Source organism: Gouania willdenowi, chromosome 4 (genome assembly GCF_900634775.1).
Source record: "Gouania willdenowi chromosome 4, fGouWil2.1, whole genome shotgun sequence".
Classification (NCBI taxonomy): Eukaryota; Metazoa; Chordata; class Actinopteri; order Blenniiformes; family Gobiesocidae; genus Gouania; species Gouania willdenowi.
The window spans coordinates 2,670,726-2,814,904 of record NC_041047.1 but is presented as its reverse complement, the minus strand read 5'-3'; the positions used below and the strand labels follow the sequence as shown (position 1 = coordinate 2,814,904).

At 37.6% G+C, this 144,179-nt stretch overlaps 6 protein-coding genes and 1 long non-coding RNA gene across 15 annotated transcripts in view; 2 read left to right on the top strand and 5 right to left on the bottom strand.

The window, feature by feature from the left end:
- Positions 1–27,984, bottom strand: part of gmds (GDP-mannose 4,6-dehydratase) — a 141,631-nt gene extending 113,647 nt beyond the window's left edge. Inside the window, exons 1-4 of the mRNA XM_028444862.1 lie at positions 27,759–27,984; positions 20,942–20,986; positions 17,964–18,051; positions 16,997–17,106 (exon numbers count right to left, since the gene is read on the bottom strand). Coding sequence (XP_028300663.1) covers positions 16,997–17,106; positions 17,964–18,051; positions 20,942–20,986; positions 27,759–27,833 — 318 coding nt within the window. The 5' untranslated portion in view covers positions 27,834–27,984. The remainder of the gene's footprint in view (positions 1–16,996; positions 17,107–17,963; positions 18,052–20,941; positions 20,987–27,758) is intronic.
- LOC114462175 (uncharacterized) lies at positions 26,687–27,747 on the bottom strand. The gene is made up of 2 exons (XR_003673919.1): positions 27,511–27,747; positions 26,687–26,908 (listed from the first exon to the last, which is right to left on the bottom strand). It is a non-coding gene; the product is annotated as an uncharacterized LOC114462175 (long non-coding RNA).
- Positions 27,985–29,620: 1,636 nt separating the features above from the next.
- mylk4b (myosin light chain kinase family, member 4b) lies at positions 29,621–80,392 on the bottom strand. 4 transcript variants are annotated; one of them, XM_028445061.1, is made up of 14 exons: positions 80,193–80,392; positions 70,019–70,253; positions 47,672–47,744; positions 46,063–46,399; positions 44,975–45,201; positions 43,896–44,001; positions 37,818–37,911; positions 37,064–37,173; positions 36,334–36,475; positions 34,922–34,992; positions 34,714–34,842; positions 33,622–33,853; positions 31,646–31,697; positions 29,621–30,617 (listed from the first exon to the last, which is right to left on the bottom strand). In XM_028445061.1, exons 1-13 carry the CDS (start codon positions 80,246–80,248, stop codon positions 31,650–31,652), a joined length of 1,860 nt encoding a protein of 619 aa, XP_028300862.1. In that variant the 5' UTR covers positions 80,249–80,392; the 3' UTR covers positions 29,621–30,617; positions 31,646–31,649. The 4 variants fall into 4 exon arrangements, with proteins under 4 accessions (XP_028300862.1, XP_028300863.1, XP_028300861.1 ...); XM_028445062.1 differs by lacking the exons at positions 70,019–70,253; positions 80,193–80,392 and adding an exon at positions 64,488–65,167; XM_028445060.1 differs by lacking the exons at positions 70,019–70,253; positions 80,193–80,392 and adding an exon at positions 49,876–50,517.
- Positions 80,393–97,074: 16,682 nt separating this feature from the next.
- LOC114461844 (E3 ubiquitin-protein ligase TRIM11-like) lies at positions 97,075–108,281 on the top strand. Of its 2 annotated transcripts, none has more exons than XM_028444292.1 (9): positions 97,075–97,142; positions 100,235–100,569; positions 101,389–101,484; positions 102,505–102,744; positions 104,405–104,555; positions 105,167–105,202; positions 105,480–105,536; positions 105,619–105,854; positions 106,826–108,281. In XM_028444292.1, exons 2-9 carry the CDS (start codon positions 100,237–100,239, stop codon positions 107,114–107,116), a joined length of 1,440 nt encoding a protein of 479 aa, XP_028300093.1. In that variant the 5' UTR covers positions 97,075–97,142; positions 100,235–100,236; the 3' UTR covers positions 107,117–108,281. The 2 variants fall into 2 exon arrangements, with proteins under 2 accessions (XP_028300093.1, XP_028300092.1); XM_028444291.1 differs by having other exon boundaries at positions 105,477–105,536.
- LOC114461634 (uncharacterized) lies at positions 108,211–117,472 on the bottom strand. Its single transcript, XM_028443870.1, has 8 exons — positions 115,175–117,472; positions 114,977–115,094; positions 113,342–113,413; positions 112,010–112,127; positions 110,356–110,474; positions 110,080–110,277; positions 109,352–109,546; positions 108,211–108,308 (listed from the first exon to the last, which is right to left on the bottom strand). The coding sequence occupies exons 1-8, from the start codon at positions 116,680–116,682 to the stop codon at positions 108,270–108,272; spliced, it is 2,367 nt and encodes a 788-aa protein (XP_028299671.1). The 5' UTR covers positions 116,683–117,472; the 3' UTR covers positions 108,211–108,269.
- Positions 117,473–125,782: 8,310 nt separating this feature from the next.
- Positions 125,783–131,233, bottom strand: pycr3 (pyrroline-5-carboxylate reductase 3). Of its 4 annotated transcripts, none has more exons than XR_003673904.1 (8): positions 130,998–131,233; positions 129,970–130,103; positions 129,830–129,894; positions 129,257–129,436; positions 128,977–129,189; positions 127,374–127,466; positions 126,207–126,466; positions 125,783–125,922 (listed from the first exon to the last, which is right to left on the bottom strand). XR_003673904.1 is itself a non-coding variant. In XM_028444586.1 (7 exons), exons 2-7 carry the CDS (start codon positions 130,055–130,057, stop codon positions 126,263–126,265), a joined length of 843 nt encoding a protein of 280 aa, XP_028300387.1. In that variant the 5' UTR covers positions 130,058–130,103; positions 130,998–131,233; the 3' UTR covers positions 126,092–126,262. The 4 variants fall into 4 exon arrangements, 2 of the variants coding, with proteins under 2 accessions (XP_028300387.1, XP_028300388.1); XR_003673905.1 differs by having other exon boundaries at positions 125,808–125,822; XM_028444586.1 differs by lacking the exon at positions 125,783–125,922 and having other exon boundaries at positions 126,092–126,466.
- Positions 131,234–132,317: 1,084 nt separating this feature from the next.
- On the top strand, positions 132,318–143,519 carry bmb (brambleberry). 2 transcript variants are annotated; one of them, XM_028445097.1, is made up of 13 exons: positions 132,318–132,359; positions 133,511–133,737; positions 135,023–135,151; positions 135,838–136,023; positions 137,172–137,394; positions 137,511–137,627; positions 138,162–138,341; positions 139,182–139,388; positions 139,463–139,613; positions 141,265–141,326; positions 141,602–141,702; positions 142,338–142,459; positions 143,358–143,519. In XM_028445097.1, exons 2-13 carry the CDS (start codon positions 133,513–133,515, stop codon positions 143,485–143,487), a joined length of 1,833 nt encoding a protein of 610 aa, XP_028300898.1. In that variant the 5' UTR covers positions 132,318–132,359; positions 133,511–133,512; the 3' UTR covers positions 143,488–143,519. The 2 variants fall into 2 exon arrangements, with proteins under 2 accessions (XP_028300898.1, XP_028300899.1); XM_028445098.1 differs by lacking the exons at positions 132,318–132,359; positions 133,511–133,737 and adding an exon at positions 133,947–133,990.
- The last annotated feature ends 660 nt before the right edge of the window (positions 143,520–144,179 follow it).

Below are 144,179 nucleotides of genomic sequence, written 5' to 3'. Positions count from 1 at the left end.
AGCAGTGAAGAAGAGATGCTATGCTAGCAGACAGAGCTAATAGAAAAACGTGACTTTTACAGATATTCACGTAATATTACAGATATTCTTTCGGTGCTAAAGGGGCAAGGAATCATTTATGAACATGTTTAAGAGTAGAAGGCAGCCAGAAAAAAAGTAGTAGCAGATTCCGCCCGCCGCGTGCACTGCTGGATAAGAGAAGGGATAAATATATATGTTTAAAAAAGGTATTGATGTCAATTGTGATACCTATGAATCGATTTTTAACTGCCTTACGATTAATCGCTACATCCCTAAAAGTTAGTGATAAAAACTGTGAGAGGAACATATTACGTTCTTATGTTAAATATAAAAGATGTTCCATATTAGATTTTTGCTGAGATACTGATAATGCCCAACACTACATTTCTGATTTCCAATATTAACCAATACTGATAGATTAGGTGACCATATTTTGATTTCCTACTAGAAACTAAAACTATAACAAAAAGCTTCAAGGCTTCCAGAACATTAAATATACACTTCAATAAATAACTGTGCCCTTACCTTCCTATAGGATCAGTTTCTCTGAACGTCCATTAATGTTTTATCATCCAGGAGGTTTTTATTGCTTATTCTTTTTTAATTAAATACACCATTATTTGGTCTCTTTCAATCCACGATTGGACTTTAGTCTTTCTCTTCTCTCTGCTGCACATCTGACCATTTTGTCAAATCAAAGCGACATCTTTAATGATTTTGTCACGTGTGAGTAAAAATGCTGTAAAGACATGATACCGGCCCTAGAATTCAGAAACTGGTGAAATTTCTTAAATAGAGCAAATATTATTTTTCTTCTTCATTGGTTACTGGCGCGTTGCAACCAACTTGAATAGGTGCATATCGCCACCTACAGTACTGGAGTATGTAAACTCCTATATGAAACTAATATACGCCCACATTAAAGGATATTCACTCAATGTGCTTATCCCTACTCGACGTCTAGAGCAGGCATGTCCAAAGTCCAGCCCGGGGGCAAAAAAGGACAAAAAGCTATTTTATATTTCACTGAATGAAACATCTGAATAAGATAATTGTTAGTGTTTACATGTTTTGAATTTAGAAGTTTACAGTGAGCATTTCATAGTGAATAATACGTAATGTTGCACATGAACCGAGATATGTTTAATATTCCAGAAAGTTTTTTCCAGACATATTTTTTTCTTCATTTTATGTGGTCTTCAAATATGAAACGCAAAGTGATTTGAATTTAAAATTTGTTTAGATTTATTTGTGTTCTGCATGAATAAATTTGCAATAAAAAATTTCAGAAAATAGTTTATTTGCATTTGATGTTAATGGTTCAAAGTATTTCAGGGCGAATGGTTGGCCGCCTCACATTTATGCCACGCCACATCTGGCCCTCTTTGCAAAAAGTCTGGACACCTCTGGTCGAGAGCAAATATTAGCAGAGTTACTTTTAAATTAACTGTTCCCGAGATGCATTCAGGGCCATGGATTAGTATTGCAACAATGATGGTGGCCATCTTGGATTTCTTGATTTTGAGTGGAAACCACTGGTTTTCCAGCATGGATCACATTAAAAATGGACAAATCTACTAAAAAAATTTTCTTGCTTTTTTCCCAGAAGTGAACATCTTAGCCTAATATTGCTACATGTCTGCCAGGCTACAATGTCCCATTGTAAAATAAAATGCTCTTGTTTTGATCTGTTTGTGGAATGTCGCCCCCTGCTGTCACACATTCTGACGCCGTGTTTTCCCTACAGCCCTCGTATAGTTTACAGCTTTCCACCACAAGCTGGACAGTTTAATTTGCCTATAATAAGATCATCTCCACGGATCGGTTTCTCCTCAGTAGGCGGGAGCGCTTGACTTTTATTACAGCCGACATCTTCCAGGAGACGATTACAGTAAACGCACCATGGTGGTGCTGGTGGCCTGCGTCGGCCACACATGTGTAAACATTCCCAGCGTGGTCACAACATGCATTACCACAGCAACACGGAGATCATAAAGCGTGGCCACGGTGAAGAACCCCCCCCTCGTGTGGATATGTGCATGTCCGTGTCAAAGTGACGGACCGGTCGGAGGAAAGTGTGAGCCCCGTTTGTGTGTCCATGACACTTTTCCTACGCTTAAGTTCATGATTGCAGGGAAGGAACGCTGGAGAGTTGAAGGGAATGTCAGAGGGTCCCTTTACACGCTGATTAGGAGGAAAACGTCACAATACACGTTTCATTACACACAGCACGGTAATTGTTTAGTGTGTACGTGTCTGTCTCTCTGTGTGTGTGTGTGTGTGTGTGTGTGTGTGTGTGTGTGTGTGTGTGTGTGTGTGTGTGTGTGTGTGTGTGTGTGTGTGTGTGTGTGTGTGTGTGTGTGTGTGTGTGTGTGTGTGTGTGAGGGAGAAAGTAAAAGCAAACATTGCAGTGTTTTCTTTGGAAGCAGCAGAGATTTTCTCCTGACTAATCGAGTTTGGCTCGCCGCGCGATGGCACTTATCAGCCCGCCCTCGCCCCAAACGCCACCTTCACCCTCTTCTTCCTCATCATCATCTTCACAAACCACACACGCACCCCCACACACACACAGAATCTGTGTCGCTCTCACAACACATTTCAGGGTCACTGCAGTTTAACGTGAAAGAGATGCAGACGAGATTTCATTTAATTTAGAGACGACAAAACTCATTGTTGGTTCTAGACCCACATTCAGCCCAGTTTGATCCTCAGGAACATTTGAACATCGTTGTATTTTTAAGAGGGATTTCCCGTTTCTTTTTCACTTCGATATTGCAGCCTTGAATATTAGCTGATACCAATACTCGACACGATATGATATCAGCATGAATCGTACATACTTTTATGACTTATTTTGTCGTGTGGAACGTTAGAAAAGACTTGATCAAGTGATGTTTCTCAAACAGAACAATAGTCAACAATTCAAGTTCACTTCAATTATTTTTTAATGTCAGTATATGGTGGGAACAACTGAGGGCGGGGACAAAAACAACAAAAACTAATCGGAGCGCTTATATGCAGTCCAATAAAATGCAATATTGGTTTTCTGGCTGATATCGGACCGACATCCGATATCAATATCGGATCAGAACAGCTGTAATTTATAACACTTCCATAAGCTGTAAAAAAAACCACTTATAGCACATGTAAAACTCAAGGCCTGCCGCTAAATAGGTGTGATAAAAAATAATAACACAGTTTTGCCTTTTCTTTGTTTTTTGTTTCTTAAAATGTCAGAAGCTGAAAACATGCAACAATTTTGTCATGCATCTATTTTTTTTCTAAATGGAGAGATGCATCATTTATAAAGCGTGCTTACGCTAAAAATGTTGAAAAACATTTTTAAAAAATGTTGAGTGGTTCTGTTTTGTTTCTTCATGAGGATTATTAAATGTGTGTATATTATTATTATTATTGGGTATATTATTAAATGCATGTGTAATTGAAATATCAAAGTTGATGTGATTGTATTTGTATTTTATAGTTGTGTCTGTGGACCCCAGGAAGACTGGCTGGTTACTACGGTACCAGCTTATGGGGATCCTTAATGAAAAACATAAAAACGGGGCTTGAAATTGAAGAAAAAAATAAAAATAAAAAATAAAAATTGGCGTTCGTCACTTCCCATGTGCACATGGTGCGCTAACTCTGAACCTGGTGCAGGAGATGTTATTTTTTGGTGACGACTGCTGTTTTCATTTATTTTACATCTCTTCCTCGTTCTGCAAAAACATTTCATGAGTTCCTTTGACCATTTATGGTAGAATGTGGGCGTGTCGAGGGCGGAACATGAAGTATAATCACCTGGACAAACTTCTAGCTGTTCTGTTATTTGTGAAGATAAAAGTACGTAAAGACAAGCTCAGCACGGTTTGATAAATCATATTTTTTGGGTCGTAGCACATTTTCTAATTTTTGGCTTGAGTTCACTTTTAGTGTAGATTTTGCACCGAAAAAGTGTTTCGTTATACGCTTTGTCGTAATGATCATTTTTTGTATAACAAATGTTTTTGCCTTAACGACTGTTTGTGTCGTAATAGACATCTTTGTAGCAACAGACATTTTGACGTAGCAGAATTACACTTTTGTCATAGCAAACGTTTTTGTTGTAACATTATATTTGTCGTGACGGATAGATTTGTTGTATTTTTGTCGCAACTACATTTTTAAGGTAACAGACATTTTGTCGTATCGGAAACTTATATACTGCACTAGTCAACATTTTTGGCGTAACGGACGTTTTGCTCATAAGAGGCTTTTCTCAATAATTTAAAGCACTTTTGGTGAAAACTAAATATCTGAAGTTAAAACATGATTCTCTTGATGCTTATAAACACATTTTGCAAAAACCAATATTTTGTTACAATATAATCACTTGGAATTTTGAAGAAATGTGATTTCTTGGGGGATATCTAAACCAACTCAGAGATAGTACGCATGTAGAATAACTTCATTCTCCGCCTTAGTCGCCGTCACAGGAATGAATTAATCATGTGGAGAGTCCAAGTAATAGACTTTTGTGTAATCGGTCTGAGAAAAACGTTAAAATGTTAAAGAAAAAAGGTTCACCTCTATCCAAGAGCCTGCTGGAGGTGATAAGGGGTTAAAGTTCCAGCCATGCCCCTCTGTCCGTCATCCTTGTGCTGAACCACACATGACAGCCAACATGATGGATGGCAACGTACAGAACCGTAAGCTGTCACTCTCAGTGCCAGAATCAAAAGGTCACGGATGACGAGATGTTCTGTTTGTGTTCCTCATATCAGCAGACGACTGAGATTACTGCTATTAATGACGAGAACGAGAATAATCACATCAAGTCTCTCTTCGACTCCCCGTGAAGCATCGCAGAGCTTTTTAACCTGGGACGGCCTTGTAAGGAAATGTAACTTTCCCCTGCAGCAGCAACGGCAACAATGTGCTGAAAGTTTGATAAATAATCCTCTTTTAATAGAAATAACTTCCTGAAACAGAAATAGTCATATGACATGGAATATACATGACGCTCACACACATGTCGCACATTTTTACCATATTTTCCAATGAAACAGGCAAGTTTTTGGAAGACAAATTAACACAAAATCCTGCAGTTGCACGTACAAGTTTAGACGTGATTTGAGCTTAAGGTTTTGATTCTGAAGCAGTGGAAATTACTTTTATTTACCAGATTTAACCTAATTAATCATAATGAAGCACTTTTGGCTTGATTTTGGGACGTTGAGTTTGTCAGTAATTACATGAAATTTGTGAAAGCCAAAAGAGAAAATCACACAAGATGTGTGTGTGTGTGTGTGTGTATATAAAAGTGCATACATAACACAAAAGTAGAAAAGCAGCAAAGGTTTCCCACAATGCCAAGCTGCAAAATAAACTTTTATATAAAGTTCCAACAGTGAAGGAGGTCGTGTAGGTTCTTCTTTTGATGTTGATGTATTCATATTTTCAATTAAAATGTTATTAGAAAATCAGTTCAGTTCATTAGCCATTTGCAGTATGAAAACCACAAAAATGTGCAAGGACTTCAAAGTGCACTGTCAACGTTTAAAAAGACATTTCACGATAAAAATACTATAAGGTAAAATACTGCACAATAAAGAGTCACATAAAGCCACATAAAATACTATAGGGTCAAAAACGAAGAAAAACAAATCATTCACAATAATTACAGGGACAATACTTTAATGTTATCATTATTATAGAGGTTCAGACTTTTTTTTAAAATAAAAAATATTATTTAATTATCACACGTGTAGTAACTTTAGCAGACAGATGTCAAAGCTCTCAAAATCGTGCATGATTTTAGTGCGCGCGTGTTTCGATATACTTCTGTTAACTCACATTGTCGGGAAGTTTTTTAGTCTGTGTGACATCTGATTGGAGCACGCTGGGGAAACTGACGTGAAAAAGAGTGAACTCCAAAACTGCATTTGGGAAATTTTGAACAGAAAATCAGAGCTTTATTTATTATCATTATTATTATTATCCATCCATCCATCTTCAAACCCGCTAATTCCCGTTTATCAGGGTCGCGGGGGTCTGCCGGTGCCAATTTCCGGCTCTCATTGGGCGCTGGGCAGGGGTACACCCTGGACAGGGTACCAGTCTATAATTATTATTATTATTATTATTATTATTATTAATATTATTATTATTCATGCTTATTTTGTAAGCATTAGAAACAGATTAACAATGTGTGGGGTTCCTCAGGGCTCTGTTCTTGGACCCCTTCTGTTTAGCCTTTATTTGCTTCTTTTAGGACAAATTCTACAGAATATTTTTACTGTTGACTTTAAATGTTTTCACTGCCGACTTGAAATGTTTTACTGGTGATTTTAAATGTTTTACTGGTGATTTTAAATGTTTTACTGGTGATTTTAAATGTTTTCACTGCCGATTTTAAATGTTTTCACTGCCGATTTTAAATGTTTTCAGTGGTGACTTGAAATGTTTTCAGTGGTGACTTGAAATGTTTTACTGGTGACTTTAAATGTTTTCACTGTTGACTTTAAATGTTTTCACTGCCGACTTGAAATGTTTTCACTGCCGACTTGAAATGTTTTCAGTGGTGACTTGAAATGTTTTACTGGTGACTTTAAATGTTTTCACTGCCGATTTTAAATGTTTTCACTGCCGACTTTAAATGTTTTTATTCATTTTTAAGCTGTTGATGTTTTCTGTGGCACTTTTTGATAGATGGATAGATGGATAGATGGATAGATGGATAGATGGATAGATAGATAGATAGATAACCAGGTAAGAGAAGGATCCCAAGATAAATATATCAGTTGCAAAATGTATGTGCAAAGTTTGTTGGACTGAATCCTCCACAGGTTTAAAGTTTAGACAAGTTTCGACTAAAAGTGAAGATTGCTCTAATGACTAAAGTAAACACACGTCTGTCTGTGAGAGTTCAACTTTAAATGTTGCTACATGCAGCGCGTCTGTGTGCAGCAGCAGCAGGTCGGACGATGAGTTATCGTTTATTCAAAGAATGTAGAACGTTACCGCTGGGCGTGACTGATGGTCAGAGGCGAGCTGGAGGTCAAAACAAAGCGCGTCGGTGTGTGACGCGTCTCGCTGCTGATGAATGGCTCATTGAGCAGCTGCTCCGGCTGCTTATTGTACCTGAACATCTCACTCCCTCGCACAATAAAGGCCTGTTTGTTTGGTTGACGGGAGACGAGGTAAGAGAGGCCCAACCCTGCATATGACAGCCATGACAGGCTGATTTAAGGCTTCAATTAAAAGTACAAGCAAAGGCAGCAGCCACACACAGCAGGCACTGGCACTGTGTGTGTGTGTGTGTGTGTGTGTGTGTGTGTGTGTGTGTGTGTGTGTGTGTGTGTGTGTGTGTGTGTGTGTGTGTGTGTGTGTGTGTGTGTGCGCGTGTGCGCGTGTGTGTGTTTTTTTAAGAAAAGTGATTGCTCGACAAAAAGCTCTTGAATAAGTCGACAGTGGTAAAACAATTACACTCATCTCCACCAGTATCTGGTGTCGTAACTCTCCGCTGTCATTACTTTTCTCGCTGTGAGCTCATAGCATGAGGTCATCACGCCATGTTTTTAAAATAGACGCCAATCTTCAGATCAGCCACATTCACACAGTCACATAAAGGTGAGCCAAAGGCCATCAACTACGTTTGTCCAAGGGCCGGACCACGGGCCCTCGTACTACAGATCACATGATGTAAAAAAAAAAAAAATTATCTTTTATACAAATGTTGAGTTTAAATTAAAGTAATCAATCTTTTTAAAGACTTTTCTAATAAAATAAACTGAATATTATAAATAATAGAAATATTAAATATTGTTATATTTAATGTTCTTTTACTGTTTAAAGCCTCAGATTGTTCCTAATCGCAGGAATTATTTAGAGAATTCACAACCTGAAACTGAATTTTTTTTAAAAAAAATATTTTTACTTAAAAAAACAAATCAACCATAAATTGTAAAATAACATAAAACAAACTCTCACATGCTAGTTTTGGGACAAAATCACACATTTACACATAATTTTTTCATTGTAAACAGGTGTGAAAAGAGATGACAATATCAACTTTTGCGCAAAATGTCACTACAGTTTTCGTAGTGACATTTAATAGAATTAAATATTGTTATTTTGTGTCATTTTATTGTTATTTTGTGTGTTTTTCTAGTTTATTTTTTGTACTTTAGTTGCTGCTTTGTGTTTTCTGTGTTGTGTGTGATTTTGTGGTTTACTATTTTTCTTATTTTGGAGTCCGTTTGTGTATTATAACAGTGTGTGTCCTTTCAGTGTTTCTTCATGTCATTTTTTAGTGGTTTTGTATTATTTTTATCATTGTACATCCTATACTTTTGTGGTTTTTTGAAGTGCCGTAGTTTTCTTGTATTTGAGTGAAATTTCGTTGTGGTTTTGTAAGTTTTTTGTCATTTTGTGTCTATGATGGTGTGTGGGAATTGCGTTTCTTAAGTTGTTGAAGTCCTTTTGTGTATTATTGCTTTGGTTTAATGTCTTTTTATTCACTTTTGTGGTAATTGTGTGGTGGTATTGCATGTGTCTGTGCAGCGGATATTTCATATTCCTTCAAAGTGTGTCCCACAGCTCTGAAATAAAGTAATAAATAGAGAATGTTTGACAGTGAGACCAATTAAAGATTAAATTCTCAGACTGTGGCAGAACAATGAGGGATGACGTCATCGTTCATAGAGATTTAACCGACATTCTTTGATTGAACCGTAAATGTTTTCTTCCAACAACAGTTTAGACACAACAGCTTGTGAGTCACACACAGTGGAGATCAAACACTCACTGTACTGTAACCTTATCCAAACACGCCACACACGAGTGTGTGTGTGTGTGTGTGTGTTTGTGTGTGTCCATCAACTGCACAGGAGTGTGTTTACTGAGGAGTTAAAAAAGTCATTACAGATTCTCTGAATGCAGACACACAAAAGGATGTCATTTCTATCTCAGATCCTTCAGTACACACTACACACACACTAACGTGTGTTTAAACACAACATGTGAAGCAAAATACCAACTACACACAAATCTCTGTCAACTCAGCTCTGTGCGCTGTGTAAACTGCTAAGAATGAGCTGCAGGCAAGCACGCACACACCCCTCAGACAAGGAAGTGCATCAATAACGATCGACTTTCTGTTCATTTACATGTTGATTTATTGAATTAAATGTGTGCATTTGCATTGTTGTTCTGAGTGTTTTACGGTTTTTATGCATTGTCATTTTTTTGTGCAATTTTCTGTTATATTTGTCTGTTTTTCATGTCTTTTTGTGTGTTTTTGGAGTGATGTTGTGGTGAGACATTTGGGCGACTGTGGATGGTGAACTGTGGAGGGTCGCTTTCTGATCGAGAGGTTGGAGGTTCAATCCCAAGGCTATAACCTGTCAATATGTCAAAGTGTCCTTGGGAAAGATAGTGGACTCTAAGTTGCTCCAAATAGTCGACTAGTGCCTTGCACAGCAGCACTATGTATTATTATCGGTGTGTGAAGGAGCTGATATTGTAATAAAAATGCAAAAAAAAATAAAGTTAATTTCCCAATTTGTGTATTTTGTTGTAATTTTTGTTCGTGTTTTGAAAAGTCTGTGTGTGCATTTACTTTGGGGGGACACACAAAACTAGTCCAAGGCCCCCTAAACATATTGCATTGTGGGTTTTTGTTGTTTTGGGGGAGTTTTGTCTCTTTGGAGTTATTCTGTGTCATTATGGTAAATGTATTTAATTCATCAACATTTTGTGTGTTTTCCGAGTCATTTTGTGCATTTTTAACGTTGCGTATTTTTTTGTTTTGTGTCCTTTAAGTGCTTCAGTGTAATTCCTTCATTGTTTTGTATCTGTTTTGTTGTTTTGTGTGTTTTTCTGTCATTTAGTACATGTTTCCTGTTGAACTGACTCATTTTGGATGTGGTTTTGTGAGTAAATTTTGCATTATGTAGTTTTGTGTGCATATGAAATCATATATACACATATATATATAATTATTATGACTCTAGCACAAGGTAACAAATAACATTTCAGCGGCTGGCACCAATTATTTTACAGTTAACTGCATGATTATTTAAAGTTCTAATTATAATGTATTAAACCATTATATATTATACTGAGCTGAATGCCCTCGTGATTACAAAGATGATGATGATGATAATTGTGACAATGGCGTCGAAATTTGTGGTATGATTGTAAAAACAACATCTATTAGATGGATTTATGCACCGCAGACCCACTTCAGTCTCAACATGTTTTACTGCACTTTTACTGCACTACTGGAACTACAGCAGCTCAACACTGCCATCTACACACCACCAGTGGTACTACAGTTTAATCAGAGTAAATTACACCTTTCCTTAATGTTTGTGCCATTTTATTTCATTTCAGAGGCTAAACATTGTCTACAAAGACACTTAAAGATGAAGTTAAAATGTGTATACTTTGTGTTGTTCTGTTTTTGTTTAAATGTGCTGTGAAAATAAAGGACTACTGTGTGAATAAATAAAGAATGAATGGATTCATTAATGAATGAATGATGGAGTGGAGCTCAGTAGATCTAAAAAAAAAAGAAAAAAGAAAAGATTAAAAAAGGAGGGGAAAAGGGAAAAAAAGTTAAGACAGTAAGAAAAAAGAAACAAAAGTAGATGAAAAAGGAAAAAAAAAGAGAGAAAAAAGAAAGAGAGAAGACAAAAAGCAAGCACGAAAAATAAGAAAAAGTAGATGTAAAAGGAGGAAAAAAAAGTAAGAAAAAAGAAGAAAAAGTAGATAAGGGGGGAAGAGAAAAAAGAAAAAATAGAAAGGAAAAAGAAAAAAGGAGAGAAAAATAAAAAGGAGATGTAAAAGGAAACATTTCCCATAAAAACCAGCAAATAAATGGAAACATTCCCGCTGCACCCTTCAGATGTGTAACTAACACATTACAACACACACTGTGGTTTGTTCATTCAGATTGTTTACACAACAATAAAGGAGGAAAAATCTAGATTTTATTGTGTTTCTTGAATAATCAAACTCACATTTAACTGATGTGAACAGACTCCGCCCACGCACGATGCTCAGTTTCCTCCCCTTGTGCTCGATGTTAATGTTCTACACCAATCAACTGAGGCGTGCTTGATGTTTCGACTATGCACGGCTCTCCCCACCGCCTAGCCTTCCCTTCTCACACTCAATGTTTGGACTCCGCCCAACTCAACTTTCACATGCTCGATTTTCCGATAACATTGATTATGTTTCACTTTGTAAATAATTACTTTAGGGTTACTGCAGGGTTAACCCCAGGAATTTTTCACAGTGTAGGGGGATCGCTTGGCACGTGAGCAAGCGTCACAGGTGCAAGTCTTGCAGGGAGGTCAGGGGGCATAGCCCCCTTGAAAATTTCTAAATTCATAACCCTTTGAAAAACTATTTCCTGCATTTTGAGTGACGTAAAGCTCAAGTTTCATCAGTTTAGTTTTTGTTTAGACTAGTACAGTGCCTGTCAGAAGTATGTATTCATATAGTGGGAGGAGCTTAAGTAAAGTTGTCAATTATGGCCAAATGAGTATGTGTTTGAAGGTTGTATGTACAAAGAGGTGTACATACTCTGTAGTTTGTAGTGCTATAAAGGGGTTTATTTGCAGGTACAAAATAAAATAGTGTGTGTGATTTCCCTGGTTTAATTCTATAAGACATGCTAATGATAAAATTGATAAATAAAGTTTGCACCAATGTTTGCTGGACTTAAGCAAATAGATAATAAATGTCCCAGAGAATCTCCTGTCCTTAGACCCTCCTTCAACAAGGAAAAACTCAAAAAACCCTGTGGGAAAATTAATTACACACAAACATGTCATGTACATCCAAAATGCGCATTAGGTTGTAAACATGTGGTGAAAATATCAGCGTTTATAATGCCATGTTCGCGGAGAAATGTGCATGTTTCGCTGTTCGCTTTGGGCACGGGCGCTGTGATTGGCCGCCAATAACTTCCGGGAACTATTTGAGTCTATTTCGAACTTCTGTTGTCGCAATGCTCTCTCTAAACGGCTCTGTATGTGTGCGGCTCAGACGCCGCTCACCCCTCTCATGTCCCTTCACCAAAAAAGTCCAAAATAATGGATGCACACCCTCGGCCCATGTGCAAGCTGTTAAAAAAAGTTTCAGGTTGATCAGACATTGAATGACAGAGATAAGAGCTCCGCACGCACGCACACACACACACACACAGACACACCTTCCTTGTATTTATAGATAGATTATGAAGCACACTGTTTATGGGTTAGAGTCACGGAACGGACTGTCTTCACTACTCCGAGCTTTTATACTTGAGTGCACCGCCACATAGTAGTTTCCAGTAAACTCCTACATTTCCCAGAACCCTTAGCGCTTCTCTGTAGTCCCAGTACTCTTTCTGGGACGTGTTTTAAAGGTGTCAGTACTTTCGTAGCTCGTCTCCATCTCTCCTCTGTTTCTCCTCGTATTTGTCAGGGAGGAGTTTTAGTGTCCATGCAAATGAGTTCCTGTCTGACCCTGCTGATTTGCTGTGTGGGGTTCCCCAGGGCTCTGTTTTGGGCCCGATTTTGTTTTTACTCTATATCCTTCCATTAGGAAAAATGATCCAGACCTTTGATGATGTTTCCTACCATTTGTTTGCGGATGATATTCAGCTTTACTGCTCTTTTAAGCCCTCTGAGATCCAGAAATTAAGCTCTCTGCTGAAATGTCTTGCGCAAGTTAAACAATGGCTCGGTGCAAATTCCCTACAACTAAACCCAGACAAAACGGAGGTGCTGGTGTTTGCCCCTGATGACGCTTTGCCAGGGATTCACCAGTATTTGGGCGACCTGAGTTTGTCTTCTAAAACAAGCCTTAGAAATCTTGGCATTATCTTTGACAAAGCAATGTCATTAGAGCACCACTCTAAACTGCTGACAAGGAACTGTTTTTACCAACTGAGGAAAATCTCTAAACTACGTTCAATTGTGTCCAGAGATGATCTTGAGATGATTATCCACGCCTTTGTGTCTTCCCGTTTAGACTATTGTAACAGCCTATTTTCCTGTCTAAACAAAAAGGCGCTGTCTCGTCTCCAGCAGGTACAAAACTCTGCAGCGAGGTTACTGACTCCCACAAACAAAAGGGCCCATATTACTCCCATTCTAAAAGCCCTTCATTGGCTTCCAGTCACTTTCCGTTTCAATTTTAAAATTCTGGTGCTGACCTTCAGAGCCTTGCATGGTCAGGCTCCCTCCTACATTAGAGACTTGTTGTGTCCTTATACCCCCTCCCGGAGGCTGAGGTCCCAGGATCAGAACCTGCTCATGGTCCCCCGTACCCGTTACAAGACCAGAGGAGATCGCTCCTTCCAGGCGGTCGCGCCAACGCTCTGGAACGATCTTCCGTTTTCGCTGCGTCTGCTTGATTCCGTTGATGCTTTTAAGAGCCAACTGAAAACCTATCTGTTTCAGAAAGCATTTTAAAAATTCCAGTGATAAAGGGTTGTTTTATGACCATCATATTTTTGTGACTGCAACTGTAATTTGTATTGTATTGTATGCACTGTATGCATTGTGAAGCACTTTGTGACTCCTGTCTGTAAAAGGTGCTATATAAATAAATATTACTTACTACTTACTTACTTACCAGGTGGTGAAATGCAGGATGTTGTCACATTTATTGAGGGTCGATGTGAAAAATACACGTAGATCAGTAATTAGTGTGATACAGCGGACTCCACGCAGCAGTAAAATCTGAGCTTTGCACTGAGTCTGAGCTCCACGTATGTCTTCCCGAGTATGTTTGAGCCTTTACAAAGCAGAAGAAGCACACAGGCAACATTAAGGCAGCTAATGACGCGTTTCCATTGGCGGTATCGGATCTACTCGGCTCCCCACTCCTCGTTTTCGGGACACAATACTGAATTTCCAGAGCGTTTCCATTGAGCACCAAGATGACACGCTAAACTGCCAGACTCCACGGATTGCACTTTTTTGCTGCCATCCTCACAAGATCGCCAACAAAAATCAATGAACGCCAAATGCATCCTCTCTGTGCGTGAGTTGATGACGCTACGCTGTGATGATTCTGTGAACCAATCAGTGTCTGCTTTGAGCCTACGTCACATTTTCAGATCAGGGCTGTTTTTTTGGAACCTCAACAAAGGAGGTACAAAAAAGAAGCAGCACCAGGTACCACGGAGGGGGTACTTTTCCCCAGTGGAAAAACACAAACGGAGAGCAGAGCCGAGCAGAGCAAAAAGGAAAAAACTACAGAAAAGCGTAGGGGCCGACATCACAGCATAGGGGGTCCCTACGCTCAACAACACTGGTGAGAACCCAGCAGTGGTTTCTGGTCCTGTATCATGCTAGTCTCACACCTCCCGTGTGTCTTTTTAGGAATAACAAATAAAAAACGTGCTGAGATAAAACTCAGTGGAAAGTTGATCTGCTTGAAGTGCTGTGGTGAGTGTGTGGAGCCTCCTCCCAAAGGGGATTCCCTCTAAAACACATCAGTGACACAGGCTTTTTCCAACCAGGGGAAACAGGCTGGAAAATGCTCCACATCCTGACTTCCAGTAATCCATGTCCACATTATCCATGTAGTGAAACGTAGCCGCCTGCTGGCCTTTGAAAGGGAGAACGCATAGACGAAGAGTCGTCTCTGATGAGAAGCCTGAGCTACTTCATCACAGCAGTATCTGATCCGAGGATCACTTCGTCAACTTTCATGTCAGCATTTAAAATGATGACCAATCAGAACATTTACACAGGAAACTCCAAAGGAGTTGTTTTCTGTATTTTTGATCTCCTTATCTATATTTTTTCTATCAGTTTCTGTGGTTTGTTGCCTTTTGGTATGGTTGTTTCTATATTTTCCTGTCATCTTGTGTGGTTTTCTTTTGTTCAGGTTCAGGTGACTATATTAGTACCCGTAGGTAGATTTGTTTTGCAGTGAAAAACAGAAGATGGCATCTTCATTGACATTAAAACAACAGACAATTCACAACACAACATCGTACTCGCAGGCTGACCAGGACCAAAGGAAAGAGGGGCAACTGAGCAGTTAAAAGATCATTACAACATTCAACATTGACTTCCTTGATGGTCGTGATGTCATGGTTGATCCTTGTCAGTCTTTTAAAATCATCAATAATCAAATCATTGGTTTTTATAGTGTTAACTTCCAGATATGATTCACCCAGTGACGTGTAGTCAGGGTAGGCAAGGTAGGCAGTGCCTACTCAAGGGTGAATTTATAGTTTGAATATTTGTTTTAATTATAATATAATTATAAATTATTTATTTTTAAATTTCCTACAACACCTTTAAGTTTGAAAGTGTCAGCATTTTGTACTTTTCATAGCCCAAATGACTAAACATCACTATTTCCTGGTACGGCAGAGACGCTGGACGGCAGGAGGAGGCCACGCCCCTTCTCAAAAGCACGTTGCTGCTCTGCCTCTGTTCCCATAGCGTGTTTTTATGTGTTTGCACATGCGCAGTCATGTCCCCAAGACAAAGACCATTTATGTACAAAAACGGCTCTCTACACTGCCTTTGGACGTAACCGCACTATGCTAAATGCTATACGTAGGTTCACACTGCATTAGTGAATTGATATCATGTGACCGCTGCTGCTACGTTCTCTAGCTAGTGGGTGGGATAACACTACAGGCAGGATGACAGCGCTAGAGAAACTTTTTTTGAGGAAAAACAACAGCTTTTAAAAGATAGAGACCAACACCTGAGCTACCAGACCTTCAGCAAAGGTAAGATCAGAACATTGTTGGTATTTTCTACAGTGAATGGAACAAAAGGAAGGATTGACTTTGTGGATGCTCCTCACTGAGGCTGTTCTGAGTTGTTGTTGTCATTTTCTCCATGTTTCTGTGTTTCCAACACAAACAACAGATGTGCTGTCGTGTCATGAGATATATCTTGTTGGGAGAGTATGGAGGCTATATTAAATAATTGTTTATGTTTATTTAATGGTGTTTTACAATGTTGATTTTGTTAGATGGATAAATATTTGTTCATGTGGATCTTGTTGGGTTTTTTCTTTCTTATTATGAATTTTATATTTTGATAAGCGCATTAAGATGACTTTGTTGTAAATTGCGCTATACAAATAAAGTTGAATTGAATTAAATTAACACTTGCTAGCAGAAACATATGAAATTGACATTGGTGGTGTTGATTTGCAACGCCCTGCCTACCCTACCCTAGTGCTCACGGCACGTCATTGGATTCATTGCATCATTTGATAAAATCATCAGTTACAGAGCCATATTTTGCATTTTTGTTGTTTTCTGTATTTTTGATGTCCATATTTGTATTTTGCTATAATTTTGTGTGATTTTGGGAGACATTTTGTGCATTTTTCTTGTCATATGGGATTTTTGGAGTCATTTTTGCATGTTTTTGATGTTTGCATCTGTATTTTTCTATCATCTTGTGTTTTTCTTTTGTTTTGTGTAATTTTGGAGTAATGTGCTTTTTTGTTGTTTTCTGTATTTTAGATGTCCTTATTTGTATTTCTCTATAATTTTGTGTAATTTTGTGCATTTTTGTTGTAATTTGGGTTTTTTGGGGTAATTTTTGTGTGTTTTTCATTCGTTTTGTGTATATTTTGAGTCATTTTGTGCATTGTTCTTGTTCTGTCATTATGTGTGTTTTCAGGGCCATTTTTGCATATTTTTAATGTCCTTTTTCCACATCGGCATTTACTTTGGGGTCTGCACAAAAATAGGACGAGGTCCGTCAGCTGCCCGTATCTAATCTAGTGAACGTTAGCTACATATAAATAGTAGCTTTTTTCCATGTTCTTGAGAAGTATGTGTTGCAAAAACAGGCTTTGAACCATTTTCCCATCATTCCCACTGATATAAATATGATACAGAAATAAATCTCCTACATAGTGATAAGACCAGAGTTTGTTTTGGCTCAGTTTGGTTTAGTTTAAAGGAGTTCAGGTTGGTCTTGGTTGGAGCGTTCGTTCCTACCTTGACGTGGCTCTGAGCTCCGAGGTTGTAGATCTCCGTTGGCTTCACCTGGTTGATGATCTTCACCAGACACGTGCTGTCCGTCAGGTCCCCGTAATGTAGCATCATGTCTGTCAGACAGTGTTTAATTAAACTTATTTATCCACTGAGATCAGATCACATGAGAATCTCATCATTTACTCATTAACTTTGTGTGTTCCGGGGAAAACTCACCACAAATGCCAACAATTCTAACAGTCCATGAATGCAACACCAAATGTTAAAAACATATTTTTTAAAGTTTCAAATGTAAATCTGACTTTGGTTTAAGGTGAATTTAACCTTATTTGTATGATAATAATACTAGTACTATTAATAACATTATTGACAACAACAAGAATTATAAGATCAATAATTATTAAAAAAAAAATAATAGTAGTAGTACTACTAACAATAACAATTGTCATAACACTAATAACAAAAATTAAAAGAACAATAAAAAAGAAATAATAATCATGATAATAGTAGTAGTACTAATACTAACAACAAAAACAATTGTCAAAACAATAACAATTATTGCAACAATAATAAAAAATAATAATACAAACAATAACAATGACAACAATAACAAAATTATAGTAACAATAATAAAAACAAGAATAATAATAATAATAACAATAATTCTAATAGTAGTAGTACTACTAACAATAACAATTGTCAAAACAATGAAAATAATAATTAAAAGAACAATAATAATAAATGATAACAAAAAATTACAAATATTAGTACATTTACATTTACAAACAACAACGATGATAATAATAGATGCACTACTAACAATAACATAATAATGTCAACAATACAGACATAAAAACAACAGCAATAATTATGATAATAATCATAATAATAGTACTACTAACTATACCAATATCAAATATAGTGATGATAATAATAAAACTAGTGTGTAAATGGCTGGTTAGATACTAACTTCCTTCAGTGTGCGTCTGTGGGATCTGGTAAAGGTGTTCAATACGACCCGTGTTGAAGGAACTGGAGCGTCGCAAAATCCCGTGAACCTGAAGGAGACACAGACACTGTGAGCTACAAATGGAAGGGTGTCAAACATGTGGTTGGGAGGCCAATTTAGTCCATTAGTGACTGAGAAAGAAGACAAATCTTTATGAAGAAGTTACATTGCACATTTTAACTGTTTTATGATTTATTTTTGTTGTTTTTGAACGTACATTAGCGTCTGCTCTTCTTAGAGTTAATAAAGTGCTCACCTTAGCTTAGCTTACCTCAGAATAACCTTTTCTTTAGTTTAGCCTGTTTTATCTTAGCTTATTTTAGCATAGCTAACTATAGTTTATGGCAGGGGTCTCAAACTCAAATTACCTGGGGGCCACAGTAGGCAGAGTCTGGGTGAAGCTGGGCCACATCAGGTATTCCACAAAAAACTTTGGTAAAAAAATGTAATCTTCATAAACGTCATCACTAACAATTCTTTAATTTCAGTGGGTTCTTCTGAACATGAACATGGCTTGCCTACTTCCTGCTGCCAGAGACCTGCAGTACTTCCCCTCACATAGCTAAGCTACATTTGGATTTCCGCTTTTTCTTCCGGTGACAACAAGGCAGATAATGAACCACTCGGCAGCAGTCGCCTTTCTTTTTGCGCTCAATGTTCATGTATTTCGTGATGACATGGACATCGAGACATTTGTACCAAGAGAGAGAGAGCGAAAAAAAGGTGACTGCCTATCCGTTAGGACAGTGGGACATTAGCTGACTATAGCCGATATAAATCATGGGACGCAGCCACAGAGGCGTTATTTACTGGCTTTTATTTTCTATAATAACCCCATGGAATCAGCTGTACGTTCCAGCCAACACCGATATTTCCTTGACTATAACCGAGGCGGGTAGGTCCCCTATGAGCCTCAGCCTCGGAAGCGGAACGGTGGGTGCGAGCTGGCTGGGTGGGTGGCTCCATCGGAGGTGTGCTTCCCATGGTGACATCATCAACGCACAATGCTGTAAAGTGCCATTCATATTGTAAGTTATGTTCCACATGTAGTTTATTCAATGTTTAACAGGTGTTGTGGTTTCCCATGGAATTTGAAGCATCGTTGTTACGTGTTTGTCTTTGTTTACACGTGTTCTGCGTGTTGATTGGCTGGGAGGCTGGAGAAGGGCAGGCGTAAGCGGAGAATGAGAGGTACATCATGTTTTAACGACATACATTAAAGGCTGATAAACCTTTGATAACGGCTCGAGTCACGTAATTACAATACAGTATAAAACACACGGGCTGCACTAACATTACATGTTCACATTGTCCTGCAGGCCACAAATTATAGTCCCACTGGCCACGAAAATGAGACCTCTGGTTTATGGTATCTTATTTTATTACCCTGTCTTAGGCCATATTAGTCTATCTTATCGTGAATATTTGATCATAGCTTAGCTTATTATAGCCTATTTTAGCTTAGCTTATCTGATCTTTTTTTGTAGCTCAACCTTTTTTGTTATTCCTTATCTAATCTTAGCTTATTAAATTTAGCTTAGTTTATCCTATCTTAGCTAATATAAATTTAGCTTAGCTTATCCTATCTTAGCTAATATAAATTTAGCTTAGCTTATCCTATTTTAGCTAATATAAATTTAGCTTAGCTTATCTTATCTTAGCTAATATAAATTTAGCTTAGCTAATCCTATCTTAGCTAATATAAATTTAGCTTGGGTAATCCTATCTTAGCTAATATAAATTTAGCTTAGCTTATCCTATCTTAGCTAATATAAATTTAGCTTAGCTTATCTTATCTTAGCTAATATAAATTTAGCTTAGCTAATCCTATCTTAGCTAATATAAATTTAGCTTAGCTTATCCTATCTTAGCTAATATAAATTTAGCTTAGCTTATCCCATCTTAGCTAATATAAATTTAGCTTAGCTTGTCCTATCTTATCATCGCTATTTTTCAAAACACATTTTTATCTCATCTTAACTTTTTCTATCTTACCTTAACAAACCTTATCTAATCAGATATTTCATCTGCTCTTATAGAACCTCATCTAATTATTTCAGGAAATAAAGGACAATATACTGGTTTATAAATATATGAAAACCATATTGTTTCTACTAATTGTTTGAGATAATTTAGAAACAGCCACCAAGTCCTGGAGAAACATAATAGCTGTAGAATATGAGGTTTACATGTGGGAAAACACAGACTTTATGATAGAAAAGCATTGTTCTAATGGTTTTCAGCTTCTTAAAGTCACCTGTTGTCATTCTCCGTATCTGTAAAAGCTTTCTTTAAATTCTTTCTTTTTCTGCAGGGGTTAAAAAATCCCTGCAGTGTCGGGACTGTTGGCGTTGTGCACGAGAACGAGGAAGGTCTGCTGAGTGCAGATAACCAGGAGAGTCCATCACATGCCCTGACCTCACTTCCTTAATACACTGAGCACTTCCTGTGAGCTTGTATGCTCTGCTTTCATTCCCTCTGCCTCACTTATTGTATTTACATTTCCTCTCTTCATCTTCAGCCACAGATGGAAGTAACAGAGCACACTCAATACTTTGTTACCGTAAGTTTCATAGTTATTCTACTTCATCTAAGTACGTAGTTTTTCAGATTAAGTTCAAATTGAGGGAACGGCTGATTTACTAGGAGCAACCTATCTGTGAAAAGTACAAAAAAGAACTCCCGAAATACACAAAACAAAAAAAAAAGAATGACAGAGAAATATACAAAATGACAGAAAAATATACAAAGAGACAGAAAAATACACAAAACAGAAAAGTACAAAAAAACGCCATCAAAAATATACAAAATAACTCCAGAAATACACAAAATAATAAGAAAAAAAAAACACAAAATGAGAAGAATTTCAAATTGATGGAGCGAATTAAATACTGACTATTATTGACTATTGGACAGTGTGTAGTTTCCATGATACTCACCTCATAACCTTTAGCGAGCAGGAACTCAGCCAGGTACGAGCCGTCCTAACAAGAGACCAGAAAAAAAAAGTCACACAAATATAACAACTGGAAATCAATCCTAGCGACCAGGAACGCTGTAATTTATTGGCCATCATTATCAATACTGTGTGAAAACAGGTGTAAATTTTAGTTCACATTGTGTCGTACGACAGGACCAATGTGTGATTAATCAAACATTGGTATCTGACCACTCCCAGCATACAAATTATCAGGTGTTCATGAATGAATTCAATCATCATGAACTTGTTACGCCCTCCTGTTTCGGAGGCCCCGCCCACTGAGGTCAAACAAGAAAATAGGTGGAGCAAAACAAAGATGTGCTTTTAGAAAAACTTTTGTGAAAACTGTAATTAAAGGAGTTCATTTAAACGCTCTGTGGAAGAGGATCAGCTATTGAGTAGGTGACATCTGCCCCCCTGTGTGCGCTGAGAACAACGTCACAACACAGATCCTGGAGACACACACAGAAATATGACATATGATAAATATTCTCATTCTGACTTGACAATTCCATGTTCGTGTTCTCCTCTAATAAAAAATTAAGAGAAAATTTAATTAAATGAATTAATAATAAATTAATTGATTAATTAATTTTAATTAAAATGTGATGACCCTGGGGACTTTGTCTGTAAATTAAATAATAAACAGAATTAAATTATGTTTGATGGGGGGGCTTAAGGCAGAGCTCACTGGTGACGTGTGTGTGTGTGTGTGTGTGTGTGTGTGTGTGTGTGTGTGTGTGTGTGTGTGTGTGTGTGCAACACTGTCAATAAGGTCTTGTTCCCCTCACCCGTGTTACTGCTCCTCTTTTCTTTTTTTTTTTTCCTGCTCAGACTTTCCGACCGCACACTCTGGAACATTCCGACCCAGTCATGGCATTCATTCCTCAACACCCCCCCCTCACACACACACACACTCATCTATAGTCACCCAGTCACCGTGCCAGCCCGTTTCCTCTTCAGGTTTAGGGCTCACGCTGGAGGAAGAACCAACACAAACACCGACTGCCTTCACTAAATATTAGGACTTTTATTATTACTCTTCTTCTACACAACAATAATTGTCACCCAATATTAAAATAAAAAGAAGAGGAAGAATCACGCTTTTCTTTATTGGCTGAAAAGATGAGTCTACAAGCAAACAGCCTGGATGTGGATCCAAGACCTCAGATTTTTGCCGATATTATTATTAATTATTATTATTTTAACAAAATCAAGAATAAATTGCAAAATGACATAAAATACAACCTCACGTGCATGTTTTTGGGACAATATTGTGCATTTCAACACGTTCTTTCATCGTAAACGGGTGAGCAAAGAGGCAGTTATGTCAAATATTATGCAAAATCGCAATATGAAATATGAGATATCAAATATAAATCTCTCTGACAGACTAAACCAGTGTTTTTCAACCTTGGGGTCACCCGGAATTCAAGTAGGGTTGCCTGAAATGTTTAGTAATGTTTCCATTGGTGTTCTGTGATCCCAGAGAACCATGTGACAGAGCTCAGGTGAGTAACCTGGCAGATCATCATTATTTAAATGTTTGTTTTCAGGCTGTTATAAAGATGATAGCAGGGTTTGCTTTGCTTTTTGAAAAGCGTCTGAGGTCGGTACGTTTGCCCTGCTGTTTCTAAAGCTGAGGTGAAGGTGGGCCCAGGTGCTGGAGGCCCCCCACGCCCCTCCCACGCCCTGCAGCATTCAAAGCTCCACCGGGTGTCATGTTTTCCTTCCCAGCGTGCCAGAGTCACAGCGCGTTGCGCCAGAGTCCAACATGGAAAACAAGCCTGAAGAGCTGCACCTCTGTTTGGAAACAAGAGGCTCCTTTGAGGCTTGCGTTAGCCCATAAACCTGGGCCTCAACTCGCCGCTTCCTGTTGTGGGGTCCGCTGCTGCACCGCTCACCTCTGAGGTCAACGTTACTCCAATAGCTCCCCAAAGACTCGTTTGCACATAATGCTCGACATGATTGGAAAGCTGAGAGTGAATAGACGAGCTATAAGATTGAGATATATCAACAATTAACAATTCATTAATTAAAAATCAGCTTTCAACTCATTTTTATCAAAAAGCACATGTGGATCATTTAATTCTTCCTTCCATCTACAATAAACTATCAACATTGTAAAAAACAATAACAATTAGGGATGTAACGATTCACTCAACTCCCGATACAATTCCATTCACGATTTATTTTACAAAATGGGACTGTAGATAAATGACTGAAAAATATTCCTTCATTTTTTTTCAGAAAAAAACTAGAAAATACTGTACTATTTTCCTTTTATTGTCAAAAGAATCCCTTGATAAACTATTCAAAACAATGCAATTTAACTAAAAATAAATCCTGAATGAAATAAATAAAGGAATAATACAAATGAAGAAGAAGCCTATTAATTTAAATTCTGGTTCTCTAGTAAACAATGCAAAACTGCATAATAGTTCTTTTTCTTTTTAAAAGTGCAACTGAAAATGTATTTTGTGCCTAAACAATTGGACTTTAAAAAAAAAAAAAAAAAAAAAAAAACAGTCGTTACGCTGTATTTACATCAGATATTTGTTTGGACCAGCAGAGGGCGCTGGTAACCCAGTGGTAGGTTGTCATGCAGCTATTCTTGCAGTGAAGAAGAGATGCTATGCTAGCAGTCAGAGCTAATAAAAAAACGTGACTTTTACAGATATTCACGTAATATTACAGATATTCTTTCAGTGTTAAAGGGGTAAGGAATCATTTATGAACATGTTTAAGAGTAGTAGGCGATTCCACCAGCCGCCTACGCTTCTGGACAAGAGAAGGATAAATAGATAGCACCCTCTGCTTTTTAAAAAAAGCACTGCGATTCAATTTTCAGAGTATCGATATGAAACGTGATACCTATGAATCTATTTTTAACTGCCTTACGATTAATCGTTACATCCCTAATAATAATTGTTCAACCCTCCTATTATCCTTCAGGTTAATTTAACCCCATTCAATGTTTATTATTCAAAAAATAATAGTTGACTAACTTTATTTTTTTGCTTTATATTTCATGATTTTAACTAGTGTGTGTGTATCTGTAGCTGGGTTTCCATTACAGATTTTTGCAAAATAAAAGCGATATTTCTACAAGTCGACAAAGTACAGTACTGTACAGTATTGTGCGTTGAACGTGTTTCCATTGAAGGTTGTTTTGGGGAGAAGCAACTCCCGTGAATTCTCATCCCGTGAGACTTCGTTGCACAAAGACGAACGCTCCAAACCTCCTTAGAATACTCTGCATTCCTTTATTGTTTTACGCCTAATGTGACACTAATCGTTTTTAAGCATAACGCTAAGAAATGTCTGGGTCTCCTCTTCTGTCCACATGTAGCACGCCATGTTTTCTCGGAGAGAAGTGGTAAGTGACCAGGTACGTCACGTCCTGTGACGTGTTTGCGGAAAAAGTATTCCCATTACGCTTTTGCGACACACTTAAATATCAAAACGTCTGAAATTCCTCCTCATGAACGCTAAAACTTTTTAGCGATATGAGTGTTTTTTAAAAATTCAGGTGTTTCCATTCCCAGTTTTTGTTGCGCTATTTATATTTTGCACATTTTCAAGGGTAATGTAAGTGCAGGTAATGTATGTATGTGTGATCTACTACTCACACCTGCCGAAGAACAACTGATATTTCCCGCGCTGTGAAGGGTAGGGTATTCTCACAAGGACATTCATAGTTTATGCAAACTAAGGGCAGAGCAAACATTTAAGAGCTTGTATGGCATGGCAGCCCTTTATTTACATCATTCTTCATTGTGCTCTGTAAGTATTACAAACTACATGCACTCGCTATCCCTCTAGGAAAAGGTTTACCATCAATATTGTTGTGAAACAGCTCTTTCACAGTGAAAATGACAGAGGACAATTTGTCTGAGACAGAGGACTTTATAGTGAATAACCTTAAATATGTTACCAAAATGGAAATAAAAAAACAAGTAAATAAATATGTTGTCAATAAATTTGAGAAGATTTGGATGAAAACAAGTCAAGATGAATTAATTCTAATTTGAATGTTTGTCCTGATGGTGGCACTAGAGAACAAGTCAAGCTTTAATTATCAAGGGCTTATTTATGTATTCAACAAATAAACAAAGTGTCTGACACAAAAAACTTGATCAACAATTTTATGAAAATCATTTCCTATAGGTAAAAATCCCTGGGGTCAGATTGACCCTAAGGGTAAAATCTGTTAGTAATACTTGAGGATAATAGGAAGGTTAAATTCCTAATTACTGTTTCTGTTGACCAGGGGTGGCAGCTTGTGGCTATTCAGCTCCTCCCCTTCCACAGACCAAACACTGACTCCCTCTCACATCATCAGCACCAATGTTTAAACCCAACTGGTGATCACATTAACTGGTGACTGAGTCAGTGCTCTGAAGTCAGCCATTATTTAAAATGTTCACCAGTTTCACCAAAACACCAGTGACAGTTCTCCATTCTTCATCTTCTGTTGAAGGTTTAGGACTAAAAGGCAGACTCCAGCTCTGTGGGCGTGGCTCCCCCTGCTGGTGAGAAGCTCCACTAATGTATAGGGTGGGTGGAAAAGTGTTGAACATTCCTGGTACATTCTCACAGAAATGTAATACCGGTAATTTCCAAAATTATTACTTTTTCAGGGGAATTATTTATTGAAATTAACAGGAAATTAGGAGTCATTTTAAATAACTGTATAATATCCAAAGATATCAGCAATTGATGCAAAATAATACAAATTAAAGAAAAATTTCAAAAAGGGATGCGTATTTCCGTAATTTTTAAATAGGGAAACTTGCTGGGAATTAAAGAATTAAACGGGAAAATTAAAAAATGGAATGTTGGTCGGTAACAGAGATATTAAAAGTGTAATTTAGTATTAAGATTAATTCCTGTTCTTGTTTCTTATCCCAGCAGGTGAATGGAAACAACCTCTTTGTACCTGCGACCAGAAGATCCAGATCAACCAGGACAGCTGGCAGAACAGCACATGCTGTTTGGAACAAACTGTGGAACTTCTTTTCTTTCCCTGAAGGGCGAGTGCTTTGGCAAACCGCCAATATTAGGAGAGGCCGATTGAAGGTGCAGCAGCGTAGTGGTGAAACCGTCAATTAACGACTACGTGTGCAAGTTCGCTTTTGTTGTTGTCAATTCATGTTAAAGTTTTTCCACTGCTTTTTGCAGTAAATGAAAATGATCTGTTGACAGTGTATTTTCAGTTTGTATACATTTCTCCTGTTTTACCCACAAAGGTATAAAGAACACTGATATACCCTACTCAAGTAGAAATACTGTTGCTTGACTGAAATTATACTCAAGTACAAGTCATACATAAAATATTTAAGTACAAGAAAAAAGGTAGCACAATTAAATAGCACTCCATTACTTTCGCCTACCGCACGCATAACGCTTAATCTGATTGGTTGGCTTCGATGTGATGTATTTGCTTGTTGTCTGTTCAATTTATTTTTTGTAGTTTCACATGGTCCATTGATCATTTCAAAATAAAAAATAAAAACACACTTAACAGTTTCGTGTAGAAATGTAATGAACTACTTTATTTCTTTTAAAATGTACTTAAAGTAAGTTAGAAATATTCTCAAAAGTACAAGTATTACCCGTAAAAACAACTCCGTTACAGTAACGTGAGTACTTGTAATCAGTTACTTTCACCTCTGATCATGCATGTATTCATAACACTGAATCAAGCAGAATACAATATTTTAATAAAAATGTCCATGCAACACAAGTATAACACTGTACATCAATGGTTTAATATTACACTATTTACAATGACTGGTAAGTCTGTAAGCTGTATGAGGTGTGACTTATGTCAGCAAAACCTGGTGAAAAGCAGAATAGTTGGATTGACTGGTTCATAGAGGAGTCTGAGCAGGCTGGTGAAGGTGATTGGATGGCAGACAAACTATAAATAAAAAAAAACATACTAATTAGATACAAATACACAGAACATTCGTAAATCACAATGTGTAATTAAATGTGAAACATATTTGTGTAGGATAAATGATGCTGGCGACTAGAACAAAAACAAACCCATAGCGTGTTTTTACGTTACGTTACGTCAGCAACCCGGACGTCAATCAATCACAAGATCGTGTAGTAGTTTTTGGGCATTTTTTTTTTTTTTTTCTTTAAGAGTTTTTCGTAAAAATGTTGCTTTGATGTACAGTTCAATCCCCGTTTATTTAATGTTTACATTTGTGTTTCTCCAAATGGCGACGCATACAGTAACACATACAGTAACACATACATTACAAACATTGTTAGATATTGGTAGTATCATAAATAATAATAATAACAATAATAGTAATAATAGTAATAATAATAATAATAATAATAACAATAATAATAATAACAATAACAATAATAATAATAATAATAATAACAATAACAATAATAACAATAACAATAATAACAATAATAATAACAATAACAATAACAATAACAACAATAACAACAATAATAATAATAATAATAATAATAATAATAATAATAATAATAACTTACCTCACTGGGAACATTACACTCCGTCTCCCGACTTTTCACGAAGAAGTCAAGCCATGACAGGAGTGTGTATATTGGGGGAATATCAGGTACATTCACCCCATCTCCACTTCAGATACAGGTTGTTGTTACATTTAATGCGGGTCGATAGATGCGGAGCAATGTTTTGAATGTCACCGCGCACGCGCACATCTACCGGGCGAAAGTAAAACCTGAGTTTTGCAGATAGTTGGACCGGTTTGAGCCCTTACCTGTCCGGTGATGCCGGTGATAAGCGCCACCTTTCTCTCCTTTTTAGGCTCCAACGCCTCCGAACTCTGAGCCATTTCTGATTGAGTGAGGACAGAACCGAGCCTGGACCACACAGCAGCTCACACGGTCACTTCTCACGGTTCTCCGGTACGAACGGTGCGTCTCAGTATCAGTGAATCTAAACTCAGCCCGCTGTGCTGGGCGCGTCACAATGCGGAAGTAGCAGCAGCCAATGAGAGCGCAGCAATAGATCAACAAGCTGAAGACAAAGAGAAGCAGATGCTGCTGCTGCAGCGCCACCCGCAGGATTACTCTGGTAATTACACCACCAGCAGCGCTCCAGCTCATGGAGGATAAATAAAAGAATAAAAGCAAAAATAAAAACAAAACATTTTTCTATGTATAAAATCAATTCATAAATTAATAAAAATAAATAATATTTACACTTTTATTTGAATTTTTTGTTGCGGTTTTTAATAATGTATGAAATAAATCAACACTCGAGAAGAAAACCAAACACTTTTAATGCTTTTAATGGATGGATGAATGAATGAACAGTTGGATCAATGAATAGATGGATGGATGACCAGGATTGTCTCTGGTCTTTGGAGAGAGCAGACGTGTTTTCATTCGCTCCGATAACACGACCTTGGCTACAGCTGGCTACAGCTGAACAGCCTGAAAAATTGGGCCCAAGACTGAAGGAAAATGGTGAAAAAACCGCAGGGAGGCCCTTCAGAACCCAATTTGGGTTTGGAAGAGGTCAAGGAGATGATACGCGAGGGTCTACGAAACCTATCTGCCGAGATAAAGTCGTTGGAAAAGACGCTGGAAAACTCACTGGAAAACCTACACAGCGAAGCAAAGGTACTGAAAGAAAAGAATGAAAGAAATGCTGAAGAGATAAAATTGTTGAACAACAGGGTTGAACAGCTGGAACAAAAGGAAAGAGAGAAAGATGTCATCATCACAGGCCTCAAGATAAAACCCAGGAGTTACGCGAGTGACGAAGAAATAAAATCGATTGAACAACAGGTCATTGATTACCTGGAGTCGAAGGACATTGTCCTGAACCCTGACAACATCAACTCCTGCCATCTCCTGCCAAAGAAAAATGATAACAGAGACATTATGGATGAAAAGGGAAAAACCTTCCAAACACCTTCGAATAAGGAACTATTCTTGAACTGGAGGAATGCTAACAACGTCTGGCAGGGAACAAGGCCAACACGAACAACAATAGAGAGGAGGAGGAATGAAAACAAGACAACACTGACTACAGATGAGAATACACAAAAAAGGACTGTTCAGAACAACTCAAGAATGTTTGACCAGAGAGACATGTAAACCCATGTAAATTTGCGATGGTAAAACAGGGGACGGGACCCAGATAAGCAAACTGCTTCTCTCGTCTCCTTTTTCGGCATGTACAAAAAAAAAAAAATGTAAAAAAAAAAAAGTGAATGTAACCATGTCGGAAATAAACTGAATAAATAAAATAAAATAAAAAATGACTAGATGGATGGATGGATGAATCAATAAATAGATGGATGGATAGATGATTAGATGGATGGATGAATGAATGAACAGATGGATCAATAAATAGATGGATGGATGACTAGATGGATGAAATGGATGGATGGATGGATGAATGAATGAATGAATGAATGAATGAATGAATGAATGAATGAATGAATGAATGAATAGATGGATCAATAGATGGATAGATTACTAGATAGATGGATGGATGAATATATGGATGGATATAGATGAAATGGATGGATGGATGGATGGATGAATGAATGAATAGATGGATGGATGGATGGATGGAAGCCTTAAAGGAAAACACAGTGAACAATCCTCAGAAGTAAAACATTTATTACACATAGATCTTATACAATTTATTTTTAAATAAAGAAAACTTGAAATAAAAATGATGAATATTAAAATAAAGGTGAAATGAATGAATGGCTTTTAAGCCGAGCAGCAGCCGAGGTTTGAATTTACAGCCAGTTTTTCTTCAGGTGGGAACAAAGAGGACCAATAAAGCTCTGACTCCCGTTCACACGACGACCAATAAAACCTTTTCAGTATTTAGACAAATTCAGGTCATCATTAGTCATTTCTATTGATTTATTTATTATGTTTATTTAGATTTTTGGATCTTCATCTACGTGTGGACGAGACGGTCACACTGACGTCCTGTTTGTCCCCCTGAAAAACATCACACGTTTGTACTTAAGTACAAAATAAACAGAAGAGTCACTGCTAGGTAGTTTTCTGTTGTTCGTTACGCCTTCATGGAAGGTCAGAGGGCGAGAATCCAAGCGAGCACGTGAGCAAAAAAAGACCGAAAACGTCCAGTAAATATGGCGGGAAGCAGAAAGTCTTCAGCATAAATGACGACCTTCTGTGCGATGTCAGCTAAATGAAAAAGGGCGTGGTTTAAAAATACAACTGGAGCTGAATAAACACATCTGTATAAGACTTTTTACATTACAAGAAATAAAATCTGTATTCACAAAATATATGATTTAAATAACAGCGTTCTGAGACGTTTTCGCTCAATCTTTAAAGAAATCTGAGAAGAAAAAAAAAGTGCAAAGCATGCAAACACTCGTACACACTGATCCCTGTGGGCAGAGGAAATGTGGAAGGATTTTACTGGTGGGAAAAGAAAGAAAGCAGTAAAAAAGTATGAGATGGAGAGAGAGAGAGAGAGAGAGAGAGAGAGAGAGAGAGAGAGAGAGAGAGAGAGAGAGAGAGAGAGAGAGAGAATGATCCGCTGGATCTCCACGAACAGCAGCGTTGGTCCAGTGTTTGGCTCTTTTGTCACGCTGAGCAACGACGACTCACGTCTGAGAGGGAAACACAGTAAGAGTCACAACCTGGAGTCAGTGCACGTACACATTTTATTTAGTTTTGTTGTTGTTTTCTATCTTTTTAGAGTCATTGTGTGCATATCTGTTGTATTTTGTTGATAATTGTTGCATTGTTGTCATTTTGTTTAGTTGTTGTTTTGAATGTTTTTATGACTCCTTTTTTATGACAGTCATTGTGTGCATATTTGTTGCATTTGGCCCATAATTGTTTTGGAGTCATTTTTGTGTACTTTAAATTTAGTTTTTTTGTGTAATTGGAGTTAATTTGTGTACTTTTTGTCATTTAATGAGTTTTTGGCGACATTTTGTTCAGTTTTGTATATTTTGTGGAGTCATTTTGTGCATAATTGTTGTCATTTTGTGTGTTTTTGGAGTCATTTTGATTAGTTTTGTTGATCAGTATCTTTTTAGAGTAATTTTTTGCATATTTGTTGCATTTTATCCATAATTGTTGCATTTTGTGCATAATTGTTGTCATTTAACGTGTTTTTGGAGAAGTTTTATGTATTTTAATTCTACTTTTGTTTGTTATTAGAGTTACTTCTGTGTTTTAATTGTAGTTTAATGTGTTTTGGAGTCATACTGTATTGTTGTTTTGTATATTTCTTGGAGTCATTTTGCGCATTATTGTTTTTGAAGTCATGTGTGTATTTATTTTGGGGTCCAATCCAAATTAGACTGAAGGCCACATGTGATCCCCAGACCAACAGTTTCTTATGTCTATTATATTTGACAGATATAAATTGCACTAATGAATAGTATTGTCCATTGTGTTCATCTGCTGTGTGCATGACAATAAACATCTAAAATCTGGATTTTATTCATAGAGTTTTATTTATTGTGCTTTTATCACAAATAACATTTACTTTTTGTTTTAAATGCCTTAAATGTGTTTGTTTTTCTTCTTTTTTTTAATGATTATTTAAAGTGTGCTATAATTGTCACTATTATATTAAACACAAAGGAAGAACATGTGTAGAAACAGGAAGTGACGGTGAGATCACCTGTCTAGCTCTCTGGAGGAGGCGGAGCGTGTGTGGAGTGACACTTGTTTTTCTGCAACACAGGAAGTGAACGTTAATACATGGTTTTATAGTCCCTGAAGTCCAATGAGAAGACTGAGGCTGCGTCTGAATAGTCCCTCCTATCTCCTTTCCTATCCACTTTTCCTTAACCCCGTGGATGACATCACAGGGTTAAGGAAAGGTGTTAGGAGAGGAGTTAGGAAAAGGTGATCAAGTTTGTTTTGACAATCAGACACACTTCCACTAGGTGACGTAATAATCTGATGACAGCGACGGTTAGTGACGTCTGTCGTGGTGAAAAGACTACATATTTCCTAAAATGGACTAAAAGCACATTTAAAACACTTTCCACTGATATAATCTAATAAATCATAAGGTTTGAATGTAAATCAAAGGAAAAGAGGTTACCAGGCAACGAGGAACTAAAGGTAAACTAAAGAACGTCACATAGAGAATGGTTGATCACACTCACCTTCCACTCACTAATATGAATTATGTTGAATAAAACATTATGTGGATAAAAATGTCTCTGATCATTTTTCTAGAACCACAGAGTGTCTGTTTGATGTCAGTTATAATCTGATAATATGTCTGACATATAATAATATATGGATTTTATTTTATTTATTTAAAGTTGATCAAGACATATTATTACATTAGTAACTTACATGATCTCCATTACTTGTCGGTCATTGTGAGTTTCCGTAAGCGCTCGGGTGTGTGTGTCCCTTTAAATGTTGTCGCCGCTAGGAATTGTGGGTCATAATTATGTGGTCTCCTTTGGTAAAGGATGTATCAGTGTTTCCTAGGCTAAAGGGGGTAAAAAAGGAAGCGTTGAGCATCTTTTCCTTAGCTTAAAGAGAACTCAGACACTCTTTATCATGGCCACCTCCTAAACACTTCTGGGGTGAAGGAACAGTGGATAGGAAAGGAGATAGGAAAGGAGATAGGAGGGACTATTAGGACGCAGCCTGAGATTGCATGTTCTCACAGTCCAAAGACAAGCAGCACAGGATGAAATAAAAGGTCATACGTTGATACATACTGGTGTGCTCTTATTTTGAAGGAAGTCCCTGTATGTGAAACAATGTGGTTTCCTGTTATCTGATTGGGTTAAATGTCTGCACTTATAAAAACTTTCACTAAATGTGCCGTCATTCTCCTTCGTTTTGTTAGCTTAGCATGTAGCAGCGGTGGATAGCAGGGTCAAAGGGCATGTGTATGTTTTTGGAGTCAATTTGTGTACTCAAATGTACAGTAGTTTTGTATGTTATTTGAGTTATTTTGTGTACTTTTTGTCATTTATATGTTTCTTTAATGGTGTTAATGAGATATGTTTTTGGAGTCATATTGTGTTTTTGTGTTTTACTTGTTTTTTTGTGTAATTTTCAGACACACCAACCTTCCTGAGCGCACCACACACACCAACACGCCTGTGCATGGGAGTCGCAATGGGGGGGTAAAGGGTACTGAGTATCCAGGTCCAAGAAGTCTGTTATATATACAGTATAAATATATATATGCATTTTAAACATTTTTATTTATAGATTATTTATATTGGAATGAAAAGGGCCTGTGTAAAAATTAAACAGTTTTGCACTAAAAAACAATAATTCATGCTGCATTGGTTTCCTAGCTACCAGCCCCTATATCAGAGGTAGGGAACCTTTATTACATTGGAAAATGTTATTTTCTATAATGTTGTATGTTTTTTTCGTATTACTGTTGTCGTATTGTTCATTTTTGTAGTAGTTTGGTGTGTTTTTATCTTGTCTTTTACTTTACTTTCCTGCAATGTTGTAATTCTTTGTATTGTTTTGTGTATTTTTCTGTCATTTTGAACATTTACTTTGGGGGCCGCATAAAATTAGACTGAGGGCTGCATGTGGCCCCCGGGCCGCCAGTTTATATGTCTGGGATAGAGTGTGTGTGTGTGAGTGTGTGTGTGTGTTGACCTTCTGGTTGAGTGTGTGGTGCAGACTACGGTCTGATAACCAGGGGTGTCTGAGGGACTCTGCGGCGCTCATCCTCCAGCTCTTGCTCTTCACCAACAGACGAGTGATGAAGTCTTTGGCCTCGTCTGAAATGTCTGAAAACTCCTCTTCCTCAAAGTTCCACTGACAGGCCAGGATGTTGTTCAGCGTCTCGTTGTCGTCGTCGCCCAGGAACGGAGACAGGCCGCTGAGCCTGGAACCACACGGACAAAACATAAAGCAGGGTTTTACAACCCTGGGGTCATGACCCCATGTGGGGTCGCCTGCATGGACGATTGGGTTCGCCTGAAATGTCTATTAATAATAAGATTTAAAAAAAAAAAAAAATGATTAAAACTATATTTAAAAAAACAATTAAATAGCTTTTTAATTATTGATTTTATTTAATTACATTTTTTAATGAAAACAAATTAACATTTGAATAAAAAAACATTTAACATTAAAAAAAACCAATTTGATTTGAAAAAAATCTTAATTTATTTTATTCATTTATTCATTCATTAATCTCTTTTGCACAATTATAAAAAACAATACATTATATCACAGAAAAATACTCAGAATGACTCCATATACACACAAAACGACAAAACGACAAAAGTACATAAAATGACTTCAAATCCACATAAAATGACACCAAAAATACATACAAAGTCAACAAAAATACACAAAATGACAAAAAAAAACACAAAACGAGTAAAAAACTACTCAATATGACTCAAAATACACACAAAATGAGTACAAAAATATATAAAATAACTTCAAATACACATAAAATGACAAACAAAAAACACAAAACGACTTCAAAAGGACATAAAATGACATACAGTACAAAAAGAGGCAGAAATAATGACTATTCTTTTTCAAATGAAAACACCACACACAACCTCAAATAATTGTAGTCTATATTTTCACTTTCTCAAATGTAAATCTAGTTCAAATAAAATACAGTATGAAAATATCTGAGCTGGCAGTAATTGTCACCTGTCACAAAAAAAACTAAATTTAGAGGAAAAGAGGTCTCCGGGGGTCTCCAGATAATAAAAACCCACTCACAGCATGTAGGTGATGACTCCCAGACTCCACATGTCTGTAGGAAACGACACAAACTCGTAGTTGATGACCTCCGGGGCTAAAAACTCTGGCGTGCCAAAGTTGACCCTCAGCTTCTCCCGAGGCTTGTACCTGTGGGAGGAGCCAGTGAGATGTGGGCGGGGCTTAGAGTCAACCCTAAACACTAACATCCTGATGAAGGGGACTGTACCTCCTGGCCAGGCCAAAGTCAATGATTTTGATCTTGTTGGTTGCTCTGCTCACACACAGGATGTTTTCAGGCTGAAAACAAACAAATAAAAGTGTCACATCTGTCGCTTCGTGTGATAAAGAGTCGCTAGAGGAGAGTTGAAGATGTTTGTCTGAACCTGACAGGATCTGACTCACATTTTACATTCTAAAATATATCATATTGTAATTAAAGTGTTCTGAAAGGACACTGGACGACTGCGCCTTCTCTTGGCTCTGTATATACACTTTAGAAATCCAGGAGCAATCACAGATCTTTCTACAAACAGAGTGCTCATGAGCTGTTTTGGACGTTACCACTGCTTGACTAAAGTCAATGCGCGTTTACAGCCCATCGGTCGTAAAAGTGTAATGGTGGACGTTCCAGCAGGAGAAGTCTCCATTGCAGCGTAAAGCACAACAAAGCAAGAGGAAAATGTAAGACAGACGTGGAGAAGCAACAGAATAAAGGCACAAAAATACTGTGAAGGACTCCATAAAGGACTCAAAGCGGACCGTACGCAGTCCGCCCCACGCACCGAGTGAGCGGGAAAGGGATTTTGTTTCATTTTGTTCATGTTTTGTATATCTTTTGTCATTTCATGTGTTTTTGGAGAAATTTAGTGTACTTTAAATGTTGTTTTTTTTGTGTTAATAGAGTTAGGCACAATCCGCCACACTTACTGAGTCAGAGGGAGAGTGATAACAGACGGGATACATTTCATGTAAACCTAAGAGAAACATATCCAAGGTGGAGAGAACCGGGTCTGCTCTGACATGCTGCTGAGATGAATGCAGCCGCTCACAGTAGCAGCCGCTGCTTTTGAGGACAGTAACTACAGAGTGATACGTGCATTCATGTCAGAGTCTTTAAAACACAAGAACACAAGATAAAGTCCCGATATTTGTCAGTAGTTTCTATTGAGAAAAAAGTCGCTAAAAGCTCCACAGTTGGAACGTTCATCAGGATCCCAGTAAGGGACAATTGGTTTAGGAACAGGGAAGGGAGGGGAGAGCATGGTTCCCAATTCTACATACTGCAGCTTTAATACCTCTCACTCAAACTCTTCAAATAAATGTTCATAAATGTAAATGTCTAATAATTTTTAGTTCTTGAAGAGTTGTGTCACTTAATTAAATCGAATAAATGTTTTGTGCACATAATTCTTTTTAGAAAGTGTCTGTTGTTCGTCACAATCATGATTATTTGTTGTGATTGTGGTTTTTTATTGGTGAATATGTGATGATGTCACTGGTTTGAACTGCTGAGGAGGCCCTGACTTTCCTTCAAAAATAAAAGTACAAGAGCTTTTTTTTCCCTTCTTTGCAAACGCCTGCAATGGACGTTTGGGTCCCGACCCACCAGTTGAGGACCTGCTATGAAGCGTGCGCTACCTTGAGGTCCAGATGCAGGATGTACATCTTGTGCATGTACTGCAGTCCTTCACAGATCTGACGTATGAACAACACTGTGTCCAACTCCGTCAGGTTGTAGTTCTCATCTATGATACGGTCAAACAGCTCTCCCCCCTCCACACTAAAACACACACACACACACACACACACACACACACACACACACACACACACACACACACACACACACACACACACACACACACACACACACACACTGTGTTATATCTGTGCACAAGCAAAGTGGGCCAAGGATTTTATGCAAAAAAAACCCAACTAATTTTAACTATATTTTGCCCTATACATAAAAGTGAATACATAAAATACAAAATATGTCAGAAATCGACAATAATCATTTAGGTGTTAAATCTTGTGTAGTTTTATTGTGTTTTTAAATGTATCACTTTGAGATCCTTTGGAATGAAAATTGCATTATAAATTAAAAAGGTATTATTATTATAAGAAATAAGTGACAAATACCAGGACCAACAGGGTCTTCACTTAAAATTTCCTAAATTTTGAGACCAATTTCTGTTTAATTAAGGGAAATATTATGCAATAATTTGAGGAAAATTGAAGGATTATGTAAGCATTTGAGTTTTTTTCAGCTGTGGGGCCAAATTGGATGCTTCAAAGGGCTGGATTTGGCCCCCGGGCCTTGAGTTTGACACATGTGCCATAGACGTGTCTCAATGAGGGACAGACTCACTATTCCATGACCAGGATGATGTCGTGGCGTGACTCAAAGGCGGCGTAGAGCTGGATGAGGTTAGCGTGGTTCAGCTGGTTCATTACCTGGATCTCATTCCTCACCACTTCCTGTAAACACAAAAACAAACAAAGTGACATTTATTCTTTATCAGTGAATCATTAATTAACTTAATCATCCATTCATCTGCATCAGACCTGCATATTTTATAGCCTGTGAGGTCAGGAAATGAATACTACATACTGACTTTTATTTTGAAGGACGCTGCTGCATTAGCGGGGCATGTTACACACCCAGGGAGAACATGCAATCTCTTCTGAAATTTATCCTTCTGACATACTTTGCATGTTCATTGTATCAAAGCAGGAGAACAAATGTGTGTTCGGTGCGTGAGAGTTTGATTAGCGTTTAGGGCGTGTCCTCTGAAGCTGGATAAGTATATCCTGATATGAAGTGCTTTGAGTGACCAAAAATGTGCTATATAAATCCAATGCATTATTATTATTATAAATCTCGGAAGTTAGCGCGACAAGACAACATCCAGCTTCGTAGTACAGGCCCTTAACGTTAGCGCAGATACAAAGAACAACTCCAGACTGATTTTCTTCTTGGCAACTAGAGGTCAAGCTGCGTCTATTTTTAAATGCTCAATCCTTGGTGATAATTTGCCACGTAACAGTTCTTTTCAGGCTGACGTCCCTGTGACATTGCGGCTCAAACACCCTCATACACCCTATCTCAAATGTCACAGCACCTTCTCCTTCTGACTGCGAGCTTTGATGATTTTGGCAGCCAGCATCAGAGCAGTAGAGTTCTCTGTGCACTTGTGGACTTGACCGAAGCGTCCTCTGAAGAAAGAAGAACAGACGGAAAGATGGGTTATTAAAGAAAAACGTCATCTAGTACGTTATTAATCCCTTTACAGTTAAAATCACAGGATCGTGACCCTCAAACAGTCCCAAAACCTCATGAAGAAGTGCTGAGGGTTAATCCAGTAATGGGCAACTGGCCAATATTGTGCATCCCCAAAGTAAATGCACAAAATAACACAAAAAAACCCACAATATACACAATATTTACTCCAAAAACACACAAGACAACAACAAAAATACACAAAACGACAATAGAATACACAAAAATGACTCCCTAATGACTCCCATAATCACAACAAACTAACACAAATTTATGACAAAAACAACCAAAATAAGAATATAAATACAAAGAAAGACCGAAAAATATTTAAAACATCAAACTGTGCGAAATGCGAGGCAGGTTTTAAAGAAAGTTGATGTTCTATTGATATTCAAAGAATGAGAAATCACTGTGTTGATAAGTATTAGACATTGGGAACCTCTATTGTGCTGTGTTGTTTTGGAAACCCACACGGAGACGGTAAAAAAGAGATTTCAGATTCAGGACCTCATTCGCAAAAACTTCTATTTTTACCCCAAATGAGGAGAAACATTATTTTATTGCCCCAGGTGCCAGTATCAGAGAGAGAGATAGTATGTACCTTTCGTCAAACTTTTGACAGGTGTGACGTCACACCCTTTGTCCCGCCCCCTAACCGGAAGTTCCGCCTCCCTAACCGGAAGTCCCGCCTTCTAGTCCCCGCCCATAATGAAAGAAAACAAAAAAGTTTGGCCATCTCTATGCAGATAAGAGTGCTTTGAACATACGACCTTTGGACTTACACACACACACACACATACACACACACACACAGGCTTCACCATGTCTACAGGTACAATTAGTGAAACTGTTGTTAAAATTCTACAAGAATCAAAACGTATTGCCGGTCACCATGAAAAGTCTTTGGTGTTTTTGAAAAGAATTCAGACACCACCTCCATTTTCTTTGCATCAAGAGTGGTCACTTGAAAGTTATGGTGAACGCGGGAGCTGGGGGTACGTATTCAAGTATGAAACGGGTGAACTCTGTCTGCATCAGAAGAATGTTTGTGAAACCACGCAAATGTCTGCGGATGATTTGTCGTCAAATGACTGGGGTGTATTAAAACTAGCTAAAAAAGCTGCTTCTGATACTACAAAAAAGCAATAGCTAAGTCCTTTTCCCACAACCACCGATTTATGTGAGCTAAAAGAACCATTTGTGAGTATTTGGTTGACAAAAACATCAGGCACAGCCCGTTGGTTCTACCGCGCTAGTTATAAGAAGCAGAAAGACAATACCCCTCAGCAGAGATCAAGACATTACTTTGTTCTGGATCTTTTCAACTCAGAATGTGGAGTTTTTAGCAACATTTTGACTCTACCAGCAGCAGCATGGTCAGAAAAAATGGAAGAAATCAATGATACAAAACATAGAATACCACGAGAAGTAGTTGCAACACCTCTTGTCAACGGTTTGCGGACATCACTGTGTCTATTATCTCTGTGCGGCGTGCGGGTTATCTTATGGACAGACACTGTCTCTGTACGATGACGATGTGATAAAGAATGATCTTATGGTGTACGATCATGTCAGAAAATATCAGCGGTGTGTTAAAAATGAATTCAATCGCAACGCGAAACAGGGGAATTGTTCTTTACAAATGCTTAAAGATTGTCATAAATAAAAAATGTTACTTTTTTTATGCTTATGCTTTGCCATTACCCACGTGTATTTTGCTTAAAAAATGTACACTCAAAATATGCTCAATAAACATTTTTATTGATGAAAGACAAAAAAAATGTGTTATGCATCACAGTTATTTAAGATGAAATGTTAATCCATGGCGATGATAAAGTAATTTGTTTTCCAACAGTCTGTTCGGCAGCTAATTCTCTCTCGTATTGTGATTGCGTATGGAACGCCTTTTTTCTCCTTTTTCCTTCAGGCGCTTCGCGAGGGGTTTCAAATTCTGTAGCGCGGAAACCACCGGCCTCCCTCTTGAGCAGACCGTATTGATTGTGAGCATGCGGGTTATTTATTGTGGATAAGGGGATGTTTAGTTCTGACAGAGTATTTAAAAACTCTGTCCACCCCGCAGGCGATGGCTCCCTGGTTTTTTCTTAAAAGGGTGGGTGAGATACTTTAACAAATCAATCACGTGAGAACCTTGCACAGCGTTGATCCTGAAAATGAATTCCCCCTTGGAATTCCAGCCTTCGTGATTCTCCGATATTTTTTTTAAGACGTACTCTGCACTCTTGCGATCTCGCTGGGGAGGTTTTTCAAAAGATCCTCGTCCGTACAGTCAACATTTACATCGTTGGATGTTTGTGATTTGTGAGAAGACGTTTGAGCTTGGGCGACATACGGAACATCCACCTGCTCCGGGTGCTGAGTCATTGTCACTCTACGTTCCTCTCTATGACCCTGCTTCATAAAGGTCAGATATCTTTGCAGTAGCGCGCTATACTTTTTAATTTTCTCATGAGGACTCACACCCTGCTCATTCAAGATGGGTCTCATACGATCGTCCAAATCCAGCTCAGCGCTCTCTCTCATGGATGGCGAAGGCTGAGTTAGACTCTTTAACTGATGAGGTGAAATAAGAAACATTTTTCGCGCCTTCTTTAAAGTCATTATCTCTGGATCAGTCCTCCGATGAGATTGCCGAGCAAAGGCACGACAGTCGAGATCAGAGGTAGAATAAAGCCACCCGTTTGCTTCTTTAGAGCCCACTGCTTGTGTTTTATACTGGTTTTTTTATCGGCCAACAGCTTGATAATTTTTTTCTGCCTCTTCAGTTTTTTAAACTGAGAAGGATTCAACGGGATGTTTCCTTTCAGAAGATTTAAGGCGATCTCACACAATGCTTGGATAAAATCGGGGGAACTGTGAATAAGAATGTTCTTTTGTTTCTTGGGTGAAGCATGATACAGAGCCGCCAACAAGGGGGCGTTTCTTTTTATACGTGCCGACATGATGATGATGATGATGATGATGATTTACGTTTTGGGGTTGTAAACGGCCAGACGTTCATGAGGCAGTACACTGGTCCTTAGTCTGTATAGCTCTGGGCATAGGGGTGTGAGGTCTACTATTAAATACCCGTGAACATCTTTGGTGGCGTCATCAAAGCTCTCTAAAAAAAATGCCTTTTGTGAAGAATAAATCTGATGAGCCAATACGTTAATTTGGAGTTTATCCCTGGGATTTTTAAACATTACCAAATAATTACTGTTCAAACTTATAGTATGACTGTGTTTACCCTGATGAAACACATTTTGGGTCAACAATTACAAATGACCTGACAAAAATTGAATCGGTAACTTACTCCTAATATTGATTGATTGATTGATTTGCTTTTGGCTGTTGGCTGTCTTCCAACATAGACAATTCAATACAAAGAATAAACATTCATTTAAACAGCAAAAATGGAATGAGCTGAATCAGTATCGGAGCCCACCCCCAAACAGCACGATATAAAAACAATAAAAACAACTCAATAACAGCACCATTCATCAACTTATAAACTTATGATTCAATAGGTGCAAAGCCCTTTGTTTTTTTAAAGATTTTTTTAAACATAGAACGTGAACTCATTAACTTAAAATGATACTTGAGATCAATCCAGACTTTAACACCATAAACAGAAACATATCTTCCTTTATCCTTTGTTCTAAATTTACTTTGTTCAAAAACAAAAACCCCTCTTGAATTAAATTTTCCTTTCCTTTGTTTAAGAAGTGACTTAATACCCAAAGGAAGGCTTTTATTTCTTACTTGGAAAACAATCTCTAAACACTTTTAACTTGACTAAATTCATAAGTTCTGTGAGAAATATTGTGCATTTAGACCTTTGTTTTTCTTTAAAAGTTCATTGAGGGGCAGGTGAATTAATGCTGAATGTATGAGACTATATTATGAGATTACGAGTATGAGACTATATTATGAGATTACTAGAACACCACTTTGCTGCATCACTTACTGGAAATATCAAACTGTGAAAGACTTTAATCAGAAAAAAAAGAATAGCTAGTTTGAAAGGTTTAACAAAAAAAAACTAAAACCGATTATTCACATGGAATTAAATTCAATAGGATGATTCTACAAAGGATTGCACACATACACACACCTACACTCACAGCCTTCACAACCATAAAATGCTTACGTTAATGTGCAGCTAGTGTGTGTGTGTGTGTGTGTGACGAGTTTAAAGTTCAGAGACCGTATGTTCAAAGCACTCTTCTCTGCATTTTTTGAGGCCAGACAAGGTCACAATACCATGACAGCTGCTGCAAGCTTAGAGGTGCGTTCAGACATCGTATGTTTAAAACACTCTTCTCTGCATTTTTTTTTATGGCCAGACACGGTCATAATACTATTGAGCAGCTGTCTCATAGTAATATGACACACACACCAACAGGTGTAATTTGGCGGGACGGATGAAATCATTTTTTTTTTTTCCATTATGAGCGGGGACTATAAGGCGGGACTTCCGGTTAGGGGCGTGGCAAAGGGTGTGACGTCACACCTGTCAAAAGATTGACTGAAAGTGGGTACTATCTCTCTCTCACAGGAGATGGAACCTATGACATCATCAAGTTCAAAGTCCAAAGGTCGTATGTTCAAAGCACTCTTATCTGCATAGAGACGGCCAAACTAGGTCAGGTTTTTTTCTTTCTTTCATTATGGGCGGGGACTAGAAGGCGGGACTTCCGGTTAGGGAGGCGGGACTTCCGGTTAGGGGGCAGGACAAAGGGTGTGACGTGACACCTGTCAAAAGTTTGACGAAAAATACATACTATCTCTCTCTAGTATCTAACAACACTGCTGTAAACATCAAAAAAGAAAATGAAAGAAGAAGCCACGCCCCTTTATCTTTCAAATTGCTAACCAAAACCACATGGCAGAGAAGAAGAGCTCTCCTAAGGTACTTTTACTCTTAATTTTAACATTTAGCGTTGAGTAAATCACGGACAGTTGAAGGACTCCCACCTAAAAGGACTTCTATCCTCAGGGTGTGTGCATCGTCAACAGTCTGTGATTACTCGAGAGTGTTTAAGGGAGAGTAAAGGTCCTTCTTCTCTACTTTATTGTTTACATCCAAACCACTCCCTGCGGTCATAAATTATTTATTAGGTTTTACAACTGTTTTTATCCTCTTTCGTAAAACAAAACAAGTCTACATTGAAATCTTTAACTTTTTCTGATTATTTAGATCAACCAAAAGCAGCACAAGTTGTCATTTTGACCTAAAAGCTACTAAATGACTTAAAAGCTACTAAATGATCTAAAAATCAGGCTGAATGTTTCACTCCAATAAAAATCAAAGGGATGTTTACAGGCAGTGGGGCCGTGTGACATCATCAATCACGTGATTTCAAGATGGAGTAGTCCATTTATAAAAGTTAATGAAATTAAGTGTTTTGTTAGACATATATCTACAAATAAGTACATTTCAAAGGTTTTAGGACACATTTGTAAAATCAGTGGAGGATTCCTTTCAAGTTGCAATTACCATTTTTTCCCGCCAAAAATCTGTGGCCCACTTGAGATCAAAGCGCTCCATGTTTGGCCCCTGAACTAAAATGAGTTCAACATTACTGAAATGCACTATTAGGACAAATCTATTATGGTATGAAAAGTCATCAGTGTTAGAAGTGGGAAATTATCAACTGAAGGGTTGAATGGATGTAAAATACAGGGAGTAGTTCCTTCTGTAAACACATGATTACAGCCCAGCTTAGAGCTCACATCCATCATGTCAGTCATCTGATGCGTGCAGAGGACTAATCTACAGGTTTAACACTCGTCTGTTACATCACACATGGCTTCCATCACTTGAACTTTAAGTTCTTTCAAAATAAAAAGGTCGATCGCTGTCAGGGTGTGAAATCCTGACTTTTTTATGCTCACGGTGTGAAATAGTGACACTCACCCTCCCAGCACCTGGTCCCTGTTGATGGTGTAATAGTTGGCTATCTGGTGGGGTTTGGGGGTCACGATGCGGTGCTCGAACGGCGCCATCGGTGGAGGGCTGGAGTCTGAAGGACAAAAAACCAATCAGAGAGAGAAGGTTTCCTATTATAGAGGCTGAAACAGAGACCTCGGTGCCTAGAAACTAAGTGGATCAGAATAACCGATCGCACGCCATTGGCTCATCTGCTTTATATACTTTCCTGTTATTTTTGTGATTGTGATATGGTTGTAACAATTTTTCAGTTATTTTTGTGCATTTACTGTATCTAGTCATATTGTATGTTTTAAGAGTGTTTTGGGTGTTTTTGCTGATGATTGTGTATTTTTCTTACCATAGAGCTAATGGGCCACAAACATGTGATCTGATCTGATCTGAGGGTCACATGATCAACATTAGAATAATGACCAATAAGAGCATTAATTTAGGAAACAACAAAGAATTAATTTGAGTTTTTGTTGTTGTTTTGTGTGTTTTTAGAGTAATTTTAATTTAATAAAATTTTCCTGTTATATTTGTGTCTATGGTGTGTTTTTATCAAATTTTCAGCTATTTTTTTTTATCATTTTTCTTGTCATCTTGTGTGTTTTTAGAGTAATTTTGTGTGTTTTTGCTGATGTTTTAGATATTTTTCTGTTATTTTTGGAGTCGTCTTGGGTGATTTTGGAGTTATTTTGTGTATTTTTGTTTTCAGATTGTGTCTTTTTATTGTGTTTTTGTTGTTGCTTGATATATTTTCCTGTTATTTTTATGTTTATGGTGTGGTTTTATCATTTTTTCAATTATCTTTGAGCATGATCTAGACATCTTGTGGGTTTCAAGAGTAATTTTGTGTGTTTTTGCAGATGTTTTGCATATTTTTGGAGTTCATTTGAGTCCCTTTAAGTTTTTTTGTTGCTTAGTTTACTTTGTTGTTTTTGTTGTTGTTCTTTTTGTGCATTTTTTTTACTCATCTTATTTGTTTTTAGAGTAATTTTGTGTGTTTTTGCTGATGTTTGTGCATTTTTCTTCCCGTATAGCTGATGGAACGATCCACTCACCGATAACAAACTCCTTCACTGATGACTCGTCCTTCTTCGTCGTCTCTTCGTCGTCCGTCTTCGTCTCGTCTGATTTGACCTCCTGAGGCTCACTGGCCTCTGATGCTGCCTCAGCGTTTTGTTCTTCACCGTCCTCCACTCGGCTCTTCTTCGGCTCATCCTTCACCAGGTCTTCTTCTGTGACGCGACGTTTGCTACACGAGGCCGACTCTCCGCCATCTTCAGAGCTTCAGCAGAGGAGCACGTTTGGTATTTAGATTTCGGCCAGATATGCCCATTCTGAGGGTAACTATGGCATTTTGACGTACATCAACCATTATAGATTCTATGACTTGATATATTCTACATGAATTTTACAGACTTTGCAATCGAAAATTTTACTGTTATCACAAACATGTGATTGCCCAGTCCCGAGGGCCACATTATCAACATTCATGTCAGTATTAAGAATAACAACCTATCTGAGCATTAACACAGGAAAGTTGTTGTTTGTCTTTTTGTGTAGTTTTGGAGTAATTTTGTGTTTTTATTTACCATTTTTGAAAATTTCTGCTGTCATTTTTTGGTGATATTTATGTGTATTGTTTGCATTTTGTTTATTGTCAATCTGCGCCTTTTTGGATGTTTTTCAGTATTTTTGACATTTAGTGTAATTGTTAGCATTGTATTATTTTGGTGTAATTTTGTACATGTGTTGATGTTTTGTGTGGTTGTTTTGTGTGTCTGAAGTCCTTTTGTGTGTATTATGTCTTTTTTGTGTATTTTTGGAATGTATTTTGTGTTTTTGTTGTTGTTGATTTGTGTATTTTTTGTTGAGATTCTGTGCATTTTGGAGTTATTTTGTGTATTATGTTGTCTTTCATATTACGTCCAATTTCTTGAATTACAATTTTTAGTGAATTTGTCTTGGGGGCCGCACAGAATTAGACCATGGGCTGCATGTGGCCCCCGGGCCTCCAGTTGCCCATGTCTGATATAGGGCACTCCAAGATTTTTATTATTACCAGTAGGGGTGCACAAGGGGCATATCTGTTCTGTGGCCTCATTGGTTCTTTAAAATGAAATCTGTGAGAACTAAAGCTGAATACCTTTCCTGAGCTGGTTTCTCTGGTGACTCCACCTCCTCTCCCTGTTCTGGACCAACGTCTTCCACCTTCAACTCCTCTTCCTCTGACTCTGAGCTGTCAAACACCTCCTCCTCCTCCTCCTCTCCATCCTTCTTGTCCTGGGGGTCCTGTGGAGAGGACGACTGGGCAGTGGGAGTGTGTCCTCCATCCAGGATCAGCTCAGCTTTCTGTCCCACACTGGCTTTGTCCACCTCCTTCTGTGTTTCTACGTCTGTGTTCTGATGGTACAGCTCTGTGTTCTGTTTGTTGAGCTTTTCCACCTGTTTGTGTAGAGCTGGTTCATTCAGAGACGAGATGTCTGCGAGAAACACATGAACAAAATACCTGGGTCAGTCCATGTACTTTCACAAATGGCCCACACACTTGGGTCTTGAAGGATATTTACTGGGATGGTTGTTCCCACTTCTGAGACTTGACTGTATCACATGAGAAAGGTAACGTTTCACTGTTCCATTGTATAGCTTTGGGGGGTTGCCTTATCGACACCCTGATTTACATGATGGTGAGGCAAAGGGCAAGTGTGAACATCAGCCAGCCAATGGCCAGCAACAAGCTGGGGTTTGGGGGTGAAAAAACCAAGGAGTTATCTGTACTGCTTGAAGTTGGTATTGAGTCTTCCTAGAGCCTGTGAACTGGCAGCATGGAGAGCAGCACGCTTTCCTCAGTCCAGAATTTTCCCAGCTTCCTAACGCCTGTGTGTGTGTAGGTGCTGGTTGGTTGTAAGATTTTATTTAGAATAAAAGATAATCAGCAATACCCTTCTCATCATTCCTTGAAGCTGATCATTAAAGAACTGGAAAGGTAAAGGTAATAAAAACCTTACAGTCTTAAAACATTCTCAAGTTTTTGAGATAAGGCCAATGGACAATTTAGTGAAGATTTTTGCTCGTCCTTACTTTTCTTCCATTTTCATCTTCCAATATCTCAGGAACTCCATCACATAGGAAATGTAAATATGGTATAGTAATACAGCTCCACTTATTCCCTCAGAATATATAAAAATATCTGCTATACATCCAATGTGGTGGACATGTCAGCTCCTCTAAATTGAAGAAAAGTTGTTTTGGGTTTGGGTCTGGAACATGTTTGGGCCTTCAGTAAACTACTTAGCACATGTCTCAGCTCCCTGTGATTTGATCAGCTTAGAGCTATGAACATAGACTGTTCACATCACTAATGATTAGTCACAGATATGCATTGGTTCTCGGCTCACACGTTCTTGAATTCTGAAAAAATACTTTTCTACTTTCATTGGCCCCATAATGTAGGAAAAAATCTGATCTCTGTTTTAATTTATATTATAAAGGCTATATTACTAAACCAAGTTTCTCTGTGGTTTAGTTCTTGAGATATTGGAAGCTGGAAATGGAAGAAAAATAAGGATGCGTGAAAATCTACACAAATCCTCCTCACTAAATTGTCCATATCTCAAAAAGTATTCATCCGATCAAACTAAAGATTTACAGAGTGCCTATTGAATAATTGAGGAAGAATTTGTAAAAGTTTCAGAATTTTTTGAGACCGAAGTGCGTGGGATGTCCTGAAGATGTATTAAAATGGAATCACTCACCTGCAGTGTCCACAGGTTTCCTCTTCTTCTGGCTCTTCTGACTCTGTTTGGATTTGTCTTTTTCATCCTTTGCCTGAACACGAGACAAAGAGCAGGAGTCAGACTGTGAACATTACATCCAAATGTGGGAGGAGTCTGGAGACAACTTTAGGATTCAAGGTGACGGTATCAACAGGACGAAAGATTAGATTAGATTCATTTATTTGAAAGGGGACAGTGAAAATTCATATAACACATGAACAAACATGGTTAAAAAAAAGCCAGAAGATATAAAAGAGCATTAAAATACAAAAATGACAATACATATACTGTACAAGTCTTTGACAAATCAATAACAACAATATAAGTGACACTGTAAAATAGCTAAAGGCACACAGTTCAAAAGGCTACGGTATCCAAATAAACAATACAGCACAACCGGCTTGTCTTTTAATGTTGGCAGACGTACATGTTAATGAGCCACATTTTCAATTTTTTGTAAAGGTCTTGTAAGTGAGCTCAATAATGGAAATTAAACACCACAAAAAGCATGAGCAAACTGAGACAATAAAAAATAAAAATCACCTTTCAAATATTTAAAAACAAGAGAAAAGACAGAGAAGCATCTGAGATCAACAGGCGATGACTTGCCCACTTAGATTTAGATTTAACATTTAGATTTAGATAATTTTTTCCTGTCTACACATTTTAACAATGATATTGAACATGTTGTTTCACATGAATTTGTCTCAAATGAAAGCAAAATGAGTGAAATGTTTTTACATTGAGCTCGCCATAGAAGACAGCAGCCTGTGCTTGAATGTTCCCTCCTAAAGAACACTCACAGTGTGAAGCAGCTCATCTAATCAGCCTGTGTGTGAATGTCACCTAGAATGGAGATAAAACCTCCATGTGGTCACGTAGACATGTCTGCTGTAAGGAAAACCACTTAACATGACGGAGCAGACAGAGACAAACCACAGCCACAAACCATTTTCACACCTTCCACTGGGAACGTTTTGAGCCTTCGACATTCCTCCACATGTTTAAAGTGAAACGAAAGAACAACATGGACGTAACTGTGAAAAAACCCTTGTTTTTATACTATTGTTTCAAAGTTTTCCCTGTCTCCTACACAGGCTAACAACAACAACAGTCACCTGGAGCAAAGTCAACCTATCATGTCAGACGTTCAGCAGCATTACACACAAAAACCAGTGCAAAGGATTGCAATTAGTAATTCATGTAACACTGTAATAAGTGGTGGTGGAGCTGCAAACGAAACGTTACAACAAATCTCATTTGTTATTTAAGAAAGCACCGCACCACTGAGTATGCAGCATTTCAAGCTAGCAACCAAGCTAATGCTAAAGCTAAAGCTAGCAGGAACAAAAAGCCTGCGGCCCACTGCCATTAATGTACTAGTGACTGCAATAAGTGTGAGAACAACTAAACTGTGACGTGTACATTCTACTCATTACACGTTTTCTTTTGAAAATGATGCACTTTATGGTTTTTTGTAGAAAGTTTGACTTTTAAGAGCTTTTATCCTGTAAACTGTTATAAAAAAACATTAATCTAAAAATAACTTACATTTAAATAACCACAAAGCTGCTGCATTTGGAAATATTTTCCTTTTTGCACTTAAAAGAAACCTAAAACTCAGGACACTTTATTGGTGGTTTAAAATGTTTTGCTAGTTTATCCTGTATTATAGATTATTAGGTAATATTAGCTAAGTTTGTACACATTATGCTGTCATTAATATGACATGACACCTGTCGCTAGCATGAATAAGAAGTCATGAAGGCTGTTATTAAGTGTCATTTGTTACCCTAAGCCTAATCCTAACGAAAGACATAACGTCAGCCTTATGTTTAAAACTTCAAATAAAGTGTTTACATTTATTTTCCTGTTATTTCTTGTGTATTTTTGTCATCATCTTATGTATTTGTATGTCATTTCGTGTGTTTTTGAAATCTTTTGTGGATTTTTGCTTATTCTACAATAGTGTATGCGCAGTGAGCGAGCGGCGCAATACGAGACTAAAATGATGAATACGACACTCGGTATGGTCCACAAAAAAGTTGTAAAAATAGAGGGAATGGTAGGTCCCATGTAGACTGTGTTTTTCCTCCCGTTGTCATGGAGACAAAGCTCTATTTTTGTCTGGGATGTGGATCCTGAGGACCCTATGGATCATAAAGTGAGTACCCTGGCCTCACCTTCCTGCCTCCTCTGCTCCGGTTCTGCCTGAACAGCAGCTCCACCAGCCTGGAGCCCTTCACCACCTCCCCGATGAAGCTGATCACCTGCTGGGTCCCCTCCACTAGCCTCTCCACCCCCTCCAGCCGCCGCCCCTGGACCTCCACCCGTTCCCCGACCCTCTCCACGGCCCTGCGCAGCTCCCCACCCTCTGGGTCCGTCCACCAGCCGTGGGCCTCCTCCCGCATGGAGGCCAGGTCACGACCCATCCCGGTCACGTCCAGGGTGAGCCCGTCCAGGCGGGTGAGGACAGTCTGCTGCATGCAGAGCAGACGCTCCATCTGAGAGCTCAGGGAGTCCATCCGGACTTCCACGCTGCGCAGGGCGGCGTCAGGAGAAGATGGTGGAAAAGAAGCGGTTTGAGGTTTCTCTGATCCATTCAACGAGAGCTTCCGTCCACCCGGTTTCTGCCCGTGGAGAGGATTGGGATCGTAGACTTTAGCTAAAGAGTTGACCAGGCTGGAGCTCATGGCTGCCTTCAGAGGATCTTCTCACCAACAGAAGAAAACCTAGATCTGCTCAGCTGCTAGCATAAAAATCCATGACAGCTAACGCAGGAGAAACGGAGCAGATCTGCTCTGCTCCAACACCAGCTTTAAGAATAGAAGGTGGCTGAGGTCCAAAGGGAAGTGAAGCCCCCCCCCGCATGGACGTCAGCGGCTGAGTGGCCTGTGATAAGAGCCCCGGGCTCGGGTGTGCATTTTGTGGATGGATGGGGTTTAGGGAGAGATGCTGTGGGACATTTGAGACCCTTTAAAAGCCCTCCGGCAAGTGTCAGAATCCCAAATATCCGGGACGGGAATAAAACACCATAAAAAGTAAAGAAAACAAACAAAAGCAAAGGATGACGTCCAATCAGATGTTAGTGTTCATCTTTAAATGTTCAAAGCATCACAGTCTCACCTCTGTGGAGATGTTTATGGCCTTTGTATATATTTATTATCAAAGGTCAGCAGGTTGAACACTTTCACCATCAGGAGGACAATCCTCCAGCAGCTTTCATTTAGAACAGCTGCAGATCAATAAAAGTTATGAAATAATCCACGTTTTTATCTTTTTAGAAGTTAATGTACGATGTACAATGCTCAATACAATGTTTAAATCCAACATGACAACAAATATTGTGCATTTCTCAACGAAAAGTGCAATGAATGGCGTTTCTGAAACAGTCTGTGCAGCAGCTGTTTTATATTTATTCAAACCTGTCAGTTTCACAACATATTTACACAAGACGGATAATGAAATTCAGCCACGAAACTGAGATAAACTAGCTGAGCTAAGCTACGCTAATATAAGCTAAGACAAGAAAGATGCAATAAACTGAGCTAAACTGAGATAACTATGCTAAGATAAACTAAGCTGAGCTAAGCTAAGATACAGTAATATAAACTAAGCCAAGAGACACAATAAACTAAGATAAACTATTCTAAGATAAACTAAGCTACACTAATATAAGCTAAGCCAAGACAAGATACAACAAATTGAGCTAAACTGAGACAAACTATACTAAGATAAACGAAGCAAAACTATGCTAAGCTAAACTAAGCCAACAGATACAATAAATCAAACTATGCTGAAATAAACTAAGCTAAACTAAGAAAAGCTAAGCCAAGATAAGATACAATAAACTGAGATAAACTAAGCTAAGCTAAGCTATGTTAAACTAAGCTAAGCTACGCTAATATAAGCTAAGACAAGAAAGAAACTGAGCTGAACTGAGATAAACTATGGTAAAATAAACTAAGCAAAAATCAAATAGGCTAAGCTATGTTCGTAGCTACTTTATTTATCTTGAGATTTTGCATGTTCTCCCTCACAGTCTGACTGTTGCAGTGTGTGTGCGTGCGTGCGTGCGTGCGTGCGTGTGTGTGTGTGTGTGCGTGCGTGCGTGTGTGTGTGTGGAGGGCAACGGAAGCACGCGACACAGATACAGTAAAACGTTGACCCTTCTTGATGAGCCTGTATCAGTGTGACAGCGTCTCCGTACACTGGACTGTCAGCACTGGAAACCCTGACCTGTTTGTGTTTGTGTTTGTGTTTCCAGTGCAGCTGTCAGCGTTAACACTTCAGTCTCCGGCTGTTGTTTACCAGCAAAAGTAGGATTAAAAGGACACAGAATCCAGAACATGTGGAGGAAATGCTTCATTACTGAGGGGACCAAGGTGATGATAACACCTTGATGAACTGTTCTCCAAGGATTCATCCACACGCACAGGATTTCATTTCATTTAGCTGCATCACATTTGTTTTTTATGACGGCATATTAGGGCTACATTAAAATAAAAAGAAATCTGATCACTGCAAGATTAAAGTCATACTTTTTCAAGATTAAAGTCGTAATGTTTTGAGAATAGTATGTTAAATTGAGGTTGTGTTTATTCAGACAAGGTGTTTAAGGAAATGTTTATGTCCCGGCATATTTCGACTGTCATCTGCCAGTATTCGTCAGTGTTCTGCTGATTGCCTTTGATGTTTCCTTTGATATTTCACTTGACTTCCATGTAAAGATCCTAAAAAACCTTGTCTGAATAAATTAAACCTCAACTTAACGTACTGTTCAAAAAGAAGACAAGATAAATCTCGCTGGAACTATTTCAAGAATAGAGTTGTAATTTTATGAGAATAAAGCAATGATAGAGCGCTCAAAATGATCTGTTAAAGTGAACGCAACTAACACCAATAGCCCTGAAGTCGACCACTTCCAGCCAGTTAATATAAGAATATGACTTTAATCTCATACAAATATGACTTTATTCTTAAAATAGTATTACTTTATTCTCATAAAATTACAACTTTTTTCCTCGAAATTAATGAATAAATTGGAAAATTTTGTTCTTAATTTTTTTTTTTTAATTGTGGTCTTAATTCTTGAAATATTATGTGAAAATGGGGAAAAATGTTTGATCAACAAAATATTTCACCTCGGAAAGGTTTGGTGAGTGAGCCAGACTCTTTGGGCATCTTTTATGTTTCTGTTTATCAGTGATGGCGTGGCTCATTTTCTCTTTAGATTCTGTTTTTTTTTTAAATCATGTTTTATTTTGATTCCTCTTTTCTTTTGTGGTTTCTCTGTTTGTTTCTGTGTGTGGGTTATAGTCTGTATTGTGTGTTATTGCACCTCCTGTTTTTTCAGCGTGTAATGGCAGATACTTTAATAGGTCATCCTATCTGTTCCTCTGTCATCTCACAGGTGAGAACCGTCTCCATGATTACCCTCACTCACTATGTAAGGAGTGTGTTGTTGCTGCTTTGAGTTTCCTTTTTATCCCAGTGGAAACTTTTGTTGTTTGAACACTTTTTTTTTTTGTATTTTTTGGAGTTTACACTACTTTGGACTAATATCAAATGTCGGAACTTGGAGTTTCGTTTTGGATTCTGAGTTTCACCACAAGGACATTGTTCTTTCCCTGAAAGCTTTCTTCAAAATAAAAGCCTGCAGTCACTATGTAATATCATATTAAATATTCAACATTTAGATTTTCTTCTTCTTTTTTTAAGTACACCACCACATTTAATGCACCGTTCAAGAACAGTTTTCTTGTTTCCTCTGATGCCAGCCACTATTTTCAAACATTATCTTTACTTTGTCTCTATTTATTTTCATTTCCACTCTATAAATAGATGTATAGCAGTGATAAAAGACTATTTTTTTATAGTTAACCTACACTGCTTAGCATGTGAAGTGTTTCAAGGATCAGATTCGTTTATAAATATTTTACACAGGATAGAGAAGGCGAGATGAGTCTCTCTGTGGGGGGTTTAACTGTACCCAGTCTGACAATCCCACAAATTCTCACACACACCAGCTGGTGTGTGTGTTGTAACTGGTGTGCTACACTGTGTCAGCCCACTGTGGGAATGAGGCTGCAGACACTCTCGCTACGTATCCAGTTTCACAGACAATGCACGTAGCTTTTCCTCGTCATCGGAGTGACCTGGAACCACAATTATAGACTGAGTCAGACATTATCAACGTGTGACGCTGTGTATAAGACACAAGATTAAGCTTAGGCAAAACCAGCAGTAACTAACATTCATAATTTCCTAATTTGGTAAGATAAAATGAGATTGAAAAAAAAACTGCTAAACTAAAATAATCTAGGCTAAAACTAAGCTAAGATAAGCTCAAATAAGCAAAGATGAGATAAGCAAAGCTGAGATGAGATAGCCTAGCCCAGTAAGATGTTAGGAAAGCTAAGATAAGCAAAAATAAGTTAAGATAAGCTAGGATAACATGAGCTAAGCAAAGCTAAAGTGAGACGATGCAAGATGTGAGCGAACCTAAACTAAGACGAGATAAAATATAAAGTAAGTTAAGCAAAGCTGAGATCAGATGAGATGAGATAATGTGAGATGTTAGGGAAGCTAAGATAAGCTAGGATAAGATAGATAGATGAAGCTAAGCAAAATAAAGCTAAGATGAGATAAGTTAAGATATTAAGGAAGATAAGAAAAGCTAAGGTATGCTAGTTTAAGCTAAGCTAAGGTGAGATATGTTAAGATGTTAGGGAAGCTACGATAAGCTAAGTTAAGCTAGTTTAAGCTAAGCAAAGCTAAGGTGAGTTACAGTAAGATGTGAATGAAGCTAAGCTGAGATCAGATAAACTAAAATAAAATGAGTTAAGGCAACAGATTAACGAAACTAAGATAAAATATGGAGTTCTAAAATAAAATAAAATGAGAAGGTAAACAAAGGCTAAACTAAATGATAAGATAAAGATAAACTAAGATAATCAAGAAGCAAAGATGCAATCAGATACATAAAAAAAGTTCTGATATTTTAAGGTAAAAAGATAACCCCAGTTCCCATTCTAACCAATGAGCAGCTGACTGACCCTTAGAATAGATGACAGTGACTGGCAGCAGCTCTGAAAACTTTAATCTTCAGGGTTTCCCTCTGAGATGTTTCACCAACCACAGATGATTCATCACAGCTTATCATAACAGAACCAGAATAGCTTCAAACTCTATGTTCACTCACTCTCTTTCTTCTCTGAGCAGAACCGCAGACACAGCGATTTATTAGATAATCAATTACTAATATATTAGAAAACGTGTGTTTACTTTATACTAAACCTCACACAGAGAAGCTGATCCTTAATGTGAGAACTCTAGTTTTTACCTGACATTAGGCTTATCTTATCTTAATCTTACCCAATCATATTGTTGTTGTTTTTTTATCTAATCTTATCCTATTTTATCATAATCTTATCTTATCCTATCTTATTCTATTTTATCTTATCTAATCTAATCCTATATTATGGGACCCAATGCAACAGAACTAAACTTAACTCAAATAAACTCAATTCACTTATCCTATCTTAACATGGCTTACAACAATTCATCTAAACTCAATTATTTAAACTCAACTTATGTCAACTTATTTCAACTCAACTTAACTAAACTTAACCCAAACTATTGCCACCTATTCCAGCTGATCTTTACTCCTGATACCTTGACTGAACTTGACTTAACTTAACTTAACATACCTAAACTTAACTTTTATAGGCTGACCATATACAGGCTTATCATGATCTGATCTATTTTTTTCCTATTTTATCTTATCTTAACTCGTCTTATCTTTTTGTTAATATTTTAACTTACCTCATCCTATCACAACATATCTTATCTCTAATCAACCTAAATCAATGTAACTAAGCTTAACTCAATTACACCCAATTCAAGTGATCCTATCTTAACATGTCTTAACTTAGGTAAACCTATCCTAACTGATCTTGTCATAGTTCATCTCATCTTAACTCAACAATTCAAATTCATTTAAACTAACTCAACTTATTTTAACTCGACTTAACTAACACCACATATTCCAGCTCATCTTTACTCCACATATCTTGACTAAACTTAACTCAGCTTAACTAAACTAAACATACCTAAACTTAACTTTTATAGGCTTACCAAACATTGTAGCTCTAGCTTAATTTATCTTTACCCTTAATGTAAACTAAACTAAACCCCACTTAGCTACATTTAGATGATCTAGATGTTTTTATCTTCACTGAATGTATTTTGTTTGCCTATTTCACCTCCAACTACCACAGCTTCTCTTATCTTTAGCAGAACGATTGTGTTTGGCAGCGTTCAAATGTCATTCTTCTCTGTAACTTTCCGCGTCGTTTGTGTTACTGGGTGTGTGTGTTTGTTTTGTGAGGATGTGTGTTATCAGTGTGTGTTTCCACCTGTTTCTCCTCCTCTATCTGACGGAGCCGCTGACAGTCTGTTCTCTCACCGCTCGCCTGTCGTGATAACGTCCGTGTTACGAGACAAAACTCTTTTTATGGACTGAGGCATTTGGACAGTATGTGTGTGTGTGTGTGTGTGTGTGTGTGTGTGTGTGTGTGTGTGTGTGTGTGTGTGTGTGTGTGTGTGTGTGTGTGTGTGTGTGTGTGTGTGCGTGTGTTACATAAGCTGTGTGAAATGCGGTGTTATGGAATGTGAAGACAACAAGCTGTGACAGTACATAAACTGATAACTGATGACCTTTGACCTCACACACACTGTTTTAAAGTTTGATTAAGGCCATACTTTTTGTTGGAGCCAACTTTTAATGCCACTTGTGAGGACATTGTCAGGTTTATGTGGCATTGTGAGGACCACGGTGTAACAGATATTTCAGCTTCAGGCGAAATGTGACAAACATCATGATACATGAGAACCTGGTTGTACATCACAGTAAGGTTGTAAAATTCTGGGAACATTTCAATGGGAATTAACAGGAATTAATGGGAAGAAATAGGAACAATAAAGGCTGGCCCTGAAAGGAATCCTCCACTATTTTACAAATGTGTCCAAAACCTTTAAAATATCATTATTAGTAGATCCATGCCAAATAAAACACATTATTATATACAATATTCATTTTTATTCAGTTTTAAAAAGGAGACTAATTTACAGTTTTAGAGCCTGTGTTCCTCCATCTTGAAATCATGTGATTGATGATGTCACACGGCCCCACTGCCTGTAAACATCCCATTGTTTTCTATTGAGGTGAAGCATTCAGCCTGATTTCTAAATAATTTAGCAGGTTTTTAGATCGTTTAGTAGCTTTTTCAGTCAAAATGACAACTTTCACTAAACAAAAGAGGTTTACATCGACATCTTTAACTTTTACTGATAATTTAGAGCAACCAAAAGCAGCGCAAGTTGTCATTTTGACTGAAAAAGCTACTAAATGATCTAAAAATCAGGCTGAATGTTTCACTCCAATAAAAAACAATGGGATGTTTACAGGCAGTGGGGCCTTGTGACATCATCAATCACATGATTTCAAGATAGAGGAACACTGGCTCTAAAACTGTAAAATAGTCCCAAGTTAATAAAAACAAATATTGCGCAAAATAATATGTTTTGTTAAACATAGATCTACTAAAAAGGAAATTTTAAAGGTTTTAGGACACATTTGTAAAAAAAAGTGGAAGATCCCTTTAACAGGGATGTTAAATATAGTCGGTAAAATATATTTTATAAAGAAATAAATTGATTTGATATTTTATTTGATTTGAAAATTATAAACAAGCACTGCATATTTTGTGTTTAATGAGAAGTTATTAATTTCGTGCAGAGAATGTGAAGAAAACAACATTAGTATGTTTTACTTTTAGTCACTGAATCACATGGGATCAAATGTGGCTGTGAGGAGAATGTAAAGGTGCACTTGTGTGTGCTCACCACCAGAGGGCAGTAGATAATTCATCATGAATCAAAGCTGGTAACTCCATTAGTGGAGGATTCATGGTTGGAATGTAACAAGCTGCTCTGCAGGGATCAGTGTGAACACCTTTCAACACACACAGGAAACAACACACACATCCCTAGGACCATTCCAGGGTCAGAGAGACAGCCAATCACAGGCTGGAATCCTATTTACACACACACACACACACACACACACACACACACACACACACACACACACACACACACACACACACTCGCTTGTTTGCTCAGGATTCTGGGAACATCGGAGAGATGCTGTTCCTCAAAGTTTCTGAAACACCCAGAACTCAGAGTTCAATGAAAATCAGAGGAGGAGTAGCTCTACTCTGAGCTCCTCATCCTCAAACATCGTCACAAGGATCACAGGGATCAGTTCAACCACATGTGTCAAACTCAAGGCAAGGGGGCACTTTTATCATTCTTTGCCCGAGTTTAAACTCTTAACTTTCCATGATTTTGTGACCAATTTTTATTTAATTTGGGAAATAATTTGAGGAAAATTGTATGATTTTTGACAACATAAGAGTACTTGAGACAATTTGTTATTTAAAATGACTGCCATCATGTGGTATGATCATGGAAAAACTGTGAGACCTGGAAAAATGTGCAGTTTCATTGAATGTGTGTATTTGGATGTACTGAGATCTTTACAACTGAATTATTTGGTCATTTGGACATGAATATAGTTAGTGCTTTGTGAACAATGAACAATAATAATGTATCATGTTTTTCTGCAGTCAGTGTCTTCTCCTCGTCCTTCTCTCTCTGCTCTGTTTCAGGTGTCGTGAAGCTGATGATGTCAGTTCCTGATCTGTGGTTCAACTAGTCTGAGACACTCTGATGTTCTATCTCTCTATCCTGTTCTGTTGGTCCTTCTGTTTACTAACCCCAACCAGTCGACGCAGATGGCTGCCACCTCTGAACCTGGCTCAAACAGAGATTTATTTCTATTAAAAGGGAGTTTTTTCTTACCAGTGTCACTAAATGCTTGTTCATGTAGAACTTGTTGGGTTTTTTATTTATTTTTAAATTTAAATTACTTTATTAATCCCTGAAGGGAAATTATTATTGTGAATTTTGAATTTAATTTAAAATTATTATGAATTTTAAATTCAATTTGAAATTATAATGAATTTTACATTTTGATAAGCGCATTGAGATGACTTTGTTGCAAATTGCCGCTATAAAAATAAAGTTGAATTGAATATAATTGAATAATATAATTTATTCATATTACACATTATGTTAGCATTCAGTGGTGGAAATAATAATCAATATTTAGTTGTTTAAGCTCGTTTATTTTATTGATTTAATCTGGAAAACATTGCTTCTCATGTCAAATATTGTTAGGAAATTCATTTAGATTAATTTAAATTAATTAATTACAAAGTCTGTAATTCATTAGATGAATTGTTTCAATCCAGTTCCAGCTCTGTTTATTTCATGACATGGTTTTACTGCTTGGGCTCCTCTGGGATCAAACTAAGGTTTAGGACTAGTTAATAGAGCATTAAGGAGGTGTGTGTGTGTTTACTGTAACAAGTGTGTGTGTTCTGGGCCTGAGGGACAGATGCCAACGTGTGAAACTGGACACCTGATGGGAGGCCATGGACTCAGAAAAAAGCAGAACATTCCCTCTGAGTCAGCAGAACGGAGCTAAACCTCAGGTACGCTGTACATTTTAGGACATTTTAGCAGTGACGTGCCGTCAGGGTAGGCAAGGTAGGCAGTGCCTACCCAAGGGTGAATTGATATTTTGATTATTTGTTTTAATTATAACATAATTATAAATTATTTATTTTTCCATTTCCAATAGCCTACAGTACCTATAAGTTTGAAAGTGTCAGCATTTTGTGCGTTTCATAGACAAAATTACTAAACAGCACTATTTCCTGGAACAGCTGCACACTCTCACTCCGCCTTTTGGGAGACCACGCCCCCTCCCAAAGGCACATTGCTGCTCTGCCTCTGTTCCCATTGCATGGTTTTACGTGTTTGCGCATGCGTAGTCAGTTCCCCAAGATGCCAACCATTTACGTCCAAAGGCAGCGTAGAGAGCTGCCTTTGGACGTAACCGCGCTATGCTAAATGCTATACGTAAGTTCACAGTACATTAGTGAATTAATATCACGTGACCGCTGCTGCTACGTTCTCTAGCTAGTGGGCGGGATAACACTACAGGCAGGATGACAGCACTAGAGACGATAAAAAAACTTTTTTATCGACAGCTTTTACAAGATGGAGACCAACACCTGAGCTACCAGACCTTCAGCAAAGCTAAGGTCTGGTCAGAACATTGTTGGTACTTTCTACAGAGAATGGAACAAAAGGAAGGATTGACTTTGTGGATGCTCCTCACTGAGGATGTTCTGAGTTGTTGTTGTTGTCTTTTTCTCCGTGTTTCTGTGTTTCCAACGCAAACAACAGATGTGCTGTCGTGTCATGAGATAAATCTTGTTGGAAGAGTATGGAGGCTATATTAAATAATTGTTTTTGTTTATTTAATGGTGTTTATGATGTTGATTTTGTTAGATGATAAATGCTTGTTCATGTGGATCTTGTTGGTTTTTTTTTTCTTATTATGAATTTTATATTTTAATAAGCGCATTGAGATGACTTTGTTGTAAATTGCTTTATACAAATAAAGTTGATTTGAATTGAATTAAAGCTTGACAGCAGAAACGTATGAAATTGTCATTGGTGGTCTCGATTTGCAACGTGCCTACCCAACCCTAGTGGTCACGGCACGTCACTGCATTTTAGCACATCCTCAGGTCTCAGAGTGAGGTATCAGCTATCAGCAAAACCTCTGTCATTTATCAGACCAAATGGACTCATGACTCAGCAAAACCTCAGTTATCAGATCAAACGGCGTCAAATGACACGGCCTCAGGCTTCAAAATAAAAGTCATCAGACTCAACGGCCTGAGGCCATAAAACACGACATGGTGTTTTATTTTGAAGAAACTGGAACTTGTTTTTCGGTCATTAATAATCATTTAGTGTGTTTTTGATATATTGTGTGTTTTTGGAGTCGTTTTGTGTATTTTTGTTATGTTGTGTGTGTTGGTTTCATTTTGTGTATTTGTTTTGGTGCTTGCAGTTGTTCATGTCTGTATTAAAGAGTCATTAAATAAAACGTGTGTAAAAATGAGAGTTTAAAGTCATTAAATCTCTCTCACACACACACACACACACACACACACACACACACACACACAGGGTATATAAATGCCTCTCATTATGTTTTGTAATCTCCTAAAGCGTTATGAGCTGAGGTTGATCCCTCGTGTGTTAGCGTTAGCTAATTCTGTCACAGCAATGTGTGTTTGAGAATGTGAAGCAGGACAAACCTGCAGCTCAGCTTTTCTCTTCATCACAGGAGAAACTCATCATCATCTCCACTTCAGAACATCACATTTCATTCAAACTCCACATTCTACACAACATTAAACACCGCTTTATATTAACTTAAATAATGGGCTTGTCTCATTGAAATATTCTGCACAGAACCTACGATAATAAAGTGAAGTGAAAGAGCTAGGAGCGCAAAACCAGAAGTTGCAATTTTTCAAAATAAAGTTACCAAAACATCCATGAAAATCAAATACATTTTATTTTTAAAACAATATACTTTCTTTATGGTCCGGCACCCGATGGTTCATGGACCGCTACTGGCCCGCAACCCAGGGGTTGGGAACAACTGCTGTATAAGGTCACCCAGTGGAGCACCGTGGGGTCGAATTAACATTTAGATTTAGACTTAACATCTAGATTTAGATTTAACATTTAGATTTACATTAAACATTTAGATTTACATTTAACATCTAGATTTACATTTAACATTTAGATTTACATTTAACATTTAGATTTACATTTACATTTAACATTTACACTTAGATTGATCTAGATTTGTCACATTGACACATTTTTACCAATGAAGATGCTGTTTTACATGAATTTGTCTCAAATGAAAGAAAAATTAACTAAATGTTCAAAATATGTCGGCTTTGAAACAGTAACTGAGATTTAGATTTAAAATTTACATTTAAAGTTAACATTTACATTTAACATTCACAATTACATTTACGTTCACATTTTCATTTACATTTACGTTTACATTTATTTTTCATGTGTACACATTTTAACAATGATACAGAACGGGCATAGGCAACTGGCGGCCCGGGGGCCACATGCGGCCCTCGGCCTAATTTTATGTGGCCCCCAAAGTAAATGTACAAAATGACAGAAAAATACACAAAACAAAAGCAAGAAGACATCAAAAAATACAAAGAATTCAAACATTGCAGGACAATACAGAAAAAGACAAGATAAAAACACACATAACTACTACAAAAATTAATAAAAACGACAACAGCAATTTTGTGTATCAAAATTACTCAAAAAGATGTACAAAAATATATACAAAAATAATTTTCAATATTTTATGTCTCAAATGAAAGAAATATTAGCTAAATGTTCAAAACGTATATAAACAAAATATGTTCAATGCAAAGGTTTGTGTAGAAATGTAGGAAAAAGTAGAGATGTCTGTGATCGGCTTCTTTGTCTTTGCAGGAGGTAAAGTGAGCGTTTGCTAACGTGTAGTAGTTATAAATCTGAAGCCGTCGGCCGACTGTCGAGAAGTCATAAAAGCTGCAGCTCACACTGACACGGGCCAACAGCTCACTAAGGGTCTGATTACACAATAAACTGGTTTATGTGGGATTACTGGGCTGCAACACCAGAAGGCTGTGGTGTAGAAACCATTGTAAATCAAATACAGTTTGTTGAAATATGTCAGTGATCAAATCAAATGAGTAAAAAGTGTAAAACTACAACGTGTGAGAGCTAAAACACGTTCCCAGCCATGTGGGGCCCATGCCTCACATTCCTAATGTGTTCAATTTTCCATCAAACATTCCCATGATACGCGTTGACTGGCATTAAACATAAATGACTCTAAAACCACACAAAACAACGATAGAAAAATACACAAAATGACAACAGGTGGTTACATATGACTGAAAATATACACAAAACACACAGAATAACAAAAATACACAAAATTACTCTTAAAACACACAAAAAGATTGCAAAAATGTATAAAAGGGCTTCAAAAATACACAAAATGAGAGAAGAAATATAACAAACAACAGAAAAATACACAAACTTAGAACAGGTAATCACATATGACTCAAAATATACACAAACCAACAACAAAAATACAGAAAATGACTCAGAATTCATATAAATCTATAGCAAAAGGCACAAAACAACACAAACGGGTTAATGGTCAGATGTTCTTTATTCTAGTTTAGACATGAACTTTGATACAATCACACATTTGTGGCCACGCTGTGATAAATAAATAAATATAAACGTTTGTTTTAAAAGAAGGAGCAGAAATCTGATTACATTATCCATAGTTTTATTCTGACAAACAGCGACAGATGCATGGATCGATTCTCTTCAAAATAAAAGCTCGTTTTCTTTGTTTTTTTTGTGCTCAGTCAAAAGCACAATTCTGATTCCCAACATTGTTTTAAAGCCATAAAAATCCTATCATTGGTTCACAGTTTTATTTTGGAACTTTTGATTGGATGGATTCATTATCACCTGATTAAAAACTAGACTTAGTGTAAACTGTGACTAATGTGCATGAAATAAATAAAAATGCTTTGAATTTGGACAGCATTTATTTAGACTTTAGGAAAAAAAAGTCTGAATATTATGATGAAAAAAGTTTTAATATCATGAAAACAAACTTGTATTATAAAGATAATTAAGTTGTGATTGAAAGAGAGAAAAAAGCTCTGATATGATGATAATGATGGTGTGAAAGATGAAAAATTTCCTTTTTACGCTTAAAATTATGACTTTATTCACATAAAACTACGACTTTAAGCTTGTCAATTTATTACTTTCATTATCATAGAATTATTACTCTATTTTCAAAGAAATATTACTTTATTCTCATATAATTATGACTTTATTCTCAAAAAAGTATGACTTTCATTTCCATAATACTATTGACTTTTTTTAATTATAAAATGATTTTTATCCACACAAATTATTTTATTCTCAAAAACATATGACTTTAGGCTTGTAAAATTATACCTTTATTAACAAAAAATGTGACTTTAAGCTAAGTTAATTTATTACTTTCATTCTCATTGAATTATTACTTTATTCTAAAAAGATACAACTTTTATTTTTGTAATATTACGACTTTATTATGATGAAATTATGACTTTTATTCAAAGAAAATAATGACTTCAGGCTTGTAAAATTATGCCTTTATTCTCAAAAAGTTTGACTTTATTCCTGTTAAAATTGTAACTTTCCTCCTTTGTGACAGTGGGACCTTATTCTCATAATACTATGAGTTTTTCCTCATAAATCAATTGTCATTTGCACATTGTGTTGTTTTTTTGTAATTTATGTCTGCGCTTTAGTTCTTCTATTTTGCTCTATTGTTTCCTACTGTCTGCTCTTGTTATTGTGTTGTTGTAAAAGTGAATTTCTCCTCTGGTATTATATTCTATTCTATTTATTTTGAAGTTATCTTTCTGTTTCCTGTCATACTGAATAAGTCCACGTGATGGTTGTTGACATTTTTTTAATCGATGTGTGTTTTTTTACGTTAGTTAACAACACTTTGATGCTCAGAACAAAGTGAGACGTCTTGGCTTTGACACGCGCAGTAAGAAGGTGATAATGTGATAACATTCTTTATATGAGCGTCCAGTCCACAGTGTGACAGCTGATGATTATTTCCTGGCATGCACGTGCACATGCACATGCACCACATAGAGGATCCTACGGGTATTACTACCTGAGAACACGTGGACGCCGCCGATCGTCGCCGCTTCTTCCTTGAGAACAACGTCCAGAGCCGGCGCCACAGGAAGGTGGCCATGAGACACATGCTGCCCAGGATCCACACGTCCTTATCCCTCAGGAGGCTCTCCATGACGGAGGCCTGGGGGCCCAGCGGCCAATCACACGCAGAGAAAGCACTCTCAGGTCGCAGAGCGCAAGGTGCCGACATGTGGCGATAAGCCGAGGACTATAAAACACAAGGATTCCTGCAGCTGTGCATTGGTTCTGGTCCTTTGGTCCAGTTGGACTCCAACAAGGACAGAGTCTGCTGAGGCGGAGGCTGAGAACAACCAACGCTGGCCTCGACCTAAAAGGAGACGACGTGCTGTCGCTGAGACCAGACGAGAAGGCGACAGGTGGTGTCGGGTTGAGGCTCTCGTTGCACTACGCAGAATCACAACCTGCTGCATGTCACACCAGGATCGTCCTGGACTCAGCGGATCACTTTGCATTCAGACCCACAGGGAAAAAACCCCTGGGAATCACAAGAGTTGCAGCTTTGGAGTGTTGGTTTGTTAAAAGGAGAAACACAAAGTAGGAGCAAAATACCAACTGATCATTGGCCAGCTGCAGAACAAAGCTCTCAAACCAACTCTCTCTTCTTCTTCTGCAGTTTGGACGCAGCCAGGGGTGGACCACCGGGCAATGCCTGTGGGCCACAATGAGCCAGTCCGGTGCGCTGCGTTCTTTTTTTTATTCATTATCTTGACCCATCAAATGTCGTTTCTAAATACCCTCTAATCAGGCCAGCCGGCCACTCATCAAACTAATTTGAACTAGTCAGGAAAAAATGGACGGTAGGAAAACAAGTTGAGAAACAACGGGCCTAAAATATGACCAAAGTCACTAAAGTCACCACCGGGAGACGAGAGAGGAGGAGCTGACTCAGCATTGGATGCCGATGGTGATAAAGCCTGTGACTGGCGAAGAGTCACGTGTAAATACAGTGACAGAAAATGAGTAACGGCATAAAATGGTGCAAAAGTGGCAAAAACATGGCAAGGAAAGAGTGAAAAGTGACTAAAATGTGCAAAAAGCAGTGAAACAAAAAGAGGCGAAATGTAGGGAAAAGTGGCAAAAATGGTTAAAGGACGAACAAAAATTGGATAATATTGTAAAAAAAAAAAATTAATAAAAACTTACAACGATAAATAGGAAAAAAGGAATATTTTCTGGCCAAAAGAAGCTAAAATCTGAAAAAAGTGTAAAATGTTGAAAAGGGGAAAAATGGGAAAAACCAAGTTCCAAAATGGCAAAAAATAAAATAAAAAACAGGTAAAAAAGTTTCCCATTTTCAGGTTTTTTGGGGGAATTAAAATGACATAAAGAGCCACATGTTGGGAATCATTGACTTAATAATGGCTTCGACATGTTTTTTTAAGTAAATATTTGCAAATGTAATTTTGGTAGCCTCAGAGCAGACAAACAGGAAGTGAAAAAAACATGACAGGAAATGGAAAAATACGATAAAAGTTTAAAAACAACCTTTACAAAAAGAGAAGCCGCTCGGATGCAGATGTGGAGTGGTGGGAGGAGCCGGAGTGCGTGAATTCTGGTAGAACCTCAACAACAGATAACGTTGTGCCGATACCGATACGATATCAAACGCAGCTCCTTGTGTTTTTCTCTCTCCTGACTCTCACTGATCACATAACACGTATGGTTACCTGTTCAGTTCGTATCGAGGCTAGCTATCGCTATTGGCCCGGAGCTGCTGCTCTGAACCAATCGCGTGGTTTTCATGTTGCTGAAAAACAAACAAACATCTCTAAACATGAAACAAAATGTCTGCCTTTTCAAGGACCTGATTTTTTGGAGAAAAACAGGTCAAATGTTTTCAACACCTCAGTAACCACAAAGTAAGAAAGGATGGAAAGAAGGAAAGGAAAAGGAAGATTAGACAGACCTTTATGAAGGAGATGTGAGCCAATAATCAGTTAACATGATCACCAGTCCAACCATAACACCTGTAACCGTAAGCGTAACGTAATGAAAGAAGGAACGAGAAAGGAAAGAAAGGGATGAGAGAAAGGAAGATAAAAGTGATGACTAAGGAAACATGAGCCTATTTTCTGTTTCAGTCACAATATAACATGATCACTAATCAAACCATAACACTGGTAATAGTAATATAAGGAATGAATAATAGACATTAGGACAAAGGAGACATGAGCCAATCATCAGTAGTAGTGCAGTACACACACACACACACACACACACACACACACACACACCAGTCACCAGACAACACGATCACTATTTGAAGCAAAACACCGGTAACATTAGCTCATACAAGCGCTCACTGTGGCCTGTGTTCAGTCACTTCCTGGTTCATGAGGTCCAGCAGAAGGAGGACCTAAAGGTGTTTTTAGGGTCGTGTGCATCAAATCACTCCGCACACTCAGCACACGCACGCACATACACACACGCACACGCACACACAGTATCATGATTGACAACACAGACCACACCTACTTCAGGTGTCTGACCAATCAGGCAACAGTTCTATGCAAAATAAAAACAGACATCTAAACTGAAGAATTCAATGTGTGTGTGTGTGTGTGTGTGTGTGTGTGTGTGTGTGTGTGTGTGTTTCCCTCCTGTCTCCACTCAGGTGTGCCTGATCTCCTTCATTACCTCCCTTTCACTATCTAAGTGATGTTAATTTTCACTTTCTCTACTTCCTCCGTCCCTGACTACAGTCAGCAAAGCAGTGCAGAATCGCCCCCTAGTGGCTGTAGCAGGTTATTCTACATCAGTGCTTCTCAAACTCTTTTGGTTATTTCCTACTTTTAACGAAAGTGAACTTTCAAGCCCCACTATTGTCACCATGAATCAAAAATCATAAAACAATAGAAAACTAATCACATGCATTAAAAATTAATTTAAAAGTGCAATAGTCAAAAATACAGGAAATAACAAAACAAAATAGTTCGCAATTCATGTCAAAAAACTCAAGAAAACACAAAAGGAAATTCAATGCACGTATGAAATAAATTAACTGGGAACAAGTAACGTTTCACAATGCAAGTTTCATATTTCATAAATAAATCCAAACTCAAAAACTAAATTAAACTAATTACCTGTATAAAAACAAATGTAAATGTGCAGTCGTAGTAGGAAATCACATACTGACCTCAATCGTTATTTTTACACTTTAGTTCCACGTTAAATTTGGTTCCAGGTCCATTTATAATACAGTCTATTAATGTAATGCTCTTTTCATTTCTGCTACATTTTTAGGTTCTCATCATCACATTCTTTGTGTAGGAGTTTACTGTCAGTGAAAAAAGGCATATAAGACAATTTCCTCCTGTTTGTCGTGCCCCACCTGTCATGTCTCCATTCCCCACTAGGGGGTGCGCCCCACACTTTGAGAAGCACTGTTCTGTGTCAAGATGTGCACTCATGAATAAAATAATGCTCCTTTTCTTTAGAATCACATCAATAGATGCTTATTTTGCTTCTCTGAAAATATTATTTCAAATTATTTCCCAGTTTATTGTCACTTATATTATATTATTATTATTACTTATTATATATTATAACTTTTCTATTCGATGACACAGTTTTAAATTAACAAACAATTTGAAAAATGAATATGACTAATGTGTAACAGACTATACTGCACCCATCTCTGCTATTCTCTTTATTATCTTGTACAAACATAAATAAAAGCAGGACCAGCAGCTTCCTCTAGTGGCCATGTTGTGATCTCACAGATTATTATTATTATTATTATTATTATTATAGAGATAAAGAGAACTCATTGTGACTCAAAGTTACAATAAACAAAAGCCAAATTTCCAACACTCATCATCATTAAAACCATAAAATTTAGAGTCTTAAAATCAGTGCATGTGTTTATTATTATACGATGTGGTTTGTGTCTAAAAATCAAAGTACTTCCTTTGATGTCTTTTGTTTTTATGCTTTTTCTGGTTTAAATGGTTTACTAACAGAAAATTACAGTTGTTTTATTTTAACTAAATAATTAAAATGAACAAAACGTGAAGCTACAGTAAATAATGCAAAATGGATTACAATGATTAATTCTACAAGTACTCTGGGACTTTTTAATTATCATTGTTTGGTTGATAATTACATTTATTTTAAGTCTATTAATGGAAGTTTTTGAGGTAAAACTAAGTCGTAATAATGAATTGGTTCCAAATGTAAAAACACGGTCACTTTTTCATAGCAGTCACATTTACATTAAATTACATTTAGCTTATTTTTCTTTCATTTGAGACAAATTTCATCTAAAACAGAATGTTCTATATCATTGTTTAAAAATGTGAACAAAAAATAAATCTAAATGTAAATGTTAAATCTAAATGTAATTGTTGAATCTCAATCTAAATGTTGAATCTAAATCTAAATGTTAAATATAAATCTTCTGCATATGTTCTCAGCACAGTACGCTAAATGGGCGGGGCGTGTTACCAGGGCTCCTCCCACCGGACCCCACTGTGCAGACTCTGTTTAGAAATTACGTCAAATTTGATGGAAGCGCCCCTTAGCGCCGTATTTTGGCTTCAAGAACGTTGAAACAGCTACAGTGCACGCCCACTGGTTCTACACTGTGCTCCCCAATAGGGAATTCAGTTTAGGACTTTCCTTTTCCCCTCCTCTCTCCTCTCCTCTTCACACTTTTCATCTAAATATGACGGCGCCTCAGATGGCCGCCTCAGTGTGTTGGTGTGTGTGTTCTTCGCACCAACTACCAAGCTAAATTCCTGTACTGTTTATTAAATTGAACTTGGCGAATAAAATCCTTTCTGATTCTGATTCTGATTCTAAATTAAATGTTAAATGTTAAATGTAAATCAAAAAATGAAATGTTAAATGTAAATCTAAAAATGAAATGTTAAATGTAAATCTACATGTTAAATGTAAATCTAAAAATGAAATGTTAAATGTAAATCTAAATGTTAAATGTAAATTTAAAAGTTAAATGTTAAATGTTAAATCTAAATCTAAATGTTAAATGTAAATCTAAATGCTAAATCGATTGACAAGTGTAAAGCTAAATGTTTCGAAATTATGCAAAGTGGGCAGGTCAGCACATGTCAATCACAATTTAACATTTATATTTGCATTTAACATTTAACATTTCTATTTACATTTAACATTTACATTTAGATTTAACATTTACATTTAGATTTAACATTTACATTTAGATTTAATATTTACATTTAGATTTAACATTTACATTTAGATTTAACATTTACATTTAGATTTGTTTTTCATGTTTATACATCTTTAACAATGATATAGAACATGCTGTTTTACATGAATTTGTCTAAAATTAAAGAAAAAATTTGCTAAATGTTCAAAATATGTCAGCTATGAAACAGTGACAGATATTTACATTTTGGACCCCATAGTTTTAGTCTCTTTGAAGTCATCAGATTTCCTTTGAATTGGTTGAAAATGATGTATTTATTGAGGAGCAGATGTTCCCCTTCTTTATTTTCTTACCTGCTGCTTTCCTCCTTGCAGCTCCACGTATTTAAGCTCCCAGAAGCTACGCATCGTCTCCACCTTCTCCAGGTGTCGATAAAAGGCCAGGCGGCCCAGGCGGAGGCTGTTGCTACGGTTACGGATGGCTTTCAGTCCCTCCATCTTCTCCACGATGGGAGACATGGGGATGGGGGGAGGGGCGGACGAGGGCAGGGGTTGACCACTCTCGTTGCTCAGAGTCTTCTTCTCTGATCTGAAATCAAAGGAAAAAGTTAGACCGCCATTTGTTTTTGGAGAATGGGCGGGGCCTTTATCCCCTGTAATGTCCCCATTTTTTCATGGTTAGGAAAAAAACATTATCTTTGAATAAAATCCTGTATTAATATTACTGATTGACTGTTATATGTATTTATATACTGTATATATGTATAAAATGGGGAGCTGATTGTAAAGTTGCGCTTGCTAAAATAAACAATATATTTGTGAAATGTTAGATGTAATGCGTATTTTTTGGTGTTATTTTCTTTAATGATTCTTTCAAACGCTTTACATTATTATGGTTGTTTACTAAATACATGTATAGTGACCTTTGTGTTGGATCAATATTCAGTGACAAAGAGCTTTAGTGTAAGTGTGGGGCTTTAAATGCATGTTCCACATATTTATAGAAACATATGAAATAAACATTAACATTGAACCCTGTGTCACAGCACTGTGTGCTTTTAATCCAGGAAGATATTTACACCTGCACTTTCATTCAGTCATTTGCAAGCATCATTTTTAAAGACGTATCGGGTGTTGCTCGGAGGATTTCTGCAGCTGTATTAACAGCGTCACAGAGCGCCTGGCCCGCACTCATCTACGCTGCTGAAATGCAGCTCTGATCCAGGCTCCCGCTGGGAAGGCCCAGCTCCACCAGCTCCATCCAAACAGGATGACTGATGATGTGCTGCACAAATCCATCGTGCCGCCTGTCCATGGATGATATTTATACCTCCAGAGTGTAAATGTCCTGCCTTTGCTTGACAATTAAAGAGGTCATAGCGAGGGCTGATGCTCAGAGCCGTTCTTTAGCACCAGCAGGTGTGGATTTCAGCTCTGCTGCTCAAACCGAAAAGAGCGGCAACTGTTGTTGCTGTGCACGATGCACGTGGATTTAGTCACAGTAAAAAACAAACTTTTAAACTTGACTGCATATTACAACCAGTCCCTGCGGGATTTTTAAGATTCAAGAAGAATTCTACTGTAAACAGTGAAGCTTAGCTATATTAGCTAAATTAGGCTAAGCACAGTAAAGAATGGGTGTGATAACATAAAAAAATCTATTCAAACAAAAGCTAAATTTAGATCAAATGAAAGTAAATAGGAGTACACCAAGCTAAAATAAAAATATTAGATGAGGTACAGTAAACTCCGTGTTAAGATATAATATAGATACATATTGGATATGCTAAACTCTCGTGAAAATATAATTTAAATTAATAATTGTGAAATCTAAATCTAAATGTGAAATCTAAATCTAAATGTGAAATCTAAATCTAAATGTGAAATCTAAATCTAAATGTTTAATCTAACTCTAAATGTTAAAACTAAATGTCAAATCTAAATTGAAAATTAAATCTAAATGGTAGAACTAAATGTTAAATGTTAAATCTAAATGTCAAGAGTGAAATTAAATATTTAGCTAAATTCACCAGAAGTACAAAAATAAAAGTTAGATTTAACAATCAGATTTAGATTTCACATTTGAGATTTACGTTTAACATTTAACATTTAGATTTAATATTTAACATTTGGATTTAATATTTAACATTTAGATTTAACGTTTAAATTATATTTTTTATGAGGAAAAAATATCACACATTTCACCAATATTGCTGTAAATCTGGTCAAAAGTAACATAAAACATTCACATAAGTTTTTTAAACATGATTTGTTGCTAAATATAGCAAAAAGTTGCTGTTTATTTTAGAATATGCAACTTTACAATCGACGTCCCATTAAATTAAGTTAAATAAAAGTAGGTAAAGATAAGAAGAGATAGGATAAAATCAGCTTTGTGAATTTTTGACATGCTAAACAATAATAAGAATGGATAGCGTAGCTCTGCTAGCGTAGCTATAGCTCAGTGTCAGCTTTTGCTGAGGTTGCTGGACAGACCTGTTGCTCCGTGTGACCCCGGGTCACCCACTTTAAAGAGCTTTATTTAGGATGTCAGAGTGCACGGTTTGGGGTCAGAGGTCACCCATCAGCCAGAACAGTTGGTGAAAAATCATCAAGAAGATGCTGCTTTTTTAACAGTCAGACTTCTTCAGATTCAGATTTACAAACAAATCAACTTTATTTAGCTTTTCTATTTCATTAAAAACTTAGTCTTACCTTTAGTCAAAAATAAGGTTTGTTTGTTGATTCTCCCTAGCAGAAATATATGTTACATTAAAAATATCTATTATGACAAAAACGTCCATTACGACAAAAATATCCATTATGACAAAAATATAAAAAACCAAAAAAAGTGTTCATTACGATAAAAAAAATTCTATTATGACAAAAATGTTTATTATGGCAAAAATGTCTAGTACCATAAAAATGTCCATTACGACAAAAAATATGACAAAACGGAAAGTTGTGACTTTTTTGTCATAAGTGACATATTGTCGTAACGGTCACTTGTGTCATGACAAACGTTTTTGTCGTAAGTTACTTTTTTTTGTCGTAATAGACATTTTTGTCACGGCAGACATTTTTGTTACAATGGTCCGCGAGAATCGACAAAGTAAAGGTGTGTCCACTGTGCATACTTAAAAAATGTCCCCATAGATTACACATACGGGTATTTCTGGCATACTCAATCTCTTCATACTATGTCATGTGAACGCACTACATACTCATTTAGACATCACACTTAATATGAGTATTATGTTAGTATGACATTTACAACACAGCCTCAGATAATAACTTCCTGTCATTTACTCTGAGGCTGAACAGTAGAAGAAGAACACGAGCGCCCCCTATATAAGGCAAGAGTACTGCCTTATGTTACACACGTTCAGTATGTTATATAAATCTAAGTGATTGAGATCCAGGATGTATAATTAAAGTGTAAAGTTTCTCATCTGTGTTTAGTGTTTATTTCATCCGTCCCTGATCAGGTTCTGAGGTTCTGCACATGAGTGTTCGACTCCCTCCAGTTGGTGGTTTATCTTCCGTCCCATTAGAGCGCGGCATGCAGCCATGCTTTATGTCACCGTCTGAGCCCCGCTGTGGTTTACCATGTTTGCTTTGCTTGGCGGCCCTTTGTAATCCGTCCCTATAAAATGACCCGGTAGGGGGGTTCCTATCTGTCTTCTGTATCATAATCTTTTCCATGTAAGCGATAGGAAGAAACGCAGATCTCATTACTCTTAAAGTAGCACTGAATCATGGAGACCCCGAAGATCCTGCAAGTCCACAAGTGTATGTTTAGATCCACGTCTTCCTCACAAGGATTCACAAATCTGACATGCAGTTTGATAAGAACATAAACATGTAAACGTTAAGGAGTGTGTAAACAGGCTTTTCCCAGTCCTTATCATTTCCAAAACACATTAAAGGACAAGATAATCACACAAAAAGGACAAAACAATACAAAAATGTTGGAAAAATGCAGAAATTCACAACAAAATACACAAAAAAAATTCCAAAACACACAAAATGACTCCAAAAAGGACAAAACAATATTCAAAAATTATGAAAAATTGCACAAAATTACAGCAGATACACAAAATAAATCCCAAAACACACAAAATGACTCCAAAAAGGACAAAATAATACAAAAAATGATGGAAAAATACATACGTACAAAAACAATAATAAAAAACAAAAACAATATACAAAGTGACAGAAAAAATAGACAAAATGAATCCAAACAAAACAGCAACAAACGTACACGAATGGACAACAAAAATACACGAAATGACTTTGAGTCATAAACGTGCTTCAAAAGTAAAGTTCTATATAAATGAGTGAGTGGTGCTGATGGGAGAACATTTGGACTAACGGGGAGAGCATGTCTGACAGGTGACGGTGTCGAGTGTCTCCGTGTCATTTCCAGCCTTTGTGAATGACGGCGGACACACAGGTGGTGCAGACCAGACCAGACAAGATGGATGATAGGAAAACACGTGTGGTCAAGTACAAAGCGCTATATCACTGTTAAAAATGGGTACACATGAAAAATAAATCTAAATGTAAATCTTGAATCTAAAGCTAAATGTAAATGTTTCATCTAAATGTCAAATATGAATCTAAACATTACATTTATAGGCAGTCATGAGGCCTTTCCTAAACATTTAGTTTTACACTGAGCGATTTAACATTTACATTTAGATTTAGATTTAACATTTAGATTTAAAAAATTTTTTCATATTCTTTGCTTGTTTTTACCCACCCGTTATTGTCAAAATACGTGATATTACCCAAAACATTAAGGTGAGTGTGTATTCATTTATATTTACAGTTTTTGTTTTAGTAAATAAATTACATCATTTCCGTCTGTTTTCCAGAAACACTAAATCCCACTTTTGTGCCACGTTATTGTAATTTACGTTAATGAAGATTATTATGTCTAAATATGGATTTATTTGGGTTGGAGTTAGATTTCAAAGTTAGTGATATTATTTAAAGTAGTTTCTTCCATACTTGTGTGACCTGCTCTGACTCTACAGTGGTCAGTATCCCAAAAAACTAGGTCTTTATTTCTATATTTCATGCACAGATACTAAAAACTGCACTGGTTAACTATATGTTGAACCATCTTTGTTTGTCTGCTGCTCAGTAAACACATTTTACTGCTGCTCTAGTGTGAGATAACGTTAAGTGGTGTGTGGAGACAGTGTGTCAGCTGCTTGTGTCCTGTGCACATCCACATGCACATGCACACATGCAGCGTGCACGTCTACAAATGTGACGACTGGACGCTGGACTCTCAACACCAGGACAGAAACAGTAACAAGGAAGATTAGGAAGCTTTTTTAAGGATGTGGATGTGGCTCCGACGCAAGGACTGGACAGCAAAGTTAGAGCAGAGTTAATTCAACTACAGGGTGTTACATTTAACACTAGAAAGTGTATCTTATCAGAACATTCCATGCTAATTTAGCCCTTTTTAATGTGCGAAAAGTGCAGGTGCATGATTATGGGCTACGGAATGTAACGTGAACATTTAGTTCATTTCTCTTTGACTTGAGAAAAAAATTCATTTAAAAAAAAGCATGTTTTATATCACTGTTTAAGATGTGTACACATGAAAAATAAATCTAAATGAAAATGTTAAATCTAAATCTAAAGGTTAAATCTAAACGATAAACCGGTCGCCAAGTGTAAAGCTAAATGTTTAGAAATTATGCAAAGTGGGCACGTTGGCGCCTGTCGATCACAAGGCCCCGCCCCCACCACTGGCTCAATGAGTGAAGAGGAGAGCGGAAGAGCGAGACATGGGAATGTGATTTACATTTAACATTTCTATTTACATTTAACATTTATATTTACATTTAACATTTATATTTACATTTAACATTTATATTTATCTTTTACAGTTACATGCATTTTTCATGTTTACACATTTGTATCAATGATATAGAACATGCTGTTTTACATGAATTTCTGTCTCAAATGAAAGAAAAATGAGCTAAATGTTCAAAATATATTAGTTATGAAACAGTGACTATGTTTTTACATCATATACAGGATTATGAAAGGTGAGGTGTTGATGAGGAACCATTTGAAGAGATGAATAAAAGTGTGAGGTATAATCTATTTAATGGAAAACCTTAAAATCCAAAATCCAATCAAAGGAAATCAATAAACAGACCGAGTCGTCACCAATAATAACCATAAAAACTAACAGAAACTAACAGGAACATTAGATATCAATGGAGCTGTGAGCATTGTGTGTTCAAGCACACCCTAAGTAGTGAGGGAAGGTAATCAGGCACACCTGCATGGAGACAAGAGGGAGGAGGGAATCTTACTCATACTCTATTCACACATGCACTGATAAGTGTTGAAACACACAGAACTAAGCGCTAACTAACAGCACAAGACATTAAACAAACCAACAGGATGGAGTTTTAAAGAAACTATATATTATATAAAGCTATAACACTTTTCAGAGTCAATTTGCACGACTGTCGGTGTTAAAAAAATAAAGGTAAGATTAGTTTAACACTATTGAAAAGGGTGAAGTTATTTTAACAGTTTATGAATTAAAAACCTAACACTTAATGGAGTTGAATGCACCCTACAGTAGTGTCAGTGTTAAAAGAAAGAAGCCTAATTTACACTATTCTGTGTTATTTACACTCGTTCCCATTGTAAATTGAACATCTTTAAAAGTTCAAAAACGTTAACAATACATCCAATATACTTTTAACACCAAATAACACTTTATAGAGTTGGTAATAGTGTTTGACAGAAACCCTACTTAACACTAGTCAGTGTTAATGTACTACCGTGTTAGTTTACACCAGTGTCAGTATCAGGAAACTCAAGGTGTGCATGATGACTTTAACACTCATCAAAATGTGAGAACTTGAACTTTAACATTGAAGGTGTTGAAAAATAATATCAACGACTTTCAAGAAAACAAAGGTGTGATCAAGTCAACACTTTACAAAGTGTAAAAACTCCAATTCTCAAATACAAATCTAGAACTTTATAGAGTTTATTATACTCTAAATTGGTGTCAGTGTTACTTGATGCTAATTCACACTAGCGCCAAATGTCAATTCAACACTTATAAACAGTGAAACAATAACAATAACTAGTTGAGTGTGGTCTGTACAGGTGTGTGTGTTAAAATACTGTAACTCTTAACTATTGCTAGTTAGTGATAATTTACGATAATGTCAGTTTAAAAAAGTAGAAGGTACAGTTACTTTAACTCTTTTGAATGTGTAAAAGCTGAAACTTTAAAGTAATTACAGTATTACTTAAGTGTGTTAAAAAACATTTCATTGCGTTGATTGCACAATACACTCGCGTCAGTGTTGAAAAAACACTCAGGTGTTATTTTCTGTAAGACACAATGTCAATAAATTCACGGTGTTCAGATGACTGCCACTAAATGTAATGAGTCCGTTATTTCACCACTTGTCTGTGTTTACAAATTAATGCCAACTCCACATAACAAAAAACACACAAAGAAACAAAACTACAGAAGACCTGGATCATAAGAGTCATGGCAAAGCAAAACACTCCTTAAATAGTGCTGGAGGGCAATCAGGGAATGAGGAACACCCGTGTGGAGACCAGAGGAAATCCAACTCGTTCTCATACCAACATACTGACAGGGCTGGGGTTGCCAGACACAAGAAAGGACAACAACCAAACACAGACACAGGAAGAGAAACTAACGTCTTACTCTCTGTCACTGCCCGATCCTTTCAACGCACTGCGTCACTTCCTTCACTCGCAGTCTTTACGACAGAGCTCCTGGGACGTGATGTTTGAATGTAAACCGACCATGCGATGTTTGTTAAATATTTTAATCGTACATATGTAAATATGTGACTGATTTTGTGATGTTTGTTGTAGGGTAAAGAATGCTTCATGTAACTGTGTAACTCTCCACCCTACTGCATCACATTTAATCTTCTGTCTGTGATTTAAAAATAAAACATATCATAACAATATACTGATAAAAATAATAAAATGTAGACATATTAATAAAATAATAATATTTGAAATGATGTACCCAACGAGTCTATTTTTATATATTTTTATTCATCCAACCAGACACATAAATCCACATCTGCAGCAAACACAAAAGCTAGAGATTGAAATTGGCAGTATTGTGAATTGATATATTTAAAGTGAATAAAGTAGTAAAAAAAAAAATTATTAACAAAATATATAAAAGCTGATCAAAACACAATACACAACACTGACAATCAAAAACCAAACAGAAAATAAGATAAAAATCAAAGTCAATCAGAATTCACTCAAAACATGAATTTCCAAAAATGTGTATAATCTTGGCAGCAGGTTTAGGATGCACAAAGTCATTCTTTTTAAATATTATTCATATATCATCCCCCCCCAAAAAAGCAACAAACATGGCTTCGGGTTTTTTTTTCTTTAAATATCTGCGTTAATGAATAATAACAAGAAAAGTCAAAATTAAAATAGGGTTGTAAAAAAAAAAACTTTCATTTTATCCTTATTTTTAAACCAAACAGATCTATAAAACAGTACACAAACTGCTGAAAAATAGGCCGACCAGATGTAGACGCATGTCGTGCATGCGTTGAAAGGATCGGCCAGTCACAAATGAAATGAGACTAAAACAAAACCGAATGAGAGACAGACGAGGTTTAGTAAAGGTTACATTTTAAAGTCCTGAAGCTTAAAGAAGGTCTTAGAAAAATGAACGTTTGGTGCTTGAACTCACGTTAATGACCTAAACAGACTCAGAAGGTGTCTTAAGTAGTCCAGATGAACACCGACTCACAATATCACGTTATCAACAGGGTTTATTTTCTCCGTCCAAATCCTGGGTGTTGACTAGTGTCAGGTCACTGTGGCTCTCATCAGTCGCGTCTCCCAGCAGGGTTTAAAGTTGGACCCGCGAGGTTCACCCAGGTCAAATCGTTACCCGACCCAAACTTTATGCCTCCAACGTCAAAGCCCCAGGCACTCATTAATGTGTGTACCATGGCCTTTTGAAACTGACCCTGGAGACACAACAACACACACACACACACACACACACACACAACACCTCAGCAGCCTCTGCAGCAGAGTGTAACCGTAGACGTCCCAGCGCCGTTTGGCCAAGAACAAAGCCCCGGACCTTATTTTAGTCCACAGACCATACACACAACACTTCTTCACTCTTTCATTTTCACCATTTATTGATTCTGAGCTTTTTCAAGAAGAAGAAGAAGAAGAACCCAATAATTATTATATAAACCAAATAATACAATACAGAAGTTCTCAACTGCTGGGTCTGGGCCATGGTCCTGTTTTCAGTGGACCGTGTGCATTTGCAATGACAAAACAGTTTGGTTTTTTTTAAGTGCTTTTATTTTGAAATAACTATATCTCTTGACACAGTGCCATCTATTTGTACTTCTAACAATAGGAGGCAGTAATGAGATACTTTTACAGAACTTTTTATGCATGAATTTACCAAAGCTTTTGTCATAAGAGTGAAACAAAAATGTTTAAAGTCATTATTTTCTCTATGAAATGACACAAAGCCACTTTTGGATAACTTTTCGATACAATGAATTACGGAAGTGGATTAGGGTCAATTTTGATGGAGAAAATAAAAATTGTCGAGATTAAAGTCGAAAATAAACTCAAAATACAATATTGTGATAAAAGTTGAAGGTCTGCTAATAAAGTCAAATCTAGGAAAACCTATTGGAGCTAATTCACCATATATGACAAGAAACAGCAGAATGTTTATCTGTGAATGCGTTAAGATATACTTAAAAGTTGGGTTTAATAATAAAGAGATTATTTCTCTTTTATCTCATAAACACAGCGTTGTCATGTCTTTTCAGACTTTGAAGAAATATTGTCAAAAACTGAATGTGTTCAGAAGGAAAAACCAGTAAAGTTATGAAGAGGTGGAGCATCAGTCCGTCTGTAGCTATTGAGGAGCTACGGGAACACATTAGGACCAGTTTGGATGGACACTGTTGGAGTAGATTGTGAACTGACCCTCATCAAATTCCATAGATTTGACTTTATTAGAACCTTCCACTTTTTGATATTATCATATTTTGAGTTTTTTTTCAACATTTCGACTTTAATCTCGACATTTCAACTTTATTCTTGATTTGTCCAAAATCATTTTCTCCATCCGATTTGGCCCTAATCCTCTTCCATATTGAACTGGTGATGTCTTGTTTCTAAGGGTTGATGGTGCAACCCCCCCACAGATATGAAATGAAAAGTGTCATAAAAACAAGAGTGACCTGAAAGTTAACATGTGCTAAATAAATCAGCGTCCAAGGTAACTCGACAAGTCGCGCCTTGTACCGTCTGCAACCGATATCACACCAGGAGAAGGTGTGAGAATTTAAAGCACGGCCATTATGCAAGTTAGAGCAGGCTTAGCATTTCACAGGGAAAAACCAAAATAATCCAAAGTGGCCCAGAGATGGTTCCATGTGAACCTATGATGTTCTGGTAGACTCACCCTTTGTAGTCAGGCAGGTTGGCAATCACCAGGATGGTCTTCTCCTTTCCTCCCATGTCTCTGATGGCTGAGTTCGTCTCCTCCTGGACTGAAGTCCTCCAGATCCTGATCCAGTTCCTGACTCCAGACTGGGAGACACGGCTGATTAGGAAGCTCCGACTGCTCGTGTGTGTGTGTTTGTGTGTGTTTCTGTGTGTTTGAAGAGCCACAATCAGGGAGGATGAACCCCAGGGCGGGCGGGGGTCGGGGGAGGGAGTGGGAGGTCTGAGCCTGGAGCCCAGGGACCACAAGTGTTCCAGGGAATGTGGCTTGTTACAGGGGAATGCACGGCATGTGTGTGTGTGTGTGTGTGTGTGTGTGTGTGTGTGTGTGTGTGTGTGTGTGTGTGTGTGTGTGTGTGTGTGTGTGTGTGTGTGTGTGTGTGTGTGTGTGTGTGTGTGTGTGCGTGTGTGTGTGTGTGTGTGTGATGGAGAGATCAGGCATGGCAGAAAGATACAATAATCTGACATCTTGTTATTCAGGTGGAAAAATTGTCATTATTGCAAAAAGTAACTCAGTATTATTAACAACATAATGCATGACTAAGAATCCTTTATTTACAGAAAAAGGATATGGGCAAATCAAGAATAAAGTTGAAATTTCAAGATTAAAGTCCATATTTTGATAATAAAGTTGAAATATTAATGGACTTGATTTATAAAGCACTTTATAACTACTGAGGTAGAGCACTTCACAGTATCAGCACATTCACCCATTCACACTCACATTCACACACCAGTGCGAGCAACTTTGGGTTCTAATTCTTGCCCAAGGACACTTCAGCACATAGACAGGTATTGATTGGGATTGAACTCTCAATGGTCCAACCCAGAGCGGTATAGAGAGAGAGTTGTGACAACGGAAGTTTGAAATAGACTCATGTAGTTCCAGGAGTAAGCAGACTTTGAGCATTGACTAGTTTGTCAAAAAAAACATTCTGAATCACACGTTGTGTAACATTACGAATGAACGCAGGGGGAAAATGTGTAATAAGTGACTCGAGTGGTGTTTAAATTAAACTGGTGCCTCATGTAAACTGATGACTGGGTGCTAGCTAGCTAGTTGTGTGCAGATGTCAGTCATCAGTTAACATGGACACCAGCTTTACCAAAACAACCTTCAGTTTGATTTTCTATTGTTCATGAAAAGATAAATACAGTACATTGAGGTTATTGTAGCAGACAAGAAGAGGTTTAACTTTAAACTGGGTTGGCCAACCAAAAACTAGCTTTCTAGCTATTTATTTACTTTCCCGAAAACTAATAAAAACTAAAACCGAATTAAATCTTTGTGATATAAGCAAAAAATTAAACAAAATTTGTAGAATACTGGTACATGGACATAAATGACCCTTTATGAACTGTTTCAAAAAAAACAAATGCAAATGCTCAATAAAACCCAGAGAACTACTGCTGAGCTGAAAATCCTTTCACAAGCAGTGGTTGTTGGTTTGTGTTTTTTTTATTCCAAGGCTTTAAAAGTAACAAACTTGTTTTTAAAGTGTAAGGTGTAGAAAATAATAACATTGGTTTCAAAAAGTAAGGAGTATAAAAGTAAAAAGTCGGCAAAAAAAAATAAATACTCAAGTAAAGTACAGATACCAGAAAAAACGACTGAAGTACAGTAACAAAGTATTTGTACTTGGTCGTTGTCACCTCTGCATGTAAGTCATACATAAAATACTCAAGTACAAGTAAAAAATGGCTTCATTAAATAGTACTGAAAGTAAAAGTAACTAGTTACTTTCACACATCCCCCAAGTTTATTTTTGGTCATAAATCTTGCCACGGTTCCCTTGCATACAGTAAACATCCATGTATAAACTTAAAAAGGAAAAGATTACATTTTGCACGATTGCAACTTATTTTATTTTCCACAAAGGCATCTGTATAAAAATAAAGGTTTTTAAAAATATACACTTATTTTTTTAAATAAAATAAAACAAATACATTTAATTAAAAATAAAAATAAAAATTATCAAGCTCTACGTATAGATACATTTATGAACTCTAATACAGTGCCATATCAAATATGCCATGTGAGTAACAACAATAAGTAGAAACTCCAACCTGATAAAAAAAAAAAAAAAAAAACCTGTTTTAGCGCAAATCATTACCTTTAATCTGATTGGTCGGCTATGATGTGATGCATTTGATTGTTGTCTGGTCATTACATTTTTGTACAAGAGCAATGGAATTTAGTGAACAAAGATGATGCTTTTTAACTGTAAATAATATAAATTATGAATTAATAATTACGTCTCTGGGCGTATAACTTCTCTGGTAAATACAAACAACATTTTCACATGAGTATAGAACTGAAACGTACCCTGGAGGTGACATGGATAAAAAAAAAAGCATTATCTCGCAGTGCGACTTAAATATCTCGCACTGGGAGTTACAGAGACTGGTTCTGGATCATCATCGAGTTCATCACAATGGCGTCATCCACAGTGCTGGATATTCATCCGTTTATTGATTTTTACTTTGAAATCGAGTTCAACTTTAAAGATCGTAAGGATTTGCTTGCTAGTCGGCACAACTTTCACCTTAGTGACGGACAGGTGAAGAGGATACTTTAGTTTAAGAGGACACAGTCGTTGTAAAGCATACTCAGAGTTTGGAATTCTGGTTGAATTAATGAGCAACCACTACAATACTACGGGCAACTTGATGAATACCAGTGGATAAAAATATTAATAATCATAGCGCATTGGATTTTATTTAGTGCTTTTCATAGACACTCAAAGTGCTTTACATTGATGTGCATCATTCTTTCACTCCACACACAGTGGTGGTAAGCTACTAATGTGGCCACAGCTGCCCTGGGGCAGACTGACAGAAGTGAGGCTGCCATAGTGAACCAACGGTGCCTCTGACCAACACTCACTCAAACCACATTCATACTGGGTGTGGGTGTCAATTTTAAATAATTTTTTTAAATATATATATACTGTATATATATATATATATATATATATATATATATATATATATATATATATATATATATATATATATATATTGATATTTACTCAATATTTGTGTGTATTTTTGCAATATTTCAGTGGTAGTTACAATGCTTTCAATGTGTTGCAATGGTTATTTGATGCACTTTATTTTATGATGGCAGTGTGTAACACTGCATTTTCTTTTTTTCAGTGAATATGAGCAAAAACACTAATAATAAATAATAAATAGGATGTTTTGAAGCAAGTAGTTTTGAATTTGTCCTTTAAATGATCAATATCTTCTGATGAACAAAAAAAAAGTCATTAACAATCCACAGCTGTGCCCGTTCATGAAGAAGCGACAAGTTTTATTCAGAGAGGGGAGGGGAGAACATGGTTGATTCTCATAATTTTACAAACTGGAGTTTTCTGGTATATTTCTTTTAGGCTTTTGAGGTCTTGCTTCAGTTTGCTGTTTAATTTTTCCAGCATGGCAACATGATCTGTCAAGTTTTTTTCAGATAGTTTCTTCTTCTGTCGATACAAATGGACAGCCTTCTTGTTTGTCAGTAATCTGAGTTTCTTTTTATACGTCTCTGCATCCACAGGTTGGTGAGCACCATTGATGGTGCTTGGTCCAGCTTCTGGTGCCATCATTTTAAGTAGGCCAGGACCTACGAGGAAGTCAAATAGTGGTCCTTCTTCAACTACGTCATGTGGAACCATTAGCTGTGCATTCACAGGTTGGTGAGCACCATTGATGGTGCTTGGTCCAGCTTCTGGTGCCAGCATTTCAAGTAGGTCATATACTGGTCCTTCTTCAACTACGTCCTGTGGTACCATTAGCTGTGCATTCACAGGTTGGTGAGCACCATTGATGGTGCTTGGTCCAGCTTCTGGTGCCAGCATTTCAAGTAGGTCATATACTGGTCCTTCTTCAACTACGTCCTGTGGAACCATTAGCTCTGCATTCACAGATTGGTGAGCACCATTGATGGTGCTCGATTCAGCTTCTGGTGCCAGCATTTTAAGTAGGCCAGGACCTACGAGGAAGTCAAATAGTGGTCCTTTTGCTGCTACGTCCTGTGGTACCATTATCTGTGCATTCACAGGTGTCTTCTTCTGTCGATGCACATGGGAAGCCTCCTTGTTTCTCGATAAGCGGCGTTTCTTCTTCTCTGGGGCATCCTCCTTGGAGCTGTTGTCGCTCGTGTCTCTGTGTTTGCGTTTAATTGTAGATGTAAGCTGCTTCCTGCCATCCTGCTCAGATGCAGGCGGAGCAGCTACAGAGCCTGGATACACAAGTGATGAGCTTCCATCAACTAGTGAATTTTTAGCTTCTGGTGCCATTAGCTGTGCATTCACTGATTGGTGAGCACCATTGATGGTGCTCGATTCAGCTTCTGGTGCCAGCATTTCAAGTAGGTCATATACTGGTCCTTCTTCAACTACGTCCTGTGGTACCATTAGCTCTGCATTCACAGATTGGTGAGCACCATTGATGGTGCTTGGTTCAGCTTCTGGTGCCAGCATTTCAAGTAGGCCAGGACCTACGAGGAAGTCAAATAGTGGTCCTTTTGCTACTATGTCCCGTGGTACCATTATCTGTGCATTCACAGGTGTCTTCTTCTGTCGATGCACATCGGAAGCCTCCTCGTTTCTCGATAAGCGGCGTTTCTTCTTCTCTGGGGCATCCTCCTTGGAGCTGTTGTCGCTCGTGTCTATGTGTTTGCGTTTAATTGTAGATGTAAGCTGCTTCCTGCCATCCTGCTCAGATGCAGGCAGAGCAGCTACAGAGCCTGGATACACAAGTGATGAGCTTCCATCAACTAGTGAATTTTTAGCTTCTGGTGCCATTAGCTGTGCATTCACTGATTGGTGAGCACCACTGATGGTGCTTGGTCCAGCTTCTGGTGCCAGCATTTCAAGTAGGTCATATACTGGTCCTTCTTCAACTACGTCCTGTGGTACCATTAGCTGTGCATTCACAGATTGGTGAGCACCACTGATGGTGCTTGGTTCAGCTTCTGGTGCCAGCATTTCAAATTGGTCAGGACCTACGAGGAAGTCATATACTGGTCCTTCTTCAACTACGTCCTGTGGAACCATTAGCTGTGCATTCACAGATTGGTGAGCACCACCGATGGTGCTTGGTCCAGCTTCTGGTGCCAGCATTTCAAGTAGGTCATATACTGGTCCTTCTTCAACTACGTCCTGTGGAACCATTAGCTGTGCATTCACAGGTTGGTGAGCACCATTGATGGTGCTTGGTCCAGCTTCTGATGCCAGCATTTCAAGTAGGTCATATACTGGTCCTTCTTCAACTACGTCCTGTGGAACCATTAGCTGTGCATTCACAGGTTGGTGAGCACCATTGATGGTGCTCGATTCAGCTTCTGGTGCCAGCATTTCAAGTAGGTCAGGACCTACGAGGAAGTCAAATAGTGGTCCTTTTGGAACTATGTCCTGTGGTACCATTGGCTGTGCATTCACAAGTTGGTGAGCACCATTGATGGTGCTTGATCTTTGAGCAGGCCCCTCCCAGTCAAAATTGTCCTGTGTCTCATTGTTCAAAGCTTGTTGATACTGAATGCAATAATTACTTTGTGAAGCGTATTGAGGGTCAGCCATTGTGTAATTCATAATCCTCTGTTGTGATGATCTCCTTCAGACTGCGTGTTGGGTATTTCTATAACAAGCTGCTTGTTTACTCCTGTTCTACTAAGATGGAAGGCAGATATGCTGGTTCCAAAGGCTGATGATGTTTTCAGTAGCCAGAGGTTCTATTTAGCAGCCAATCAGATTCAAGGTCAGTTTCTGTGCTCAGCAGCCAATCAGGAGCCACATTGCTACTGCGGCATTCTTACTTCTAATTAGTGAGTATGTAAACCAACAATTGGACAAGTGTCAAAACATTTTGTGCAGTTTTCTATGTTTTGGCTTTTTTTTATTATTTATTATTAAAAAAATAGATACTATTATTCATCTTTTGCTTTACCTTTGAAGTTCAAATGTTCAATCATTCTTCAACCGATTTGAACCATTCAACATGTAAAATGTTGAGTTACTCATTCTCTTTCAGCCATTATCATTAACTTTTCTATCTTAAACCATTTTAGACTTTTGCTTCTTCAAATACAGATAGTTTTCAGCATTTTTTCCACTTACAGAGTGAGAGACTTGTTAAATATAGAAAATATCCCCTGGAGGATGTAATGGATACAATGTGTGGTAAGTTTACTGCCCCCAGTGGCCAAATGTGGAATAGCAGTGATTAGGTTTTAACGAATGGACTCAGCACTAATTCACCATGAGGAGCAACAAGTTCAGTGTCTCTCCCAAGGACACATGTTTGGTTTAAAGTTAAAGTCTATTTAAACTTTTACACTCTATAAATGTACTGGAGAAATACCACATGATGGTATTTTTCACAGCTCAGAGGATAGAGCGACACTGCCACACACAGCTGGCGAGCCTCGTTAAAGATTGAATGGCAAAGCAAAGTTCAATTCACAGATGACTTTAGGGTAAAAACCTTACAAGGATCCAAAGGGCCAAAGGGCAAACAGGTGATTCAAGGCCGGGGTCCTCCAAGAAGCTAAGAATGTCCGTCACAAGGGTTAAAGTTCAACCAACAATCTCCAAGGTGCTGTCGGTCACTGAGAGGCAAAGTGCAAATACGTTATTATTGAACTTCAGTTCATTCTTCAGGTATCAAAACTTCACCTCATGACCTTTTTATTTCTTACATTTTTATACAAATATTTGTACTTTTACTTCCTTCATTTGAGAAATTGTCTTGTTACTTTTCTTGAACTCATTGAAAGAAAATGAAATGTGAGCATATGAAAAAAACGTAATATCACAGAGAAGAAAGACAATCATTGTGGAAGCTGCGTTGCCAGGTTGGGTCTGAAGGAGCTGAATTAGTGGGTTTTTAAAAGTCCTTTGTGTGAAGTCTCCAGCTGTATCCGGAAACACAGAGCAGATGTAGATACACGTCACATTGGTGCAGGGAAAAAGTAAATGAGCAAGCATTGGTGCTAACGTAGCTATTTTATTGCTAGAATTAGCAACTTTTCAGGATCTTGTTTTTTTTTTCCCAGTGTCCAGTTACCACCACCAGTCCAGATCATCAGTACGTCATCGACAGCTTTTAACAGTTGTCTCACATGTGTGTTCATGTTTTCTCACTATCAGTCACCGTCAACCTCCAGCAATAGGCCCCGCCGTTTCAGTACACTACATCATCTAGTGACTTCTAGAACATTCTTGGACAGCGTTACGAACTGAGCTGCTTCGTTGCTTAATTTAGCAACTTTTCACACCCCATTTGGGACTTTTTTTTAAAAAAGCAACAAAATACAACACACACACGGTCTTTCTTTGTAACTTTAAAGGGTTCAGGGCCACATTCAGGCCAGTTTGTTAGAAAGTGGGTGACGGTAGAAATTGCAGCTCAAAAGTTTGACATTGACTCTACAAATAACAACCGCTTTGTTGAACAATGGTTGTGTGACCTGAACCTTGGAAAAGTTTTGCACATTGCATTGTGGGATTTTGAGTTTGGTAAAAGAATACAAAGATAGCATAAAATAAATCTTTAGGAAGTGCTTTGATTTTTTTCCCACTGGGATTTCTTGTGTTTCTTTGGCAGAAAATGAAAACAGTGATTCCCTGGAGGTCATTTTTGTTCTAGCTTGTTCATCATATGAAATTGTCATTGGTCGTCTCGATTTGCAACGTGCCTACCCAACCCTAGTGGTCACGGCACGTCACTGGTCCTCAGGGATGTTCAATTATAATATCCGGGAAGATGGACACCACAATATCAACATCGCCATTGTTGTGTCGGCAACTTTCAATCTGTGAAAACAGCAGAAATGTTTCCTGTGTCACACTGACATCAGCAGAGGATGAATCATTTGTGCTGATGATGAGTGATGATGATGTGTTTGATCAGGAACTATAAAGCAGTGGTTCTCAACCTTTTCAGCACGTGACCCCCAAAATAAAGGTGTCAGAGATCAGGGACCCCCACTGTACCTGAAGGTGGTTGAACACAGACATGAACATTCAAGAAGTAATTTAAAAAGTAGGAGTAATTAGTTTAAATTGGCAAATAATGAGCATGGAATGTGGTGAAAAAAGGTTAAAAGTGACAATAATGGGTCAACATATGTTACATTAGATGGAAAAGGTTCATAAATGTTGAAAATGTCTGGAAAAAGGAAAAAAAATGTGCAGAAAAGGTATTAAAATGTGATGGAGAAGTGTCAGAAATGGGAGAAATGTAGCTAAAATGCATTAAAAGGAGCAAAAATTTAGCAAAAAAAGTGATGAAAATAGATTAAAATATGGTGAGTTTGGTGTAGTTGCAGAAAAAGGCAAAAAATAAAAAATTGGCTCAAATTATTTAAAAAAATATATTCTTAGTTTCTTGAAGGCATCTGGTGACCCCCTCCCAGTGTCTCGTGACCCCAAATGGGGTCCCGTCCTCAAGGTTTAGAACCTCTTCTATAAAGGACTGGATCTGGCCTCAAGTCTAAAGAAGTGTGTGTGACAATGAGCTGCAGTGATGACGACTCCCCAGTGTTTGAGCACCTTGGTAGTCCCATAAAACACTCCTATGGTCTTTAACAACAAAGTCATCATTGACTGAAAGTTCACGGTCATTTTTGTTAAAGTTAAGAAGATGGTCCACGACTTGAACTTTTACCAGATTACATGTGAACAGAAGTATCTGTATCTGAGGACCACTGAGAGAACCTTTCAATGCTGCTCCTTGAATGGACCGCTCTTCTTGATGACGTGGCCGAGGACAGTTGATGTTGGTGAACTGCTCCGTCGTCTTTAAAGGTGTTGATTGCTTTCTGTTCTGGGACCAGGACAAGAATAGTTGGCTCTGGCCGAGCGCAGATAGCAGCCTGTGACAGAGACGGATTAAAGATGACGGGCCAGACATCTGTGAGTGGGCACGGCCTCAAAAACTTTTCCTGGTATTTTCCCTTTGGGAGCCAAAGTTTTCCTCACACCCTCAGCCCACGTTTGCAAGGTTGTGTAAATATTATGGTCGTATGTACACGTTTCTAAAGTCCATGACGTTTCCAAAGGTTCCATGATGGATGAAGTAGTGACCAACCAACAAATAAAGTCACAGTAGATTATCAGGTCTACTCGGTTGGTGTTGATCTGGTAGATTTTTTTTTTTTGGATGAAATAAAGACTTTATATCTTAAGGCAGACATACACTGTGCAATTTTTGGCCCATTTTGAGCCGACTTTTGACTCGTGTGACTATTTTGTGGGATCGTGCGAGTCTCTGCTAGATCGTGTGTCGTGTATGGTGTAGTATACATGAGGTCACGAGAAGCGATTAACACCTCACTACCAGCTCCCGATCAACAATCGTTGGTCGTAAGGATTTCAAACATGTTTGAAATCCAGTCGGTCCTCGTGAGGGTATCTCACAGTTGAAGCAGTGCCACGGAACGGCTTATCGTAAACGCTCACACTGCGCGAACACCGTAGGACCGCTGTAAAAATGACGGACTGTCATGCCCACATCTGCCCATCCAGCTCCTGGTCCATCACGTCGCCGTCTTTTCTTTTTTAATGCTCTTTTTGCTGAGATTTGCGAGCATCTCCTCACTTTCGGGTTTTTCTTCTTCGTCTGTTTTAATGGCGACGCTTCAGTGTTCTTCTTCTTCTTCTTCCAATTTGAACATTGCATTTCCGGAAACAAGACCGCGACGTGTCGTGTATGAATGTACAGTGTGAGCAGTCAGATCGTATCAGAGTGTCGGACCATACAGTGAGAGAACACGAATCGTGAGCTGCGCACATTCGGGCTCTGCGTCTGAGTCGCACAGTTTGAGCTGGAGCTGAGTGCAACGATTGAAAGAATCGCATAGTGTATCCCAGCCTTTAAGAAAGACAAGTTTCTTCAGTCACTGACGTGGTTTGTGCACATCTGCAACTTTTGTCTGATAGAGCTGATCAAAGTCACCTGTGGTAAAATGATCAAAGTAAAAACCTTAAGTAATTTTCTTTAAATATACTATTAGAACTATGAGTTAAAAGAGTCTACCTGTGGGTGTGTGGTGTGTGTGTCAGCAGGCAGACACAATCACTAGAGATCTGTTGCATGTGTTGTGATGTAACTGATGCTCTTCTGCTTTAGCTTCAAGTTCAAGACTCTGGAGCTGAATTTTATTTTTTATTTTCAGAGACTGTTCTTTGGCACCTTGGTGTACATTTCTGTTAAAGTACAGACTGTGAATAAAAACAGACAGAGAGCAGACTGTTCCCTGTATTTAAAGGGATCCTCCACTGTTTTTACAAATGTGGCCAAAAACCATTTAAATGTTCTTATTAATAGATCTATGTCTAACAAAACACCGTATTTTGCACCATATTTGTTTTATTAACTTATAAAAATGGGACTACTTTATAGTTTTAAAATCTGTGTTCCTCCATCTTGAAATCACGTGATTGATGATGTCACACGGCCCCACTGTCTGTAAACATCCCATTGCTTTCTATTGGAGTGAAACATTCAGCCTGATTTTTTAGCATTTATCATTTATCAGCTTTTTTAGTCAAGATGACGTTTGTGGTGCGTTTGGTTGCTCTAAAAAAATCAGGAAAAGTTAAAGCTGTTGATGCAAACCATAATTGGAAAAATCGGTTTCTGTTGTAATCATAATTAAATTGTAATTGAGTTGAGATAATTTACTTTATGATTGTAATTGGCATGAGTATTCTATAAAAAAAATTAATTTACAATTGAATTAAACGCAAAACGGGAACCATGTTACAGTTCTACGGATTACACATTTATAGTGAACAATTATTAAAATATTATAATTTAAAATATATATATATATATATATATATAATTTATATCAAGTTTACTTGTTAGTTTTCTCAAGGATCATTTTAAGATTAAAAATTGAAATAAAATCAAGGGGTATGGAGACACAATAAAGGCTCAGACGCCCACACCAAAAATCCTAAAACCAATATTTTCATGGATAAAGAAGTCTAACAAGGTAACCAAGAGATGAAAAACATTACATATTATATATTTAATATTTGTATTGTATTCTGCAGCTGATTTCTATCATAAAAGATAATAATAACATATTTGATTTTATATAGTGCTTTTTCATGGACACTCAAAGTGCTTAACATTGATGTGCATTATTCTTTCACTCCACACATGGTGGTGGTAAGCTATTAATGTGGCTGCCCTTGAGGCTGCCATGGTGAACCATAGGTTCTTCCGACCACCACCAACACTCACTCACTCACTCATACCAGGCAATGTGGGTGAGGTGCCTTGCCCAAGGACAGTGACTTGGATAAGACGTGATTTGAACCCGCAACTCTTCAGTTATTGGACAACCCACTCTACCACTGAGCCATGGTCCCCCCCAAATGCTAACACAAAGCTAGCACAAGAGGAATGTTAGGTTGAATTGTAATTAGAAAAATGTGGGGAAAAAAAGTTAATTGTAATTGAGTAGTATTTTAACATGGATAATTGAAGATTTAATTGTAATTTAAAAACAACCCTGCTTACTATCAATACATCCAATTTGTAATCCTTTGTATTAAGTACTGATTGGTGAGGGATCATTGCAGCTTTTCAGTGATGGATAAGGAAATGTTTCTCCTCCTTCTTGTGTTCCGTGTATTGCAGACGGTAAATGTGCATCTTAGAAAAGCCCAGAGTCCAGTCCCACATGTTTGGGTTCAAACCATCTTACTGGACCAGTACAACATTTACAAAATGATTATTGGATGGCTGGAGGTTTTCATCTCTCTCTCAAACACATTTAAAGCTTTAAATTGGACGTAATTCTCGTGTTTTCATACGTGTGGTTTCTCTGCGGGTCCAGCTCGGCCTCGGCCTCCCTCATGGCTCAGCCTGTGCTAATTGGCTACATCACAGTGTGTTGCTCTAAGGTTTAACGACGCTTTACGTGCGTGCAACAGCGTCGCCCGTGGCCTAATGTTTGCATTCCTCTGCTGGTATTTTTAGCACGGCTGCAATCAGATAATCTCTGGACGATTGTGGCGTTTGCCACAGGAAACGCTCAGACGGTGGATGATAGAGGGAGAGGAAACATGACAAGAGGACGAGTCACGGCAAGAGATGGACACACACTTCTGAGTCTAGTTCAGATTTTAGAATCAAGATCAGAAAGATTAACGTCACTTTATCGTTGGCAACGTGTGAGGACCTTCATCTTCCAGTTTTAATGGTTTTTATTCTGCATCATGTGATAAAACAGTAAAGAGTCTGAGTCGCTCCCACGGATTTATTTAAGAAAATAAAGTTCAGTCAGTGCTGACTTTACAGGCGTGGGCGAAGATTCCTTGGTGATTTGAATGAAAAAAGAAAACTTCTGTGAAAAAAAGAAAACTTCTGTGAATGCAACCATGTCAGAAATAAACTGAATAAATAAATAAATAAATAAATGTTTTCTAAATATATAGCTTTACATTTGGTGGGACACTTAGGATTTAGATTAAAATTTAACAGTGATATTCAAATTTAACATTTATTTTTTAGTAATAAACCATTGTTGACAATTACAGTATGTACAGTATAACATGTTGTTTAACTTGTTTTAGATTATTTTTTGTCTTAAATGTGAGGAAAATTAGCCTAATTTGAAGAAAGTGTGTTAAATATTGAAAATACATCAGCTGGAAAATCTAAGACATTATACACACACACACACACACACACACACACACACAAAGGATGTATTTAGAAAAAAAACATAAACTATGTATGGGGAACCGAATGTAAAAACTGTCACTGTTTCATAGCCGACATATTTTGAACATTGAGCATATTTTACTTTCATTTGAGACAGAAATTCATGTAAAACAGCATGTTCTATATGATTGATTAAATGTGTAAAGATGAAAAATAAATCTAAATGTAAATGTGAAATGTAAATCTAAATGTTTAATGTAAATATAAATGTTAAGTATATATCCAAATACTGACTTGTTCACGTTGTATAAATTCTAAACATTTAGCTTTATACCTGGCTACCGATTTAACATTTAGATTAAACTAACTAACCCATAGGTATGCAACCTTTCTGGTGTCACTGTGTGTGAGAATCGCTTTCATTAATGTTTTGAGAGTAAAGCTGTAAAATAAAACATTTTTCTGATTGTTTTTATCTCTCCTGGTTGAAATGAAACAGAAACGTTCTTTAATAATGATGCTTTAATCAAACCTGTAAAGCTTTGATAACCAGCGTCACGTGAGGGTCATTTTTAAAGTGGTGGTTTTACGGCTCGGTATCTTCAGCCTCGTAAACCGTTTGTTTATGGTCGCCGTTAAATTTTAAAGCTGTATCATATTGAGTTTGGACTTGGTACGAGGTGTAAATCTTTCAGGTCGGCAGCGAGCAGAGAAACAAAAGACCCACATGTGACTCACTGTACGACTGACACAGATTCACTGTGTGTAATCTCACAGGGAATCTCAATCAGGGGAGTGGATTCCTTGGTGATCTGTGGGAAGGTCACAGCTGTGAGGTGGATATCAGGCATGAGGATCACCTCAGAGGCCACAGGGCAGCAGCGTTTGGGCAGCGCTGGAAACCACCAATGATCTCATATCCATTCATCTGCAGCCATGCTTGGACCCTGCTAACATCACACAGAACAATCCGGGTTAAAGAGTCGAGGACTCACGAGTCTCTGGTGTCATTAACCTGGATCTGAAGTCAAGGATTCAAAATAGCATTGAACCATGGGAAACACAATAATCATAACCTAATGTAACATCATCGACAGCAGCAACAAATCACTCAAAAACTGACTTATTTTTAACTGTCTTAAAGGAATCCTCCACTTTTTTTACAAATGTGACCTAAAATGTTTGTAATGTCTTTATAAATAGATCTATGTCTAACATAAAGCATTATTTTTGCACCATATTTGTTTTATTACTCTTTAAAAATGTGACTAATTTACAGTTTTAGAGCCTGTGTTCCTCCATCTTGAAATCACATGATTGATGATGTCACAAGGCCCCACTGCCTGTAAACATCCCATTGTTTTCTATTGGAGTGAAACATTCAGCCTGATTTTTAGATCATTTTGTAACTTTTTCAGTCAAAATGATGACGTGTGTTGCTTTTGGTTGCTATAAATAATCAGGTAAAGTTAAAGATGTTAATGTAAACTTCTTGTTTACAGAAAGAGGAAAAAAACAGTTGTGACCCAAAAAATAATCTATGACTGCAGAGAGTGACAGTTCCAACTCTGCGGTTTGGTAGCAGACTTTAATGCAGAGAAGACGAGCTCTCCCAAGGGATCATTCTTCTCCCTGAGAGTAATCGCCAGATTACTCTTTTATCCTCTTTCTGTAAACAAGAGGTTTACATCAAAATCTTTAACTTTACCTGATTATTTAAAGCAACTAAAAGCAGCACAAGTTGTTATTTTAACTGAAAAAAACTGATAAATTATATAAAAAACTGTTAAATGATCTAAAAATCAGGCTGAATGTTTCACTCCAATAGAAAACAATGGGATGTTTACAGGCAGTGGGGCCGTGTGACATCATCAATCATGTGATTTCAAGATGGAGGAACACAGGCTCTAAAACTGTAAATTAGTCCCTTTTTTAAAACTTAATACAATAAATATGGTTCAAAATAATGTGTTTTGTTAGACATAGATCTACTAATACAGACATTTAAAAGGTTTTAGAACATATTTGTAAAAACAGTGGAGGATCCCTTTAAACAGAACCTCTTAACTTTTCATAAACATGCCAAAATCACAAAATAAAGATAAAGAGAAGTGAAACGTTAAGTTTAACATAGTTTAGCGTGAATGAGAGGTGATTTAGAAGCTACGTTGACTAACTCCGCTGGTTGCCATGGTAGCGGAGATTTCCTGTTTTAGGGCGTCTCTAAGGTGAACCTCAGGTGAATGTTCTGAGGTTTAGGGAAATAAGTCAAACTGATCTCTGAAATTTAAAAAAAGAGAATCTAACCCATGAATCTTTAAATCAAACTTCTAGTTCTAACTGAGGAACTCTGATAGATCAAGACCCAAACGTGTTGTTCTGATATGTGTAAAAACAAATCAATGCTGCCAACCTTCCACGATCAATTTGACATCAGAGCCGGTGTGTAATTACAGACAACGTCTCAGAGAATCTGTAAAGGCAGGCGAGCAGGATCCAAGGGTCCAACCGGGGCACTGACTCACTCCAGAATCTGGATCAAACACACGTGAGGATGTTTCCTGGCACCCACATGGAAACTTAACGCTTGAATCATGACATCAGAGAAGAGTTTGGGTTCTGACGACTGGATCTGTAGAACCAATGATTCAGTAGATTCATCAACAGTAATTAACAAGACAGAAAATACGGCAAAACGACACAAAACTAGGATTACAATGACAACACAGGGTTTAAACCAGACAATATATGCACTGTTTAATAGGACGTAGAAAGAATAGATCTGTTCCTGTTCTTTATTATAAACCCTTGTTGGGTTTTTTCTTTCTTATTATGAATTTTATATTTTGATAACAGCATTGAAATGACTTTGTTGTAAATTGCGCAATACAAATAAAGGTGATAAATATAGAAATCAAAATGTTGCATTTAAAAGGAAAAGTATGCATTGACGTAAACAGCTGTTAAACACTGTTTAATGTTTTCCAATACTCCATCTACCGCTACCTCCAGTTGGTCCCTGTCCTCCCGTCGTCTCGCACCAGGCCCGGCTTTAAGGGCTTTGGGCCTTTATTTGTTTAGTATTTTGTGCTGAGGGAAAATCAAATCCACAGTCCCTGAAGGTTTACGCCGCTATCTGGGACATCCTGGTGTCCTCCACGTTCCTGCTGGAGGACAAAAGCAAACAGACGCCACTGCCTCACCCACTTCATTCATCTCTCGCCCAGCAAATTCCCCCCCAGCAGCCCCCCAGCAGCCCCCCAGCCGCCATAAAGTTATGACCACCTGTCTGAAACAACATCACTGCTTGGTACCACTTTATAATTGAGAGACTGTGTTAAATGGACAAAATCACTAAGGTTTGCACAAAGATTATTGGAAGGCTTGAGGTCACAAAATACACAGATTGAGTTGCATGATAATTATCAAACCTAAAAGTTAACGGATGATGAATGCAATATACACATACGTCGACTGGATAAAATAGCCCCGCCCTGTTATCCTTTGACCAAGCTCAGCTAACACCTCTATGTGCTAAGCTAACCAAAACATGTGGTACGGAGCTCCTTCATTATTATTATTATTATTATTATTATTATTATTATTATTATTATTATTATTATTATTATTATTATTATTATTATTATTATTATTATTATTATTGTCATTGTTAATAATAATAATAATAATAATTTACTTTGACATTCTTTTTAAAAGCATATTATTTAAAGAAAATATTACTTAATATTTTTAGTGAAGATTTAAGAAAAATCAACAGCATTTTTTTCAATAACTAACTCATGAGATTAATCTATTTCTTCACTTTTTTGTCTGTATTTAGATTTAGGATTCACAGAGTTTATCATCATACGCACAACACAATGAGTGTCATTACACGCAACTAAAACAAATAATACTAAAACATAATTAGCAACCAAACTAAACAAAACAAGGGTCAATAACTGTGCATTAGAATAAATCACGGTCCACTTTTCATCATAGGCTGACACCACTTATATTGTAACAATTTTCAGCAGAAAAAACTCTTAAAATGCTAATTTTTCTGTATTTTATTTTTATTTTTAAACGTTTGCTACTTTACCTCCTGTGGCCAACAGGGGGCGTGTGAATAATATTTCTTTCGCCAACTGTTTCCGGTTCCGGTGACGACGACAACAAACAGCGAATGGTTTGTTTTCACTGTCCGTGAACGCAACGGTTTAAGGTGAGATTATGTCTAAAAATCTACTTAAAAACCTTATAACTTGTTGCTTTAAGTAAATTAAAGCTAAAGATGAGCTTTAGTCTTTAAATCCGTTAAAGTACAACAAAATGATTTAAAAAGGATAAAACCTTCCTGTAGACTTTTTTTTTTTTTTTTTAAGCAATTACAATTAGTCACATTAATCAATATCTTTAATTACATTTTATTTTCGCAGGTATTTGAATCCTACACAATTACAATAATGTTCGAAAAGTAAATAAAACCACAAAACAAATGCACGAAAATCATTTAAATCAAAACACATACATATTATAGAAAAAGAAAACTAGGAAAAGTTAAACAATAATAAGAACTGAATTCTGAAGTCATATTTATGATATACTAAGTCATAATAATACTCAGTTATTATGACATACTATCTCATAATTATGAGTATCTCTTAAATATAAGTATTTTATTTTACCTTGTTTTTTGTTACTGGTGGAAAAGTGCTTTCATAGTGTGGGGCTTATTTTATATATATATATATATATATATATATATATATATATATATATATATATATATATATATATATATTAGGGGTGTAAGTATACACTCAACCAAAGACTTGATTTGAATCCTATTTTTTTTTTTTAAGAATAAACTCACTAAATGATATTCCTTTTGAATACATATAGATCATATTTTGGAGAAATTAACAGATTAGTCAAAATGCAGATTCTTAATTTTGTATTTAAATTGTCAATATTTTTTTTAACCAATATATTTTCTACTTATAACTTTCTTACAAATTGTTTGACCTCATAAATGAAAATGAACTGCATATTTCTTAATTTATCACCATTTAAAGTTGAACAAAAAATAAATTTTTTAAAAACAAATAAAATAAAAAAAAATATATCTTAAGTTTTTAAATCATAAATATAGTGGGAAAATAGAGGTAATTTAAAAAAAAATTTAAGTGAAGCTTATGTTCCTGACTTGGAATTTACATATTTTTTTGAAGGTGTGTCAGTGTGTGTGTTCAAACTTAATTTTAATGGTTTTATAGGGCCCAATAAAAATCAGTTTTATTCTTTCTGAAATTTGTTTTATTTTTTTCCCAAATTCTGTGTTTTCACATACATTTTTTTTAGTTTTAGTATTAGTTTTTAGTTTCTATGAGGGAAAAAAATAAATACGAATAAAAAAAACAAAATAAACAACAATGTATGTCAAAAATAAAGTAAGATACAATTAAAGGTAGATATTAGTTATAGTGACATGGATAATTATTTATGTCATAAACATTGATGTCACCATATTCCTCTTCAGGGATCAATGGTTTACTGAATCTGATCAGGTTTATTGATTAAGTTTTGATCAACCTAATTTAAATTCACCTAATTTAAATGATCCTGATGACATCATTCCAGATCGATCAGTTTTGTCACCACTAGGGACCATGATTTTTGACAGTATCAGAAGTTATCATTAAACTACGATGTTTCAGACTCAACAATCCCTGGTATCGATGATCTCGTCCACAACAACAGAACAACTTTATCCACAGATCTTCTGTAGCTCTGATGAGATGTTTCAACGTTCTGAGCAGGTGAAACTGATTAAACCTGACTCATGTTCTCACGGAGTGATGCAGCGCTACACGAGAAACGGACGGAGTTTCATAGGCACATTTAAGTTAGGCGGGCACTGGTCGGCTCTGATTTAGTAGTCAGTGATGATTTGCACAGTTTTCTTGGCAGTTTAGACGGTGTTTGTCGTGGTTTAGGCGGTGTTTGATGCAGCCATGACAGGACGAGAGGGGGGAGGGCGGTTCACCTATTGAGCTCTCTGCAGAAACATTTCCCCATTAAAAAAAAACGTTCTTTGCCTCATGGTGACGGTGTTTCAAGCCAATTCTGTCCCTTTTTGCATTTAACCGTTGTCATTAGGGATGTAACGATTAATCGTAAGACAGTTAAAAATCGATTCATAGGTATCACAGTGCATATCGATACTCTGAAAACTGAATCGCAGTACTTTTTTTAAACAGCTATATATGTATCTATTTATCCTTCTCTTATCCAGAAGCGTAGGCGGTGGGCGGAATCGCCTTCTACTCTTAAACATGTTCATAAATTATTCCTTACCCCTTTAGCACCGAAAGAATATCTGTAGTATTACGTGAATATCTGTAAAACTCACGTTTTTCTATTAGCTCTGTCTGCTAGCACATAACATCTCTTCTTCACTGCTAGAATAGCTGCATGCCAACTGACCACTGGGTTACCAGCGCCCTCTGCTGGTCCAAACAAATATCTGACCTAAATACAGTGCAATGACTGGTTTTTTTAAAGTCCAATCATTAAGGCACAAAATACATTTTCAGTTGCACTTTTAAAAAGAAAAAGAACTATTGTGCAGTTTTGCATTGTTTACTATAGAACCAGAATTTAAATGAATAGACTTCTTCTTCATTTGTATTATTCCTTTATTTCATTCAGGATTTATTTTTAGTTAAATTGCATTGTTTTGAATAGTTTATCAAGGGATTCTTTTGACAATGAAAAATAAAATCTGTGTATTTGTCATTTTATTTATTTATGTTGTTATTTTGCTTGTTTGTGAATACTGTGGGTTTGAAGAGTCATTTTTTTTTTTTCTAGTCTTTTTGTGTACTTTTATTGACATTTCCTGTAATTTTGTATATTTTTCTGAGTAATTGTGTGTATTACTGTTGTGGTTTTTGTTCATTTTTGTAGCAGTTTTGTGTGTTTTTGGAGTATTTTCTGTGTTTTTCTCTTGTCACTTACTGTATTTTCCTGTAATGTTGTAATTCTTTCTGTTTTTTAATGTATTGTTGGTATTGTTGCTCTTGTTTAGTGTATTTTTCTGTCATTTTGTAGATTTACTTTGGGGGGCGCATAAAATTAGACTGTAGGCAGAATGTGGCCCCCAGGCCGGCAGTTGCCTATGTCTGCTGTACTGTATCCAATTTAATCCCCTCTTATTTGCATTGATTTTTAGCCAATTTAGGATACATCCTCACATCCCCAATATATATGATGTAATAAGTGAATGTGTTTTTTCCTCTGCGTGTCCTGAAGCGATGGCCGGGGCTTCGTTGGGTGTGGACAGTGTCCAGTTCAGCTGCTCCATCTGCCTGGAGCGTCTCAGAGAGCCCGTCACCATCCCGTGTGGTCACAGCTACTGCATGGCGTGTCTGAGCGACTACTGGGATGGCCAGCGACACAGCAGCTGTCCTCAGTGCAGAGCCGTATTCAAGCCCCGCCCCAAACTGGGACGCAACAACCTGCTGGTGGAGATGATGGAGAAACTGGGAGTCATGGGACCGTCTGCACCCCCCATGGAGGAGGCCGTCGGCTTCCAGCACCCGACCTTTGACCTTTCTTTGGTGCGTCCGGAGAGAAACATGGAGCAGGTGAGGAACCAATCAGGGTTGGGTTGAAACGAGGTTGCAGGATGATCATCGTGTCCGAAAAATTATCTCATGTGGCCCCGCCTCTTTACCTTTTGACCATACTCAGCCAGTGCTGCTAAGCTAAGCTAACATGTGGGACTGGTCTCTAGTATGTAGCTCCTTCACTCTCAGAGGAAGAAGAACATTTACCGTCTGTAACACGTGGAACATAAACATTCATCTACAAGTTTCCTCATCCGTCACCTTAAAGATAAACAACATGACGCACAACACAAGACACACACAACTAAACAAAATACAAACAAAACAAAAACACAGAAGATGACAGGAAAATAAATAAACAACAAAAATGCACAAAATGACATCAAAAATACAGAAAACAACAACAAAATGACTCCAAAAATACCCAAAACAAAAGAGGAAGACTGACAGTTGGCAGTCGACACATGTCAGGAGATCAAAGTAAATTTTATAGTAAATTTCCTGGAAAAAGTTAAATAAATAAATGAAAGCTTAACTTATTATTTAAGACAAAATGACACCAATAACAAAGAAAACAAACCAAAAACACAGAAAAGGACCATCATTGCACACTAAAGGATCACACAAATGCTTTAAATAATGACAACAAACACCAAGAAGTAAAAAAAATAGCAAATATATTAAACTAACTATGCAAAATAACAGCAAAAAAAAAAGAAACATTTTCAAGTTTCCTTTTTGTTCACCTGAAAATGATTTTGTTAATAATTCAGTTTTTTTTTAAAGGAAACCTTACTGTTGTTTCCCTGGTGTGAACCTAATGCTGTTCTTTCTCAGAAACTTGTGGGTGAAACACGGCGAAACATCGCAGCCGAGATTCAGCGCAAAGAACTGGAATTTCATCAGCTGAGAAACGCTCAGACGTCCTTCTGCGTGAGAACCAATCACACTCACTTATTACTTAATTATGCATTTAATCAAAATCATCTATATTTAGCTCTTACCTAAATATTATAACAAAAAAATCACTAGTTTTTAGTCCTTTAGGATGAATAAATATTATACATCATATTATGATGTACTGTATAAATAAAGCATACAATTCTTAATTAATTAAGATTTTTTGTGAATTCTGTTGGTTTTTAATTATAATACAGGAAACTAAAATATCTTAAGTTTCTTGGGCGACCGTGGCTCAGGTGGTAGAGGGTCGTCTTCTGATCGAGAGGTTGGGGGTTCGATCCCAGTACCTGACTATGTGTCGAAGTGTCCTTGGGCAAGACACTGAACCCTAAGTTGCTCCCAGTGGTCGACTAGCGCCTTGCATGGCAGTCCTGTCCCACTGGTGTGTGAATGTGAGAGTGATTGGGTGAATGAGCTGATATGTAAAGAGCTTTGAGACTGTTTCAGTGGTGATAAAGCTCTATATAAATCAAGTTCATTTACCATTTAAAAAAAAAAGAGAAACAATAAAAAAAAGCTGATGAAAATGAAAAATATCTATACAAAAAACTCCAAAATCTCTCACAAGATCCATAAAAAACTAAAAATATCAAAGATTAAAAAAAGAAGAAACAACAAAAACACTGAATAACAAATTATAGAAATTTCAAAATATATATTTATGTAAAAAACGTCCATATAAGTAAAAAACCCTACAGATAATTATTACTTTTATAATGTTTTTTCATGATATATCTATTGATGATATATAATCTTATATCATTTTATGTGTTTTTCGAATCACATTGTATATTTTCAGGGTTTTTCAGTATTTTTATTGTCGTCTTCTGACATTTTTGTAATTTTGTGTAGTTTGGGAGGTTTTTTCACGTACAATTAAAACGTCTTAATGTGAAAAAGTTCAAAATCACATAAATCAGAATTTTTTCATTAGAGTCCCAGCTATTGTTTTATGTGAACTTCTGTGTTGTTGCCGTCGTCGTCGTCCAGCGTCAGGTCAAGGTCGCGCTGAAGGACAGCAGCAGCGTGTTCTCAGAGCTTCAGGAGTTCCTGGAGCGTCGTCGTGTGGAGATGAAGGAGCTGATCAGAGCTCAGGAGAAGTCCGAGCTCACCAGAGCAGAAACCCACCTCCAACATCTGGAGAAACAGATGTTGGAGCTGAGGAGGAGAGACGCTGAGCTGCACAGGCTGTCCCAGCTCCAGAACCTGGACCAGAACCTCATCATCCAGGTGAGGAGAACACAAAACACACACTTTATCACACTAATCAATTAAAAATACAGGATGTTCCTTCTAAAGGCAATAAAAACAAGCTACACATCAATAAATGAGTGCTTACTTTTCTCACCATTTAAAGTCCATGTAAAGCAGAAATAAATGTGTGTTATGAGTTCATCACAAACACGTGTCAGTGACCACTGAGACAAATGTGAAAGATGAAAAAAATAGATTAGTATATAAAATTAGGTCTCAAAATCATGGAAAAACAAGTACTTCTCTCTGCTCAGAAACGCTGGGGGCGTGTCAGTTAGAGATGCTGTTACCACGGAAGTTTGGTGTGCTTCAGCAGCAGGGTCGGGTTTATGTTAATGAGGGTTCCGTTACGTAACGCGGCTATGATTTCTGACCCGCCCATTAAATCCTGAGCTCCACAATTACATAATAAATGGTTGAATGACTTTTTACATGTTTATAAGGAAAACATTTATCACCTATTTAATGTGTTTAGAAGAACATGTCAGACTTTTAAAGGATCCTCCACTGTTTTTATAAACGTGGTCTAAAACCTTTGAAATGTCCTTATTAGAAGATCAGTGCACTGACACGCTCTGGTGGCTGAAGTTAGAGAATAATCACACCCAATTGTGTTTCTATCCTTCAGGTTTTGTGTGTCTTCAACAGTCCGTGATTTACTCGCTAACTTCAGCTACCAGAGCGTGTCAGCGCACTGTTTAAGAGAGCGTAAAGGTCCCTTAGAAGAACTCCTCTTCTCTGCTTCATTGTCTACTACCAAACCACAGAGTTTGAACTGTCTCCGCCTCTGGTCATAGATTATTTAAAAAAAAAAAAAGATTTGTTTTTATCCTCTTTCCGTAAACAAAAGTAGTACGTATATTCCTAGGGGTGCGCAATGGCACTAGAGGGAGATAAAGAGAGGAAAATGATCAAATGAAAGCATCAAAATATGGAAAATATGGGGTTTTGTGATGTTTTTTTTGTGGTTAAAAATTATAATCACAACTTACAAAATGACAACAAAAACACGCAAAATAAGGGAAAATGATTCTGAATAATGAAAAGACAACAAAATACACAAAATTATACCAAAAACACAAACATTAAGAGAGAAAAATACTTACTATTACCAGCAACACACAAAATGACAACAAAGACACACTAAATGAGAAAGAAACACACAAGATCACAACAAAATACACAAAAATAACAGAAACATACAAAACGACATAAACAACCAAACGACACCAAAAACACACACTGAGATAGAATATTTTAAATAATACCAACAACACACAAAATTAGCAAAAAATATATTTATTAATAAAAATAACACAAAATGACCAAAAACAGACCAAGTGATGATAGAAATGATCTTGATTAGAATATGAACTGAAAATACAAGAGTCAGTCTTGGTTCCACATCAGAACCTTTTAAATGATCTAAAAATCAGGCTGAATGATGAGATGGAGGAACACAGGCTCTAGAACTGTAACGTAGTCCTATTTTTAAAAGTTCATAAAAATCTACTAATAAAGACATTTAGAAGGTTTTAGGCCACATTTGTAAAAACAGTGGAGGATGGTTTAATAACAACCAACAGAGCGACCCAGTGATTGATTGTGTTTGTGATGCTTGTCTCCTGGTTCTTAGGTGTGTCAGCCGTTCTCTGCTCCTGGTTCTGCTGAGTCACTCTCTGTGGTTCCTGATGTTTCTTTTGGAGTCGTGAGGAACATCGTCTCTGATCTGAAGGATCAGCTGCAGAACTTTTACCTCTCTGAGTTCCAAGCAGTCGCTACTGCAGGTCAGCACACATGTTACAGCGTTTATCATTGATAGAACCGATTAGAACGTGAACCTGTTTACAGTTTATGCTGTGAAGATAGTTTTTGTTTCTATGACATTTCATATTTCTCTAAAATGGCGTTATATTTTATTTTATTATATTTTATTTCTATGGCATCTTTTCAGCTGACTGATAAGGAAACGTACCTGGCATCGCAGGCTGAGCAGGTCAATAATTATTGTTTGTTTCTCTACAAACTTCTGTTCAAAACGAGGAAACAAACGTACAGTTTCTAACAGGAGATAAAGCTGATGTTTCTTATTTTAACCCTTTGCTTTATTTTGATTATTGGTGCTTTATTGAGAGCCTTTTAAACAGACTAATATTATGCAATTAGGCTTTTAAATCATCAGTCGGTTTATATATATATATATATACAGTATATATATATATATATATATATATACAGTATATATATACAGTATATATATATATATATATATATATACAGTATATATATATATATATATATATATACAGTATATATGATAATTTGCCTTGCATGATGTCATTGTTTAACTGCTCCATCTTTTCAATGAATAAACGCTGCTTCACTTTCTTTTTTCCAGTTAAAAGTGTCAACCTGCTGCAGTTTAGCAGCACAGGTGAGTGGGACACACACACACACGCACACACACTTTAGACCTATCGGTTTGTCAAAGGAAAAACTTCAAAAACAAAATCACAGAAAGATATATAAATTTAACAAAATTACTCCAAAAACACACACAACAAACAAGCGGAAAATTAACAAAAGGACAATAAAAGCTATTTTGGAGTCATTTTGTGTATTTTTGTTGTCCTGTGTAATTTTCTAATGTATTTTGTGTGTTTACTGAGGTATTTTTGGTGTTCTCTGATGTATTTTGTGCTCCACAGTAGTTGTTCGTTCTCCTCCACCCGTTCTGTCAGTGAAGAGCAGATATGATCTCCTACACTGTGAGTGTCAGCCTCTCAGATTGCCTCTCCCTCTCTGTGTTTGATTAATAAAGTCTGATCTGATCCCCTCTCTGTTGTGCAGACTTCACTCCTCTGTCTCTGGATGTGTTCTCTGCTCATCAGGAGCTTTCCCTCAGCGAGGGGAACCGTACGGTGAGCCGTGACGGGGACGTCCAGTCGTACCCGGACCATCCCGAGCGCTTTGACTCATGGACTCAGGTTCTGAGCAAAGAAGAACTAAGAGGGCGGAGCTACTGGGAGGCAGAGTGGGAGGGGCAGGTGACGCTGGGAGTGGCCTACGCGACCATGGACAGAAAGGTGAGCTGTGGACGTTAAATCCCAACATTTAATGAGTGCTCTGTGAACAGCTCACAGAAGGAACCACATTCAGGTTTACATTTAAATTACTTTGAAAACAAAACCAATGAAAAACACTGCTTTTTAAGCACCAACATCAACTACTAGCGGTGACGATACGACACATCCTGATACTAAACAGTACAATATATTGCAAATTTCACCTTTACAAGTAGAAAATGATATCAAATACGATTTATTAAATTTTTAGGCTGGGCTACTCATTTGTTTGCGAGTCAAATATTATGATGGTTGGTAGTACCGAATCATTGGCACATACCAATATATAAATGGGGCCCATTACCTTGTACATGTCACGGGGGTACCAGGGGGACCCATTTTTCAAATGGTTCCTCCTCCGCTTTAGCACTCACTCAAATCCTAGCCAAAACAAATTCTGGTCCTGACCAGGTTAGCCATTCAGCCTAAGTTACCGTGGTCATTTAGCTCGGAACAGCTTCGTAGTCCAGCACACACCGTTTAAATCCCTGAAGTTCGCACTATAAGAGGAAATCTAGCTTCGTAGTATAGGCCCTAAATGACCGGGCGTTTAAGTGCTATGATGTTAGCGCAATTAAATGTTTTTTTGTTAAAAAAATATTTTAGACATTTTTTGGATCGATACGATGATCGACATTTGGGATGTTGAAAATCCTGTAATGTAAAGGTTGCAGTAGCTCATGTCCTTCTTTGGCTTTTTGAACACTGACAAACATTTCTTCTGTGGTTTCCATGGATACAGTTGATGGTAACGGAGTGGAAAGGAAAAATTATGAAAATCATCAATCGACCCTGTTTACTAAAAAAAAGAACTAGAAAGCTTGGCTTTTTCTGCTTTATTAAATGATACTCTGAAAGTGTCGGGCCCAGACATATTCCCCAAATGTGGCCCTAATGAAAATTTTGCCCACAGTCTTCTTCTCGTTCCTCAGGGATCTTCTGACGTCTGTCGGCTGGGACACAACCCCCAGTCGTGGAGCCTTCAGTGCGGTCCATCGTTCTCATTCAGCCACAATAAACACACCGAGCAGCTGTCGGCTCCGCCCCCCTCCAGCAGGGTGGGAGTGTTGTTGGACTACGACGTAGGACTGCTGTGTTTCTACAGCGTCTCAGACGGTAGAATCCTACTCCTGCACACGCACCAGGAACGTTTCCACCAACGTCTGTACGCAGCCATGTGGCTGGGATACCGAGCTAAGGTTTCCCTCTGCATGGTCGACTGAACACAATAGAACCCAAAAATATTAACACTGGATTCATAACTGCTGTGTCTGTCTGAGTCCTCTGCAACAGATACACATTTCAGAGATTGTGCTACTGACTAACTTCCAGTTAACTTCAGAATAAGAGCCCTTTTTACAAGAGTTTAAATAAAAATAATGGAAGAAGTGATGCTTTTATTTTGAAAGGGGGGTGATTGATTTTTAGCTTGAAGCTGGTACCAGGACCATTTTAAGTTCCGCTCACAATGCATCATGGGACAGTTGAGTGTGACTAGTGTTCCCACCGTGTATACTTGAAAATGTCTCCATATAATATACATCCTGGTATTTCTCACATACTCAAATCTTTTCATACTATCTAATGTGTACGAACTCCATACTCATTTAGACATCAGACTTAGTATGAGTACGTTAGGAGTAGTACGTTCGTATGACATTAACACAGCCATAAATTCCGCAAAGAGAAGCTCGTGCAGAACAGGAAGTAGTGCACAGACGCATAAATAAAATACTCCGGTGTTGAAGGCCGATTGTATTTCTGACTCGAGCTCCTTTTCAGGGTGGTGGGGGTCTGCTAGTGCTCAGCTTTCTTCAGGCGCTAGGGGGCGGGGCTACACCCTGTACAGGGCAGCAGTGGATCATATTACACATATTGACCTTATTAATGGTTGAATCACAATAATCTACATACAAGTGGAAGATCTGCTGCTGTTCAATAAACCGTTTGTCTTTGTATTCACTACAACTCATATCGTGAGATTAGGCGTGAATTAGCGAGATCTCCTGAGTCCGTTACGCATCCAGTGGAAATGTAGTGTTACATTAATAAATCGCATGTGCATCAGTATTTCTACAAGTAGTCTAACAGTGGAAATAAGTAATTATTAAAGGACAAGGATGAATGGATGAGGAAAGAAATGTTCTGTTCCCTCTGTGTCCTTTGAAATATATATATGTATATCTGTCTATCTATGCATGTATAATGTGCTCACAGAAATGTGTATTTAACCATTAAAAAGCTTAGAGAGGATGTTGTAAAGCCTGAATGTTATTATATTAAAGATCTCATACTGTGGTGGTTAAAGTGGCATCAGTTCAGTTATTTAACATTTTTATTGAACCGTCGACACAAACAGCAGAAAAACAAAGTGGATCAGATCTTGTTGAAAGCTGCCACGTCCACACTCTGGACCTGAAAAACAACAGAAATACACAAAGTCAAGCATTCATTCTATCGTCTGACCACTTGGTGGCAGTAAAGTGTCAAACTGTTAACCTAAAAAAAGTAGAATTTGCAGAACTTGGATAATTTAAGTAAATTTTTTTAAAAAGTGTTGCCTTCTTTCTAAGAAAATGTATGAACTAATTAAAGCTGCGGTTTGTTATTTTAGTGTTTTTGTTTTAATTATTTAGAACATTCTCTGATTACAAACATGATTTTTTTTCAAATTTTAATCCCAGGAGAAAAATGTCAAACTTTGGTCTAACTTCTATATATTTTTAAAATATTTATTAGTACAGTATTATTAATTATTTTATTGTCCATATTATTACAGTACAAAGTGCACATTTTTTACATAAATATTCTATAAAAATCTTATATTTAATATTAATATAATACCAAACTTTGGTGTAACTTATTTGATATATTTTCTTATTCTTTATTATTATTAAAATGTATATTGTAGCTGCTTTTTAGGTGAATAAAACGTTAATAAAAGTCTATTGATTAATGTAAAACAGTCCTAAAAAGAACACAGTACAAAGTGCAATTTTTTTTAATGTAAATTTTCCATAAAAACTATTTTTTACTTAAATATTAGCAGGATGAAATAATGTGATCGACGTGTTTGTATATTTGGAAGAATGTTAACGTTTAAATAGGAGATAAAAAAAAATTACACTATGGGAACATTTTAAATTTAGGAAAGAGTTTCCTTTTACACAATGATAATAATACAATGCACTGTACATATAATGATACATTCACACTTTAATGTCCTTATTTAAAAGGGATATTTAGGCCAAAAGTTGATATTAATAACTTAGGAAAGTAACAAAGCTGAAATATTCAGCTTTAGAACAAACATCTGAAGTGCAACAATGTGATGGAGTCATTGAAGTTGTTTTATATAAGCTCGCACACACTAGTACGAGACAAATCCCCTTCAAAATAAAAGCATGTAGGATGTAAATGGGACTCCTGTGAGGTAAACGTCATGGTGAGTAACTCACGTAGTCTTCAAACTTGGTGATCTCCTCCTCCAGCAGGTCCGTCCCCACCTTGTCGTCCTCCACCACACATGCGATCTGTAGCTTTTTGATACCGTAACCCACGGCAACCAGTTTGGACGTCCCCCAGAGGAGGCCGTCGGCCTGCACGGAGCGCACGCACTGCTCCAGCATCGCCATGTCCGTCTCATCGTCCCACTGAGAGAGACAGGAAACGACCAATCAGCTTCTACCAGCAGTACATATAGCCCCGCCTCTTTACCCTTTGTGCCACCTCAGCCGGCCTATATCAGGCGACCCCTAGAGACCTTTGTTTCTCTTACGTTTGTTTTACAGACAGTATCAGCATTAGTGCACACAGCAACAAGAAGCACCAGCACGTATAGAACACAGTTGTTTCAGATTGTGTGGTGTTTTAATTTGAAAAACAATAATTTATTATTTCTCTCATATTATTTTTTAATTGGGCATAAATTAGAATAAAAAACTAAAATGTAGTTCTAAAACTAATATTTTTTCTCATTTAAATTACGTTTTCCAAATGTTTTTATTATTTCAAAATTATATTTTTTTAATCCAAACAATTATAATTTAAATATGTAATTGTTTTTTTTTTTTTTATATTTAATTACTGGGCATTTCAGGCAACCCCATTGTTTTCCCAGGTGACCCCACATGGCCTCATGGTTGAAAACCCCTGGTCTAAAGAAAGAATATTATTCCTAACTCACAGGTTTGACGTCCAATAGGATGGAGGATTTGGCGATGAGGGCGGGTTTCTTTGCTTTTTTCTCCGTGTACTCCTTCAGCCGCTGCTCTTTCAGCTTCTCAGCTTCCTCATCATCTTCATCACTGCCGAACAGGTCGATGTCGTCATCTTCCTCATCGTCGTCAGCCGGAGCACTGCTCCTCGGCTGGACGCTGGTGCCCTGCGAAGGAGAACCAAAGGGTGTCGCGATGAAGACGAGTTTATGAAGAAGAAGTGAAATCAAACACAGAAACCTCACATTTGTCTTTGGGACTGAAGGCGTGGGAGCGAGAGGCGTCATCGTAGAGGCGGAGTTTCTCTCCTCAGAACAGACTTTATGTTCCAGTTTGGACAGAGCAGCTGTCAGACCCTCCACCACTGAGGAAACCAGACAAACAACTGGTCATCATTAGAAACACTTTAAATGACAGCCATGCATTCACTCTAGTGTTTAGAACAAGGTTTTTCAAACTTAGGGTCACCTGGAAATAAAATTGGGTCGTCTGAAATGTCTAGCAATATTAAAAATGAAAATTATATTTTTATTATTATTATTAAACCAGGCTACCATACGCAAAACACTTTGTTCTTCTTCTTCTTGTGTACATGAGTTAAAATCACTACTTCTCTGTTATTCGTGAACGAATTGGGCTGAAATGTGGTGGCTATAATGTATGGATGTGTACGCATCAATGCTCAGAGCCTGATTTTGGATTTGGGGCCCAAAAAAATTAAAAAATAAAACACGAAAGTCGATTTCTCATTTATTTGTGAGTCAAATATTATGACGGTTGGTGGTACAGAATCATTGGCACATATCAATATATAAACGGGGCCCATTACCCCATACGTGTCACGGGGGCAACAGGGGGCCCCATTTTTCAAATGACTCCTCCTCTGTTAATGCTCGTTGAATCGAGCTGTAATTTGACATGAATATTCTATGAGCGGATGTCTAGAGCCTCTCGAGACATGTTTTTACTCAGTGGAATTAAGTTATTTGACTGAATTCTCGGGAACGTGGTACGTGCTATTCGGCGCAGAGACGTTCCGCAGGCCCGGCCATAGTTCATACGAACTTGTTTTATTAAAAAATAATAAATTAATTGCAGCAGTGTCCTCACAGCAGGATATTATTACTAGAAATGTCTAGTTATTATAAAAAATAAATATTTAAAAAAAGAAGAAAAAAATAATTTTTTAAACTGCTTAGTTTCCTTACAGCAGGATTTTTCAACCTTGGAGTTGTGAACCCATGTGGGGTCGCCTGGAAATAAATATAAAATGGGATTGCCTAAAATGTCTAGTAATATAATAAAAATTACATTTTTTTTTACATTTGATTTATTGTTATTGATAAATTAAAATTAGATTGGAATTATTTTTTTTAATAAATACATTTAAATATCAATGGATTTTTATCTAATTAGTATTTCATCAATATTATAAATGATAATTTAAATAACTAATTACATTTAAACAAATTAGAATTTTTTATTTCATTTAAAATCGTAAAATGTTACATTTCTATTCATTTTCTTTACAATTAAAAACACTAGATCTATTATGTAGAGTGCAGGTAGACAAAGGTTAAAGAGCTTAAATGATTATTAGTTTTCAAATTTAAACACCAGCCACTGTATTTCTATACTTTCACTTTCTAAATTGTAAATCTATTTAAAATAAAATGCAGTATAAAAATATCTAAGCTGGTGCATATTGTTGCTATTGTGCATTAATACTGGCTCAGAAAACTCATTTTAAAAGGAAAAAAAAAGTGTCGTCAGAAATGGGGTCACGATAACAAAAGGGTTGCGAACCGCAGCATTAATTTGTAAACGTGACGAGTCAAAAACAATGAAACAAACTAAACTCAGAATAAACTGGTGTCCCTGAGGATACGTTAAACTCACGTTTGTATAAATTCTGAGTTTCCAGCTCCAGATTCTGGATCTTAGAAAGCATTTCTCCCTGATCGACCCCCGCTCCGTCTGTGCAGCTGATGGTGTTGGTGGAGGCGCTGGTGGTGTTCTACACAGAGATCACATGACACACACGTACTCGTTTATCAACCTTAGTATCAGGTTCAACCACTGCTCATTTAACCTGAACACATGTTGGTTTCATTTTTTATATTAATATTGTAATATTTTTATGTTAAAAAAAACATTTTAAATCTGAAAAGTCAGGTAAACCGAATATGTATTTTTACTGAAAATAAGAGCAGAAAAGTTAACATCCTGCTAATTTAAACTGAAGTGTTAGTTTGACTTTATTCAAATAAAATGTGATTATATTTGATATTAATGTTGTTTACGTCCATTGTAGGAGGAATATAAGATGACAAAGGGTTTAAAATAATGATAATATTAATCACAGTTAATATTAATATGAAGAAATGCCAGGGTTGTTGATGCAATTTGTTTGTTGATGATTTTAAATGGGCTTTTTTGTTGTCAACTTTAATGTTATTGATTTTAAGCTGTAGAATGTTTTCTGTTGTGTATGAAATGTGCTACACATACATTTGCCTTATTTATTAATACCTTTTTATTTCAGGTGGGTTCTTAACGTCGGTTCAGCGGTCTTATAAGTTAAAATATTTATAACAAAACAGGTAGAGTTCATGCATTTATCAAAACAAATTAAAATATTTATGCTCGTACAAGCATAATCAATTTATAGACAATTCCCTTACAAGACATAACAGGAATCTATGAAAGCTCACCTTTACCGTCCAGTATTCAGGGATTTATTTCACTCACATTATTATTATGGCTAAAACGTTACTGAATCAATTTAAAAACATTGAATCCTTCTAAATCAACAAATCGTTACACCCCTAGAAAATATGAATATAGACATTCCTAAAATGATCAAAACCTAAATTTTCAAAAATAAAGCTCAACATACATTGAATAATAATAAAGACATAATTGACGGTTTCCCTGCCGTTTCCCATTTTAAATGGTCAAACTAAATGTTCAGACGTGGGCCACGGACCTGGAGTTGGACACCCATGGTCTGCCTGTGTTCTATGACCCAGCCCTGTTTATCATATCAGCAGCTTCCAAAGGTCAGAGGTCAGGATGAGAAAGTTAGACACGTTGCACTGACTCTTAAAGAGACAAAGTCACTCAAGTGACAACGCTGAGTCGTGGGTTTTTAACCCTCAGTTTTAGAACCACTAACGACTCTTAGAAAGAACCCAACGGGACAAAGGAGAGAAGTGAAGGTGGACTTACCCCTGCCAGTGACTTCTGGATGTTTTCTCGGGCTCGTGCGATGTCCTGCAGGATAGAGTTTGATCCCACATCCTTAAAAAGAAATCAGCCTTCATCAGCCCAAAATCAACTAAACAGACTCCATGTTTTTCCTTTAATTCTACGCAACAATTCAAAGAAACTTCATCTGGTGCAAACAGCTGTAGATTTTAAAGCCATTTATATTTCATGACTCTACAAATAAATGTTAACCCTATCATATCTTTAAGTTCTTCTTGCTCAGTCAATAGGTTGTAAAAACTCATGTTTTTGGCATTTCTAAACAGATTAGGTTGATAAATAAAGGCCAATGTGTGACAGAGTGAAAACGGATGAAAATTTGAGTTTGATTTATCAAACATTGGTAACTGACCAATCCCAGTATACCAATGATCGGGTGTAAATAAATCCGGCGGCAGAATTCGATAGTCGTTAACTTGTTACGCTGTTTTGTTTCAGAGGCCCCGCCCACTGAGGTCAAACAAAAACAAGAAAAGTAACATTTCCAAGATGAAAATATCATCTTCACATCTGAGGTGGATCAAAACAAAGATCAGCTTTATGAACGTGTGAAAACTGGACTTAAGGAACTTATTTAAATGCTATGTGGAAGAGGATCAGCTAATGAGCAGGTGACGTCTGCCCCCCTGTGTGCACTGAGAACAACTACACAAACACCAAAGCTTGCGTGAATTCGGTCGAACGCACGTTACACGCACAGATCTTAACGTACGAACGGTTGATAAATGATGGCCGTTGTGTGTTTAAATCAGCGGTCATCAACTTTTCTGAACCTGTGAACTACTTAAAGGGTACAGAATAATCCGAAGGCCATCAGTGAGTCAATACTTCTGAAATACTAAAATTTCACGTTCGAGGGAAAGAAACAGGCCGTCACTTACAAAAGCAAGAAAAACTTCAGTTTCAACATGTAACACGTATCTCTCCTAATTTATGCAATAGTTTCCTTTTTAAAATTGTAAAACAATTGATAGAAACTAGTGATGCACCAAAAATCCAGCCATCGAAAATTTTCAGAAAATGGCCCAAAAATGCATTTTCATATTTCGGTCAAAACATTTTTCTACAAGATGCAATGACGCGAGCCGTTAGCATGTGAGCTTGTCTGAAACAGACAAACCTGGCATAGGAGTCAATGAGACATTTTTATTTTATATTGTGAATTGTTGGAATGTCAGTGCTGAATAAATTGTCATATTTTGAATTTATAATTTTTTTGAAGCATTAATATTAATTTATTAAATTGCAGTGATTTAATTTTAGTGTTTAGTACACAGTCAGATACGCAATGGGACTACGTAATAATTTGCATTAATGTTTTGTTTTCAGCCTTGGTTTTCTCATTTTCCCAATAATTTAAATTTTGGTGCATCCCTAATATGAACTGTTAACAGTTAACAATTAATATATTTATAAATATGGGAAAATTCAGAAGTCCTGGACATAAGATCTTTATTTTCTTTGCGTAATTCTTGCAACACCCTCAAAGTGGATCCTCGACCCATGAGTTGAGAACGTGACACTTGTGCCTGAAACTCTCGAACGATGCGAGAAAAAGTGGTGTGACCCAGTGGGTGTTGAGGGTGAAGTGGTTACCTGTGTCGTTTGTAGCGAGCCGTTCTCGTGTTCATAGAAGCGTCGCTCCGCCTCGTCGTATCGAGGTTTGTCAAACCAGATATTCTCCTGGACCAAAAAGTCTGATTGGCTCATTTTTCTGGAGCAGAAGTGACATAGGAGGAAGAGGAGCAGAGTGTGTGAAACATGACTGATAATGACCTCAGTTTTCTGACCTACTTTACTTCTGTAAAAGCACTGAACAGAAATAAGCTGCAATGAATCAAACTGTCACTCAGAAGAAGAAAAAACAACAACAAACCACAAAAGGTAAAGAATGAGAACCAAGGAAACCAAAATGAAATGAAGGAAAATAAATTCTTCAGGCATTCGGCGAAGGGAACACATAATGGGTTAAAGAAAGAAAGAACTGATAATGGAACGCTGCACTCTCCCAGGCGCTCATACTTGTCCCTTTGTGGAGCGTCGCTGGCCACAGAGTCGTTCTTCTTCTTCTTCCCAACGTCTCGACCGCTGCTGTGGAAGCGGCTCTCCGCGGCGTCAAACCGCCACTTGTCCAGCCACACGCGCTCACTGTCCGGGTGCAGGAAGTAGTCGACCCGTGTCTTGGGGGCTTCATCGCTCTCCAAGACCTCAACCGGTTCCTCTTCCTCTTGGATGGGATGCAGAGCGTGGAAGACCTCGGCTTTACAGAGAATGACCGCACGCTTCTGTTCCAACACCACTTCCTTCCCCAGCTCGTCCTCATCCTCTTCCTCTTCCTCCACGAGGCGCTGAGGGTGGTCGGCGCTCCTGGAAGTCGGGGCGGCGCCAGGCCATTTAGACGTGTTGCTTCCATAAAGGTTTTGGTAAAAGGTGGCTTCGGCCCGATCGTACAAAGGCTTTTCCAGCCACACGTCTTGAAGCAGCTCCACCGGGAGGCGGGGAAGGCCGTTAACCGACTCCCGGGTGTTGGCTGTTACTGGTTGGATGACGGGGGTGGCAGGGGTCGGAGCCAGAGATTGGTATCCTTCGTCAGGGGTTCTGGGAGCGATGGAGCGAATCTGTGGGACTTGGAGGTCCAGAGAACCGGGGACAAAAGGCTGCGTGGACTTTTCAGCGCGGCCACGCCCTGCTCCATTCACAGGCGTCTCATTTACGCCATGGCCTCCAACTTGATTCCCACATTGGCCTGCGGACCCAAAAGAGGGTGGAGTTGGTGTAGAGCGAGAGTGTTTTCCTGATGATTGCACTGAGCGGTTTGACTTGTTGGTTCCATTAGATGAACCGACCAACCAGCACTGGTAGAGGCTCTCAGCTCGCTCGTACGCGCTGCGTTCAAACCACACGTTGGAACACTCTGAGTGCAGACCAGTAGAACCAGCACGGGGGGCGGCCCGGTTCTCCACGCTATCAACACCCTCCTCTGGGCAGCTCTGAGAGTTTGAAGAGCGTTTCTTGCGACGACGGCTTTTTCCGCCGCGCTTGCCATCTCCGTTTAGGCTGCCGCTCTCTGGGGACGAGGACGTGGTTTCTCCGTTTCTGTGCTTGGGTTCGACCGTGGTCCCTGTGGGCGGGGCCACAGGACAACTGGCGGGAGGGAGATCCCGCTCTGTCCGGTCTTCTGAGCACTGAGAGATCTTCTTAGACATCCTTGAGCCGTTTGCAAGAAAACAAAGAGAATAAGAGGTAGAAGCTTTGGGGTTAGTGAAAACACAGAGGGTTGATCTGCTGGAGTCAAAGAGCATCACACAGAACGTAGAGGATCAGAGAACATGCAAAGGGACGCACATGCACTACAATTATTTCATGATCCAGTCTGAATGTGTAGTTCGAGGTTAGGGTTAATAAAATAAAGAGAACTGATGTTGACAGGTAGAATTGGTAACTCAGGATAAGTTAAACAGCTTTGTTGACAGTAGGGGTGAGTATTGGCAAGGTCATTACAATACGATAAGTATCACGATACAATATCGCCGACGGACCCTTTGTTTTGTTTACGTTAGAGTACTCGAGTACTCGTTCATTAGGTAATTCGAGTAATCGAAGCAGGGATTACTGTAAATTCCATCCCTCGTCTGAAGCAAACTTTGAGTTGAGATGCACTGATACCACAATTGAAACAAGCAGATATTTATTGACTTGTTGATGGCATGAAACCCGATAATACACTTTACTGCAGACATAAAGGGACTCAGAACTTACATTTTCAAAAGTAAAAAGCAATGTGACCCGTTTTCCACAGAAACAATGCCAGCACTTTGAGGCATGCATTAAAGGAATCCTTTACTGTTTTTACAAATGTGGCCGATAACCTCCTAATTATTATTATAATTATGTCCTTAATAGTAAATCTATTCCCGACAAAACACATTTTGCACCATATTAATTTTATTAACTTTTAAAAATGGAACGACTTTACAGTTTTAGAGCCTGTGTTCCTCCATCTTGAAATCACGATTGATGACGTCACGCGACCTCACTGCCCGTAAACATCCCATTGTTTTTTTATTGGGGTGAAGCATTCAGCCTGATTTATAGATCATTTAGTAGCTTTTTCAGTCAAAATGACAACTTGTGCTGCTTTTGGTTGCTGTAAATAAACGGGAAAAGTTAAAGATGTCGATGTAAACCTCTTGTGTTTACAGAAGGAGAATAAAAACAGTTGTGACCCAAAAAATAATCTATTACCGCAGGGGGCGACAGTTCCAACCTTGCAGTTTGTTAGTAGACAATGAAGCAGAGAAGATCAGCTCTCCTAAGGGACCTTTACTCTCCCTTAAACAGTGCATGACTGATGCTTTGAAGGACTCCCACCCAAAAACACTTCTATCATCAAGGTTTGGGTTTTCAACAGTCCGTGGTTACTTGCCAACTTTAGCCACCAGAGCGTGTCAGCGCGCTGTTTAAGAGAGAGTAAAGGTCCCTTGAGAGAGCTCTTCTTCTCTGCTTCATTGTCTCCTACCAAACCACAGAAATTGAACCGTCTCCCCCTGCGGTCAGATTATTTTTCCTGTCACAACTGTTTTCATTCTCTTTCGGGAAACACAAGGTTTACATCGACATCTTTAACTTTTCCTGATTAATTTGAGCAACCAAAAGCAGCACAAGTTGTCATTTTGACCGAAAAAGCTGCTAAATGATCTAAAAAGCTACTAAATGATCTAAAAATCCGGCTGAATGTTTAACTCCAATAGAAAATAACGGGATGTTTACAAGCAGTGAAGCCGTGTGACATCAATCGTGATTTCAATAATTAGTCCGATTTTACAAATTGCAAAACAATGCATTATGTTAGATATAGTTCTTCTAATTAGGACAATTCAAAGGTTTAAAGCCACATTTGTAAAAACAGTAAAGTCGATGGTTTAATGAGTCGAAGGCAAACACTGTCATCAGCTGTTTAACCACAGGGGGCGGAGACATGCTTCAGCAAGCAAATGTTGTATATGGACTTTTCAGCGACACCTAGAGCTCATCATGCTGTTAGTCACACACAGTAGACACATTCTGAGGCTGACTCAGCACGTCTTCAACCTGCCACTGGAACTCATATCCTGCTGCGTTTTTCTTTATACGACCACTAAACATCACAGAGAGCGTTGGACGTGTCCACTCACCTGCCTCGCTGAGAGCGCTGAGCTCAACCCAGTCTGAGTCAAACACGTGACGGGACACGTTCTTTTCATCCAGTGAGCCACGAGGCGAGAAGAAACATTCAACAATGACTGACGTGCACCGAATAATTCAGCTCGTCTTGTTTTCCCCACAATCCACCACTTTAACCAGGACCTGGTTACAGGTTCTCAGTAAATACAACCAGTGCTGAGACACTTAAAGCATGAAATGTTTCAAAGTCAATCATTGTGAGCTTTTACAAGCACCAGGCTGCTAAACAGCAGTCAGCAATGCTGAGTATTCATCACGTTTAGCGCAGCAACAAACGTGTGACTATCTGTTCTGAAGGTCACGTGATCAACATTCAATGACCAATCTGAGCATTAATACTGGATAGAACAAAGGGTGTGTGTTTTGTGTGTCTGGAATCATTAATTGTACATTTTTATCCCATGTGTGCATTGTATATTTTGTTGGTCGTCTCGTGTGTCTTGCAAGTTGTTTTGTGCATTTTTGGAGTCGTTTTGTGTATTTTTGTTGACATTGAGAAATTCTGAGCGTTTCTGTAGTCATTATATGTAATATGGTTTTGTATGTCTAGAGTGTTTTACTGTCATTTGTGTATTTTTGGAGTCATTTTGTGTTTTTAAGCCCTAGTGTTCATTTGTAGAGTCATTTTGTGTGTTTTTCTGTCCCATTATGTAGTCATTGTGTGTGTTTTTCTGTCCTATTGTGTATTTTTGGGGTCATTGCGTGTGTGTTGCAGTCCTACTGTATGTTTTTGTTTTTTGTCAGTCCAATTGTGCAGTTTTTCTGTCCTATTGTGTAATCTTTGGAGTCACTTTGTGAGTTTGTTTTGGGCACTGTACAAAATGTAATTAAATAAAAAGGCATTATATACTTACGATACATGCCTGGGATATAATGCACAGACAGTAAGGATGTCCCGATATAACTTTTTCACTTCTGATATGAAACCGATATTGCAGCCTTGCATATCGGCCGATACCGATATTGATTCGATAAAATATTAGCACGAATCATACATACTTTTATGACTTTCTATTAGTGTGGAATGTTAGAAAAGGCTTGATTACGTGATGTTACTCAAACAGAAAACAATAGTCAGCAACAGTAGTTACTTAGTTTGAGTGTGAACCACAGTCACCTATAGATAGAAGTGCTGGAGCGGAAAATTATGTGAGCGCTGATATCGGTGATTTTAGATGCAGTCTGATAAAATCCGATATTAGTTTTCTGGCTGATATCAATATCTGATCGGGACACCTCCATTATTAAGTTAAATAATGTTTTTTAAAAAATAGTGAGTGATTTTTATCTGTCAGTCTCCACTCACCAACTGAAACTTCCAGTAGATCCCATCTGTAGTAGCACCATCAGTAATAAGGCAGAACTATTTTTATTCCCAGTAGTAATACATCTGTGCATTGATTTTAACTGCAGTCACAACACGGGGGTTAGACAGTTATTACCTAAAGCTGCTTTATTCACGCTACATGTGAACAAAAACACCAAATAACATAAGAATATAGAACACACAGCAGTGGTGTTGCTTTCACTTTCGTGTGTGTGGAAATATTGTGTCATCAGGCCACACGGAGAGCATCCTTCGCCCCGCTAACATTAGCATTAGCCTTTGAATCTCATTAAACACATAAAATATGACAATAATAGCGAATCAAACAAAAAGAAATACACGCCTTCACTGTCTAACGGCGACAGGGAAGCTTTTAACACATCAGCCAAACACCGCCAGCTGTCATTGAAGGAGGTGCAGCGGAACACGTGGCTTTCCAAGCAATTGGTGACTCATTTCCGGATGGCTCTTCCATTAACATTTAAAATGATTACTATTATTACAAAAACAAAATGTGGATACATTATTCAGCTGTAACATTGATTTTTAAAATAAAACTGGGCTAGATTTTTTAATTAATGATTTATTCATTCTTATTTGTTGACATTCCACTTCAAAGTAAAACATAACCTGAAATATACATAAATAACATTTATTTTGAGATACACTTTTTATTTAGACAAATTAAATATTAAATGGTAGAAAATTAGTTTAGGCCAGGTAGCTAAATATTTTAATGTGCAATAGAAATCAAATTATAATGAAAGTTACATAGCTTAAGGTTTCTATTTTATTTTTTTTTAAGAGGTTTACAATGTTATAAGGAGGGTAAGTCATTAACAAATTAAATTTGACACCTAGTTTTTTTTTTTTTAATAATTCGAAAAATACAATAAAATTTTACAATTTCTTACCTTGAACCTTGAAAAAAAATGCATTTTTTAAAAAGAAAAAAACGTCTTTACATGTGTGATATATTTAAAGTAATGAAGTAAAAACGTTTTTATGAATTATCTCCCTTGCTAAATTAGTCAAAATCAAACAGCAGGTCGATCATCGGTTAACACGACAACCAGTAGATCCGCGACCGCGACAGGCGTGACTTAGCGCTAGCCGGTTGCTAGGCTGCCTGAGCCGGGGAGCTGTTGTGACTGAGCCGCTCAACACTCCTGCTTTCTGTCACCGACACGTCGTTTAAAAGCCTTCCCCGGTTCCGCCGGGCCGTAGCGGTACTTACTGCTGTCTGTGTCCGTCAGTCAGTGCGTGTGTATCGGTCCGAGGCCGAGGATGAAACGCGTGTAAATGACAAGAAGGAGGAGGAGGAGGAGGAAGGATGTTTAAATGTTGGGGGAGGGGACTTATAATGAATCATTAATGCTTTGTTACGGGAACCAACAAGGAACAATTATCAAGAATGTATTTTAAAAATCCGAATATCCAAAAACAAACGAAAATACAAAAAGATGAGAACAAAAAAAAAAAAAAAAACAGTTAAGCTACAACATATCTCTCCCACGATGCATTTTTGTGGAGTCATTTTGTTTTTATTTTGTGTATTTTTGTAGTCATTTTATGCATTTTTCTTGTTATTTTTAACGTCAAACTTTGTCAAAATTTTAATTCTTACAAAATCCTTAAATTTTCCTCAAATGATTACAGAATATTCCCCTTAAATAGAAATTGGTCACAAAATCACAAAATTTATAGTGACGATACTGTTGGGACTTATATTTGTCACTTTATGCTTGGATATTGTCGGTTTCTTACATATTTTATACAAAAACAGTAAACTGAGGCACAATAATGTTAAAATTACTCGTTTTCCCGTTTTAAAATCTGTGGCCAACTTGAGATGAAACTTATCTGTATTTGGCCCCTGAACTAAATGAGCTACAACATGTAGCTCTCGTCTAAGAATTTCCCCGTAAATATCTATATATCACATTAACAATATTTCACAAATATTTAAATTCTAAAATCCATACCTGTTTTTTTATTTTATTTTTTAGTTTTAAATCAGTAAAACAAAATAACCACACTTTACATTTGTTTTTGAAACAGAATATACAAATGGAATGGCTCCTTTAGCCTGGTCTATTTTAGCTACAACAGTAGGGGCCGGTTGGTTTTTGTTATGTGTATTCTTGTTTTGTCCATTTCTGTCATTTGTTTTGTATTTTACTCTCATTTTAGTTTTTGTTTGTCATTAGAGTCATTATGGGCATTGTTTTTGGTAGCTTTTGTTGTTTTATTTTTGTTGCATATATTTTCTCCTGTGTTATTTTCAGTTATGAATCATTTTAGGCCTGGGATTTATTCCGTGTGTGCTGTACTACGATGCTGGTTAAGTTCTTTCCGGGGTAAATCACCATGGTAACTGAACGACTAACATGGTCGGGAATAGGTTTCATTCTGGCTAAGATCTGAGAGAATATGAAGTGCAACACAAACTGCATTATTGTGAAAGATATTTATTTCTGCAATAACAGGATGCATGTTTGTATAATTTTTTAGTTTCGTATTAAATCTTCTGTGTACTTTATCATTTCTTCGTCTCTGTATTAGCGTTAGTGGGAAGAAACAACTCCCTTCAACAAAAATAAATCTCCGTTAGAACCAGGTTCAGAGGTGGCAGCCATCTGCGTGGACTGGTTGGGGTTAGTGGACAGAAGGACCAACAGAACAGGATAGAGAGATAGAACATCAGAATGTCTCAGACTAGTTGAGCTGTGAACCACAGATCAGGAACTGACATCAGCTTCACGACACCTGAAACAGAGCAGAGAGAGAAGGACGAGGAGAAGACACTGACTGCAGAAAAACATGCTACACTATTAGCAGGTCTGCCTGCATGGCCTCGGGCCTCACTCCCAGTGGCCTAGTCAGCACTTATTACAAAGGCGACAAATCTATTCCTGTAGATTGATGAAGCTAGCGATTATGCTAATGGCGACTCCATGGTCTGTAAATGAGACCGTTACAGATGAAGTCCCCCCCTTTGGGTTTATGCTATTATACGGTATACACTTTAGCAAATAAGTAGGTTTTGAGTTTAGCCTTAAAGGTGGAGAGAGTAGCAGCCTCCCATACTAAAACTGGGAGCTGGTTCCAAAGGCGAGGAGCCTGGTAGCAGAACGCTCTCCTGTTCCCGTTAGATCTCGGAAGCTAAGCAGGTCTGGGCCTGGTTAGTAGTTGGATGGTAGACCACTGAGAATTCCAGGTGCCACAGTGGGGTGGTAGTCACCCAGTGGTATCTGTCATTGTGCCCTTGGGCAAGGCACTTCACCTACATTGCCTAGTATGACTGTAGTGTGTGAGTGAGTGTCGGTGGTGGTCGGAGGGGCCGATGGCGCACTATGGCAGCCTCGCTTCCGTCAGTCTGCCCCAGGGCAGCTGTGGCTACAATAGTAGTTTACCACCATTAAGTGTGGAGTGACAGAATAATGCCTGAATTCTGTAAAGCGACGTTGAGTGTCTATGATAAAGCGCTATATAAAACTGATGCATTATTACTTCTAGAATCTTTAGAGACTTCCAGAAGACCAGCAAACTGAGAATGGAGTGAACTGCCCAGACGATAGGGCACTAACGAGTCATTAAGATATGCAGGAGCTTGATCATAGAGAGCTTTGTATGTTAACAGGAGAATTTAAACTTTATTCTAAATTTAATAGGAAGCCAATACTGGAGAAACATGCTCCCTCGTGTTTGTACCTGTTAATAATCTGTCTGCAGCATTCTGAATTAGCTGGAAACTTTTTAGTGAGTTATTGGGACATCCTGACAGTAGATAGTTATAATAATCTAGTCTAGATGTAACAAATGCATTGATTAGTTGTTCAGCATCATTCTGGGCCAAGATATTCCTGCTTACCTCCTACACCAGGTCATAGTAGGTAAGCAGACACATGGTCTTAACTATCTTTGTGTAGAGTTTGCATGTTCTCCTTGTGCCGTAGTTGGGTTTCTTTACATCTGAAACTGAATCACACACACACAGAAGTTGACGTTTATGTAATGTAATTTAAAAAATCCCTCAGTTTACACATGTTCATCCCAAATTATGAACAAAATGTTTTTTAGGACATTAACCAGAAATGTTTTAGTCCCTTGGACTATTACCTGAGATGGACTAGAGCTGTTCCAAGACCGTGCTGATCTCGGAGGACCAGGGATCATTCTGCAGGGTTGGCATGAATTACCAGGAGTACTTGGGAAGGTCTCAACCAAACTCAGAGTCTCAGGACTTTAATTAATAAAACCACAAAAAATGCACAAAATGTAACAGAAACACAAAAACAGTTCCAAAATGATGCAAAACAACAGGAAAATACACAAAATGACAAAAAAAAAAAATATACAAAACAATGAAAACACATAAACAACATTTACGGCTCTGATCCGGTTGAAGGAAAAGACTGTGAGACATTTATAATTAACAGTGAACACCCTTGTCTAGCAAAACCAGTTTGATTCGTGTTCCAAAAGGGAGGAGCAACAGGTTCACCAACAACTTCTACACATGTGGGAGAACCACATTTACACTATTGATTGATAGTCATTATATTTCACCGGGTTATTGAAACGCATTTAAACCAGTTAAATCAAACTACCTGTAGCTCATATGTTATGGTTTTATTTATTCAGACGACTGTTGTTCAGGAAATTAACTTTGATCTACTGACATGTTTTTGACTGTCAACAGTTTGATCTCGTGAATAGCAGATTTTAGGCGGGAAAAAAAAGAACCATTTTAACGTCATTGTGCCCTAGTTTTCAATATCAGTTCAATTCACTTAAAAAATTATTGATTTTGTTACCTATGTTTGTGTAATTTAGAGTAAATTTGTGCAATTGTTTGTGAGAGATAAATACTTTATTCATCCCCAGAAGAGGAGATTCAAGGGCCCAGTAGCAAACAGTGTGTCACACATAGTCAAATACATAAGTAAATAAAAGTGCACATTAGCAGGACCCATTGTCTAGTCTTATGCAGCTCCTGAACCTGTCAGTCCTGCTGCACACGGACAGGATTCTGTCACTGCGGCTGCTTTTCTCTGTCGTGTTGGGGTGACTGCTGTTACTGAGGATGGACTACCTCAAGCTCATCATCCTACTCTCCACCAGTTCTCCAACAGAGCACACACCCCTCCCCATCACTGACACGCACATACAAACCAGCTTGTCCAGCCAGTTGCCCTCCCAGGCCGTTCCACTGTCCCCCAGCACACAACAGCTAAAAACACAGCACTTACAACTACTGCCTGGTAGAAGACGTACAGCATCTCAGGACAGACATCAAAAGATCGAAGTCTTCTTAGGAGGAAGAGTCTGCTCCGTCCCTTCCTGTAGGCTGCATTAGCATTAGCATGCACTGACCAGTCCAGTTTGTGGTCCAGGTGGACACCCAGATATTCATATGTGGTGACCATCTCAGTGCCCTTTCAAATTTGAACCAGTAGATGATGAGGTTTCCACCTGCTAAAGTCCACAATCATCTCCTTGGTTTTTGCTGTGAAGTCAGAGATGCCCCTCCTATTCTCCTCCTATTCTCCTCCCTTCACACACCCCACCACAGCAGTATCATCTGTTTCTGCATGATGCAGACCTATGGGCGAAGTCAGAAGTGTACAATGAGAAAAGAAAAGTAAAGGGCTTGAGGGGCTCCAATGCTGGTCACCAGTGCCCGTTACAATGATTCCAGTGAAGAGCACCTGCAGAGGCACCACCAGCTCTGCAGCACAGTCCTTCAGAAGCCTTGGTGTTACACCATCAGGTCCCACCGATTTGCCAGGACACGCTCTTCTTAGCTCCACCCTCACGTCATCCACGGTGAAGTACCCAGGAGGGCAGGAGGCGGCCGCAGTGGGGGCGGAGCAGGCCAAGTCAAACCTAGTGTAGAAGTGGTTAAACTCATTGGCCATGGTTGTTTCCCCTGGTGTCACATGTCCCTTCACGACCAGACCTACCAAGGTCACCATACAACATGTGACTGTATCAGAGAGAGAGCAAAGGTTTATTTTGTCTACGCCTTTAATTCCTTGTACTGTTCTAAATTGTACCTGGTGAAGAAAATCCTTTCTGATTCTGATTTCATTTTATGCAAAAGCTTCATTAAAAAAAAATTACACAAAACTTACGAAAAGTCTGTGAGACAGCAAACATTTACACAACAGCTTTTAATCTTTGCTAATTAAAGTTTCAGGCCAGATTATAACAACAGTTATAACTACAGTCATTACTTGATCACAAGCAGATAAATGAATACGTTCATACGTTCACTGGTGAAGCAGTGTAAGACGTTAGGATGAGTCAGTTCAGCTGATAAATGCTTAATTCCTTTTCGCTGTGGCTGACTTCAGGCCAAGTTCCCGCGCTCTGTCTGTGGCCGACTCCACGGCGCTGATGGTGGCCGCTCTGACTCCGCCCCTCTCCAGCGTGTGCAGGCCGTAGATGGTCGTTCCTCCGGGCGTGCACACCTCAGAGCGGAGCTGAGCCGGGTGTTTCCCAGAATCCCTCAGCAGCCGCCCAGCGCCCTGCAGCACATTAGGAAACATGTATGACTGCTTCACTTTCTGAAACGTGAACGTTCACATTCAGACATTAAAACACAAAGTCTGTGGGAATTTTATAAAAGTAAATAAACAAAAATGACTTGATGTGGGAGGAGCCATGAACAATGTACATTCTAGCACATCTTCAGGTGTCAGAGTGACCAAGCACTGTCAGATTAAACCGCCTCAGGCTTCAAAATAAAACATGTGCATTAAAACACGTCGACATGGCGTATTTTTAAGAAATCAGAAATACACATGATGTCATCAATATGTGCTGTTTAAGATACGAGAGTAAGTAGAAAGCAGTTATTTTGTATTTATGCTTAACGGTTAAGATATATCAATGTTTCATTTAATTGTGTATTTATTAATGATGTGTATTAAAGCATATTATTTACAAGTCACTTGTCCCGAAGACGTTTTCTACGCCACCTTTTTTGTCATCACCATCCACACCACAAGAAACAACATTAATCAAATAATATGTTGATATAGCTTGACTTTTAAAAAATAAATGAAAAGAATAGTCGTGTGAACTTCCAGTTCCATGGCGTGTTTTACGGACTGAGGTCACTGAGTTTGACAACTTTTATTTTGAAGCCAAGTGACATCTGACCGAGGTTTTGCTGAGTCATGAGTATGTTTGGTCTGATAAATGACAGCGGTTTTCCTGATGCCTCATTCTGAGACCTGAGGATGTCCTAAATGTACACCTTATGTGTGACGAAGCACCAATAAGCCTTGTCGCACAATTCCAGCCGTATAAATACACAATATTACTTTAAGAGTAATAAAAATAAATGTTGAATGTGATCATATGAAAATGATAGTACTATTTATATTATTATTAGTTGGTAGAACTTGAAATCACAGGTGAAAAACTCACCAGAACCGTCTGAGCAGCTAAACTATGAGCCAGAGCACTGGGCATTCCCATCTTAACGGATCCTTCAGCCAGAGCTTCAGCAAACAGGTAAACCTGCAGAGAACACACACACGCACACACGCACACACACGTAACTGATGATGCAGTTGGCCTTTTTTGGGGCCAAAATGTCAAGGTCGTGTCAAGTGTCAAAAAACAAAACTCTCCATATCTCTACAGATATTTATCGTACAAGTTTGATGCTTACATTTATGAAAAGCTCATCTGAAGTGGAGCGTTCTATTTTGAAGGACCAAAGTTGAACGACCTACCAGTAAAAAGATCTGTAGGGGTCAAAGTTCATAACTTCACAAAAAAAAAAAAAAAAAAAAAAAAAAAAAATACTTTTTTTTCCCCATAACTTGGCCACAATTTGAGATCCAGTGCTCAGACCGGTACCATTGAACAACATTTCCTTTCAATGTGTGACCATGAACTTCACTCAAGGTCATATTTAAGGTCAAGGTCAGTCTTCTGTTTTTCCTGCATTATTACTTTCAATTTAATTAGTTAAAAGAACAAACTTGTCAACAAATCCAGACACAGGTTGTTATTTTCTGCCAGTTTTTTTGAGTTGCCAAATATGTATTCGCCTTGAGAATACAGGACATGTCTATTTATTATCATTATTAACAAATTGTAACAAACATGCGCTTCATTAGCTATTGTTATTAATTTCCTATTTCTTTTATGTAGATATCTAACGCTGAAAAACACGTGAGATAACGTAGCGTGAGATGAGACACGTCTGTCTGCTTTCGACTGTCAACAGCCAGTCTTCTTCACAGGCATCTGCTGATCGCTTTGACGTGTCCTTGACTACCGCGTAGTAATTCGAGTTAATTTTGTCTCTTTTTTTTTATACAAAATGAATTTCTTGAATATTATTAAATATCTGGAACAGAATTACAGTAAAGATATATATTTATACATACACACTGTATATAAATATGATATATATATTATTAAAAAAAATTATGCAACTTTCACCTTATCAATAAGAGAGACATATTGAGCTTTATTTGTCACAATAAATTTTAGATTTAAGTCCTCAGATACTCACACACACATAGGCAACCAGCAGCCCAGGGGCCACATGCGGCCATTGGTCCAGGTTTGTGCGGCCCCCACAAAAAAATTGTAATTCAAGAAGTTGGAAGCAATATAAAACATAATACAACACATACAATAACTCCAACAACAGACAAAATGACACACACGTCAACAAAATACAAGACGATTCCATAAATTAATAAAATCACAGAAAAATGTACAAAATGTAGTAAAAGTAATAATAGAAACACAAAAAGGTTCCAAAAACACGCAACACAGAAAAATACACAAAATGACAGAAAAGACGACAAATAAACTGGAATTACAAACTCAAAGACTGGCAGCTGCAGTCGAAACAAGTTGTCTGAATAAACAAAACCGTAACATATGAATAAAAAAGAAGACAAAATCAACCTAACGGAATTACAAACTCTTCCAAACATATTTATAGTTTGACACAAAGTGACGGAAAAACCACCAACGACTCGTTCGGTGATAAATAAAGACTCACAAAAGCCACGCCGCTGCCGCTGGAGCCCGTGTGGACGTCGATCCAGGCCTCCGGCCCCTCCTCCACTAAACCACAGCCCTGCAGCAGAGAGCGTAGCAGCACGCTGTGCTCACGCTTAGCTTTGGACCCCAAAGAGAACAGCAGCGCCCCCTCCTGGACCACGCACGGCAGGTTGGGCATCAGCCGGACGGCGACCGAGGCCTCTGGAAGAAGCTGAGGGAGGAGTCAGAGTGATGTCTAGAGCTAAAGAGAACCAGGTAAGGTATCAGCGTGGGTTCACCTCCTCCAGCGTTGCTAACGTTACTCCAGCTGCTACAGAAACAATCATCTGATCCTTCGTGACGGACCCAAAGACCTCACTGAGAACCACAGGAACCAGGTGAGGTTTCACTGCCACAAAGACCACGTCAGACCCACAGACCGCCTCCACGTTGGAGTGAGTCACAGCCACGCCCACTTCCTGGAAACAGGAAGTAAACAGCAGCTGAACATGCGTTTAAAGCTCATACAGGTAGTGTTATTTTTACGAGATTTGTGTAAATCTGGTCAAAATGAACATAAAACCGGTGCCACATACGTCTCAGGTACGTCATGAGGAGGGCATGGTCATTTTCATGTCAATTACAAAATCCCTTTGTGAAGATGAAAATGGAAGAAAAATAAGTTAGTGCGAAAATCGACACATCCCCATTTCACTAAATTGTCCATATCTCAAAAACTATTCATCAGATCTAATTAAAAATTTACAGTGTGCCTTTTAAAATTTCAGATTTATTTTAGGCCGGTGCGTGGGCCATTTGTGTAATGACATGGAACGATGTCATAAGAAAGAATAGAGGAGGAGGAGGATTACCTGAAAGCGTTGCAGGTTTGTGTCAGACGGTGCGCTCACTTTCAGATTCCCAGCAGGAACTTTCCCTACAAACACACCTCTGATTGAAAACCAAAAAAACCTTTCACTCCAACATGTGTTTAATGTTCAGCTGCACTCACACGACAGGATTCCCTTAGCGATGCCGAACGCCATGTTTCCTGCTCCGATGAAGCCGATCTTTAGCTGTGTCACGTCCCCCGAGTCCATTTTCAGACGAGAGATTTGTTCCCAGGAGAAGCTTTATTATCTTTAACTGATCATCAAAGGAAACAAAAGGAACCCAATCAAAGGGCAGCACAACAACAACAACAACAGAAGTAAATATGAACATTAATGATCAGATGCAGGAGGATTAAAGTCAGAAAGTGAGTGAAAATAACACCAAACTGTTCCAATAGTACTGGCACTGTGATATTGCTTATTTTTGTTATTATGGTTCCAACATTAGGTGGAAATGGTGGAAAGGGTTTATAAGTGCTGGAAACGTCTTAAAAGTGGTAATAATGTGCAGAATAGTCATTGAAATGTGATGTAGAAGTGTCACAAATGTGAGTAATGTAGCAAAAATGTATTAAAATAAGCAAAAATATGGCAAAAAAAGTGATGAAAATAGGTAACATAGCAAGTTTGGTGTAGTTGTAGAAAAATGGTAAAAATAAGCAAACTGTTAAAAAAATATTTTTAGTTTCTTGAAGGCATCTGGCTAATTCCTCCCAGTATTATTTGAATTTTAACCTAACTATCAAAATATTACCCAAAAAACTGATAATTACTGATTAAATAACTAGTAGCGGTATTTATTTATTTTTTTACTATAACTTTAATTGGGACTAATACCAGTTAAATAATATCATTAGACATTTAAATTGACCAAAATAACTTTGGGTTTATCTTATTAAATGTAAACTAAAAGTAAAAAATTCACTCTAAAACCCAAAATCTATGTAAAAACAACTCTAAATCTAAGATATTACTGTTGAAATGTTCAGAGGTTGCTTACCAACAACAAACGCTTCCGGGTTAACCATCGGTGACCATAGTCACCAGATTCTTCACTACACCATCAGCACGCTTAGTTTTTTCTTTTTCCTCAATTCTTAACAGAAAACCTGACGAAATGTTTGACATAATGTGAATAAATACTCACTGGAAAACAGTGAAAGGTCACGTGATGTTTGTAGAATCTTCAGCTGCTGATAAAACTACAAAATGACACATAAAAAAAAAAAAAAAATCAAAGATCGAGTCCGTGTTTTTTAACAGCCATTGGATGTAACGTTACAAAACCCGTCCCAGTGTAAACAATAAACCAATAAACAGGTATTTAAGATTAAACTAAAATTATTAAAACACACCAGGTGGAAACTATCACACACAAAAAAGCCACGCTTAATGCATTATTACACTTTACTGCCCCCTTCAGGTCCGGAGGACACGTTTCATTATTAACAACAAGCCTTTTCACACTCTGGATTAACTTTATTATTGTTTTTCTTTTCTTTTCTTTTTTAACTTGTGTAATTGTTTTAACAACTGTAAAGAGTTTTTGAAAAACGCTTATAAATAAAATGTATTATTAATATTGACAAGACAAGAGTTGTTTTCGAGTGTGAAAAGGACAATATGAGTTCTCACTTTAAAAACGTACATTTAAAAAATAAAATAAAGTACAATAATAATATATAATAATATATAATATGTAAAGTTTAAGTGTTAAATAAAAATAAAAATTCAATCTAAATGTGAAGTATAAATATACATGTTAAATACAAATCTAAATGTTCAATCTTACTAATTAAACCCCAGGCATAACATGGTTGAAAAAAATAATAATAATTTGTGGCCACAAATTAGTATTTCATGGCCACAGAAAAAATAAAAAAAAAAGTCTTCACCATGTTATGTTTGGAGCTTTGTAAAATCTAAATGTCATTGGGGAAACTAAATATTTAGCTAATATGCAAATTTACTGGAATGAGCTTTTATGTTGGTACTTCCGGTGAATTTGTACATTAGCTAAATATTTAGTTTTACCCTTAACATTTAGATTTACCATGAAACATAGCTTTAGGTTTATCATGTATATTTAACATGTAAAACTAGAACTGTGTATTTAACATTTAAATTTACAATTTAGATTTAACATTTAAATTTACAATTTAGATTTAACATTTAAATTTACAATTTAGATTTAACATTTAAATTTACAATTTAGATTTAACATTAATATTTAGATTTAATATTTCTCATTCATCCATTTTCACACCTACTTTATCCTATTTCAGAGTCACGTGGGATTTAATATTTTTTTATTTTGATTGAACCCTGACATTATATTTTTTCGAGAAAAAAAAAATATTACAAATTTCACAAACATTGCTGTAAATCTGGTCAAAAGTAACATAAAAGTGGCACCCCATACGTCACAGTACGTCAGGAGGAGGGCGTGGTCTGAAAATATCATCATTAAATCAGCTGTGTGCCGTGCACGTGACAGCTTCTTGCACAGGTAAGTTTATATTCATTAATTAAACTCATTTCATTTCATAATAACATCCCATATTTCAACAGTTGTGCAAAGAATCCCGTCAAATGTTGGTCTTATGATATAATGAATCGCGTCTAAAGATTAATATGCTAATGCAGATTGGTTTTAAATGCAACCAAGTGTTTAAATATGACATGAAAACCTCTCCGTGGCTTCAGAAAGGTTGTTTTTTGTAAATATGAGTATATTTGTATCAGTGCAGACAGAATGTGGACATGCCTGGACAAGCCCAGTGGTCTCAGTTCATCATCCTTTAAATATAAATAGCAACTATTTGGCTTTTCTTCTTAATTATTCTGCTTATCCCCTCATTTTCATTAGGTTTATAATATCGACAAAATCTTTAACATTACATTTTCTTCATTTAATTTAAAGGTAATCGGTTCATTTAAGGCACTTTGGCGCCATCTAGTGACAATACAGGGTTTTTTAAAAAAAAATTATTTATCTCTTTCACTTTGGCTTATGTTGAAGCTTTAGTTTTAATTTAAAAGTGCATCTGTTCAAATAATATTCGGATTAAATTAAACACATATGTTTAAATGTCTAAGTTTCAGTCTTTGTAGTTGAAAGAAATAATAATAATAATAATAATAATAATAATAATAATAATGGACTTTTGTAAATATTTGCATCCAGTCATCTACAGACATCAGTGCAGTCATGTTTTAACAAATATTTATTAACACATGTGATTAGGGATGGGCGATATGGACCAACACTTGTATCTCAATAATTTTTTCTCAAAATGGCGAGATACGATATAAATATCGATATTTTTAACTCAAAGTCTTACTAGAAAGAGATTTATTGGTTAAGTTTGCTGATGAAAAGTGCCACACAGACACATTTATTAAGGAACAATATGTGCCATTTCTTCTGTAAGGGACAGCATGTGTGAGTGAGTTCTGTAGTGTTGCTTGTTTAGGGAAAGGGCTGGGTTAGAACTTAGAACGCACTCAGAAATCCATCTAACTGTAATATTTAATGCTGTTCTCAGAAGTAGTGAAAGCCACATAATATTGTGATACAAAAAAAAGCTATAAAATAAAAATATATCGAAACAGGCAAAATATATTGTGTGATTATAAGTGTGTTTGTGTTACTTCCAGGTATGGCTCCTCTGCTGCTCGTCTTCCTCACCCTGTCCTGTCAGTGTCACACAGTGGGGGGGCTGTTTGAGTGGCTGAGAGGGACTGAGGCTCCGCCCCCTCCTCAGGTGGAAGCCACGCCTCCTCTGATGAAGGCGGCTCAGTTTGAGATGACGACGGCTGATGAGAAGTTTCTGTCTGAGGCCAAACATCTGGAACTGAGCCCGATGGACAGCTGCCATTACAGGGTGAACATCTGTATGAGTCAGCCAAACATCTGTATGAGTCAGTCAAACATCTGTATGAGTCAGTCAAACATCTGTATGAGTCAGCCAAACATCTGTATGAGTCAGCCAAACATCTGTATGAGTCAGCAAAACATCTGTATGAGTCAGCAAAACGTCTGCCCGCTTCTACCTCATAATTAACCATCAAATGTTGAAGTTTCTGTCTGAGGCCAAACATCTGGAGCTGAGCCCGATGGACAGCTGCCATTACAGGGTGAACATCTGTATGAGTCAGCAAAACATCTGTATGAGTCAGCAAAACATCTGCCCGCTTCTACCTCATAATTAACCATCAAATGTTGAAGTGCTTACGCTGCTTTCCAGAACGCTCAGAAATCACAATTTACGAGTAAAAAATTCAGAAAAATCTCAGACATGACTAAACATGACTAATAATGACAGAAGGCACAAAATTATATAAACCACATGTTTCAAACTCAAGGCCCTGGGGCTCAATCCGGCCTTTTAGAGCATCCAATCGGGCCCGCAGGAGACAGGAAAAATGACAGATAACATGAATTTCTGTTTAAATCACCAAAAAAAAATCCAGTTGTAGATATGCTGCAATATTTTCTTCTTAGTCTTTCAGTTTTCTTTTGTTTATATCCAGGGTCGCCACAGTCATGAAATTCCTGGAGAAGTTATGGAATTTGAAATAACGATTTTCCAGTCTTGAAAAGTCATGGAATATTTGAACTGTTTTGGAAATATGTTTTATTTTAATGTTTAAAATGTGTTAAACCCCAAAGATATGATTCATTATCTCAAAGTGAAAGTGCTGCATACTGGCAGCATAATTGAGCGGGAATCACAAGTTCACACTATATTCACTCTCCGCCCCATTTATGAAGCTGTGCGGAAGTAAGATCACTTCAGCTGGCGTACGCCAAAAACCAGGAAACGCAAACAAGATCTTGGCGATTCAGAACTAAGTCATGGAAATTTTGTAAAATATTTTTGAAAAGTTTTGTAAAATCATTGTGAAAGAAGTGTGGGAACCCTGTAAATCACATGAAGGCAGTTATTTTTAATTAAAAATTGTGGAAAGAACCCTCAATTTTTCCACAAATCTTGAAATTTATTTCAAAATTACTCAAAAATTGATGTTAAAATTGTCCTTTTTTCCTACCTAAAATCTGTGGCCCACTTGATATCAAACTGGTCCATATTTGGTCCCTGAACTAAAATGAGTTCGACACCCCTGATGTAAAGGGATCATTTAAAACGAAGTGTTTGGTTCTTCCAGGTTGTGGCTCGTCTGAAGTCGAGCTGTGAGAGTCTGACTGAGGAGAAGTTGGCCAAACTCGGCGTGGAGCTGTTTAACTGTCAGGCTGCGATCGAGGGACGTCCCACTTACCCCTGCTCAGAGGAAATGGTGAGAAACGATGATTAATATTAACACAAATGTTATAAAAGCCGCTCCAATCGAGGCTTTTAAAGTCCCTCTGTCACGAATGAATTGATAAATGAGGGCCATGGTGTTTTATTATTATATTAACTTAATAATAGATCTAAACAGATTATTAAAACAAATTAAACCAAATAAAATGAAATTGAAAAAAAAGCCCACGTTATTACTGATATCACTTTTTTGGTTTCCCTTTCATAGAATACTGTATAACCCCATTATTAAACTGATACATTTGTTCACCAGTGCACTACTTTATGCTCTGTCTTGGAGAATGAGGTCCTATTTCCTGGGGCTGTACTGTACATTTAGTCATTTTAAGGCTTTATTTCTGGCTAATGCAGATTAAAGAGTTAAAACAAACAACTCATGCACGCCTGGAAGTCCCTTTTGTGTCCAATTGTGCAACAATTATGACGCTACCGATTTTAAAGAAAAGAACAGAAAAGCCCCCTACGCTGGTTGAAACACAGCGTAAGGGCCCCTATGCTCAACAGCGCTGGCGTAGGTTTGTTTCTATGGAAGTAGTAAATGTGATTGGCTGCTTCTCATGAACATTCCTGATTAACCAATCACGCTGAGTTCCAGATTGTTGGGAGCGTCTTTGGTCAAAAACGTGAGTTGACACGTTTTTTCTGTGGTTTTTCTGTCAGACCATCAGAGACTGTACATCAGACATGGATCCAGACACGTGGAACTCCTACCACATCGTCAGCAACAGAGCGCGCTCCGTCTGCTACGCCACTCGCCAGCAGCTGTTCCGACGCCGAGCGGAGCACACGGTCAACGCCCTCATCTCCACCGCCACCAGCCAGCTGGACGCCATGAACGACCTGAAGGTAGAGCTGGAGCCTGAAGAGTTGCTCCGTGGAATATTTCCTCCCGTCTCCTTTCCACCTTTCCTTAACCTCATGGATGACATCACGGGGTTAAGGAAAAGTGTTAGGACTTAGGAGACTTCCTAAAGGATTTAGAGAAAAGCCGTCATGTTGTTTTGACAATCAGACACACTTCCACTAGGTGACCTAATAATCTGATGGAGGTGAAGGTTGGTGACGTCTGCCGTGGTGAAAAAACTACACATTTCTGAAAATGGACTAAAAGCACATTTCTAACACTATCTGTGGCTCTAACCACTTGTATAATCTCAAAAATCACAAGGTTTGAATGTAAATGAAAGGAAAAGAGGAACAAAAAGTGAAACACATATTTCACACACATTAATCCAAAATAAATGTATGCAAGATATTGGCCTGTATAACATTATAGACATGTACAACTGCACAAAGCATTCTTGGTTGTATGAAATATGTTGAATAAAACATAATGTGGGTAAAAATGTTGTTTATGACGGTAACGGTAAATGGAAACTGTGAATACGCAGCACAAAACATTCATTTTACTGTGTTCGTTTTACATAAAGACATATTATTGCATTGGTAACTTATATAATCTTTGTTCCTTTTCAGTCTTCATGAGTTTCCGTGAACACACTGATGAGTGGGTCCCTTTAAATAGGGCGACCGTGGCTCAGTGGTAGAGTGGACATCTACTAACCGAAGGGTTGGGGGGTTCGAATCCCACTCTGTCCGAGTCATTGTTGTTGTGTCTTTGGGCAAGGCACTTTACCCATTTTGAGGGGCTGTAGGTGCGAAATGGCAGCCACCACTGGTATGACTATGTGAGTGACTGGTGTGAATGAATATTGGTTTCTGTAACGCGCTTTGAGTCTCCTCGAAAAAAGTGTTATATAAAGCCATTATTATTGTTATTAAATGTGGCCGCAATGAATTGTGGGTCAGCATTATGTGGTCTCCTTTGGTAAAGGATGGTTATAAAGGAAGCATTTAGCCTCCTTTCCTTTGCTCTTAGAGAATTGGAACGCTCCTTGTCATGGCCGCCACTTAAACACATCCAGTGGCTGAAGGAACAGTGAATAGGAAAGGAGATAGGAGGGAATATTGAGACACCCTTTGTTTCCCTACAGGAAGGCCAGCTGGAGCTGAAGGAGCTAACGGCGGCGTCGCTGCAGCGGCTGCTGGACGGACACGGAGCGCTGAGGGCTCAGCAGGATCAGCTCAGTAAAGGACAGCAGCACATGGAGAACTCTCTGACGGAGAACCTGCAACGTCTGAGCCAGGAGAAGGCTCTGATCGCCTCTGGACAGCAGCTGGTGGCTCAGCTCATCCAGGGCATCACACAGAGGATGGGTGAGTCACACTGCTGACTCGTGTGTTAGCTTAGTCCTGTTAGCGAGTGTTCCACCACCTTTATTCTGATGTGGTCCGGATATGGGTCTAATGTCGGTTCCTCCTTCATCTCTCAGAGAACGTGAGTGAGACGGTGCAGGTTCACGGCTCTGAGGTGCAGCAGAGCCACGACGCCATCGTACACGACCTCACCGCCGTCAGACACCAAGCTCAGGACATTTACCACAAGATCGGTGAGTGGATTTATCCCAGGATTCTTAAAACCACACTTCTATGGAGCGCCAATTGTAAAATTGCGCATGTTAAAATATACAGGAAGTTTTTGCAAAAATTTAGCAACAAACCTCATTTGTACCTTCGACCAGACTTTCAGCAATATTTGTGATATTTGTCAATGTCAAATCTAAATCTTATATATTCAATCTAAATGTTAACTCTAAACCAAAAGGATAAATCTAAGTATTAAATCTAAACCTAAATGTTAAATTTAAATGTCATGGGTCAAACTAAATATTTAGCTAATATGCAAGTTCACCAGAATGAGCTTTTATTTTGGTACTTCTGGTGAATTTGCATATTAGCATTGACATATTTTTACGAGAAAAGAAATATCACAAATTTCGCAAATATTGCTGTAAATCTGGTCAAAAGTTAACATTAAAAGAAATGTATTTGGTTTGTTGCTAAATGTTTATTGTAGCATGCACAACTCTACAATTGGCGCCCCATATTTCCCGTCGTCCTGAGCTCACATGTCGGCCCATCAGATCACAGCATGTCGGAGTTCCTTCAGTACCAGGACCAGACCTCCCAGTACTACGCTGACCTGATGGTTAAACTGGAGCGCATGAACAACACGCTGGGGGTCGTGTTGCACTTCCTGGACAACCTACAGGGCCGACTGGAGGAGAGGCTGCACGTGATCCAGGGATACCTGGGCTGGGCAGGTGAATCACACGTTATTTTACCACATAAACATGTGCAAAGAGAAGGAAAAACAGAAACAGCCTAGACCAGTGGTTCTCAAACATTTTTGGGTGTTCCCCACTTTGAAAGAAGTTAACTTTCAAGCTCCACCTGCGTCCATTGACCCACAAAGAATCGTGACAAATAAGACATTTTCAAATTTATTGAACTAACGCAGTGATTCTCAGTGTGTGGCATGACAAACTTTTGATTTCATGTCAAATGTTTTATTTCTGAGATTAATAACACTAAACAAAACTCCTACATACAAATAAAGTAACAATAAGAACCTAAACATGTAGAAGAAATGAAGAGCATTAAATTATTAGACTGCATTAGATATGAACAGAACTAAATGTAACGTGGAACTAAGAAAGTGCATAAATCATGATTTAAAAAGACAAAAAATTATTTCTTTTTAGGTTTTCTTAAGCGTTTTGCCACATATTGCGAACAATGTTTCTTTATTTTCTGTATTTTTGACTAATTAACTATTAAGCATTAACTAACACTTTTAAAATTGTTTTTCATGTCGGTGATTACTTTAATTTAGTTTTAAGATTTTTGTTTTATTGTGAAATATGGTGTTAGTTCATTAAATTTGAAAATTTATTTGTCAGGATTATTTTGGGGGTCGATGGCAAACAGTTTGAGAATCACTGAACTAATGGAACAAGACAAGTAATGTCATATTTCATAATGAATCAAACATTTAAAAACTAAATTAAACTGGTGTGTGTGTGTGTTAGTAAATTCTTGCTCTTATTATTTTGGATTTTATTAAATCAGTTTCTCGTGTTTGTTGTGGATTCTTCACCCAGGTTTGAGTCTGGCAGCCACGTGGACTTGCATCGTACACACAAGCTACTTTGTGACGTGTGCGGTCCTGCTGACCTTCCTGCGGTTCCCGGCCTTCTCCAGGGCCACTCTGCTGCTCACCGTGACCCTGAACGCAGTGGCTGAGATTCACCAACAGGCGGCGCTGGACCTCTCCAGCCTCAGCGTGCTGCTGCTCACGGCCACCATGGGTACAGACTAAACCCACGAGCATCTTCAGTGCGTGGGTGAGCTTCTTCCTCATGTTCCAACCTCATGTCTGCAGGTTATTGGTTTGTGAGGCAGCTGTGGGCGGGGCTTCAGCTCAGGACAAAGCAGACAAGGCCACTCCCCCTTGCAGCGTGCGGCGTCGTAACGCCACAGAAAAAGCTGGTGTCAGTCCATCACTCGTATCCAGTATCTTCCACTCCATGTAGGTGAGGAGCATGTGACTCATGGAGGCAGCCAATCAGCTCCACTCCTCTAAAGCCTTTTATTTCAATTCTTCAAATACTAAAGTCGCAATATTGTGACATTTATTCAGTCATGACTCATGAATGATAGAAAGTCAGAGACAGAAACACCCAGAAACGATGCATCAACCAGTATAAAAAGGTGACTTTGATCATTCACTTCCTGATGATCAGAACCTTTGAGTTTTCTGGCCTAATGGAAGCAACGGTGAAGCTACAGACTTTAGCCGCTTTCACATGAAAACTCAAGTTCATCATTTCGTCTTCAACGGACCCGCCGGCGGGGGCAGCTCCAGCCTCTGTGCCTCTCACAGGTTTAAATGTTGTAAAGAATGAATGAAATCACACATTCTATACCTCTCTGTAATCCTAAGAAACTATAGAAGCTAAAACTGTAGCCAGCCCACATTCACAGCACACACACCAGCTCATTGTGTGCAAAGAGGGAAAAGTCGACAGTTTAGCCTTGTTCAGTCCTATGCTTCACGAAATATACTCAGAGCTCTATTGCACTACGTGAAACTACAGGCCGAACTGATCCACTGATATACAAGTCGGGTATGTTATGTACCAAAACGCTATGAAATCAGAAAACACACAGCAGCAAAAGTCAGCAATAATGACAAATTGTGCCTTACCTTTGTTGTTTCTAATCAAAAGTTGCTCCAATGTGCATAAAACTCTATATTTCGATAATCCAATTCTTGTCGTCAGATAAATACCACTATTACACACATCTGAGCACTTCACAGCCAAGAAAATTGCACGCACAACGTGGTCGGTCCCTCGTTTTTCCAGCTCTGATTGGCCAGGGCTAAAGCCACTCCCATAGTGTTTGACATCGCCAGTTTCTACAGGCTCTGAGCTTTGCAACACAGTGTCAAACATTCTGATTGGTCAAATCATTGCTGAATAACACCCATGCGTAACGCCATTAAAGAGTGGAACGAAAAATAGCGTTACACATGGCACAGCAGAAACTTGGATAAAAATGAATGTTTATTTCAACCCAAACTGCAACATCTATTGGTCAAAAATAAGACTAAAAATCATTGGGATCAATTTGACTAAAATATTAATTACACATTTTTTTCCCAAACTTGTGGATATAATTGGCACAGTTGTGGCTCAGTGGGGTTCTACCTGAACTTTTTTTACAGAAACATTGTATCTTTGGCCTTATGTTTATTATTATTACTAAACTTGCTGCAGTTTTTGTCAATGCATTGGTTCAGTTATTTCTGCCTTTGTAGCCTTCCCTATTGAGAATTGGCTTTATATTTGATGGAAATCTCTCGGTTATTTTCAGGTGGACTACAGATTTCTGTATTTAAAACATGATTTATTGTCACTCTATCATATATTTCCAAAATTTCAAGGATCCTACTTATGTCTAACAAAAGACAATGTATGTCATGTAGAATCTTTGAAAAACACTATTTGTTATGGGTATGTGATTTTTTTTTTTTGAGACATTGAATAGTTTTTACTTCAGGTGAATAAACTTAATGATTAACATGTTTGAATACATTTTGTTCCCACCTATGCACACATGGGAGGGCATTGACAGAACGTTTGAAATGTTTAATATCTGCTTTAATTTATTTTTTCTCAGGAATAAAAATGACATAATCGGCGAAGAAACCGATGTATTGAACCGTGACAGCTTTTTATCAGGTAACGTGTGCACTGATTTATTATTATTATTGCAAACTGTAGCTTCTCTCTATGAAGTGTTTTTATTTAATTATTCACGTGTAAGGCTTCTAACAGACACATCCAGTTATCATTCGACAGAAACCAGCAGCAGTTGGAGTGGATTTCCATTAATGAGTAATAATGTTTTTTATTAGTGGATTTATAATAATGGTTGCTTGTCACTCATAACATATCTAAACTGGTATATTTCATTGATTTGTATAAAAGTATTATTATTGTCTTTCTGTGTTCAGGTGAGCTGTGCGTATCAGCACCAGAGTCCAGACTCATGTCTGGAAGTGGTTCACTGATGATCTCAGATCCCAGATTCAAACCATCGCTGGCTGTTGCTGCTGTGTGTGAATTACTTTTTTGTCAGTAGGAAATACACGACTGTTCCATGCTTTACTAAACAGGATCAATCAGATTGTGGCATTTAGTAGCTTTTAAATCTTGTTCTAAAGCTTTAAAAAAAAAAAAAAATCAGGGTTTTAGCTAGCGCTGTTGAGCATAGGGGCCCCTGACGCTGTGTTTCAACCCCCTGGGCTGGACATAATACCTCATTTAAAGTTGAAAAGCAAGTTTTGGAATCTGTTTTTTTTCAATCAAATGTTATTTCTGTTATGTCTGAGTATTAATTAGTGAAGGACCTATACCAAGCATGAGTCATTTTCCAACTACATTCACCAATTAAAAAAATAATAATTTTGGCTTTAAAGTATGCTGCAACAAAAATTTAATAAAAACTTTAGCTTTACTTCAAAAAAAAGCAGTCGTCAGAGGGTTATGAATTTACAAAATTCTCACGAATCCCCTACGCTGTGAAAAATTCCTGGTAAGAACCCTGAGAGAACAGAGAAATGTAATTTTTATGAAGTCTTAATTTTTAACAGTTCTCTGGCAGGAAAACGTCAAAACACGACAACAATCGCGGGTGTTTTTTTATTTTATATCATCAAAGTAACGTCTTCTTAAATCTTGTACGTTTAGTCCATGATGGATGACATCCCTCTGAGGAACCTGGGGACGCTAATGGACGGACTCAACGACACTCGTCATCTGCTGACGGACTCTCGAAGTGCGAGTCCTACGCCGTCAACTGTCAGCAACAGGTTAGAGCAGTGGTTCTCAACTTTTTCAGCCCTCGACCCACAAAATAAAGGTCCTAGAGAGCAGGGACCCCCACTGTAGCTGAAGGTGGTTGAACACAGACATGAACATTGAAGAACAGTCATGTGGAGACAGGACCATCTATAAGGGGAAATAAAGGAGAGAGATTTTTGGGGTCCATCCATAAAGTCAGTAAAATGATGGTCCATTGTTCTATGAATCTCTGATAACCACATTTATTTATTCATCTGAATAATATCCATATGTTTATTATTTGTGCCATCGTATATAGTAATCTCAAAGATAGAAATCCTTGTTTTAATCAGAAATAAAAATGGGGTAAAAGTGACCAAAAATGGTGGAAAAGGTGGTGAAATGGGATTTTAAAAACCACAGAAATTGGTTAAAAGTTGCAAATTAGTGTGCAAGAATGGACAAAGTGTTAAATAAGGTTAAGTATAAATATTGGCTAAAAAAGGGCATAAATGGGGCGAGGGGGGGTTGGGGAAATGTAATTTTAAAAGTAGGAACAATTGGTTTAAACTGGCAAATAGTGAATGTGGTAAAATTGGCAAAAATAATCATGAAATATGGTGAAGAGGTTAAAAATGACAATAATAGGTCAACATATGTAACATTAGGTGGAAAGGGTTTATAAGTATAAGTATATATGTCATGCATTAAAAGGATCAAAACTATGGCAAGAAAAAATTATGAAAATTGGTTAAAATATGGTGAGTTTGGTGTAATTGCAGAAAAAGTGCTCAAATTGTTCCAAAAATATTCTTAGTTTCTTGAAGACATCTAGCTGCTGCAGATCCAACTGAAGTCTCCCCTGGGAGCAAACAGGACGCCTGTGGAGTGTTTCAGGACTATAACTGTCCATATCTTCTTCTGCAGCTCTCTATCAGCTCGTCACCTCTGCAACGGAACGACTAAAACGGGCAAAGCCTGTAAGAAAAGAGCCGTACTGGGACAGGAGTTCTGCAGAGTCCATGAGGGAGGCCATTCCTCCTACACCCAGTCCTGAAGCTCCACCTTTCCCTTCCTTTGCATATTCTATTGTACTGTAAGTGTGGCCTGTGTAGGTATTTTAAATGTTTTTATACTTTAGTTACCCTTGTTCTTAGGTCAATAAATGATTTTCTCATTCATTTTTGCTTTAATCTGTTTCATGTGGTTCTTGTAGAACAGGGGCCAAATACGGAGCAGTTTGATCTGAAGTGGGCCACAGATTTTATGAAAGAAAATTGGCAATTTCAACATTATTGTGCCCTAGTTAACACTTCTACTTATACATAAAATACAAAATATGTGAGAAATCTAACAAGCAATAAGTAAAAGATATCAGTCCCTAATGTAGTTAATGTAGAGTTTTTTTATTCATTTTTTTAAAACTGTTTTTTTTGTTTTGTTTTTTTCTAATAATATGGTTGGGCTGCCCCCTCCCCGGCAGAAATATCATTGCAGGTTAATAACGTAAATTGCAGGAACATATACTGTATTCTAAAAACTGAGCATTTTTTTTCCAAGGATTAATGATCCAATGAACCAATTATTGATCCTCCTCTAAATTCTCTTGTGCTCCTCACGCTTAACTTTGAAACAAATTGAATTGAAATAAATTAGAAAATGAGACTTTGACATTTTTTCCCCTGGTTTGACTTTGAAAGTCTGTTCCTGACAGAGCGAAGAGGAAAAAAGGAAAGTTCTCGTGTTGGA

Bases quoted from the DNA above. Each gene is read 5' to 3' on its own strand.
- mylk4b (XM_028445060.1), bottom strand. From the start codon at position 50,385: ATGAGCTCCAGCCTGGTCAACTCTTTAGCTAAAGTCTACGATCCCAAT. The intron at 47,745-49,875 runs GTGAGGCCAGGG...TCTCGTGTTCAG, and splicing joins GGAGCAGAGGAGGCAGGAAG to GCAAAGGATGAAAAAGACAA. The intron at 37,912-43,895 runs GTGAGTGTCACT...TTCTTTCTTCAG, and splicing joins AGGGACCAGGTGCTGGGAGG to AGGACGCTTCGGTCAAGTCC.
- LOC114461844 (XM_028444291.1), top strand. From the start codon at position 100,237: ATGGCCGGGGCTTCGTTGGGTGTGGACAGTGTCCAGTTCAGCTGCTCC. The intron at 102,745-104,404 runs GTGAGGAGAACA...CCTGGTTCTTAG, and splicing joins ACCAGAACCTCATCATCCAG to GTGTGTCAGCCGTTCTCTGC. The intron at 104,556-105,166 runs GTCAGCACACAT...TCTTTTTTCCAG, and splicing joins CCAAGCAGTCGCTACTGCAG to TTAAAAGTGTCAACCTGCTG.
- LOC114461634 (XM_028443870.1), bottom strand. From the start codon at position 116,682: ATGCTCTTTGACTCCAGCAGATCAACCCTCTGTGTTTTCACTAACCCC. The intron at 110,278-110,355 runs GTGAGGTTTCTG...TCTCCTTCGCAG, and splicing joins CTTCAGTCCCAAAGACAAAT to GGCACCAGCGTCCAGCCGAG. The intron at 109,547-110,079 runs GTGAGTTAGGAA...TGTCTCTCTCAG, and splicing joins TCCTATTGGACGTCAAACCT to TGGGACGATGAGACGGACAT.
- pycr3 (XM_028444586.1), bottom strand. From the start codon at position 130,057: ATGGACTCGGGGGACGTGACACAGCTAAAGATCGGCTTCATCGGAGCA. The intron at 129,437-129,829 runs GTAATCCTCCTC...TCCTGTTTCCAG, and splicing joins CAAACCTGCAACGCTTTCAG to GAAGTGGGCGTGGCTGTGAC. The intron at 127,467-128,976 runs GTGAGTCTTTAT...TGTTCTCTGCAG, and splicing joins GCGGCAGCGGCGTGGCTTTT to GTTTACCTGTTTGCTGAAGC.
- bmb (XM_028445097.1), top strand. From the start codon at position 133,513: ATGGCTCCTCTGCTGCTCGTCTTCCTCACCCTGTCCTGTCAGTGTCAC. The intron at 133,738-135,022 runs GTGAACATCTGT...TGGTTCTTCCAG, and splicing joins TGGACAGCTGCCATTACAGG to GTTGTGGCTCGTCTGAAGTC. The intron at 137,628-138,161 runs GTGAGTGGATTT...TCGGCCCATCAG, and splicing joins GGACATTTACCACAAGATCG to ATCACAGCATGTCGGAGTTC.